Source organism: Sander lucioperca, chromosome 21, assembly GCF_008315115.2.
Source record: "Sander lucioperca isolate FBNREF2018 chromosome 21, SLUC_FBN_1.2, whole genome shotgun sequence".
Classification (NCBI taxonomy): domain Eukaryota; kingdom Metazoa; phylum Chordata; class Actinopteri; order Perciformes; family Percidae; genus Sander; species Sander lucioperca.
This window is the reverse complement of record NC_050193.1, coordinates 27766225-27904134: the sequence shown is the minus strand read 5'-3', so window position 1 is coordinate 27904134 and position 137910 is coordinate 27766225. Positions and strand designations below refer to the sequence as shown.

Below are 137910 nucleotides of genomic sequence, written 5' to 3'. Positions count from 1 at the left end.
TTTGTGATTGACTTTCTTGGGAGTGCATGTTAAGGGTTAACAGTAGCACATTTCAAATAAAAAATTATTCAAGTTATTGGTTGCATTTGAAACGGGATGTTTTACATCCAATCACAGCAATGATGTTAACACATAAATCAGATGATAAACAGGCAGTTTAGTGATATCCCTGCAGTTGTGGTCTTCACTAGACTGGGTAAACCCAGCCTGATCTGCCGCTGATTTGATTTCGCCCTGCAGCTCAGGCTGGAAACCTGTACATTTTTCTATCCTGCTTCCGTTACAAATCTGCGGGGACCAATCACAAACTGGCTTATCCACCTAGCACGCTATTGGTGGGTTAAACACGATGGCGATAGAGAAGCGACGGCAAGCAGCTTATTGTTTACATTCAACATGACGGCCACGCAATATTACGAATCCCACTATGGCCACGCCAAGACCCGCCCTTCAATAGCATTTATTGGCCAGGCGTCCATGCTTACGCAAGGTAACGTAACCCCATTTGTTCAGGTCCTATCCCCTGACCAATCGGCTATCCTAACCTTAACCACTCAAGGTCAAATGCCTAACCCCAACCAATCGAGTCGCTGCTACGTCACCCGGATCGTTGGTCTGATTGGTTGAAGGACTATGCAATTGCGTACAGAGTCATTTGAACTATGCCCGTTGATCACACCTCTTGTGCAGTAGAAAATACAGAGCAGACTCCCCAGACTAATGTTAAATCTTAAAAGATTGAGCTTGGTCTGCTGATAGCCAGACTTCGTCTTCACCGGTCTTGAAATAAAATCCAGAGTGCTCTTTATCTGAGACCAAGACAAGATGCAGTCGATTCCGAGACAAATCCTTCAAAAAGTGGTCTTAAGCAGTTGTGGAATGTAACTAAGTACATTTACTCAAGTACTGTACTTAAGTACAAATGTTGAGGTACTTGTACTTTACCTGAGTCTTTTCTTTTCATGCCACTTTCTACTTCTACTCCGCTACATTTCAGAGATAATTTTTTTACTTTTTACTCCACTACATTCATCTGACAGCTTCAAACTAGTTTTGCACACAAAACACATGTAATATGTTTTATTATAAATGAAATTACCCAACAATATATAGATCTACAAGTCCAACTAAAGTCCGACTTTTAGTTGACTTAGTTTAGTTGATTAACAGAACTGTTTGGATCGTTTCCAGTTTCTAAAATGGGAGGATTTTGGGAGTACATGTTCCTGATGATACTTACATACTTTTACTTAAGTAATATTTTCAATGCAGAACTTGTATTTTTAAAGTGTGGTATCAGTACTTTTACTTCAGTAAAGGATCTGAATACTTCTTCCACCGCTGGTCTCGATTACTGCGACACCGCCACCAAGTCTCATCCATCTTTATTATCATATTTGAGTGAAAATACAACTGCAAGAACCAAATTAGTTCAGTGTGTTTCTGTGGGAAGTTGTGGGAGGGTTTTAATAAAACTTGGAATTCTACGTCAAAGAATCAATATTTGTGTAGACGACATATAAATGGAATCACAACATTAGAACGCTGAACCTTTTCATCTTTTCTTCTTTTTTAAAGTCTGTATGAGGACAATAAGGAAGCTAAAAGACACAGTGTGGGGTCTCTCTAAGCAGTAATAATATTATCCACGCTTGAATTACCTAAGCTTTCCTCTCTAATACTTGAGTTTGAAACCAATTTGCAAAACGGGACGTTAATTGAATATTACATTTGACAAAAACAGAGGACAAGCCATTATTCTGGTGTTTAGGCCGCTCACTTTTTCTCTGTGGCTCCACTGATGTGTGGCGGCCCGGCAGCACTCCAGTGCAGCTGTGGCTTTTAGATGTGCCTGATTGGCTCAGTCGGTCTTAGCACACGGCTAATTGGATAAGCTTGTAATCTTCACAGCATCACTACGCTGCTGGACCCTAGGTGAAGGATTACATAGAAACCACCGGGTGAAACGATTTGTTGAATGCAGTTAAACATCCGTCCTTATGGAAAATTATGGGCTGGTCGGGATGGGGAGGGTGGAGGGGGCAGCTTCTAGGGCTCCAGCGTCACAATGTTTTCTCAAATGCCCCAAATCTTTTACAGGTTTTAAAAATGACTTCAACTTTGTGTCATTTCCCCTCAGTCTCTCTGACTGGACCGGCAAATCAATGGAGCAAACATTCTGTTGCTGGGGAAATATCTCCATTTATTCTGCGAACGCTACTAAAAATAGGTTTCAAGATTAGTAATGCTGTTTACAACAGCGTAACTTTGGGTTCAACATTGGAGGGGGGTTGAGAGCTCCAACTATCTAGGGAGGTCCCAGGACATGTATGCTTGTATTTAAAAAGAGCGACAAAAACATTGAAAAAAATTGACAATTTTTTTTAAATTAGGAAATATAGCCCAAAAAAAACTTGAAAAAGGTGATAACAACTCTGGAAAAAGCAACAAAAATGTTTAAAAAAGCGGCAAAAACATTGAAAAGGAACAAAAACTTCATAAAAAGTCTACCCCACCCTCCCCATAAATTACGCCTATGGCTGTTTATGCCAAAAACCTACCCTACCTTTGTTATGTAGCCTAACATCAGACAATCTTTTCCCCTTTTTAGTTGGCAGAAGTGAGAATTAGTCATGCCCAATATTAGTGTTGTTGGTTTCAGAATGATGAAGACAGTTGGAGAACAGTTAGATATAAAACACAATGATTCTTTTCCTCTGCAACTGTCATGTTTTTCCCAAATGATGTACAGATTTTTAGGTATGCTACTATCAAATATCTTGAAAAATAGTCCATATAGCTGCCGTAAATGGTAAAAAGAATCCCGCCCCCCCCAGGCCTGGGCTGAGCCCCGAATGTGTACAACATCTGGCTTCGCCCCTAGGAAATATATATTGATTGTTGTCTTTTTTTAACACACTTTTGGTTTTAACAAACATGATGTACAAAAAGCAGATAGCTATGGAGTTTTTTTTTGTAGTGTCGCCATTTTGTAAAATCATCAAAAGATGCGATCGGAGATTGCGGACATCTCAGACTTCTTAAATTCTGTGTTTTTTCAGTCTGTATTCTTTGGATTCTCCTCCTTTTGGACCAAGGTGTTTAGTATTACTGGGGCAGGACATAAAGCATGTACTGTATGTGTTGACAACTCTGGTATGCACTCCTATCGCCCCTGTTTACAAAGAATTTCACATGATGTAGTGGCAGCGCACAGCTATGTTTTTGCAAAACCCACAAAATACGATTTTCCTCATTTCACCTCATTGGCTGAGCTCGGCTCTCAGATTAAAGCATTCAGCAGCCATCACTGACAAAACACAGAAATGTTTATGCAGTGAAATCCATGCACGTAAAACACTGTGATCCATAACTGTGATTACGTCTACAGTGTGTTCTCAGAGAGGGGTTTTGTTATTACAACATGCTTCATACTTCTACTCTGTAAATATTCTATTTGTCAGAAACTACAGATGTGTTTTTACATGTACAGAAACTTACCTAAATGTATACAAATTAAATACAAAATATGGTAAGTATACTGGTGGCCAGGAATGCCGTGCTAACAGCTCACTGCAAAAAAGCAAAATCTTAGTATATTAATCTAATTTCTAGTCAAAATATCTAATAACACTTAATATAAGACACAATCACCTAACAAGTGATATTTCAGTGAGACATAGGGACTGCATGTTGAATATCTTGTTAAAGCTATAGTGCGAAGTTTCTGTCGCCCCCATGAGGAATTCTAAAACCTCCTACACATGATAAGCAATTTGCTCTCTGCGCACCGCTAGGTAGGGTGCAGAGCAAAGTGCAGCGCAGGTATTCGCATTGACATATATAAAATGGACCAACAGATCTCGTTGCTCTGGACGGAGACCAGTGAAGTATATTATAAGATCTTTCCCGGTGATGGCTGAGCGTTACTGAGCAGCCTCCAACTGAGAGAGACGACGTAAATGTGACGTGAGCAACCTGTCTGAAAGTTGGAAGTCTTCTGGTAGCTGTGCCAAGAGAAATCTCAATCATTCCCAATCTAGCAGAGACGGAGAGCGTAGGTATATGTAAGGAGATAACATAGACACAGGCTAATTATTGATCACTAAAATGATAGTTAACATTAGGAATTAAACTTAAACAGCTAATGGAAGTCCAAACTGCCTGAGAGCTTCTCCTGTACTATACGGTAATTCCTCTACTATGAGACAGTAAGTCTCGTGGTTATGACCCAATCGTTAGCCTATTTTTATAAAAACGTCTGCTACGGAGCCATAACTTGAGGTACAAGGTAATGGAGCCTTTTATACATTGTCGTGTTTCTTTAGAAATAAACAATGGACAAATAGAGTCTTTAAACGCTTCTGAAAATTGGCGTCAAAATGAATGGGAGTCAATGGAATGCTAACGGCAGGTGATGGCTTGTTAGCATCGAAATGGCGCCATAGGAGCTACGCGTTCCTGGGAGAAGCTTACCCCCTTGGGTATTCGTCATCAAGGGTGGCAATGAAGCTATTTCCCGTTGCTAGGTAAAGACATGCTGTTTGCTCATTGGTTGCGCTTTCGAAAAGTCAGCAGTAAGTAGGTCAAAGTTGAAATGATTTGAACTTTGAGCGCAGCACAAAGCCGCAAATCCGAGCAGTAGCGCACTCTCCTCATAGGAAATCAATGAAATGGCCGGCTTAAAGCGGTTTTGCTGCCCATCATGTGTAGGCGGCTTTAGTAATGACAACAAAACTGTCGGCGCGTCCACATGATACAAGCCTTCTGTGATTGTGCACCCCCCCACCACCACGCAGTTGCTAGTAGCCAAGGAGGACACGGAGGATTAAAAAAACATGATGGACTCTTCAGAAGAGGTCATTATCTTCACTCAAGTTTCTGCGTGGGAAAGTCGCCAGACGCCACAATCTTCTGAACATAGTCATACTGAGAAATACAGAGAGAGTTGTGCGGAGCTGATGGTCTTAATTAGCTTTGTAGCAACTCATTTGGCAATGGCTTGAATGTAACGGACGTTCATTAATATCAAAATGTTACACACTAAAGCTTTAAGTAAAAGAGTTTAGGAAACATCTTGTTTTGAGTTGTATCTCAGACGAAACTCATCTCATACGGTTTTTAAGCAAGAAATAAGATTATATCTTATTTCAAGTGAATTTTGACTTGTTCCATTGGCATATTTTTTTTTTACTTATGACAAGCAAAAAAACACCAGAACTCAGTTTTTACTTATTTTGAAGTGGCCTTTTTTTAGTGCTTGTACCAGGATATCCTTGGGTGGTGCCTCCTATTCTCCATGTCACGTGATGAGGTGTCCTTGTGAATGTGTGTTATTTACGCGTGAGGAAGTCTACCTGAAGCAAGTCCAAGTACATTTCAACAAGTCTAAAGCTGATTGAGACTGAGTTACAGCAAAGGCAGAGCGGCTTCTGTGACTGAGACCAAACCAGGCAATAAATAGTCTACACGTCGTTCCAGAAACAATAAGACTAGGTGGCCCTAGTGATAGCTGGGTTATTGTCTGGTATGTGCGCTTAAATGTAAGACTGGCAATATGTTAAACCTCTGTGGTGCAGCCTAGAAATATCTCAAGTGTTTCTCAGGGGTAAATAGAGATACATATCTGTCCTCTAGTGCTCTATGATGTACCCTGCAACCTCAACAACGGAGCAGGGCATCAGATTTTGACCAATAATGTATGGAGGTCTGGTATTATCTTTTAGGTCATGATCATTTTTTTAATGTTTTTTTTTTAAATACTTTTTTAGGCCTTTATTTTGACAGGACAGCATAGACATGAAAGGGGAGAGAGAGGGGGAATGACATGTAGCAAAGGGCCGCAGGTCAGAACTGAACCTGCGGTCGCTGCGTCCAGGACTGAGCCTCTGTACATGGGCGCATGCCCTACCAGGTGAGCTACTCAGGCACCCATTTCCATGACATTTCGAACAGATAACCACGATCCCTTTTTATCTAGCGCCATCATCAGGTCAAATTTTACATTTGTCGAAATTTGGAATTTGGTTTATGACCTAATACCTGCAAAACTAGTGACATGTTAGCTAGTGACAAGGTCTGGCTACACCACAGATCCATTCTGGTAGAGGAGAAAAAACGCTCTGGGCTGTTTGCATTTCTTTAAACCAATCACAATCACAACGTCGTTTTGGTGACTAAACTTAACTGTCATTGCTGCGTGATGCTAACTTTTTCTGGCTAAACTCACTACCATCCACGGCCCCTGAAAGGAGCGTCATCTAGCGGTGCCTGTAGCCGGCTCACAGTCACCTATTGGCGGCTAAACAACTGCCGCTGGTAGCTAGCATCCCAGAGCTCTGTAGATGCTAAACTACCGCTCGGATTTTATCGTTCAATCGCAACAGCAGTTACAGCGCTTTACTTAGTTTAAAGAGGCGCTATGCAGTTTTCTTGCTTTTTACTGGCAGGTTTCTCAATAGAGCTCCCCCTACAGGTTTCTCTATAGAGCCCCCACTACAGGTTTCTCTATAGAGCCCCCACTACAGGTTTCTCTATAGAGCCCCCCCTACAGGTTTCTCAATAGAGCTCCCCCTACAGGTTTCTCTATAGAGCCCCCCCTACAGGTTTCTCAATAGAGCCCCCCTACAGGTTTCTCTATAGAGCCCCCCCCTACAGGTTTCTCTATTGAGCTCCCCTACAGGTTTCTCTATAGAGCCCCCCCTACAGGTTTCTCTATAGAGCTCCCCCCTACAGGTTTCTCAATAGAGCTCCCCCTACAGGTTTCTCTATAGAGCCCCCCCTACAGGTTTCTCTATAGAGCCCCCCCCTACAGGTTTCTCTATTGAGCTCCCCTACAGGTTTCTCTATAGAGCCCCCCCTACAGGTTTCTCTATAGAGCTCCCCCCTACAGGTTTCTCAATAGAGCTCCCCCTACAGGTTTCTCTATAGAGCCCCCCCTACAGGTTTCTCTATAGAGCTCCCCCCTACAGCTTCAGAATAGATATTTGGCAGCTCCTATGTTTACTCGTGTCTGACTCCTCTCTCGGTCAGTCTGCCGTTTCCTCTTTCTCTGTTCCTCTGACAATGCTTTCCTAGCTTTCTGCTTCTTTTTAGCCAGCTCAGCCATGACGATAGTGTGAAAAACTCCATCTCAGCTACCTTGTTCTTATAGCTAGCAGGTTCCTGGATGTGTGCAGTGCCGTGAAGCAATTCGTTACATCTTGAGACCTGATATCACGCCATACTTCCTGACGCTGAGGCCGCCGGCCCAAAATTGCAAGGGTGGTTTTTCAGCTCACAGACGCTAGGGGGGAGCAAGATGACCACCATTCAACCCGAAAAAAAGTCATATAACCATTCCAATGACTCCGAAGCTGTTCAGTTAAGGTAAATTAAGCTAAAAAAAAAAAAAGCATAGTTCCCCTTTAAATACTTCTATTTTAGGTTTATAATATATGGTCTATTGGTGAAGTAGCATTGATCACTTTGAGGGGGGGATACATTTTGTCCCATGCCTGCTAAAAATCATCAGGTTAGCATTTTCAAGGTGAGCATGTCAGCATGCTCACATTAGCATTTAGTACAGCTTCACAGTCTCTTTCATGGCAGAATACTCTTTATTTTGTTATTTATTTATTTTTTTTAAGTAAAGTCAGCATCCAGCAATGGCTGAGAAAAATCTAATATTTTCAGCCCATTCTCAAGTGCTACAACATGTGTGTCTGTGATTTGTGTTTTAGGATATGTACGAGCAAACTGCCGACATAAAAATGCATGAGTGGCACCATGTTTCCATCAGTGTGTTTACGCTGTGTGTGTGCACGGAGGTCTTTGAGGTATTTGGGGAACACAAACTTGTCGTTAATGAACATCATTAGAGAGGATTGTTTAGGACGCAGCAGCAGCTAGGTGCAGCAAGGCATTGCAAAAGAATTCAAGATGTAAGTCCAAGTTAATCAGCTCCTCTGCTGCTTTTTCTTGGCGTTGGATGAGGCCCACCACACTGCCACAGCCCTGGAGGACAGCGTAATTACAAGCTGCTATCACGCTAAATAGGGCTCTTGCTCCTATGCAGAACAGTGATGACATGATTAGTGTTTTCCTGCTCATCTAGGCCGTGTGAAGGGGCACGATGACAGCTGTATGTGGCTGGGGAAACAGCGCTAGATTGTTCCTCAGTGCCTTTAAAACATAACAACACCTACCACAGAGAATGCTTCTTGTGTGAGCCAGAAGAACAGCAGTCTGTCTGCAGTCAGTCATTATTTAGTTGATTTTGCGGTTTTTGGTATCAAAGGGTGCCAAATTGTGTATCCTGCGGGAGTAATGAGGGGAGGTTGTCATCGCCAAATACTGGTTGATACAGATAGGATTGTGTTTTGTAAGTTTACTTGCTGCTGCAAGAATATGAGTAAAACACCGGGTAGGGGCGTTTTCACACTTTAACCCCAAAGTCCAGTTTGTTTGACTAGTGTGATCGCTCCGTGCCCAGGCACGGTTGCATGCTTGAAAGAGGTGGGCCAGGGCACTGTTTGGTTGGACTCGGACACGATACGCATCAGTGTGATCGCTAAACGTGCCCGGGTCTGGTTCTTACCTTACAGATGAACAGGAAGTGCAGTTGGCAGTTGCAGTGTGAGTGCAGGCCAGCAGGGAGGTGGGGGCAATCATGCTCTGACACTGTTCAAGGCAACTGGGCCAAATGTGAGTACGTCCTAAAGCTCTAACAGTGCGTTCCATTTACCTCGGAACTCAGAAGCCGAAGCTGGGAATGACGTCACACCTGAGTTGAATGCGTTCCATTTACAAGTCAGATTTTCATTGTTTTCATTAGCTCTAGCCAGGTTAGCCATTGTTAGCAATGCCAGTTTATTAGTAACACTTTACGGTGTTTTTGTGCATACAAACAGCACAGCAACATGTCCACAGCTAGAAGATGGACAGCACTGTGTGTATGATTGATTTAGTGAGACACAAATAAAACAGAAGTGTATGTTACTACAGCTTTCACTACTGTTGATGCACGGAGCAGCCATGTTGGGGTACTCGGTGACTGTCCTAGTTCCGAGCTCGGAAATCCGAGGTCAGGGGGCGTGTTTCCGACTTTGACCTCGGAAAATCCGAGTTCCGAGTACAAATGGAACGCACTATTAATTAAATGATAAAGTTCAAATTCTTTAAACAAACCCGCAGACATTCTTTACAAGTCCTCTAAACCATATGACGATATGGGTTGTTTGTTCCTATGACCCAGAGGAGCGTTTCTTAAAATAGCGCCCCCCTAGCGGTGGCGGAAATACAACCTCCTATCTAAACCTGACGTCGGTCACAGTTTTGAACGTAAAGGGCGCAATTTTGGACACGACTTTAACATTGTCAAATGGTCGCGGTTTGGTTATGTTTAGGCACCAAAACGACTTAGTTACGTTTAGAAAAGGATTGTGGTTTGGATTAAAATCAAGACAGTTATTTCACTTCCTGAAGGTTACGTACGTGGCGTTCGTTAAGTAAAAAAAAAACAACTTGCAGTTTACTTGAATTTCAAACGGGACTCAAACGTTTTTCGGTAGACGACAGTCTCTTTCTTTAAATTAAGCCAAATAGTTTGCTTGGTTTTACACCACCTTCAAAAAGTCGAGCTCTATATTTCATATCTGCTGTCCGCTTTAGAAGGAGCTTTTATGGAACATTTCACGAGGCTTACCGTTAAAAGAAGACCCCTGTGCTACCACCTCCTTGTCCCTGACACCTGTAGAAATATTAAAGGGAACTTTGCACTCCATTAAACGTGAGGCCCAAGTAAGGAAGTGTAGGTTTCTGTCATCAGAGTAAATCCTCCATGTGCGGGCGGGAAGGCCTTCAAGCAGAAAGGCCTGCGCGGGTTTCTGCCCCAGCATGACTTACTGGCACTCTACTCTGTCTTGCTGGTGGGGATCATTGGGGGGGGTTCTTGTACAGAGTGAGTGATGTTCATTCTAAACAGCATGTACAAAGAAGTCAGAAGGAAATGGTTTTGGCCTGAGCAGCGAGGAAAGAGGCTGTTAACAGTATGCTCCAATAATATTTCCATTAACGACTTCTCATTAAACTCCCTCTGTTTTCAGATCCTAAAAGAGGCTTAAAGCTCCCTGTATTACACCGGCTTCATTTCAACATTTTATTTTAATATAGAAGAGCTGGGGGTATTTTATAATATATAACCCCCTCTATCACATAACTCATACTCGTGCCTTTGTGTTGAGTGGATGAAATGTCACTGAATAAAAGAATGAATGAATAGTTTATTTCGAACAACATGCAAAAGAATAAACAAAAAAAACCAACATGAGACAAAAGTAGTTTACTACGAAAAAAGAAAACGCAAGAATAAGCAAAATAAATAAATACGTTTGTCCGAAAGGGATTAGGAGAAAGCTAAACACTTTTCGGGTTGAAATTTCCATACATTTACATCTTCAATTACAAAAATATCCCATATTCAAAGTGTTTTCAATCTATCGTTTCTCCATATGCAACCATACAACCAACAAAACATTGTTTAAAATCCCAAAACATTTGTAGTGGTTTTAAAGTTTCAGTGCGGTGCAGAGGTATTCCATCCCAGGCGAGATTGGCTCTTGTTATCTTTAAACTCCAGAGGTTACATCGATCGTAAATCACACAGTGGCCCACAGTGTCTAAAAAAACGTTCCGGCTCAACCTGCCTGTCCGATGGTGGATTTACGATTCGCTGGGTGTAGCAGCGAGCACCAGCGCAGCCTCCTCTGGGCTCGCTGGCGCTCTCCTGTGCACATGTGGATATGTTTAGAAAAAATGTGGGGTGGAAGAGTGCTGTTCTGTTGTGGATCAGACCGCCTGAGCTATCTGTTATGATGCCGGTGCACCTCTCTAGCTGCCTAATGAGATACAACGCTAAAAGCTGAGCGCACACCCCTGCCGGAATCCTTTATAGGTGGGAAGAATCAACACTAAAAAGACTTGTATTCAGGTCAGATAGAAGCACACAGATAATATGCAGAGCTGAAAACTAAAGGGAGAGTTTTGCTGTAGGGTCGTTTTTTCAGTTTCACATTCATCTTGTGAAACTATGTGCTTTCAACAAAGCTTGGCAAAGAGGTAAATAGCAATAAAAGGGGATTGGAGTGTACATGTTTCCCTTGCCAAGTGTTGGAAAAAAGATATTCCCCGCTTTGAGCGTCTGGCAACAGAGCTTTGGCTGGTGATGTCATCTCCAGGTCCACAGTTTCTGTTTGTTTCACCTCCATTATATGTGAAGGTTCAACAGACCTGAATCTCTTGTGGTTTCTACCCTGAGACACATTTTCCCTTGTTTGGTGTCCAGTCCAGCTTTACAAGGCTTTAAAAGAAGAAGAAAAAAAGGGCATTTACAAACTTCATGCTTCTTTGTGACATGTCTCTGTAATTCCATTAGCGGTAATGCCTCCTCTCTATTTCCTTTCATGCCTCAGGAAATGTGGATCTGACATGTTTATTAGCCTGGCAGATAAAATGACATGCGTTTCTCTCCACTGGCAAAGATGGCAGCAGAGTGTTGCAGGGATGACATATTTTTTGGAGGCCAAACCGGAAGTTATCATCGCCCTGGTTCCCTCGACAAAAAGCCAATGGGATTTATCCAAGGTGGTAAGCGAGCATCCGCAAAGTAGAGTTTAGATTCTCGGCCCGAGCCCGAGCCCGACCCGAGCCAGACCGGACCTCGGGTCGGGCTCGGGCCGTTATTTTCCACCACATCCTCGGGCCGGGCCCGGGCCGGACCCTTGATCTAGCAATTTTTTATTTTTTTTATCCATTACCTTATTATCCTATTTGGGTGGGGAGAAAGCTATGCCATAATCAGAAATATTATAAATATATATATAGACTATATAAAAGTAACAAATGTGTACAAAAGATAGGCTGCAGTTACAAAATGCAGCACTTCATGCTGCACTCATGCTTCACTCCTCCTCTCGCACGCATCACACCGGGAGCTTGAAGATGTAAAGAAAAAAAGAAAAACAGGAGAATTAACTTTGCGCAAGTGTGGAGGAAAGTCGGAGGTATGGAAGCAGTTTAAACAAGTCGTGGGCAGTGACAACAATATGTTGTTCATCATTGTTTCTTTTTTTTTTTACGTTTCTTCATTCGGATCCACTTGCGATCCGTTCCATTCTAAACAAACAGCAGTTTACAGGCTTCGTCCTTGTTGTATTATTCTAAACAGATTTCTGTAGTTCAAACAACTCTGAATTGTAGTTGAGAACGTCAGTTATAACGGCCCACGTATTAAAACATTTTCGGGTTTAAATCGGGCTCGGGCTCATAATTACAGTTAATGTGTCGGGCCGGGCCGGGCTCGGACGCAACGTGCTCGGGCTCGGGTAGGTTCGGGCTTGATTTTTTTGGGCCGATCTAAGCTCTACCGCAAAGCGTACCTCCTATGGAGACATTTTGATGCTAACAAGCTATCACCTCCTGTTAGCATCCCATTGACTGCCATTCATTTTGACGTCACTTTGACAGAGAATAACTTTACATCTGAAGCGTTTAAAGACTCTATTTGTCCATTGTTTATTTCTAAAGAAACACGACAATGTATTGTTGTATCTGACGATTTACAACTTTGACTTATGTTTAATTACGCCTACATATATTCAATTCAAATGTATTCCATACATATTGTGTTATTAAAGTCATGGTGGGCCCTGTACATGAGAGAGGATGTAGATGTTGGGTCTGGGAGATAACAGGAAAGGGGCCCTGATAAATATATGTCCTGGTAAAAAGGCGCCATTACCTTGTATCTCATGTTATGGCTCCGTAGTAGACATTTTTGTAAAAATAGGCTAAAGATTGTGTCATAACCACGCGACTTTTTGTTGCACAGTAGAGAAATTACCGTATAGTCAGTGTTTACATGTCGTTTGAGAAACTGGAGTATTGCCTTAACCCGAATATAATTGTTTTCTTAAACTGCATGTAAACACACTGATTGCCTGCTAACTGTTGTTGCAATTAAATGCTAACTATTTTCCAGGTTTTAGGTCTAATTCCTGCAGATTTAAAGCAGATTGAAATTGAGAGCAGAGACTTGGAGTAAAGCAGTGATTTACAAGCAATGGTGTGATAGGTGATGTTCATCAGTCCCACAATGGTGAGACGTTCCAAAGAAGGTGACGGTCAATCATTACCATCCCTATAGCACGTGATGAACAGTTTGACCAAAAAATAAATCTGACCAAATGTCCAATGCAATTTATTAAATATCAAGCAAGTTTCATGCATTCAGATGGGTTTTCATCAGGTTTTGGCATGAAATGAAACTGGCGGGCACCTAAAGGCGGCAACGATGCACAGTAGGACAATTAATTCCAGAATGAAAAGAAAACAGTTGTATCTGCTTCTTCAATCAGTGCACGGCAACATGTAAAGCCTTCAACAGTTAACTGTGATATTGTGACAGTTTAATTCCTATGGTGGAAGTACAGCACATTTACAGGTCCAAGCCACGGTGTCAGGAAGAATGTGTCCTTTGCTGCGCTGTGTGATGTGTGTGTAAGAGGATGTATGTTTCCTGTTAATGAAGAGTAGTCTTCTTATTTCCTGTGTGGATGTTTTAAACGTTTCTACACAAACATTTTCATTGGCCCCAGAGCTGACTTTCACCACAAAAAGCTCGGACATGCCAGCCGCCGTGTTTCCTCAGCTGGTGAGTAACCTCCACTCCTCACGCATCTCTCCCTCTGCCATCAATTTCCTCCTCTCTGCCTCCTACCGGCCCATCTTTCAACACCTGACTGGGCAGTCAACATGACTGACTGTGGCACACACAAACTCAAAACCAGCTTTGCTGTGAGCTTAAGTCAAACTAAATCAAATCTGATGGACAGGAAAGAAAAATATATTCAGAACTTGCTAAACCCCTTCTCTGGACAATTTTACCCTAAGCAACAATAATTACGCTGCGCTTTCATTCAACTCATGAAGCTAATGTCAGTTTAATTAGCTAGCTACAGCTGAAAAAAATCGGCCAGTGAATGTTGTCATTTCAGACAGCTATATATCTCGGAATGAAATCAAGGACTCGTTTAAAAAATGACTGAAGTTCTAGTGGTAAATCTAAGCTGAAGGTGAAGTTTAATGTCCCTGACAACTTCTGTATTCTCATTTAGCCACTTGTTAGCAACGGCATTTTTAAAGACACGTAAAAGCTTATAAAGAGTATAGAATAAAGAGTATTTACAGACGTATTTTATGTGTTAGAAACAACAACTTCTTCAAACCATAGGACGATATGGGTCGGTTGTTCCCCACACTCTAATATCTGCCAGAGCGTTTCATAGATTAACGCCCCTAGCGGTAGCAGAAATACGAGCTTATATCTAAACCAAACAAAGTCAGTCGCGGTTTTAAACATAAAAGTCGTGATTTTAAACACGTCTTTAACGTCGTGAAATGGTCGCAGTTTAGTTATGTTTAGGCACCAAAACGACTTAGTTAAGTTTAGAAAAAGATTGTGGCTTGGGTTAAAATCAGCAGTAATTTCCCTTCTTGAAGATTGCGCACGTGACGAAGTAAAAAAAAACTCTGCGTTAACTTTTAGTTTCAAACAGGACTCAAAACCCGGGTGATAGCCCTGTGTTTGTCTGACCCATCCACCACCTTGTCATTGTAAACTGTGAAAAATGATGTGCTGTGCGAGAATGGAAAGCCAGCAACCACAGGTGCAGCAACCACGAATGAATGATAAAAACTGGATACAGCGTTTGAAGCGGAGCCCTGTTCTTTCCTGTGAGAGTTGCTCAGTGGCGCATGAAGCCAAAAAAGTTCAACTTCCGCGTATAAAATTACCAGGAGGATCTGCGCTGCTTCCACACTGTGTGGCCCGTAGAGCAGGCACACTAGAGACTTCCGCTGGCTGAGCCGGCTACTTCCGGTTTAGCGCTCTGCTAACTTGAATGGGGATTAAATGATTAAATCATACAGCTCTCTAGGCTTTCCAAATGTTATCGGACCGAATGGATAAACTTCTGATAGTGTAATGAGTCATTTCGCGGGGTTGTGACTCCAAAGATTGTATCCACGGATTTATAGACATCTCTTTCGCCATGTACATGTAAGTCTATGGGAAAAAGTCTGTTTGGACCAGAGGGCAACATGTGACGGGCACGGAAGTTTAATTCCACTGTTTGGACGCTATGTTCAATTGCATTCATAGCCTGGCACTCTTCCTAGGGGTCTTGCAGCAACAGTAAGGGAGGGAAACCGGTAACTATTCTTAAAGGAATAATTCGACATATTAGGAAATACGCTTATCTACTTATCCGTTGTGGTTTTACGGGGAGTTGTGCTAGACAGTAGCTCCTATATTTCCTTCAGTATATATGAACACATTTTCATTACTCAATTCCTTTCTCTAACATCAAAGCACACCTAGACACCCACCTCAGTGACCTCACCCTGTGGTTGCCTCACTCTACCTATGGCCAAGAATCCAACGACGTGGCAGGTTAGAGATGAGGAAGCCAAGGGTGAGAACAACGGTCTGAGTGTGATACTTTGAAGTTCCTGCATGCTCTGGAAACAGGGCAAGGAATCACCTGCCATAAAGAAAGTGTGCGTAAGCGCTGAGCTATTTGTTCTGGTGCCTGGGTGGTTATGGGTCCCCAGGGAGGGCTGGCCCAGGCCCCTGTGAGATCACAACAGTGTGGATCGGGCGGGAGTCCACCCGGAGGTGGAACTAATGGCTCCATGTGTTCGCAGACACTTCTAAGAGCCAGATGCTGGGAAGAGAGAGACGTACATCGAAGGTTTTTCACAACACCTCCCCTGGAGAGAAGAGCGGGGAACCCGGTTCGAGCTTCACACGCATGCCGGACATAGAAATCTGCGCGTTACGGATACACATACCATGATCATTTGGTTTTGTACAGTCAGGAATGCTCTCTATTACACACACACACACACACACACACACACACACACACACATTCAGTTTGTTGAGTCTACACGGAGACTGTTTCCACTCTGCCTCTCGTCGATGCAGCACGCAAGGTGAAATAGTCTAATAAAAGGGATTTGGGGCTCACATCTATCTATTCCATATGATCTGCCTGTCCCAGTAAAAGTCACGTACAGACTCCGGTGCCTGTGGTTCGCCGTATTATTGATGCAGTCTTGACCTCTCCGATCTGACGTCTTATTTAAAGTGGTTAATGATTACCATCTTTCAATGTGTTTCAGCTGTCGCACTGGTAATAACCCCCCCCCCGCTCCATCAGCAGCATTGTTCCTGTGGATGTCAAGGTCTGGACAAGGTTTTGACCTTGTCTCTTCCTCTCAGTTGACACCGAAGCGTCATTAACTCATCTGTCGGATCTGATGTAACATCAACAACAAATCTGATTCAATGATATGGGTATGAAGCGTAGATTAGACCCAGGCTTACAAGAAATACCTGTTAACAAGATGCTTGTCAGATGGTTGCAGACAAAATAAAAGATAAATAGAGATGTTTTAAAAAATCAAGATGACAGGCCGGCCAGTGAAAGTTTTGTTTCATCCTGGGACATGTTGCAGTCGTAAAGAGTGCAGTCTTAAGTGGTGATGTGTGGGGCGCCGACTTTAAAGCAGCACACGCTGAAATTAACAGCAACATTGCGCCACATTTAGCTTTTAAAACGTGGTGTGATTTTCTCTCCTATCCTGTTTCTATGCTGTTTTGCTGCACCTTTTTAATATTTATCTCTAGTTGCTATTGCTATTTTTATACTGATCTTGTTATTGTATTTCTTTGTTCTTTCCTTGTAAAGTGCCTTTGAGTACCCTTTAAAGCAGTATATAAAATAAATGTATTATTATTATTATTATTATTATTATTATTATTATTAATAATTGTTTTTTTTCTAAATATAAGTCTAAATATAATTAAAAAAAATACAAATCTGGAGCTAAATGTTGCAAAATGTTACTGTTAATTTCAGCGTGCACCACTTTACTTCCCATTCGGCGCCCCATTGTGATGTAGTAAGAAAACTCCATGTGAAATTGAAGGGGAATGTGTCTGTAACGAGTCCCTACACCGCCCCATCCTGTCCCAACCGGAAGACCGGCGCAGTCCAGAGAACACAGATAACGTGACGCCACCCTCTTCCTTGCCTGTGTCTAACATCCTCGAGTTCTGTCTGGATCAAAGCGGAGACGGATCACACACATCCTCCTCCATAAACCCAACAGAGTGACCATCTTTAGTGTCGAACAGAGTTAGTGAGAGCCTCAGAGAAAAGGTTGGCTGCTGAAAGTGGTTAAGGGGGTTCCTGCAGGGGAGGAAAAACAAGCATTAGTGAAGGAAGAGGTCAGCGACGCCTCTGTGATGATTGCTTAGATAACAAAGACAGAGGTGAGAATGAGTCAGAGAATGAGAACGAGATAGGAAATAAAATGTGACTCAATCCTCATCCATTGTTTGCAAAACAAACTATGCAACTTCCAGTGGTGGGTTTCGAAACGTTTCAATGGGCTAAACTAAAGAAGAAGGGGTGCCAATTTACAACATTTGTAAAAGAAATATGTTAAGACTCTCATATAAAGCTCTGGCCTGACATAATAAACTGTACATCATTAATAGTTACATTATCAATAAGTTATTGTGATTTTGTGTCTCTTTCTAGATGTTCCGTGTCTCTTTGTGGACATTTCTGAGTCTCTGGTGGCTCTTCAAGCTCCATGACAAATATGTTTAATACGTGTTTGATGAATATCAGTGTGTAAACAAGATAAATAATTCCCTTTTAAACTCCAGAGTTGGAAAGATCAAAACAAGAGTTTAATTCAGTTATTTAAATACATTTGCATTACACTTTTTTTTTGTTACAGAGAAATAATTGTGGATAATTTGCAGGACACGTGTTTAGACTGCTTATTATGGTGATAAAAGATTCATGCACCCCCCCTGTGAGATGCACATGCATTGAGATGCGCTGACACACTCTGGTAATGAGTTCGTGTCATTAGAAGTACTCGGCTTATCAACGTTTGCCTCAATCGCATGAGGACAGCTTAGCTGTTAAATTGGTCTGAACGTGGAGGGCTTGTTTTCCCAGGCAAAACAAATTGGGGACCTGTTGATTTAGAAGCATGGCTAGTTATCTTGTGTGTGCATGTGCCAGTCTGTGTGACAAGTCTTGAATAAGGCAAATCTGCCCGTTGCTGTAGCATTTCACAGTCCGGGTATCTTTATCTTTATCGGTACAAAATAAAAAGCAGCTATCAGTTTCCCCATGCAGGTTTACCACATTCTGTCCTGTCTTTCATCATCGAAAAAGGAGCTGTTGTCCAGATGGGAGCAGAAAGCACACGTCACTCAGGAATCTAAAACATGATTGGATGAGCAGAGAGTGTGTGAGTCAGGAGCTTTGAGCTGTTTTCCTTTCCTGGCCGCAGAGGACGGCTGTAAAAGCCAAGGGCGGTTTCTGCCTCTGGTCAGTCACTCGCAGAGGGGATCACAGAGCTTTTTCTTTTTTATATTTATGTTGAAAGATCCCTTGTTGTTCATTTAATGCTGTGCAACAAGTGTACCAGCTCCTACATGAACTCTTTCAGTACTAATAGATAAGGACGGGCCTGACTGGACTGGAATGAAACAGTCCACCTGATGTTTACTGATGTCACTGAGAGAATAACTGAACAGATGTTCAGAAAGTACCATGCTACTTTCATTTAAAGTAGCATATTGTTGCTGTCAGTACAAATCTTGCATGTCAAAAAATAGTAAAATGAAAAATGAATGAAAAAACACTAATTTAAAAACATTTCATTGAGCTGTTTACCTTAGATGAAGTCAGACAAAATTGCCTCGTCACTGTTCAAAGCTATAGTGAGTAGTCTCTGTCTCCCCCAGGAGGAATTCTAAGTAATGACAACAACACTGTCGGCGTGTCTCTCACCCCCCCCCCCCTCCCACGCAGTTGCTAGTAACCAAGGAGGACACAGAGGATTAAAAAAAACATGATGGACTCTTCAGAAGAGGTCATCATCTTCACTTGAGCTTCTGCGTGGGAAAGTCGCCGGACGCCACAATCTTCTGAACATAGTCACACTGAGAAATCCAGAGAGAGTTGTGTGGAGCTGGTAGTCTTAATTAGCTTTGTAGCAACTCATTTGGCAATGGCTTGAATGTAACGGACGTTCATTAATATCAAAAAGTTACGCACTAGAGCTTTAATATTTGTAAAACCCACAGACAGACGTAAAGGGTGACCAATAGCATTGATTTAGGGAAAACAAATTCCATAGTTATTACTATACACACCACAGTGACTACTGCTGTACAAGACCGCTGTTGTCGCTTCGGTGCCTAAACTTAACTGTCATCGCCGTATGACGCTCACTTTTTATTGGCTAAACTTAACTGTAACAGCCGCTAAAAGGGCCGTCACCTTGTGATGTCCTGTACCCAGCTCAAAGTCAACTTTTATCGGCTAGACTCAACTGCAACGACGTCTGAAACGACCCGGTGACCCGGTACTCGGCCCCCAGTGACCTTTTCTCGGCTAAATTTAAAGGCCTTGTGAAGCGGAAATCAGAGCGCTATTTGATTTAGCATGTTTACGTTTTTATGTTTACACCAAGCTAGGGAGGGACCTCGGATATTGATTGTCATTTGAAGTAGCCAATAGCACTGTGTTATGCTCCACCCTCCCCCACCAGAGTAACAGCAGCTCAAACATGACAACACAACCCTACGAAGAAAGCCTGTTATCTGCTGTGAAGGACTTCTCGCTACCGCCTTCGCAGCAAACACCGCTAAACTGAACTGTCATTTCTTTTTTGGCATTTTAGGCCTTTATTTGTATAGGACAGCTTAGACTTGAAAGGGGAGAGAAAGGGGGGAATGACATGCAGCAAAGGGCCGCAATATATGGGCGCCTGCTCTACCAGGTGAGCTAACCAGGCGGCCAACTTAACTGTCATTTCACCGGTTGTCATGTGATCGGCCATAATTTTGTAGGATCATACAAATTAGTATGCAATGTGCACAATGTCTTGCGTTCATGAGAATGCGTTGATGTATTACATCTAGCCCCACTGCAGAAAAATAAAGAAGAAAAATAAGAACTTTTCCTGGTTGATTTAAACTCTGTTGATCATTCTTTGAAAATAAGGATCCAATAATTCTCATCATAATACACCAAGAAACCCAAGGGCACCATCCTGAAGGTCAGTGTGTGTGTGTGTGTGTGTGTGTGTGTGTGTGTGTGTGTGTGTGATCTGACCCCGGTCCTCCTCCTTTGACCCTGTGGATGATTGCTGTGACTGAGATGGGTTTGATCCCCGTGCTGATGCTGGGCTTTTGATGGCCAGCCTACTTTGATGCCGCGACAAGATTGAATCCACCCGCCCTCTGTAAGTCTCTCACACACACACACACACACACACACACACACACACACACACACACACACACACACACACACACACACACACACTTGACCAAATAGCACCATCAGACCTCGTATCTTAACAGGAGGTGCCATTTCCTCCTCCTCTCTTTGATCCTGAGCGTTGATATTTGTCATATTTCTGACATTCTGCGTCCACTATTTAATACCCTGCGAGGAGGGATTTGGGCTGTAACCCTCAAACCTCAGAAATATATTGTATTATTTAGCTTTGTTTTTTATTTGTGTAGACATTTTGATTTGTCTAGGGCTGCAACTAATGATTATTTTTGATTAATCTGTCGAGTATTTTCTTGGTTAATTGATCAGTTTGGTCTATAAAATGTCAGAAAATGGTGAAAAATATGATCAGTGTTTCCTAAAGCCCAAGATGACGTCCTCAAATGTCTTGTGTTGTCGACAACTCAAAGATATTCAGTCTACCGTCACAGAGGAGTGAAGAAACTAGATATATACCAAATCACTCAACCGATTAATCGATTATCAAAATAGTTGGCTAAGATTAAGTTAATAGTTGATAACTTATCGATACATCTTTGCAGCTCTTGATTCTTCCTCTGAGATCACTTGATGCAGTGCTTTTGTTACAGGAAATAGAGAAAAGTCATGGCCTTGTAGTAAAATAAGTCTTCTCCTGTAGCTCACTCTTGGTTTTTATACAACAGTTCTGTTTCCTGACCGTTTGATGTCTTCCTGTATTAATCCGAGCAAGCAAGAAGCCTGGTTTACTAGCAACTCAGGACCACTTTGCTTTTACTTGGCTTTTATGTCAAGTTCTGTAGGATGGAACAACATACTGTACTGACTAATGGCAAAAGCAGACCCACACCTTCAAAACCTACAGCTTGTTGAAATGAAATTCAGTTTCTGGTCATATAATCAGAGTATATGAAGACATTTTAATTGAATATGATTTATCATTAAAGCAAAATAAAGTTTTTTTGTTGCCTTTGGACAGAGCCAAGCTAGCGGTTTCCATTTGTGTCCAGGCTTGATGCTAAGCTGTTACGGTGAGCAGGGGAAAGAGGACCCAAACGCAGAGAGCAGGCAGGCAGGAGAAGGTTCGAACTGAGGTTTTATTATAACAAAAAACGGCAGTACAAAGACTGGAAAAACCACAGGAAAAACTCACTGGGAAAACTACAAAAAAATGGGGGTAATGAGGTAACGAGGGGCAGGTGACACAACAGGTGAAACACATTAGGAGAGACAGGGTAATCAACAAAGGTGGGAAAACACAGAAAGTAAAACTGGACAAGACAAGACAGAAAACAGACTATCAAAATAAAACAGGAAACAGGAACAACCAACAGAAAACATGAAATCAACTAAACACAGAAACTTGACACAACACAAGACAACACAAGGGAGAACAGAGAACACAGGAATTAACCAAAACATAATACACAGAACACAGTCAAGACAGGGTAAATACAATAAACCGGGCGATAACTAAACAGAAATGTACACAACAGAAATATACAAAACAGGATACATACAGAAATTATAATACAGGCAACAGAAATGTACAAACAGGTAACAGAAATGTCCCTAACCATAACATAAGCAATCTGGTATCAATGGTATCAATCTTCTCGTCTAAGAAAGATTTTGACCTTTTGGGATATTTTGATCCTTTCAAGGGACAGTTCACACCCAAATTAGAAATACACATTTTTCCTCTTACCTGTAGTGCTATATTTATCACTCTCGATTTATTGATCTACATTTAATTCATGGTTTTAATACATAGGAAATGAAAAGAGAGAGATGTGAAATGATGTGCAAAAAATAAATAGCAGAATCATGGAATAATGATTGTATTGAATGATAAATTGAATTGGATTTTGATCCAGATTTGAATTTGTCTCAAATGTTTAATTTAATATATCAAATGAAGATATGGATATATGTGTATATATCATCCCCAGACATTTGGCATCCTCTCCTGTGACACTGTTGTGTAAGATCATTAATATACAAACAAAATAATAGGGGGCCTAACACTGATCCTTGAGGTACACCCACGGTTCATTTCATGTTACTGCATCTTCAGCTTTAAAACACTTCATACTATTAGATAATTATGAAGACATCCATGGCAGGGATTTAGATGGAAAATTGAATTTAGAACTAAGAACAAATATGAAAATACCGCACCAACTACTCCTCCTTTATCAAGCAGAGATTGTATTTGCTAACGCTTCCTTCTGCACGGTGAGACGGTTGGCAGGTGTAGTTTGGTAGAAAGAAATTAGTTCCAACATTAAACTGCTCACAACCAGGTCTGAGGGAGACATTGCAGTTGAGTTTTTTCAAATCTATTATTTGGTGCTTTGAACACCACAAGCTGAGTGCAATCTTGTTCCATTAAATTGGACAGAAGGCAGACATCTCTATGGCCAATATCTCCAACACTGGGTGACTCACACCAAAACTATCTAGACTGATAAATAGCTCTACAGGTAAAAGGGAAAATAAGTATTTTTTGAATTTTAGGGTGAACTGTCCCTGTTGTTGATGGGATTTTTTATAAAATGGTTGCTCACGCTCTGCAAATTTTGTAGAAATATTAATACTGATCATAATTTCCTGATGTTGGGACCAATAAGTCAAATATAAATTGTTACACACCAGATTGTAAAGAAGGAATCTTTAGATATTTAACATTTATGAGAGAAAAAGCTTTACATTCACATTGCAGCCATTCTGGAAACTAAAGCGAGACATCCTGAGAGTTATAGGTCTACCTCGGCAACATGAAGCGTTTTTCTAACACTAAATCTCAACATAGGTCAGTGCTTTCCTACATTTCTGTCTCACACTCGACCCAGAACTGTCTGGTAGCTTCTCAGAACTCCGTGGATGGACAAGAGAGAGACAAGAGGGAAAAATGGCGATAGAAAAAGTGATTGTGAAATGTGGGAGCGAGGAGTGTTTGGCACGGCTCATCTTGTTTGCTCAGTAAACCCCTGAGGCCTGTGTTTTTTTTTTCCGCTGAGGGAAATGCCCGCATTGTTGGGCCCGGAGACCGTGGTTACGGGCCAGCCCGGGGCCCAGCCAGGCAGGTTGGGACAAACAACAAGATGAAGGTCAGCTAATATAGCAGTTAATTCCACTTCCTGGTCCCCATGACACCCAGGCAGGGTTTATTTGAAGATCCCAGACCCTGAAGTCACTCTGCACTTTGTTTAGTCCATGAGTATTTTTGGTCCGAGCCAACACTTTCAGATATTAATGTATTCGGATGAGAAGGAAGGAAGGGAGGGTGGAGGAGCAAAAGGAAAGGGGGATTCAGCTGAGCAGCGAGGAGAAAAAACTCCAAATTTCCTTTTCCATATTTCGTCTAGTTTCTTCTATCATGATAAAAACATTACATCAACCGGTAATTAGAATTATCATTTTCACATCCTTGAAAATTAATCATACGTTTTCACATACGTAAATAAAGACAAATGACAGCAAAAATAATCAACTTAAAGTGCCCCTATTATGCTTTTCTGGATTTTCCAGTCTTTTAATGTGTTATATAGTTTTGTGTATGCAATAGATGTACTGTATAAAGTACAAAAAACACATTTCACTCCAAATGGAGCTTCTTCTCCCACAGACGTCTCGCTCACATTCCTATTTGAAATTCCTCAATTAGTGATGTCACTGATTGAGCAAGCACAGCCCACCCAGTGGCTTGTCTGAATTCGGTTGACCAATCACAACAGAGTAGGCCAGTTGACCAATCACAGCAGACTGGGCTTTTCAGGAAGGGGGGCCAAGAGCTCAGACAGAATGTTTTAGGTGGAGGCACTGCAGCAATGGGCAGTATGAGAAACATAATGTTTTTTTTAACATCAAAGCATGTAAACCTATTCTAGTAGACCCCAAGAGTACAAATATGCCACTGAAAATGAGTATAATAGGGGCTCTTTAAGTTTTATTGACTGCATACCCAAACACTGGATTTTCTTTAATTGTTGCAAGTTTAAAGATCCTTATTTAAGTCCTGTCAATTGACAAAAAGACTGCGTTTCCTGTGACTGCTTCACAATAAAAGTCACCCGTGTTTTCCTGGTTGAATGATTTTAATGTGAACCAGTAGCAGTGGAAATGTTGGATCAGCTGTGATATGGCTGTACAGGAGAGTGAATAGTCAATGGTGAGGCTACATCTAAACTGCTACGTTTTGGTTTAAAAACAAATATCTTTTGCTAAGTTTATGTGTCCACATTACTCTGACGTTTCCGAGCCCCTAAAACGGTGATATTTGGAAACTGTGCTGCCCCCGTTTTGGTTTGAAAACTCCGGGATTACTTTGTAGTCTGGATGGGCACAAACAGAGACATTTGGAAACGACAACGCAGTCAGTCAGATCGGTTAGGTAGCTTGTTCTTTCTCCTTACACATCCATGATTTTCAAGTAACATCAGACAATCTCCTTCCTGTTTACACCGGGCCGCACATGCCCAGTGTATGAGAATGGTCATGTGATATGTGTTGTCAGTCGTGTTAATATGGACGAAGATTAGTTCTGCTACCGGAGCTAAAACTCTTGTGTGGACAGATATCGTTTTTGTCTCAAAACGCTGCTTTAAAATGAAAATGTAGAAGTGTAGATGTAGCCTGAGGCTGATATCAGTGAAGTAGAATTACAAACAGTAACACTGTACATGTACACGTTGCATTGATCCTGATAAGTGGGCAATTTGAATCCAGTACGGAAATGGCAGACTCCACCACAAACATTAAAGAATACTGTATAGAGCGAGTATCACTGAATATAAATACAATGAAGGGCTATTGCAGAAAAGATGAAGACCATATATAGTATCAAAAGCCGAGTTTGACTTTGAGAGACAACTGAAGGACTCTCCTCATCGTGTTGCAGACTCCAATGAGATCCATCCGCTCCGGCATCCTCTGGACCCGGCAGTGTGCGTGAATAGATTCATTTAACAGAGCTAGTTTATGAGCTGATGGTCTTACCGATCGTTTAACTTGGACATTGAGAATGCAGTTGGGGGAGTGGGACGGGTGAAAAATATAGTACACACCATCCAAAAGCCAAGTGGCTTAATCCTGTATGGAAATGGTAATGAGAAAAAAGAGAGGACTAACTCCGTCTGTGTGCGCTCTCCTATCCAGGATGGGATCGAGGCCTCTCTGTAGTGGGATGCATAAGAAAAGCCTTTGTGCTCCAATCTAGTAAGCCAGAATTACAGCTTTTGAACCATGTGCATTGCAAGAAAGAAGGGAAATGGAGAGGCAGTTTGGGAGAGTGTGAATGAGTAAGTGAAGAGGTTAGGGGGGTTGAGAGGGCTCTGAAGGTGTCAAAAGCACAGGGTGTAATACATTTGGAGTCTGAGTTGTGTGTCTGTGTGCAGGCTGTTCCCATGAACCATGTGTACATAAAACTACGAAAAGTAATGCACTGTAGTTCATACATATTCCACGTATTTATTGCTGAATGCACCGCATTGACTGCAGCTGTATAACAGCCCAAAGAACGGCGTAGGGAGAAAGTCAGGGTGGATGGGTGGGTCCTAAAGAATACACGAAACTTTCAAGCGAGGGAGCAGAGTTTGTGTCCTGGAAGAAGTTAAGGGGAAAACACAATACTTTAACCCAGGAAACGGGCGTTTGTGTCCCGGAGTACTACTTAAAGGCCCTGACACACCAACCCGACAGCCGACCGTCGGCAGAAAAGGCAGTCGGACTGATCAGTCGGCTCCCGTCGGTCCAAAAAGTGCCTCAGAACACACCGAAGCGACGCCGACTTGAGGGTACGTTCTACACGTGCGATGTAATACATCTCCATAACAGCAGGCGACGCTAATCTGTATTGTCGCCCAAAAAATGAAAACCGGAAATGACGAACGCGTCACGTGGGTCTGGTTTCTCCCGAATTTCAAAGCCGACCATAATTGCGGCTCGTTCGGAATACGATCTCGTATTTTACGAAAATAGGGGGGTTAGTGCGCGGAAGGGAGGGAGAGGGGACGGAATGAGGAGGAGGGAGGGGCGAACTAGCCTCGTTTTGTTTGAAAATACTTCGAACGTCAACAAGAAGTGACGTCACCCAACATCGCTTAGACCACCTTTAAGCCATGTTACGATATTACAATATCCAAAATCTAAGACGATATCTAGTCTATCATATCGATATGATAGTGATATATTGCCCAGGCCTAACCCAAACCACAATGTTTTTTCTAATCTTAACTAGTCATTTTGGTGTCTAAACTAACTGTCGTCACGGCAAAACTGTCACCTTTGGAACACGACCTCTGGGACAACCATAACCTCTCGGCTAAATGTAACTGTCACGTGACCGACCGGCGATTGCTGTAATTTGGTCGGATATCATACGAATTGTGCATAAGTTTTCGTATGCTATGATACGAATCCCGTTCATTGTGTGTGTGTGCACATATATGTTTTTTTCTGGGGGGGGGGGGTTTCGCCTGTATGTGCCCATGTATGTGTGTGTGGTGGCGGTCACACAGTGGGCTGATATCAAGTACCTCTTTAAGCCCTCCTTCCATCTCCAAAGGTGCTTCACTCTTTGTTTCAGGAGCCTCATTCCCCCATTCTGCTGAAGCCAGACTGTGAATGAAGGCTGGGAAGCAAAAGAGCGGATGGAAGACGGAGACAGCGTTAAAAAACAGGAGTGGAAAAGGCAGCATGTGTGTATAGATCACAGTCAAATAGGTAGCGTGTTGATGTGTCACATTCTGTCCAGAAGGCAAGCCAAATTCCCGTGGTTTATTTTGAAAGTTTATTTGATGTGTTCTGGCAATCTTCATGCACATTAGCGTGAATTAAAATTTGCTCCGCATTTGTAAATGATATGATTGTTTCCCCATTCTCGCGAGAAGCAAAGTAAACAGGGCTGGAAAAATGCATTTAGTCAGCTGAGAAAACACAGTGTTAAATTGTTCTGTGTTTAGTTGGGTGCTCAGGAGCAAAGAAAACAGCATCTGTGGTGCAGCTCTGGTTTTACGGAGGGTTAAGAAGAAGGAGCAGGGGGCCAAGTGGGTTTCAGAAAAAAACAAAAGACCGTGATTGCATATAGTGTTTCCGCTAAAGTGGCAGTAGTAGGGATCTCATGCATATATTCTGACTTGAAATCTGACGGGACTTAATTGAAATGATTGAATCTCCCGACTAAAATGAAATGTGGTGGCACTCGTAACGTTCTTCTCTGACAGTTGGTGCTGCGTTCATCGGTGAATAGAGATTAGAAATGGTGGCGCTAAAGGTTCGTGGCTGCTGGGCGATGGATGCAAATCAGTCTCTGTGATCCCCCTCTGGTGTTCCTCCTTCCTCCCAAACAACTAATCCACTTAAGTATCACACAGGCCTCTCAGGGGTGGATCTCAATGATTAGTTTTCTTCCTCCCCGTGTAATAACAACACCAATCATAGTCATTAACACATTGTTTATTTACACTGCAGTTAATGAATGTCTTGTCAATACACTGTAATTACCTGCTAAAAAGATTGTCATTGGACTATTTGAAAGCCTCCTTTTGCTCCTCTCCTATAGAAGGCTCTGTCGGGCCCGTTGATGAGGGGGTGTGAATGGGATTAGGCTGCCTGTGATGCATCCTGTCCCACCACGGGGGTCATTTTTCTCAATAGATTGTTAGGAGCTGTAGATTTGTCCATAGATTGGTGGTTTTAGACCAAACTTGTGCTGTAAGAAATACATTTTTGTAAAGTTTTAAAAGTCTGTAAAGTAGTGCTTGTGAAAGTTGATGATAAAAATATTTGCCGAAGTCGTTTGCGTAATCCCGTGCGAATGTGCCATGTCTGTAATTTGTCGAGTAAAAATGTCACCGCCAATTACCAACCATATTTCGCCAAACACAAGGGTGTGTGATAATATTAGTCCAGTGCGAAACGGCATCTCTGTGATTTGGGGTTGTGTTCGCTGCATTGACAATTATAAATGAAAGCTTTGACAGAGCCTTGGCACCGTATGTGGGGGATAATGTCCGTAAATTTGAGTGAAAAAAAAAAAAAAAAAGTGCTTATCCTGTCCGAATGCGCTGCAAAAAACACAGACATGAGGGGTCATTTCTAAATGACATGAGGTCCCCTGGTAATTCTTAGTCCCGTGCGAATAAGGCTTAAGTGTCCCCACAGAGTTATAAAACGCAGCTAAATGCATGGAAGTCACACAATCCCTGATGTGATGTTGTTTCAACGTTGCAGACCGCCGCAGCGGTCTCGTAACACTCCGCATAACACACCACTTACCTTTCAGGGAAAAACAAGGGGGTAAGGAACAATAAGGAAAAGGCCATAAATTCAGATCCTCCAAATATTTTTATGGACCCAATCTGACAAAGAAATCAAGGTCTTTTTTCCATCCTGTCCGCAACAGCAGACGTATTGAATACATGTCATGGGAGTTTAAGCCGTTTCACTCAACCACTTGCTGTTTCCATTTCCTGGCAGCTGTCAGCACAGCAGACAATCAGAGGGCAGAGGGCTGCCCTGCCACCACGGCTACAGGACAACCTCAGCGTGTCGCATCAGCAGCGTCGCCCTGCCTGACTTTGTTTTCCGAGGAGAACTCTCTCCGTTAACAGGGAGACAATGGCAGCGGTGAGACTGGAGGGGATTCATCCGTGTGGAAAGTTCCAAGTTTGATGCTGCTGCTGATGGAAACCTGACCCCTTGCATTCGGTCCACTCTGCGTAGTGTGAACTTCAACTTCAACTTTATTTGTTTCCCCGAAGGGTGATTAGGTGTGCAGCAAGTATAAACACATACAAGACACATAAATACATACAAGTTCTACACACAGTCCAACTGGAACACAACCGTAACAGTACGAGGACAAATAAATACCAGTACAAGGTGCATGGATAGCAGCGTCAAAGTAACCTGACACACTGACCCGACGGCCGACCGTCGGCAGAAAAGGCAGTCGGACTGATCAGTCGGCTCCCCGAGGTCCAAAAAGTGCCTCAGAACACACCGGAGTAACGCCGACTTGAGCGTGTGATACGTCTCCATAACAGCAGGCGGCGCTAATCTGTATTGTCGGCCGAAAAATGAAAACCGGCAGCTGATTGGACAAATGCGTCACGTGGGTCTGGTTTCTCCGGAAATTCAAAGCCAGACTGTCATGGCGGCTCGTTCAGAATACGATCTCATATTATACTAAAATAGTTCACCGAAACAATTTTCTGAAAACATTTTCAGCGAGAAATGGGCCGTGCAGTTGTTGAATCTGTCTTCATTTCAGATCAACAAAGGTCAGTTTAAAAGATTTTCGTCAGATTTTGAGAGGCTTAGTCACGCTCATCCCGCTCGTCATTTCCGGGTTAGCACTCCACCAATCAGATTGGTCATGGAGTCTGACTGCCCGCCCTCCGACGCAACATGTCAAGTCGTCCAAAATGAAGGCCGACAGCTTCTCCGACGAACAACGGCACAGAACACACCGAACAGACTCGAGTCGCTGACCTTGCCAGACTGTCCGACGGCCAATTATCTGGTTGGTGTTTCACTGCCTTTAGACGGGAGCCAGACGGCAAGGACTGAAATTCAGGGAATAAGGGGTGGGAACTGTCAGAGCAAATAGCATTAGCTTTCCTGACTATCTGTCCATGGAACAGGTCTGATAATGTACACTGTACACTGTACACCCAATATCTTGTTGCTCATCTTCACAACTCTGTTTAGTGCAGTTTTTGACTTGATGTTAAGATCCGGCACAACAGAGAAGGGAGAAGGTCAGGACAGATTCAACATAAGAGCTGTGGAACAGAATCATAAAGGCCGAAAGCTTTCGGTCCTATCATGTCTGTATGTTTGTTGTTCCAGATTCATCTTGGCACGTACTGAGAAGTAAGTTCACACACACCCAGATCTCTTTTCAACTCTCCCATCCCGCCCAAATCATGAGAGAAATCACAGAGAGCTTGTGGAACAGTCTGCCTTAATAAGCAGAGGTGAAATTGAATAGAATAGAATACCTTGGCAAACATGCTAATTATAGCAAACATAAACAGGCTGTGGAGTCACAGAGGGGAACTGCGAACATTGCTTCGGTCCCCGTGAGAGGCGTGTCGGAGGGCTGATGAAGTCACCAAGGCAGTAGTCTATATCCAGGCCGTTCGACTTCTGGGATTGCTCCGTTGCCACTGGAAATTCTGCTGGATGTCCTTCTTTTTGGCCGGATGTCCGTCCCCTTCCTCTTTCTTTGTGTTGGCGTTCTAACCTCCGGTGGATTTCTGAGGACTATGGTTAACTGCTCCTCAGATCTCTGCAGGGTAAATCCAGACAGCTAGACTATCTGTCCAATCTGAGTTTTCTGTTGCACGACTAAAACTACTTTTGAATGTACACGTTCCACCAAAACAAGTTCCTTCTTGAGACTATTTTGCAGAGGCACCGTGGCTCCGTCCAGCGCTTAGTGCTGTCCAAGACGATTGTGATTGGTTTAAAGAAATGCCAATAACCTAGAGCACGTTTTTCTCCCATCCCAGAATGCTGTGTGGACTAGCCAGACCTTCCTTCGCGGCGCTGTGGAGGAAGGTCTACGTGGCAGAGGTGAAAATGTGAGATTGCTTTGGATTTAAGAATCATTAAAAGTAATTCATTTTACATTGTTGCATTTATTGTATTAATTTGTGGTGTAAGGTTATATGGGGGCGGGGATGTTGGGAGTAGGCCAATCTAACCAATGCCCCCAAAAATCTCCCTCCTTTGCACAGCCCAATGTTGGCAGGTAGGCTATGTAACTGAATGACATTGTGGGTGTTGGATGGGTCAAACAAACAGGACTTTCACCCAGGACACTGAGGTTCATGTCCCGTTTAAAAATAAAATTAAACATCAAGTTTTTTAGTTTTTTCTTATTTACAGAACAAATGGAACAACCAGAGTCACGTTCAGCGTCGCATGCGTAACAGGAGGTGAAGTAACCACGATCTTTTTCTAAACTTAGCTAAGTAGTTTTGGTGCCTAAACCTAACCAAACTGCGTCCGTTTCACAATGTTAACAACGTGTTTAAGGGCGCTTTCACACCTGCCTCCTTTAGTTCGGTTGACTCTAACTAGAGTTTGTTTGCCACGGTTCATTTGGGCAAGTGAGAACGTGATCCGTACTCGAACCGCACCAACTATACATACTCCACCAGTCTGAACTAATGTCTCCTGTAGTCAGGTGTGTACAGCAATCTGCGATGCAGCAGAGCAGCAAACTGTGGCAGCTTGAAGTGTTTCTCTCACAGAAATAGACAGCAGTCAAGCTCGCCGTCCGTCACTCGCATCTCCCTGGTCAAACTAGCCGCAGCTAAAGTTGGAGACAGACGCCGGCAGAGCAGAGCGAAGTCTCGGTAACCAGAGCAGACGTAGTAACGTCGCTGGCGAAACAATGTCCGATTATTGAAATGAAACGAGCTGGTTTGACCACGGAGATGCAAGAAATTATTATTTCATTAGTCCAGAACACAGGACCTTCTTCCTGTATTTACTTTCTTGCTCCCGCCCCAGACACATCTGACCAATAAGAGGATTGTACGTTCTTGCGTGATTTGTAATGACGCATTTTGGTACGCTTTGATTTTTCCAGGTGTGAAACCAAACCAAACCGAACCAAGGGCAATTCATTCCAAGTTTACAAACTCACCAACTGATTTGGACCAAAGCAAGACCAACGATCCGGGTGACATAGCAGCGACAGCAGCATCAACGGGTTGCTGCGCTTCAGTGGCCGTTATGTTGAATGTAAACAAAAAGCTGCTTGCCGTCGCTGCGCTATTGTCATCGTGTGAAGCCCGCCTCAACGGTTGTGATTGGTGCCTCGATTTGGAAAAATTGGAAATGGGCTTGAATGGGCTCTTGGCCAGACTGACTTGCAGCGCAAATCTCAAATTTGATGGAAGTTCGTCAGGGTTTTCCCAGGCTAGAGATATTACCAAAGCAGAACACAATAGATAAACACAGCATTTATTTTTTAGGGGTGCCGGGATCAAGTTTAGGGCTAAAATCGCCCCTGGATATGAGCACGAAATCCACTCTTGTGGGTCGTATTAATAGGAACAAACGGCCAATCGTCATATGGTTTGGAGGACTTGGGTTAAACACACCTCCATCCACTGGCCTCTTCATCCCTCACTTTCTCTCCTCCATCTACCAATAGTTAGAGCGGTTTTATGGGTAATAATCCTGGTGGCCTTTAATGGAGAACACAGCTTAAGCTTTCAGCAGTGACTGTATAATTGGTCGGCCCCTTTGGAGTATTTTGCACCGGGCATTGTGGGAGCAGTATATCAATCCCTTGTCCTCACGCCAAGACAGATGGACGCTCATTTGGAGCTGGTTCAGAATTGTGTTTTTGTGTGAAAAGCTCCCACAGGAATAACTTAAGGGCTCTCCACTGATGCCAAAACCTCCCAGCTACAACAATAACATCTGCGGTTTGGATTAGACGCGTTGGTGATATCACCCTTTTAGTAATATGCCTGCATTATGGCAATCGTACAGCCAGTCCTTATTGTCTATGAAGTTTGTAGAGGCTCAGGATCCAACACAAATGATGAGCTGCAGGACAGGGTTGAAGTTCTTTGGCAGAAGCTTATGTTTTAATTCATTTACTTGCTTAACTATTGGTTTCACAATGTTTATGTCCCAATGACAACATCCCCTTTTGAGAATTCACATATTTTCGGAGGTTTATAACGTAAACATCATTACAATGGGAAAATGATCTTTTAAACGTAAAGGTAGTGTATTATTTTTTCTTTATTGTTAGTTTCAAAATGTGTTACAAAGATTCATTTTTTCAAAAGTGTTTCATTATTGTTGTATTGTGCGTAAAAGTGCTCCTTGAGTCCGCTGAGCTTATCACTTACACGCTTGCACCTTGTATTTCAGCAGATGAAACATTTTATAAATTAGACAACTGCTCACAAATTACAGTGTGAATATTTTGTCTTCATACATTGTATAGACAGTATACATACCTAATAAGTATGTATTACTACCCTGTATATGAAATATTTACACTGTGATTTGTGCAGTAATCTAAAGTGTTGCTGAAAATGTTCTGCAGTATGTTTATGGGCTTTCCGGTAGGCAATTGTTTTATTTGAGTCATTATATTTTTGTTGTAGGGTTAACTGTTTGACACACTGTGAGCTTCTACAATTATAACTGACAAAACCTGTGAATTAAAAAGTACCGGTGCCTCTAAATTGTATCCAAGCTAGGGGTGTCACCATTCTCCAAATCCATAATTTGATATGACTTTTAATTTTAGGGTCACGATTAGTTTTTATTTATTTAACTTACGAGGTGCAATAAATGCAATATGACTTTAACAAGGGGCACCTGAATGTACCATGATGTCCTATCAGAGCCCACATGCTTTACTGTTGGTTGTTTGTTTCCAAAACTCACTCACGGGGAAGGCTAAATGTTGCCACACCGGTGACTTCAGGAAAGCAGAAGGATTTTCCAGTTCTGTTGTTTCTTCATTATCTCCAACTCTGGCAATGACCAAGGTGTCTGGAAAAGTCAAACTGCAGGCTACAGGTAAGCTAACACTACCCTATGTCTTTAGCTGCATGCTACCAACCGGTAAGCTAATGTTACACTGTGTCTTTAGCTGCATGCTACCAGCCGGTAAGCTAACGTTACACTGTGTCTTTAGCTGCATGCTACCAACCGGTAAGCTAACATTACACTGTGTCTTTAGCTGCATGCTACCAGCCGGTAAGCTAACGTTACACTGTGTCTTTAGCTGCATGCTACCAGCCGGTAAGCTAATGTTACACTGTGTCTTTAGCTGCATGCTACCAGCCGGTAAGCTAACGTTACACTGTGTCTTTAGCTGCATGCTACCAACCGGTAAGCTAACGTTACACTGTGTCTTTAGCTGCATGCTACCAGCCGGTAAGCTAACGTTACACTGTGTCTTTAGGCAAGGCAAGGCAAGGCAGCTTTATTTGTATAGCACATTTCAGCAACAGGGCAATTCAAAGTGCTTTACATGAAAACAGAATAAAAAATTTAAAACAGATAAAATACAAGAATAAAAGTTACAGTGCAGTATAAGAAATGAAACATTGAAGAGCAATTAAAACAGTTAAATATATAAAAGCAGATAAAATAGGAATTTCTCTTTATATGCTTATATAGATTGTTATACAGTGTCAACAATGCAACTTCAGTATAACAAATGAACAGTTATTTAAAGAAAGGCAACATCAAATCGATAGGTCTTCAGCCTTGATTTAAAAGAACTGAGAGTTGCAGCAGACCTGCAGTTTTCTGGGAGTTTGTTCCAGATATGTGGAGCATAGAAACTAAATGCTGCTTCCCCCTGTTTAGTTCTGACTCTGGGGACAACAAGCAGACCTGTCCCAGACGACCTGAGAGGTCTGGGTGGTTCATAGTGTAGTAGCAGATCAGAAATGTATTTTGGCCCTAAACCGTTTAGTGATTTATAAACCAACAAAAGTATTTTGAAATCAATTCTTTGAGGCACTGGAAGCCAGTGTAGAGACTTCAGTACTGGAGTGATGTGATCCACTTTCTTGGTCTTAGTGAGGACTCGAGCAGCAGCGTTCTGAATCAGCTGCAGCTGTCTGATTGATTTTTTAGGGAGACCTGTAAAGACTCCGTTACAGTAGTCAAGTCTACTGAAGATAAAAGCATGGACAAGTTTTTCCAAGTCCTGCTGAGACATAAGTCCTTTAACCCTTGATATATTTTTAAGGTAATAATAGGCTGACTTTGTAATTGTCTTAATGTGGCTGTTAAAATGCAGGTCTGAGTCCATGACTACACCAAGATTTCTGGCTTTGTCTGTTGTTGTTAACATTATCGTTTGAAGCTGAGTGCTGACTTTTAATCGTTCCTCTTTTGCTCCAAAAACAACCACCTCAGTTTTTTCTTCATTTAATTTAAGAAAGTTCTGGCACATCCAGTCGTTAATTTGTTCAATGCACTTAGTCAGTTGTTGTATTGGACTATAGTCCCCTGGCGATAAGGTTATATAAAGTTGTGTGTCATCCGCATAACTATGGTAACTTATTTTGTTGTTTTCCATAATTTGAGCCAGTGGAAGCATGTAGATGTTAAACAGGACAGGCCCCAGAACTGAGCCTTGGGGAACTCCGCACGTCATATTTGTATGCTCAGATGTATAATTCCCTATAGACACAAAGTAGTCCCTATTCTTTAAATAAGACTCAAACCACTTTAGTACTGAGCCAGAAATGCCAACCCAGTTTTCCAATCGGTCTAGTAATATGTCATGGTCGACCGTATCAAACGCAGCACTGAGATCAAGTAATACCAAGACTGAAATTTTGCCACTATCTGTGTTTGAAGTGCCCATATTATGAAAAAATCACTTTTTCTGGGATTTGGGGTGTTCTTTGGTGTCTCTGGTGCTTCCACACACATACAAACTTTGAAAAAAATCCATCCATGCTGTTTAGAGTGAGATACGGTTTTTGAATGTGTCCTGCCTTCAGTCTCTGGGTGAGCTGTTCAAAATCGGCACGGCTTGTGACGTCACAAGCCGAAACGAGCAGGCTAACCGCAACCATTAGCTCGTAGCGTTAGTGTTAGCATGCTAACGCTAATGCTAACGCTAGCATGCTACCTCGTTGTCAATAGCAAAGCACTGCTACAATACACACAAGTTCACCATAATCTACAAAAGAACTACTTACATGTGCGCCCTCATTTAGAAGTCTCCCAGCTAATCCTGCCTTGTAACTGACCGAAGTTGTAGAAACAGCCTTTCTTTTACTGTCTATGGAGCTAGCTAGCTGACATGATCCACATCTGAGCTACTGGGCATGTGCAGTGCAATCAAAGATAGTACAGAAGAAGAAGAAGAAGAAAAGAGGTCTCACTCTGTAGCTAAAACAGAGACCAGGTGAAAAGAGGAGCTGCAGCAGTGAGAGAGAGCGGTGCAGTACAACAACAATATGATGTTTTTTGAAAATTAAACCATGTAAACCTATTCTGGTACAACCTTAAAATACAATTATGAACCTGAAAATGAGCATAATATGGCTGCTTTAAGTGGATGTCATTAACGACTTTAACAAGAGCTGTCTCAGTGCTGTGGTGTGGTCGAAAACCCGACTGGAAGGCATCAAAACTGTTGTTTACTGACAAGAAAAGGTTCAGTTGTTGAGAAACCGTTTTTTCAATGATTTTACTTAAAAATGGAAGGTTTGATATCGGCCTATAGTTGCTCATTAGTGACGTGTCTAGATTGTTCTTTTTTAAGAGTGGCTTAATGACTGCAGTTTTCAGGGCCTGTGGGAAGATACCTGAGAGAAGAGACGTGTTTACAATCTGTAGAAGATCTGTAGCCAAACAATTTGCAACATTTTTGAAAAGGCCCGTTGGTAGAATATCAAGGCAGCAGGAGGAGGTTTTCAGATGTTGTATAATGTCCTCCAGGTTTTTACGGTTAATCATATGAAATTGGGTCATATTGGAATCTGTCTTGCCTGGACACTGTGACAACACATACCCTGTACTCGATATGGAAGCACTGACTGTTTGTCTAATTTTCTGAATTTTGTCATTGAAGAAGGTGGCAAAATCATTGCAGGCCTTTGTGGATAAAAGTTCAGATGCTACTGGTACTGGAGGGTTTGTTAACCTATCAACAGTGGCAAACAAAGCACGTGAATTATTATTGTTTTTGGCAATAATGTCCGAGAAGAAGGACCGCCTTGCATTCCTCAGTTCCAAATTATAAGTGCGAAGTCTCTCTTTAAAGGTGTTGTAGTGGACCTGGAGATTAGTTTTTCGCCACCTGCGTTCTGCTTTTCGACACTCTCTTTTTTCTGTTCTTACCAGTATGGCATTTCTCCATGGAGATCTTTTCTTATCTATGCAGCATAATACTTTAGCTGCATGCTACCAGCTGGTAAGCTAACGTTACACTGTGTCTTTAGCTGCATGCTACCAGCCGGTAAGCTAACGTAACACTGTGTCTTCAGCTAAATGCTACCAGCTGGGAAGCTAACGTTACACTGTGTCTTTAGCTAAATGCTAGCGGTTGTTAAGCTACGCTGTGTGTTGTTTTTTTCTTCAGATATGTGCAAATAGGTGAGGTGGAGAGAGAAATAAAATACTGGATAAATCGCTAATCCTGATATTGATTTGGATAATCAAAATCTCATTTCAATCGATTTTCAATTTAAAATCGATATCGTGACACCCCTAATCGAAGCACATTGTTTTTTTGAAAATGCAATCGCAGTAGTTTAAATGTCAGCATGTGGTGTGTTGCAATGTTTAAAAGTAATGACAGTTTTTGATTATAGGAAGAGAAAAGAACTAAAAATGTCACTTCAGCTGGAATCATCATCAATTTGTTTTGTTTTTACAGCTTTATTTCAGATGAATTAATTTTCAGTTCTATCAGGCTGTTCAATAGCCAAACAATTATCAATAATTTTCATTACAGCCATCTACAATTCAAATGCAAAAAAAGGTAAAAAATAAAAAGATCAAACATAAAAACCACGAAAGCCACATAGTTTCATGTGTCATTAAATATATTCATTTGTGATAAACATAATATATTAGTATTACAAGACATTACGCAAACCATTTGCAATGGACACTGCTAAACAACATTTACAAGCCGATGTATAAACATGAGCAGATAATTATTCAGATATAATATTCATGGAGAGCAGAACTCTGGTTTCTGCAACACGCCTGAAAAACAGGTCGAAGTGTGTCCGTACAAATGCGTTGGCAGAGACTCTAGAAGTGCGTTGTAGTTTTCAAATACATACAGTATGATGCACAGAGTACTGAAGTGTGCTCTTGTATTTATGTGTGTGTGTGTTAATATTTAATTTTGTGACGTGTAAACTGATTTTTCGTGAGAGAGCGTGTGATCCTCAGGGAGACATTTCTCTCACATTTACTTATTTCTGTGTCTTTTATTAAACCTCTAGTATTTAAAACTCTGGTTAAGTTCACATGGAGATAGAGCTAGTTAATGTTTAACAAAAAAAAATAAAGTAATACTATACAGCTATATAACACGTAGACAATCGGTCATGCCTTTTTTCTCGAGTACCAAGTATCTTGATAATGGAATCCAGTCCTCAAAAAGTCGCTTTGAGGTGACGAACATTTGACACAGCGTGCTGAACAAACTGTACAATAAACATCTGTGATATTTCATCACTCCACAGGTTATTTTCCCACAACATTGAATACCGTATACAAATTAAATGTGTACATAATTCACAATCATTGTTAGCTATCAGGCAGCTACAGTAAAAGAGTGAGCATGCATTACGTCAGTGGTATGAGGATCGCTTGATAGGTCTATTTTTTTCTTTCTTTCTTTTTTTTTTAACGACGCAAGATGCTTTACTTCATCAGTTCTCTCACTTGTAAATGTTTGGGTCATCTAACTTACATGTAGACCTTTATGAGAGAATAAACACTACATTCTTGAACAGGGTTGGTTCCGAGTATGTTTACATGCACACTAATATTCCACTATTATTCCGAATTTATCCGACAATATTCCGAATTTGATACAGGTCATGTAAACAGCATATTCCATTTGGATATTCCGACTAATGCCTACCATACACTAGAAGACTCTGAAAGGACTAAAGTCTGACACCATCTCACATCTAAAGACAATCTGTCATAATGTCACTGAGTTTTTAGTCACAGACTAGAAGATTTTACTATCAAGACTTCAAACTTATAATATCACACAAAAGCATCAAACTCGTTTGATTTTGTCCGAATGTCAAGACAGAAAAAGACCACCTTGCACCAAACGAGGAAGTGCGCCCCAACTCTAGCAAAATTTGTCTGCGACAGTGGAATCGCATGAAAAGTATAATAGCATTTTCTGATTAACATGTGGGATATGCCGGTATTATTCGGGTTTTAGAAGCATTCTTTGGACATGTATACAGCACATTCAGAATCTGTCTCAATCAGGGTTTTTATTGCAGTTTGCGACAGTTTACGGCCTCTTGCCAGTTTATGGCTTACAGGCAGCTCTGTGCGTTGCTATGGTTGTTGTACACAAACTAGTCTTGCTTTGCCAGACCTTCCTCCACAGCGCTGTGAAGGAGGGTCTGGCTAGTCCACACAGCATTCTGGGATGGGAGAAAAATGTGCTCTGGTTTATTGGCATTTCTTTAAACCAATCACAGTCGACATGGGTGGAGCTAAGCACCGCACAGAGCCGCTGCAAAACAGCCTCGAGAAGGAACTTGTTTTGGTGGAACATGTGTACGTTCAAAAGTAGTTTTAGTCGTGCAACAGAAAACTCAGATTGGACAGATAGTCTAGCTAGCTGTCTGGATTTACCCTGCAGAGATCTGAGGAGCAGTTAACCATAGTCCTCAGAAATCCACCAGAGGTTAGAACGCCAACACAAAGAAAGAGGAAGGTAACGGACATCGGCGAAAAGGCATGCATCCGGCGGAATTTCCTGCGGCACGGGAGCAATCTCTGAAGTGGAACGTTGTGGATATAGACTATACACAAACCAACCAGCCAACAGTTTACAAGGCTGCGGTAGAGATGCATGGCCAAAAGAAAAGAAAGAGAAACACAGCTACTTTTAAACACTATGAAAGACTTGGATATCAACAGAAGGTGGTTGAAGGAATGAAAGAGGGAGGTTGCTTTTGCACCGTCGAACAAGTCCATCACCGGTGGAACACACTATTTTGCACGGCTGCATGTAAACGGGAATATTAGTGGAATAATCACTTGCATTAGCCACATAAACATATTAGTCTGAATATTGTCTTTTTCGGAATAATGGCAAAAACTGGAATATTATGCCATGTAGTCGACCATCAGTCCATACAGACCAGTCATCAGTGAGGCAAGCAGGGTTTGAACTATATAGCTTTTTTTGCATCATATGGTACAGTATTGTTTTTTTTTGGATGCCACTCTAAACCATATCTCACATGTTCTAAAACTTGTGACTACTAAAAATAAGTGCATGGTTTGACACGTCTACTCTACATCTAGTCGATGCTACGGCATCATCTACTAAAAATAACGTCTATGTATGTCTGCACGTGTGGTTACTTTACATTGCAGAGGTCACGCCCACAACACACTGTTGATACATCGATAAGCGCCGAGCAGAGACTTGCTTGGGATGTGACATACGATCTTTACACAGAGCGGGCAGAGGATCATCATGGCGTTTAGTTCCCACAACACTAGCTGTTTCACTCGCATACGAGAAGAGGAGCTCTCAGGCAAGGTGGCACCTATTAGGTTTTCCACAGAATAATTTCACAATTTTTCACTTTCAGCTGTTGAAAAAGTTTATCCAAAGTTTGGCAGCTTATAAGAGCAACTTATCATACATGAGTGGAGTCCGTCACTGCCGAGAAATGTCTCTTCTTTTAGCTAGATATTGCTTTACACAGGACAGTGGAAATAGATCCTCTTAAAATACAAATGAAGGGTGATATGGTAGATGCATTTTTCTTTAAATCAACTAAATAAGGGACATCATGGGTAAAACAGTCAAGTTGTGATATATCTGTAACATTAGGTGCAAACTCTGCAATTACACAACAAAACAAAACCTTGAAAGACAAACAGAAACAAAAACTGTAGAATGAGCTCCTTCACAAAAGTTCCTAAAAACACTAATCTCTTCGCTCCAACTCAGAGCAGCAGCACTCCGTCATTTCCCCATCTCTCCTACTTTTTACCTGTGTCTTTCTAGCTTTTATTCTTCCAGTTTATTTATTTTTTCATTCATCCTCTCCTCTTCCTTGCATTCATCCCAGTGGAGACGCTGTTTTGCCTCTCTTTCTCTCTCTCTCTCTCTCTCTCTCTCTCTCTCTCTCTCTCTCTCTCTCTCTCTCTCTCTCTCTTAGCACTTTCCCCTCTTGTCACGCTGTTGGAACTTCCTCAGCCGGCGGCCCCACAGGTCCTTCCACGGGATGAGCAGGCTTCCCTTGTCCGCCACCACGCCGCTCTGCCCGGGGGAATCGTCGTCTGTGCCCAGGAGCAGGTACTTCCTCCCGGGCTTGATCTTGGGGCACTTGCAGGCCACGTCCTTGGCGCGCACCCACAGCAGCTGGTCGCCACGCCGGATGCGGTGCTCGCCTTGTTTGTAGACGGAGATGATGTTGACGGTGAACTTCCACCACTCGCCGGCCTTGTCTCCTTTCAGAACGTGCACCTGGACAGCTGATGGAGGAGAAGAGAAAAGTGGGTTGAATCACCTACATGAACATAGAGGGCCCTATCTTGCACCCGGCGCAGCGCAAAGCCCAACGCAAGTGTCTTTGCTAGTTTAAGACCGACGCAGTTGTCAGTTTCCCGTCCAGCGCTCACGTCGTTTAAAAAGCAAATGCACCCGAGCCCATCTGTGGTCCATGGGCGTGCTGGTCTTACAGGGAGGTGTGTTCAGGTGCATTCTGGGCGTGCTGGTCTTACAGGGAGGTGTGTTCAGGTGCATTCTGGGTGTGCTGGTCTTACAGGGAGGTGTGTTCAGGTGAATTCTGGGCGTATTGCTATCTTGAGGCAGCGGAAAGTGATGGCGCCATTGACCAACAAAAATCTGGTCTAAAGTCAATAACGCAGCATTTCAGGACCCTTCCATCCACTCCGACCTCCTCCCTGTGCGGATCTTCGCGCTCTTATACGGCGGCAGTCAGTGTGGTGCATACAGCAATAAATACTTTGAATAAATACAAATGGCAAAGCATTACTTTTCTATGTAAGAATGGTTCATGAGAAAAGCCTGCAGGACGACAACAGCAACAATACGTAGAAAAAAAATCATAACAGGACAACTAAAAATGAAAAAAATGTTGTGACTCCAAGTGGAAGTACGAATGCAAACAGCTCAGCGGTATGAAAACAATTGTGTAATGATATCTACTTTCATGTAGTTAATAGTCTTAAATCACATCGGACAAAAGAAGTTTGAGAACCACTGACATAAACTGTAACACCTGCTTTTTTAAAGTGTTAGCATCTGTCTGAGGCAGCATGCAGGCAGATGCCACTTTTATACAACATTGTATAAAAAGGTCCAAAAGAACCTCCCAGATGACCCAGAAATTGCTGGCTTTTGCTGCGTGTCACAGGTCCCCATCTCTGACCTTTGACCTTTCCTCGCTGTGCTCCTGAGCATACTCCCTATTACAGCAACAGTTGCCATAGCAGTCCCTGTGCGAGCACAAAGGTTCCTGGCGGAGAACATCTGAAAGCACACTTCCATGTGAGGGGCAGAGAAACATTTCTCTAAAAGGCCGGAGACCCGAGGATATCAGCTCGGCTGAGTCACTGGTCTCCTTTAAAGCGTAACTCTCGCCAAAATGCAACCTAGGGTCTTTTTGTGAATGTACCCGAGTCAAACTTTCGTTTAAAAGCATATTTAGGACGGAAGCACCACTTTTAAGATTTACCGTATTCTTGTTTTTGGGTCAAATGGCCTTTTGAATGGGAGTGCTAGGAGCACTTTGATGCTAGCCTCAAAATAGCTATTTTTAAACCACTAAGAAGGCTCGACACAACATGAGACTTTGCTCCAAGTATCACCAGGAGCTCTACACATGAACTTGAGCATTGACAACATTGTTTGTGTTCACAGAGTTTACTAAAAAGAAAGGTTTTGAACAACTCACGTTAGCAGTTGGTGTTTACGCTATCCGCCATTTTCCCATTCCAAAATAGGCGATCTCCGAATGTGAATGAACAGACTCCATAGGAGGAAATGTCATTCTTATATGAGGCTCCTTTTTCAACTACAAGGTCAATATTGTGTTTCACTAACGACAAAACAACAAATTATCCGTGCATTTATATGGAACTAAGCTTTAGGAGCTTTCCATCTTAACTATTTTTGACGGCGACCGGAAGAACAAGAGCTACGGTGAGTTGCTCAAAACCTTTCTTTTTAGTAAACTCTGTGAACATAAACAATGTTGTCAAGTCTTTGGTTAAGGTGTAGAGCCCCTGGTGATACTTGGAGCAAAGTCTCATGTTGTGTCGAGCCTTCTTAGTGTTTAAAAATAGCTATTTTGAGGCTAGCATCAAAGTGTCCCTAGCACTCCCATTCAAAAGGCCATTTGACCAGAAAACGAGAATACAGTAAATCTTAAAAGTGGCGCTTCCGTCCTAAATATGCTTTTAAATAAAAGTTTGTCTCTGGTACGAGTTTGAGGAGGAAGAGGTGAATATCAGCTTCTTAATTGCTAAAAAATAAACGGCCAAAAGAGATTTTTTTTATAGAAAGATATCACATCTGCTAACAATATAACCTTTTGACTCTGAACATCGACGACCTCAGGCTAAATCCAGCTAAACCTGGGAACTATTGGAACACCACTTGTAGCAGATATTTTCATACCAGGAAATGACTAAAGCGCGCTCGCAGAAGCTCCCCTGCACGGATTCTCCAGTCAGGCGAAGCAGCTATTACCTCATCACCGTGATTGCAACAAGAGGCAAACAGCTCAACAGCAACGAAGCTAATCTGTGCTTGAAGTGAAGTGCTCTACCCCTTGGGTTTAGCCAGGAATGTGCTATTAACGTTTAAGTGTGTGTGTGTGTGTGTGTGTGTGTGTGTGTGTGTGTGTGTGTGTATGGGGGGGTCCTCTCGGATTAGATGATGGGAAAGACTCAACATGCACCTAGTCAGTTGGATGTGTAACAATCTTACAATCTTATATTTATCTATTCATCTTCAATCAATAACAAATATAATTTTTTAACAATTCATGATTAAGCAATTCCTGTGGTTTGTGTTCGACACACAAGGGTCACACATTGCAACGCATTCTCATAACCGGGTTCGTATGACGTAAATGACAGCGACCGCCGGCCGTTCAGGTGACGACTGGTCACATGACCGTTAAGTTTAGCGGTCTTTACAGCTAAATTTAGCAGAGAAAAGGTGACTGTGCACCGGCTACAGAGCACCGTGAGACGCCGGTCATTTCAGAGGCCGTTGCAGTTATATTTAGCCGACAGAAGGTGACCGTCCAACAGTTCAATTCAGGCACCAAAACCACTAGTTAAGATTAGAAAAAAGATTGCCGTTTGGGTTAAAACACCTGTCCCCTTAAGTAGTACTCCCGGGACACAAACACCTGTTTCCTGGGTGAAAGTCTTGTTGTGTTTTCCCCTTAACCTCTTCCAGGATATGACCTCAGCTCCCCCGCTTGAAAGCCCTGTGTTTTAGGAGCCAACGACCTCCTTCCTATGCGTTTTTTTGCAGCAGTCAATGTGGTGCATACAGTAATAACGTGAAATGCTTACGAATTGCAGTGCCATACCTTTCATAGCTATATGTATGAATGGTTCATGAGAACACCCTGCACATTGTGGGGGAATGGTAAACTAAATATGTTTGTAATAATAATAAAATGTATTTCCTTCTCCTTTCAATCAGAAAGCTAGGTAGGTTAGCCTTTTCTTTGCCTTTCTGGCTGAACATGATCACTTTCAGTGTTTGTCAGTCGAACCCAAATGACTGCCAAGACTGAAGAGAACCGGAGGAGAGGGGTGTTTGAGTATGTGTGTGTGTCAATGCATGGTGTGAGCAAATTGCACACAATTTCAGAAGAAAGAAGGTTTGTTGGGCTGAGTAGAGCGAGCTCTCACAGCCCTGCCATTCATTGCAGCCCTCTCCTTCATCCAGACACATAAAGGGTGTGTGAGGGGGAGGCAGGAGGGGCCACTATTTGTCTTCCCAGCCACAAAAAAAAAGTTCCAGGAGAATCGTGATGTGTTTCCGACCTCATGAGCTATCCGGGTTCTGCTCCCAGAGCTCCATCCAACTTCACAGCGTGAGAATCCAGAGAAGATAGCGCTCTCCGAGGAGACTCAGTTACAGGGTCCAGTATCTCTTGTCAGGGTCTGCCTCTTTTTCCTTTCTTTCTCAAGTATGTTCTCAGTCTGTGCAGTGTGTTTAAACACACACAAATCCACACACACCTTCTGCCACTTGGTTTGAGCTAAATAGACGGCAGAGAGAGCCTGAGAGCACAGGGTCAAACAATCTATTACAAAATGGTGCATGCTGACAGTGTTTTGGTGAGACAGTGAGAGAGAGGAGATAAGTGTGAGATGGTCCTGAACTCGGTGCACAATGGCTGCCAACCCAGCCTCCCTCAGAGCCAAACTTCCAGCAGGGTTTATCTTCTTTGGGTAGTGTGCTGCAGCTTGACACGGCATGCCACCAACAAGCAAGGGCTAATGAAATTAGAGCTCGCTTAATTACCGCACTGAGGCCCCTGTCCCCTCTGGTTATCAGCTGAGTGAATGATCAGGGACCTGTTACCCTTGGGTGAGCACAGAGGGGTGACCACGGAGTCTGGGGGCCCCTGCCTTTGAGCGCTATCCCGGAGCGTCGGTAAACACGCGGCCCTTTTGATTCATTGTCCTCCCGGTGGCAGGGAGAGGGAGGGTGCGTGTGTGCAGAGGAGGGTGTCAGGCGAGAATATAATCCCTTTGTGTCCTCCGTCTCCGTAGCTACGCCAGTGATGAAAAACAAAAATTGAATAAACAAAACATATTTCTTTCTCTCCGGGGTGGCAATCCGTCACCGTCTGCCTAATTTACCACCTGTTTGTGCCCCGAGGAATGCTCCGAGCGCACAACTGTGTTTAAACAGAGGGCCCCTTCCCGTGACCCCCTGAGAGGGGGGGGGTGGCCTGCATCACCGCGCACACATGGGGGTTGTGGCCCCCGAAGAACAGAGAGGAGACTCTGAAGCCCCACAAAAGCAAGGCGACAGGCCTGAGAAATGAATTAGGCCGAGGCAGAGGGAACGCACGCTAAGAAATGATGTCTGCCATACTGCCGAGGCCGAATCATCTGCTTCCAGACTTTTTTTTTTTTTTTTTGAGGAACTTCAGAGAAAAGCAACAGGAACCGCCCGCTTTGCTTGAATCCGCCTGACTGATATATAGATGCAGAGCCTGTCTCAGCGCTGATGATTAAGATTTAAATCAGTGGAAATATGAATCATTGCGGAGTTTGGCTTTCTAGCAAAGTGCACAAAAACAAAAAAAAAATGGACTGATTTACTGTCGACTCAACTGTAAGAGGGGAGTAAAATATGTTTGGCCAATTTTCAGTTGGATGCCGTTTAAAGCCTATAACGAAGTTTCAGTGATGATGATTTTGAGTCAGAGACAAGTTAGGAATGTCTGAAAGAAATCAACATGAGGGGAGCTACGAGGGTTCTAGCGGAGCCGTTTTAACAGAGAAAAATGTAGGTTTTATTTACAGAAGCACACTTATTGTGGTTTTAGGGATATAATACTTACAAAACCTTGGCTGAGAGGAGACTATATCCTGTGTACCATTGGATCTGCCTCAAAGGTTTTTTGTGTCTCTGCGCTTCACAGATGTGGATCCACTGGTAACAGATAAACTATTACATTACTATGATTAATGGTGCTGAAAATCCAAAGATCGCAGTGGATCCTTTGCCATGTGAGTGAAAGCAGAGCTTCACAGTGGGACAGTGCAATGAGAAATGTAGTTGTGTATTTATATGTGTTGGAATTACAGGTATGATACTCTCCTTTGTTGTGGTTTTTGTTTGAAATATAACATATAACATTAATCACCATGCATCAAACCTCCCTCTTCTTCCAAGTGGTTGATTGATTAGACACGGCTGTCTTTGCTTTATTCTGGTGGTACCGGCGTTTTAATAAATCACTTTAGACCCCGTTATATGTTTATTTACCTGGCACTACAATGTCAAATGTATTTCAGCTGCACCACTTGTTCTCTGGCTTCATTGACAACATAATGTGATTACTGTGCGTGTGTGTTTTGGCTTCTCTTATCACTTTGGGATTTGCTCTTAAACGTCTAAAGGTTTTGCCAAACGCCTCAGGCTGACTGAGTTGGACAAAGCGTATCCACCATACTTGTGCGGTCCGTTCCGTCTACCACAGTTAAGACATCTACACTTTGACTCTTCTATGACCGAGCAGGGAAGAGGTGCCGCAGAGCTTTTACTCAATACAATACAATTTAGTTGCAGTGGATACACATCTTAGCGCTCAAATAAAAAATTATTCACACATCCTAATCCTCAAACCCTACTCCGTTAAAGGAAGAGTTCAACATTTGAGGAAATACGGTTTGCTCTCCTGCCGAGAGTTAGATGAGAGAATTGATGCCACTCTCATCTCTGTACCCTAAATATGTAGCTGGAACCAGCAGTCCATTAGCTTAGCTTGGCACAAAGACTGGAAACAGTGGCAAACAGACAGCCTGGCTCTGTACAAAGGGAACGAGATCCACCTTCTCAGCACCTCTAAAGCTCTGTCCTGTTGCCTCCGTCCTTCTCTGTGATCTGTGTTTTACACCAGCTGATCACACGCTACAGGTGTTTTGACGGCCTGTGGTTACAGTATACGTCTACTGGCATATGACTGTAATTGAATTCAATTTTATTCATACTGTAGTGTTCATAACGGAAGTTAATTTTAACAAGGAGAAACCTCAGAGTGAACCTGGCTCTAGGTGGGCAGCGGTGGGTGGGTGGGGGAGAGAGAGAGAGAGAGATAGAGAGAGAGAGAGCGAGAGCGAGGGAGAGGGAGAGAGACAGAGAGAGAGAGAGAGAGATAAAGAGAAAGAGCGAGAGAGAGTGATAGAGAGAGAGCGAGAGAGATAGAGAGAGAGCGAGAGAGAGAGAGATAGAGATATATATATATATATATATATATATATATAGAGAGAGAGAGAGAGCGAGAGAGAGAGAGATAGAGATATATATATATATATATATAGAGAGAGAGAGATAGAGAGAGCGAGATAGAGCGATAGAGAGAGAGAGCGAGAGAGAGATAGAGAGAGCGAGAGAGAGAGACAGAGAGAGAGATAGAGATAGAGAGAGAGCGAGAGAGAGATAGAGAGAGATAGAGAGACAGAGACAGAGAGAGAAAGAGATAGATGAGAGATAGAGAGATAGCGATTTAGAGAGAGAGACAGAGAGAGAGAAAGAGATAGAGAGAGATAGAGAGAAAGATAAAGAGATAGAGATTGAGAGAGAGAGAGAGAGAGAAAGAGATAGAGAGATAGAGAGAAAGATAGAGATAGATCGAGAGAGAGGGTAAATGCTAGCTGCTGACCCATCCTAACAATGACTATGTTTACATACACACTAATATCCCACTATTATTCCAAATTTGACAATATTTTGAGTTTGTTACAGGTCATGTAAAATAAAGGATATTCCGAATTGGGCCTTATTCCAAATATAGCATTTTCCGATTAAGACAAGAAATGCTGGTAGGAAAAATAGTGAAATATTTCTTTATCGAAATAATATTTTTCATACTCTTGGTTATTTTACATCAGAAAAAGAGAGCTAGAGTATGTCGATGAACACACCAAAAACACACGAGTACTGGGTGATCAGATCAGCTGTGTCAACGTACAAAATTAGCAGGTAACATAATGTTGGCTGACAGCTCCCCGTGCAGACTTCAAGATTATCCACGTTTGTTTTTGTTTTTTTTTGAAAACCTCAGTTTCCAGGTGTGAGAACTGTCTGCTTCGTGTGTATGGAAGCCCACAGCGGAGAGAAAAGATATGTTTTCAGATGAATCTGTATTAGCGGACATTGCCTGAGGCTGTGTAAGTAAGACATCACAGAAACAGAACAGCACCACGGAGTGGATTGGCTTTGCTCGCGGTCTCAGATTAATTGAGACATCCGACCTCTTGACTGCTGGCTGACGTCTGGCAGCACACATTTCTGCATACAGTATTGGACTCACTCACCGTAGTCTTTTTTACAGTACTTCTTCATGGTGATCTTCATCTTTCCCTTGGATGCTTTGCAGTGAGATTCACAATCTAGGGAGAAGAGGTGACAGGGAAAGAAAGAGGCAAATTAGATAGCAAAGGTCATCCTGTGACTCATGAAATGCTTCCTATGACAGGGAAAACGCTTTTCAGCATCATCAGGCCAGACTCCAGCTGGATGGACTTTACATGCGGCCCCACGCGTCACACTCTAACTGCCCCCAGGGTGTCTATGATGCCTTCAAAGTGCCACTGTGAAACTGGTTATAGCTTACACAGATCCTCCTGTGTCTGCCAACACACTCTTACTATACTCCTCCCGGCTCGTCAGTGTCCTGGCATGCATTGTGAGAGCTCTGAAGGCTACAGGGGTCGCCCCTGCACAAAAGGAGGTCACGTGGGGGGGATTAGCTAGTGACCTACCGAAAATTAGCTTCACCCTGAGGAGCATCTCAGCCACAGGAGGCGAGAAAGTGAACACTCGACCACTGGCCAAGCCTAATTGTTCTGTGTAGGGCTGCAACTAACGATTATTTTCACTGTTGATTAATCCGTTGATTATTTTCTCCGTTAATCGATTAGTTGTTTGTTCCATAAAATGTCAGAAAATGGTGAAAAACGTGGATCAGTGTTTCCCAAAGCCCAAGATGACGTCATCAATTGTCCTGTTTTGTCCCCAACTCAAAGATATTCAGTTTACTGTCACAGAGGAGTGAAGAAACTAGAAAATATTCACATTTAACAAGCTGACATCAGAGAAGTTGATGACTCAAACCGATGGATTATCAAAAATAATATATAAAGTAAAGTATATAAAGTAGTTGACAACTAATCGATTCATCTTTGCAGCTCTTGTTATGTGTGTCACTTAGTTTAGTTTAGTTTCTTTTCTTTATTATTTTCACATGTAAAAAATTAAAAAGCAACTATATATATATATATATATATATATATATATATATAATTTGCAAGAGAAATATGAAGGACAATTGCCTAAAAACCTGTATGTATTTATCAATAATTTCACACAGACATCAGCAACACTGATTCATAATAAACACAAGTATACACAAGCACCAGCATTAACAGCCTAAGGGCATACACTCAACGTGACAATGGTTAGAGTCTTCACCAGACAATACAACGGACTTTATCGACGGCCGAGGGTGTCGCTCTGTCACTGCGCCAGGTAGCTTTTATAATGAGGGAGCTGGAGGTGAGACCAGAGGCCAAACTAAAAATTGAAATCATTTGTTCCCTCCCACTTTCCAGTGACTGACACAAATTGGAACCAGATCATCTGTGAGTGTTTGCCCCCCCCCCACTCCCCTTCCACTCCGCCTCTCCTGGAGCAATAAGCCTTGTGCTCTTTTCTGGGGGGGTGGGAAAGCTGGGCTGGGCAGTCTGCAGAGAAAGGAGGGAAGCAGTTGAGAGAGAGAGGGGACCTTTCAGCTTGCCTGAATATGGACAAACTTCATTATTTCTTCCAGCCCTCTGTCCAGTCTTCCCCTTTCTTCCCCATTATACTCTGTGTGAATGAGGTTGCCTGGGTAATGATTGAGGAAGAAAAAAACGCCCCTCTCCTCCCTCTCTCTCTCTCTCTCTCTCTCTCTCTCAAAAAAAAAAAAGCGGTTTAGGACGTGGGATGAGGATCGAATTCATGTATGTAGAGAAAGCATTTCTGGTGGAATGCCTGGCCGCTTTCTGGGGAGGCGGGAGAAATAAGAAAAGAGGAAATCCCAAAGTAAATGAATTTGACGAGTCCATATCGAACATGCCCGATTTCCATGTAAATGAAGTGCTGAGGGCGGGCGGGGGGGGGGCTCTTTATCTCCCGCTGGCCCCTGGGAGCCTTTATCATACCTCCCTTTGATAGCTGACGTTGCCCATTAGCCCCTAAGCGCAATCGCTGCACTGGGCCATTACACCCACCGCTCTCATTAAGGTCCAATCTCCCACTGTGGGGACAAACGCCCCCTTTGTGTGTCGCTGCAGCGGTGCCACGTTCATTCTGCGGGGTCCCCCGGGGACCACACTGCTCCTAATTTGGAGGGTGGTGTCTGTGTGGAGTTTTCTGACAGGAATCCAAACTCCAAACAGCCTCGCCAGGCACTACAGTAGGAAGTGGGACTCACAACAAAGCTGGATGAAGTCAGTGGCGCCACTCTCGTCTAACACTGATTGATGATCGGAAGTGACTCAGCCTATTCGACCTGTATCATTGTAATAAAGACTAATTGATACACTGTAATTTAAAAAATACCTAAACTGAGATATTAAGGTTACAGCCTGTAACTTACATTCATGAATAGCCATCATAATCAGCCGTTAAAGGACAGACACAGAAATTACACTGAAGCCAACCATACGCTAACAGACTCTGAAAAGACGTAGAAAAGTCCGACACCATCGTACATCTAAAGACAATCTGTCATAATGTCACTGAGTTTTTAGTCACAGACTAGAAGATTCTACTTCCAAAACTTCAAACTTACAATGATATCAAACTCGTTTGATTTTGTCGGAACGTCAAGACGAGAAAAAGAGAGTTTTTACGATTGAGACGACGGGAGCGCGCCCCAACTCTAGCAAGACTCATAATTTCATTCAGATATATTTTTTATACACTGTATGCTTCCAGTGCACTGTTGCAATCATAACTTTATCTTACACAGCTGTTTTCTCTTTATGTTGTTCTTCTACTTCGTATTTTATTTTTTTATATATATATATATATATATATATATATCATTTTTATTATTATCTTTTATATTTATATAGCTTTATATTTTCATTGTAATTTTTTTTATTGAACTTTTTATATTTTTTTGTAGAACTGACTCCAAGAGCAATGCACAAAAATTACAATGTAATTGTATGGCCTAGTACCTGTGCAAATGGCAATAATCGTTTTATCTATTCTATTGGAATTTTGCCCGTGACAGTGGAATGGCTTGAAAAGTTGTTTGGGTCGGCGTAAAGCTGCAGGTAAATATTTTTGTTGCATATCGTCTAATGTCAGCAGTCCAACACGGACACCCTTGTCAGAGCACATGAACACAAGGGTCGGGCAGGGCTTCACTGTCGGCGCAGCCAGCCTTGATTGAAATACAAACTGGTGCAAATGAAGCATGTAATCAGATTAGGGCTGAGAGCCGGGAGAGTGGGGCTGCTGAGCCGGCTGGGAATACAGGCAATGAGGCCGCAGGGAGTACTGTCAAAATATCTGGAGTTCACATCAGCGGCACTCAGACCTCACTGACGTGCGTTTAGTCGGGGACTGGCGCTATGGATGGAAAAACATGCATGTGTAGAAATGTGCACATAGTTACATGTGTGAAGGAGCAGTTATTTTAGTTTAGTTGCACAGTGATTAAAAAGGACACGGTAATAAAATAACAAAAAGTACATTGAAGGAGCAATAGGACTAAATTGTGCCAGTGCTTGAAAACAGAACATATCATAAAAATAGGGCTTGAATCCAAAAGATGTTTTGTTTTATTGTTGTTAAATGAGCAGAAAATGTGCTGTTACTCACCAGACGGCTCCTCGTAGCTGGTGTACGTTGCTGTCGGAGATGCAACTGGGATCTCTGCGACAAAGAGATGGATAGACTTTACATTGTGATCATATTGCAGTTTAAAAAGAATAAAACGTATCTGATAGGGAAACACATGTAGCTCAATTTCCTGTGATTACTCCCTGAAGAGCAGAATTTTACACCATGTGAAAAACCTCAGAGCGTATATGAATTACACTTAGGGATGGATTTAATTGGATGTCTCGTTAATGGCAGCTGATTTTGACACACAGATGTGCCGGAAAATGTGTAACAAGACTGCGAGTTTCCTGTTAATGTTCCGCTCCCTCTGATTGCGGTATGTTGAAGGTACAGAGAGCCAAGGCCGCGGGTCTTGTTAAAGTCGGAGCTGGCAGAGAGTTAGATATCACAAAATTTTTATATTGTGCTATTAAAACCAAAAGACATTATCTCAAACATATACGAGAAACCAAATATATTCTTCCAGAAACCCCTATTTCCTCCAACGTTTACACCGCATTTGTTACTTTTCCAACAAAATGAAAGAAATCCTATACCAGCAGGTTAAATTATCGTTGTGGATTCTGGCCAAACAAGTCCACAGAGGCCATGTCCAATTTTCCCCACACACAACTTTATCAGAAATGTCAACCCCAGCAACATAGTGGACAATTGTTAGTGTGTACATCTCCTCCCAGACATTACTGTTATCTTATCTGACCACGCCAGCCAGCTACCTGATGCTCCTAGCGAAAGCAGCTACCAGCGACCCATCTCTGTTTCTGTGAGGCGCTGGCGTTTATTGCCGAGGGCATGGAATCTGCAGCCAGCAGATACAGCCAATAAACATATCAGCCATCATTCCCTTGGACTCATTCTGGCGCTTTATTGTGAGACGGACCGTTAATGGTGTTGAAAGCATACAAGGCCATGTTAGGCAAGCTCTAATGGTCTGTTTATCCAGGCTCTGGTTTGAACAGCTAAATATCTACCCAAAATATCTTAAAAATAACACAAAGTGAGTGTGAGCCATGAATTTATGAATTACAAACGTCCTGTCCTTTTCAGGTCCTGTCCTGCGGTTCTCTGAGGGTTTGATAGCGCTGATGGGGTTTTGGTATCGAAGCTTTGACTGTAGGATTTGACTAAACTAGCTTTGCTGAAAGGTAGAGTCAGGTAGACACCAGCAATTTAAAAAGTTTTAAAAAACAGTGATCAATTAATTCTAAAGGACCCATGAAGTTCCACTGTTGACCAATAGCGAGCCATCTTGACAGAGTTGACCTTTGAGGGAATGGCGAGCCGGAGAGTCCAACATGGAAGAAGATATTGTAGCCGGTGTTGGGAGTAACGCGTCGTATTCCTTTTTACTGTTACGCAGTAATATAACGCATTTAAAAATAAAATGTCAGTAATATTATACCTGTTACCATGTCAGAAACGCGATTTACAACGCATTAAAAACAGTCTTGACCAGTCGAACGACGAACGCCGTGCTTAAGCTATGTTACTGGTTACTGGTTGCACGGCGTTCGTCGTTCGACTAGTCGTGACTGTTTTCCCAAGATGGCGCCCGCATGTATACGTGAACGCTACTGTCTTTCTAAACTATCTTTTTTTCTTCTTCTTTTTTTTTACAAGTATTTTTATTGTTTTAGAGAAGGTACAGTGTACAGTGCAACATTACATTGTCAGTTATAACAAGACATATTTCTATTAACCCCATCCCACCCACAACAAACCCTTGTGCCGAGGAAAGGACAGATAAAGAAACCAAAACAAAAAACACATTTCTTCTATTACTCATGATAGCAAATACTGTAATCATTGTGCTTTACAATTCTTAGCAGTTATTAAGAGGGTGTAGTAAGTGTAAGTCTTTCAAAGTAAGCCAGTAAAGGGTCCTAATTTTTGTAGAATTTTCTGGTTGATCCTCTAAGAAAGTACTTGATTTTTTCTATTTTTAGAAACATCATAATATCAGAAAGCCATGTGGAGGCTTTTGGTGGTGTAGAGGATTTCCATTCCATAAGTATTCTCCGTCGTGCTATTAAGGTTGCAAAGGCAACAACACTTTCCTTACTATTGGGCATTACAGAATCACCCCCTTGTACCCCAAACACGGCCAGCGTAGGGCTAGGATGTAGATCTAAATCAAAGGCTTCATTTAAGACCTCAAATATTGATGCCCAGAAGTCTCTCAACCTGGAAGATGACCAAAACATATGATGTAAATCTGCTCTGTCCTCTCTACATCTGTCACAGATGTCATCCATGTCAGAGTATATTTTGGCCAGCTTAACCTTACTATAGTGCATACGGTGAAGAACTTTAAACTGAATCAAATTCAAACGTGCACAAGAAGAGGTCCCATTCACCCAGCTTAGAGCCCTGTCCCATGCAGCATCTGATATATTCTTCTTCCCATTTTGCTTTGATAGGATCCATGGATATACTGTAGAGTGACATAATTAAATTGTAGGCCTATATGTTAGAGATTTGGCCTCTTAAGGTTAGAGGGGTCTGTAGTATATCCCCTAGGTCAGAGTGCTCAGGTAATTGAGGAAATGATGAGACGTGTTCGAATGAAATGACGAACCTGAAGATATCTGAAAAAACTGGACTTGGTGATGTGGAATTTACTGACCAAGTCAGTGCAACTGAGAAAGACGTTATTTATGAAAAAATCTTTACATGTAGTAAGGCCCATACTGTCCCACTGTTTGTAAGTGTCATCCATTTTAGCAGCCGGAAAAAGATGATTATTACAGACAGGACTGAGTATGGAAAGCTCAGAGAAATGGAACTAACTACTGGGCTGGAGGAGAAGTGTGATGGGGAGAGGGGAAGTTTTGATGTAATCAGTGCAGCAAGTGACGCCAGTTTACAAAACTTGGCCTCTATAAACTATCTTTTTAATAAACTGTCTGTACACTTACAAAGTTCTCTACCGTGGAAGTGTGGTGCTATTTTGAGCCTTGTTAGTGGTGTAGAAATAGCGATTTCTTTTTACTTTACCTGTGCCTCGACGACTAGCATTATAAGCTAATTAGCGGTTTGCGCTAACACTGGTCACATTCGATTAGCATGAAAACATATCCCAGAGAACGGTCGACTCGGTACACATGTGTTATTAACCCCTAGGTTCATTTTGTGCCGGATTTTTCATTTAACCTTTATTAAATCTGTCAGGTAATTATCTATAAACTATTAAGTATCCTTCATTAGAAAGTTGTACCAGAGGCCCTGCATTAAAAGAGGTTGTTGCTTGCACAGTCAACTTGGATTAATTCTCTGGATCCAATCATTGTGTGTAACGGTGGTACAAGTCGGCCTTACTGATGCAGGGGGCGATGGGAGAGCGGCTCTGCTGGTAGCCCTTGGCACAGCGGTTACAGGTGATTCCAGTCACTCCATCCTTGCAGGGGCATTGGCCTGTTGTCTGGTTACACGTCTTCCCTGCTGCTCCAACTGGATGGCAATCACACGCTACAAAAGGGACAACAAAAAAAAGAAGCACAAGGACGTCAAGCTTGATTGTACCCAAGTAAACAATTTGCAAAATGAAAACATGAGTGGTTTCAAAACCAGTGCCCTTACAAAACACATATCAGCTTTCAAATGGCTACAGTGTGTCTCCGCCCTGCCCTCTGCTGACTCTACATAACCCATACAATAAAAAGTCATCTGACACGAAAACCTAGTGAGAAATCATTCACATTAGAGCATGCTGTGTTTTTCCTTCCAGACCACCACAGATGGGGAACTGGGCCCTGCACCAGCATAAAACCTCAATCAAATTACACCACTTGCCTCCACCCATAATGACGATGGGATTTTCATTAGGTCTGCTCTGGAAGGCACGCAGGACAGTAAATAACTTGATTAATTATAGTATTTCACCCTCACCGCACTGTGTCGGCCTACTGTGCGTAACGCAAAATGCACGTGTTGTGCGTCTGCAAACGGGCGAATGTGTGTCTTTGAGCTTCTTGAGAGCCGGCTTTGTGTCCTCGGCAACGTTGTGATCAGACAGACTGTGTGCTCTTCAGATTGAGTTTCCAATGTAAAGCTTTTTGGCAAAGAGTTCCTTGCAAATACTGCCTGAATAATGTTTCCCATTAATGGACAAGTGGAACGCACTTCAAAGTCTGTTTAAGCTGTTAGTTGGGAGGATGGCACGTTTAAATGTGAGAAATTTGTCCTGTGTGTGTGTGTGTGTGTGTGTGTGTGTGTGTGTGTGTGTGTCTGTGTGTGTGTGTGTGTGTGTGTGTGTGTGTGTGTGTGTGTGTGTGTCTGTGTGTGTGTGTGTGTGTGTGTGTGTGTGGTGTGTGTGTGTGTGTGTGTGTGTGTGTGTGTGTGTGTGTCTGTGTGTGTGTGTGTGTGTGTGTGTGTGTGTGTGTGTGTGTGTGTGTGTGTGTGTGTGTGTGTGTGTGCGCTCTGCCAAGCGTTTACCATAAAGCCAGTGTTTGAAGTGGAAGCCCAGCCTCCCTATTAGCCCTGCATGTGTTATATGTACCAGCAGAGTTATTTGAAATGTGCTTGAAGTGGTCCAGTAGAGGTTGGAGTTGCTTTTAGTTGGAATTTATGGAGCTTCATGAACATAACGAGATGCTTATTAAGTCTGTTTTTTAAAAGGTCTAAACTTCTTTGTTTTTCTTCTACTCAACATGTATCGTGAAAGTGTCTTCCGAGTGTATTTGTTGAAAGTAAAATGGTCAACTCTTCATGGATCCAGTTCGTTTCCTCTGAGAATTCAACACGAGTATGTCCCTTACATAGAAAAAGAGGGAGGGCTGTTAAATGGAAACTACAAATGCAATAAAATAATCATCACATTACAATGTAGTTCCTAGGGGTGGGGGAAAAAAATCGATACAGCATAGTATCACGATATTTTCCGTGGCAATATACCGTGTCGCCGATGCCAAGCATCGAATCTATTATGATATATGTGTTGGTCGGTTTATCTGCTTGACATTCCCATTTTGCAGCAATAAAACTGAAGTGAGATGAACAAACAGAAATGTATCTTTTTAGATGAAACAGATGTTGACAAAGTTTCCTTTTGGGGGACATCATTTGAAGTTGGAAAAAAGGTAATAAATTGCAATATATCGCAGAATATTGCAATATGTTTAAAATCGCAATAATATCGTATTGTGACACAAGTATTGTGATGATATCGTATCGTAAGGCCTCTGGTGATTCCCACCCATAGTAGTTCCCAATCTTTTCGGTCTGGGGTACCCCAATGCCCTGTCAGATTAACTTATGTACCCCTTCATCGATTCACAACTATGTTCCAAATGAAAAACTAAACAATATCCACTTTTATATAAAGAAAAGTCCGTTATATGAAAGTGGATATGGTTAAGTTTTTCATACAATTTCATGCAAAACTGTCAGCATTTTATTTTTAGGGCATTTTAGGCCTTTATTTGACAGGACAGCTGAAGACATGAAAGGGGAGAGAGAGGGGGGAATGACATACAGCAAAGGGCCACAGGTTGGAGTCGAACCCGGGCCCACTGCGTCGAGGAGTAAACCTCTATATGTGGGTGCCCGTTCTACCAACTGAGCTATCTGGGCGCTCCAAAACTGTCAATATTAAGGGTTGGTTTGGTCAGCAATCGTACTACTACTAGCCTACCAGGCTGCTACTACTTGGAGCTTGAGTATTTGACCATTTGTCCACTAACGTTAGTTTTAGTTTACCATTTGAACTGTTCAGTCATTACTTTTACCTGCCTTGTTCAAACTTCTGTGCTTGCTTGCTAACTAGTTGTCACATACTCTCACATACTCTGACTTGTTAATATGTGGCTAGTCTTTTAATATTGCCCTCAACAGTTATGTCTTGTCTTATCGTTGCTCTCTATAATCTGTTGTTTTATCTTGTAACCCGTTCGGCTTTGTGCTTTGTTTTGTTGCTAATCTTTTTGCTGTTGTGCTGTCTTGTTTTGGGCTAAGTTCTGCTCTGCTTTTATTGTCTTTCTTGCTTGTTTATTTGTATTTTTAAAAGCCTTTTTTATATATATTTATATATATAGAGGCCAGAGGACTACAGATGAAAAAAAAGCCTTTAGGCTAATTCTGGCATTTTTAACCCATGTATAACCTTGCGTTTTATTAATTTGCACTGTCCCCTTCTTAAATAAGCAGAATTGAATTAAGCAAATCATAATTTCTTCTCTTTTTTTCAAATTAGTTGAGCTACTCTACAATCTTTGCACGTACCCCCTGGCAACAGTACAAGTACCCTCTGGGGTACCCCTTGTAGGGAATCACTGACATAACACAGCTTATAATAAAAATGAACAATTACATCATGGGGAGATTTTAGTCAGTCTAACTGTTTCTACCAACAAGGTTTTCTTTTGGCTGCTAAAACGTGTCAAACTAGTCCTTTAAGAGACAGTGTTTGATGTACTCTACATTAAATGTGAAAGGCTGAATAATGTTTATAATGCAATAAAATATCAGAATGCTACTTTGTCATTTGTTTTGTAATGACAGGTAGAATCTCAAAAGTCCCCTAATGTAAAACCACAGCCTCACTGCCTTCGCAGGAGGTGCTTCAAACTGGACAGATTAATTCATTTCAACCCGCAATGGGGGGGGGCCTGTGGAGCTGAATGGTTGCTGAGAGGGTTCGGAGGAGTGAACCATGGACCAGCTTCATCTCTGTGGACTCCTAGTTAAAGGCTTAGACTGCCTAATGTACAAGGGGATGGGGGGGAAAAAACTGTTAGGGGCGGGGGGTTCTCCAAGAGCTGTGTTTACACTGCGCTTGATGAGGGGTGAAGTTGTTAATCTGGGAAATAAAGCATGAGGCATTCCACGCTGCCACTGGAGATGTAGGCGCTGCATAGTGCACTAAACCTTCAACTATTAAGGAAATCGTTTTGAGACGTTTTGAGTATTGGCGAGAGAGAGAGAAAAGGGGGGGGGTTAAGGAATGGAGAATGAAAGCAGACTTCCTCCTGGCTGTGTTGGCGCAGTGCTGTATTTCCTGTCCAACAACAGCAGAATGGGATGGTTGGCTGATTTGAACAATAAATATAGTGGTTTCTAACTGATGTCACATTGCCCTGTTTTTGTCACCTGAGGAGAAAGGCAGCAATCAGGCTGTTTAGGTTTGATCCCAGAGCACCGAGCTGGGTATATGAAGAGATGGGGAGAGGGGCTTGGAGTGTTCAGGTTACTGATCCAGCTGTTTGGAAAGACTATACAAAGATCTATGGATGTTTCCACATCATTAGGCAAAGTGAGAAACTCTGTTACGCTGACCTGCTCCCAGCTCCATCCCCTTGACTAACTACTCCTCAAATATAGCTTGTGAAAATGTTTAGGCTGGCTGAGTGAAACAACGCTGCAAAGAACCATTTGTCATTTTTTTGCTCAGTACAAACGATCTATCAAACTTGTGTTCACATGCAGTAAATTGACCACAGCGCTCTGTTTGAGCGCGACCTCTGATATTAAATACCCAACTCTGAAAATGCTTTTTGTAGGGCCAGTTACTCGTGCCTTTTCCTTCATTTGATGCAAGCTGAATGAGTCAGATTAAATTAAAAGGGGAGGACTTATGCGGCATGCAGTAGGAAATATCATGTTGCTGTTCCTGTGTTTAAATAGCCAGTGGTACACCAAGGATATGGGCACCGGAGGATAGGCATCCTGAGGCCCTGTCACCAGCCAATCATAGCTCAGCGGTGCATGTTGCTCAAGAGAGCAATATATGTGCATCTGTTTAACACACACTAATTTGTCATTAGTGTGTGGTAAGAAATTAGGATGTAAATGTACAATGGGATTCAATATTGTTTAAAAGCGGCCACTGCCAAGAAGTTAGGAACTTTTAACAAGTTTTTTTCCTCACAGACTATAAACAGACTTTTCGTCCAAAAACAGCATCTCACATAAACGTCAATGTTTGTAGGCAAACATGCTGTCACATAGTCAGTAGTCTGGATCAACGGAAGTACATTTCCAGGATAAAGCCAGATGTCAGGCTTTGCCCCTCACCTTCCACTCTCTGTGTGTTGCCGTTCTCAAAATCCCATCGCTAAGGGAAACGACAACAAACTTTGAGCTAGCGAGCTACACGCTGAAAATGTCAAGTTAAAAAAAAAAGAATTTGGAACGTGCAACAAGGCAGGCCTGCTTGGTTCTTTCAGGGAATGATTGTAAAAATTTACAAAGAATATGTTTAGGGCAATTACTCTCTTACTGGGACGTTCTGGGACTGATTGGTGGGATTGCTGTGGACGAAGTACACACAGAGATACACTGGTAAGAGCAAACGTATCCAGCTAATTTAAATAGTTCACGTTACTGTATTGTGTCAACAGTATTGTATGTGGCATTTTCTTTTGCGGGGTGCAAATGTTCCACCGTCAAAAAGAGCCGCTTAGCGCCGCCCAAGACGATTGTGATTGGTTTAAAGTAGGGGTCGACCAGTTATCGACCTGGCTGATTATTGGGGCCAATATTTGGCAATTAGCAGATTATCTGTATCGGTGTTTTAATTTACAGATAACCGATAAAGTTAATTAATTAAAAAGTGTACAACTTTGGCTCCGCTGCAGCTCTGTAAGCAGTCTGCAACACCTGCAAACAAACTGTTAGCATGTTCAAACTTTAGGAAGCTATTTTATTCTTTATTTTTTTTATTTTGTTTGACTGTATTATGTTTAAAGTTTCAGTTGTATTAAATAATTGCTTAAAGCATTTAAACAATCTTCCAAAATGTTAATTTTGACTAAAAGATTTTCATTTTTACTGTAAGTGCATATCGGTATTGGCCCTGAAAAACCAGTATCGGTCGACCCCTAGTTTAAAGAAATGCAAACAACCCAGAGCGTTTTTTTCTCCTAACCCAGAATGTATCTGTGGTGTAGTCAGTCCTTTCTCCACAGCTATGGAGATAGTTCTGGGAATGCATGACTACATAGTCAGAGACAGGCATATGCACTTGTATTTTGTGCATTTATGGGATATTTTGCCGGTGAGTGTATAGGCAGAGTAACTGAGTGACAGCAGTTTGTTTGCTCAGGGCCTCGGAGCCTGCCTCTACTCCCTGAGGTGCTGCGAGACAGAAGGAGCCCAGCTTTTGTCTCCCCACACGTTAATCCCCGGCCGCTTGGTCTCAAGCTTGACGTATGTGCTCACACCTGCGTGTGTGTTGTTTTTTTGAGCCTATGCAATGGGTTGCAAGTATGAATAGGGGAGAGGGGCGATTAGTGAGTTGTTTCCACTGCTCTGTTCAGTGGATCTGCTCACACCTCTGTTCTGTTTGTTATGTTTGTCTCGTCAGGGATCCACAGAGGACCCTAAATAGCTTGGGAGCTGCATGGGTCAGTTTACTGACACCAAGACAGGTGAGCGCTTTTCTCCACAACTTTTTAAAGAATTCCATTAATACCTGAAGTGTGAAACAGACAGCGGTGGAAGAAGTACACAGATCCTAAAAGTTAAAGTCCTGCTTTCAAAATCCTACTTATGTGAAAGTACACGTATTATCAGCAAGATGTAGTTCATTTATCAAAAGTATTGTTTTACAGAAAAAGTAGTAGATTGTTAACACTGCAATGCACTGATGTTTAAGCAGCATTTAGCTGATCCTGCCCTGCCTGCAACGCATTCTCATAAACAGGTTTGTATGACATCGTACAAAAACATATGCACAACAATTCGTGTATGTAAACAAATATCAAATGTAAAAAGAAAGTACGGCAACCGCCAACCGGCCACGTGACAACCGTCAAGTTTAGCGGTCGTTACAGTTAAGTTTAGCTGAGAAAAGGTGACTGTGAGCCAGGTACAGAGCAACATGAGGTTACAGACGTTGTAGAGGCCGTTGCAGTTAAGTTTAGACGACAAAAGGTGACTGTCATGCGGCGACAACAGTTACGTTTAGGCAGCAAAGCGACTAAGATTAGAAAAAAGATTGTGGTTTGGGTTAAAACACCGTTTCCCTTAAGTAGTACTTCCAGAACACGAACACCCATTTCCCGGGTGAAAGTCTTGTGTCTTTGAGAGTGGTCTAGACCTACTCTATCTGTAAAGTCTCCTGAGATAAGTCAGTTATGATTTGACACTGTAAATAAAATTGAATTGAATTTCCTGTTACCTTTGCAAGCCCTGCGGTGAGAGATGGACTTGGTCATGTCCCTGTAGTAACCCTCCTTGCAGTAATGGCAATGGCGTCCCGCCGTGTTGTGACGACAGTTGAGACAGACACCGCCACTTCTCCGGCCTGACAGCTTGTACAGCTCCATGTTGAAACGACAGCGGCGGGCATGCAGGTTACAGTGGCATGCTGGGTAGACAGAGAGAAAGAGAGAGAGAGAGAGAGAGAGAGAGAGAGAGAGAGAGAGAGAGAGACGCTGAGAAACTCTACCATAACATTTTGCAGATCAGCATAATGCTTTTAAATGAAATAATATGTTCAGTACTCAATCCCATGTGGCAGTATTTTGAAACAACGTAGCTCCATTTTCATGTTTTCACTCCAGTTGCATGGTAACATAGTCCCCTGTCAGTTGAGAAACTCCAAACTCTTAGACTCATGAAACCAAATGCAGTGTCATCAAGCTGCAAAACACGTTTGTTTTTCTTAGCTCCTGAAAAGCTGACATTTTGGAAATATGTGTGTATATATATATATATATATATATATATATATATATGCTTGTTATCTGACAGCGATGAACTCAACACACAATGACCAATTCCAATTTGCAATTGTGGTGCAGAGCCAAACGCAGATCCTGAGAAAAAGCAATTGAAAGACATCACAAAGTCTCAATCTCCTGGTTTGAGTTTGTAATTTTTAGACAACAGGTTATTGAAACAGATGGAGTGGCTTGGCCTGCTTTGGTCTGGCTTGAGAATAATGGAGCCTCTAAAAGAAACGTCCTGGTTCAGGCTCTCGTTCGCTTGGCCACCTGCTTGTGAATTTAACCTCTGAACTCTGGTGATTTCAGGCAGGAAAACTTTCTTCCGCTCTCCTACACATCTGAAAGACTGCAGATTTATTGTCATTGCTATTTTCACTCGTTAATATTGACCCCAAAGTTCATATTCCTCACACACTGCAACGTGAGGAACGCACTGCAACGATTTAAGACCTCTCTTATGGAACCTAAATTAATAAATGAATTGTGCAAAATATATTACTGAACCAACAACTTTCGAAAAAAAAGAAAAAAATACTAACGCTAATGTCATTACTATATTATTTCAACATTTCTATTTTTAAAATTATAGTTTTATTGGAGTTCACTTTCATGTCATTTTGTACTGTTTTTATTTATTGTCACTTTTTGTGACAGTGATGTTGTCACCAGTCCTCTCACCTCTCAGTCCCCTCTTAAACTAGCAAGCTCAACGACTGCTATCAAGTTTAGCCAGTTAGCTCCCGTTAGCTAGAGCAACAATAATGTCAAAGTAATTATGAATAAACTACAAACTGCTGAAATTGAACACAATAGGCTACACAGACAGTAAATACACCTCTCTCTTTATTTAGCTTACCCACCTAGCCGACTAACTAACTATGCTAGGTTGTTCTTATGGGGTCATCCCTATGTTTCCCGGGTCCTATGTTCTCCGCTCGGGGAACATAGGACCATTTTTTTTAAAAAAGGTCCTATGTTCCCCGTTCTTCCCAAAAAGGGTCCTATGTTCCCCTGTAGCAATACATACTGGGGAGCATAGGACCCTTTTTAGAAAAAAGGTCCTATGTTCCCCGTTTTTCCCAAAAAGGGTCCTATGTTCCCCGAGCGGGTTAGGGTTAGGTTAGGGTTAACCCTACATAGGCCTAGTTGCCATGGAATTTGGCAGTAATGGTGGAAAAAGTAACAGACCGGGGAACATAGGACCCTTTTTTTTGAAAAAGGGTCCTATGTTCCCTGTTTTTCCCAAAAAGGGTCCTATGTTCCCCAAGCGGGTTAGGGTTAGGTTAGGGTTAACCCTACATAGGCCTAGTTGCCATGGAATTTGGCAGTAATGGTGGAAAAAGTAACAGACCGGGGAACATAAAAAGACACGTGGTCATTTTGTTCTTCACAGTTTCTTTTAGAAACATCTTTACAACCAAAAAGGCTGCCGAGGTAACTAACAAATTAACCAGCTAACGTTAGCTGCTGCCGTTATTACTGTCTCTTCACTTTGATGCAAAGTAATAAACAAAGCTCACATGAAACCTGCATGTGCCGCCTTGATAAGCTAAGTAATTAAAGATGTTAGTTTTTATGTCTGTGTACTGTGTATATTTACAGCAGCAGCCTTCAGTTGGTTAATTCAGAATGACTTGACTTACTTAATGACTTTGTTGTTGCTCTGGAGCAGCTAACTGGCTAAATCTGGTAGCAGTTCTTGACCTTGCTATTTTCAGCCAGCTCTGTGTCGCTCCACACTCACCCGCCGGCAAAAGTCCACCGGATGACACATCGGGGACCCGTTTACCGTCATCCGGCTGACTTTTGCCGGCGGGTGAGCTTGGAGCTGATACCCACACTGCAGTGACACAGAGCCTGTTGAAAATCGGCAACGTTTCACTTTAAGGGAAGAGAGGGAGAGGTTGGTGACAACACCAATGTCATGAAAAATGTCATTATGAAATTAAAAGTGTCGTGAAAAAACGTGATAAAAGTTGGGGTTTAATAAAATGCCATTTTGAAATAAATATTTATTAGAAAATAAAAATGAATTCCAATAAAAATTATAACGAAAGTGAGAATGATGAAATAACATTTCTGTCATCCTCGTGTTAGTGATATTTTACCTTTTAGGTCACTTTTTTTTTTTTTCTTTTTTAAGCTGAATCAGGCACAGACCAATCATATGAGCAGCCCTCACAGTCCCTCACACTTCGGTAATCTCTCCATCGATGCGGCCGTCTTAATGTTATTACATAGAGATGCTGGTGATAAGACTGTCACATATGCTCCACGTTCATCAGTGGTCTGAATCACGTACAAACCAACTCACACCTGCCAAAAGGGACCAGAGCTGGCAGGTGGTTGGGATTCAAACACTCCTTTTGAATGGGGGGCCCAGACATGCACACGCACGCACGCACGCACGCACGCACGCACACACACACACACACACACACACACACACACACACACACACACACACACACACACACACACACACACACACAAACACGCACACACACACACACACACACACACACACGTTTGGCAGCTGTCACAAGCTTATCTCCCACATTACCCTCCCCAGGGCCGATCCAACACACACTACACCAAGCTTTGAAGAACTCACACTCACACACACACACACACACACACACACACACACACACACACACACACACACACACACACACACACACACACACCCACATATACACACACCCTCCTCCCCTTCCCTTTCCCTCTTACTCTTTACCGCTTTCTTATCCCAGATGTTATCTCCACTTAAGGGAAGTGTTAGGGAAAATACAACGGGGCTTTTTTCATGAATAGGAAATGGAATGCTCTTAGGTTTCCGTGCTGAAGAAAGAGATGCTGGTACTGTACTTTCATCTTACTCTAATATTCAGAGACAGATGTGTTTATTGTGTTTATCAAAGACCACAATTACTTCTTTTTTTTTTACAGTCAGAGACAAAAAAAACTAAGCGGGCTACACATCATAATTTATCTTTTTCTTGTGTTTCAATCGAGCATAAGCAAATAGAAATAGAAGTCTGTGATTCTCCGGTAAATATTTCAATCTGAATCTGTTTCTTTGGAGACTTTCTCAAAGGTAAAAAAGTACTTTTACTTGTGTGTGAAAAGCGTCATGAGATTAACAAACACTATCTCCACAGCTGTCTCCAGGCCCTTTAATAAGCGCTGTGCTATCTCTCCCACACATCCCCGCTCTGCCCACACACTGTAGTAGTCGTCCAGCAACGACAACAGCTTGAGCGCTGATAAGCCGCGTTTAGAGCAACAGGCTTCAAATGCCCCTCGCAACATCTGTCACACGTTTGCCAGATAACTGAATTAGGAACTACTGAAAAGTCAGGACACAGGTAAACCTTTGTGGTTTTGTTCCTCAACAGTGTGGGCTGTAAGTAAAAATGTGAAATCACTAAGTGAAGAGCCTTTTTATTGTTTTTCAAGCGTACTCCCACGGTCCTGTCAGATGAACCCATGCACCCAGGAGGCGATTTGTTAATTTTTAACACAGGGGACGGACGAACCTAATGACTAGCTAGGTCTTGGTTCTGTATGTTTTCATACCCGCCCCCCCAATTCAAAGCAAATTCAAATCTGTCTGCTACTTCAGCACCACAGACAGCGCCATGGATTTATCAATACACAGCCTATATATGCTAGAGATATTTCAGAGCCATGGCCTGGGCCATAGATTCTAACTTGCACAAAATATTGCAACCTCTGCGTTCATCACGTGATGCATACTGATCCAAAAAGAATTTTCCTGTAGGCTACACAATCATTGACAAATGAGCGTCTGTAAAACAGGAAAGACATTTTTCTGAGTGCCACGAACCCCCTGAAATGACTTTTATTATCAGAATTGGATCCATTCAGTCCAATGACAGTTGGAAAGTATGCAAGACCCATATGATTAAATCAAGCAACTTTTTATTGGAATGGATGGGGCGCCATCTTTGAATACGGTATCCAGATCTCCTTAATACGTCCACCATTTCAACCATATATCCATCACTTAGCTAAGTATTCAGTTGTTTAGCTTACTTAAAGTGTATGTCTTTTTATGTGTGTCGTTTTGTGTGGCTTTCACTTAAAAAAAAAGTAGAATAGGTGGTGGCCGGGTTGGTTCAGTGGTAGAGCAGGCGCACATATACTGAGAGGTTTATGCCTCGACGCAGAGGTCCAGGGTTCGAGTCCAACGTGTGACAATTTCCCACATGTCTTCCCCCCCTTTCTCACCTAGCTGTCCTGTCAAACATTAAAGTCGGAAAATCCCCAAAAAATAATCTTTAAAAAACCCCACTAGAATAGTATTACCTTGTATGTGTGACATTTACATACAAATAAATCCTTTGTTTCTCTGTATTGCCGTCTAATGTAACACAACCCAGCTTGTGAAAGCGTTTGTCTTTTTTATGTGTGTTTGAATACTGGAACAGTATCAATGAGTGCTTATGATCCAAATTGCAGACTGATCTAATGAAGTGGTGTATGTATGACACGCCAATTGGTATGCCATTATTGGCATGTTATCAAGACGCATACTCGCTTTTTAGCGTGTTTATCAACCCATTTGGCCTCCATTGACTTACATTACCTTGCGATTGCGTGTCAATTGACGCCGTAGCGAGTAGTATGAAAGGGCGAAAATCCGCGTAGGGAGGTTGGTCGGGGTGGAGGATGGGTCAAACACAGGACTTTCACCCAGGAGACCGGGGATCTTGTCCTGCGTGTGACGTTTCCTTTCCATCACACGCAACCCACGTGTCACATTTCCTAAACCTAACCGTAGCTTTCTTCTTTTCCTAAACCCAAACGGTTCTTCTTTTCCTAAACCCAACCCGCGTGAGACGTTTCCTAAACCCAACCGTAGCCTCGCGATAACACGCCACGTGGCTTTAGAAAGTGGCGTGTATGTTTACGCTGTGACGTTGCAGACTGCCGTCCGCTGTATACAGCGTAGACATACACGCGGATAGCTCAAAATGCGTACAGATAACACGCCACTTGGCTTTAGGAAAGTGGCGTGTATGTTTACACAAAGTCATGATGTCATGTTGCAAATTGAGTTAGTAAACACACATTATTATAGAATCTTATTGCCCATAATTTCTCTATTCAAGTGAAAAACTAAATCAAAATTCTGAATATAAAGTGAGTTTATAAAGGCATTGTAACTGCAAATCAGCAGCTTACTGTGATTTTGCACTGGACATCCAGAGTACCAAGGTGTCTTTTCTGGGTCTGCTTCATTTGGTTTCAAGGGCCTACTTAGAGCTATGCTATTCCAATCTATTTATATTCAAGGGCCATCTATCAGGCTTAGTGAAGGAAGCGCTCGTGGTGGGTGTGCATATTGGATGGAAATTACGCATCCCACAGCTTGGTGGAGGCGTTTTTTCGCTCCGTCTACAGACAAGAGCTCACTTCAGAAACAATCAAACGTCTGTCCAAACGATGATTGCTGATGAAATTTGGTTATGGACGGTTTGAAGGACTGCAGATATTTACCAACTCTGTCAACAGGTGTCAGATGTTTAACCGTACCGACTGAAGAATGCACCGCTTCTTCAGACACGGAGAGAGATGGAATTCCAGCACAATTGTTGTTTATTCAGGACCAATTACTCTCTCACTGTGTATAATCCCGGGCAGTCACTCATACCGTGAGCTGGCGACGTGAGCCAGATCAAACAGCGTTCATCACAGCCTGCGATCGGAGGAAAAGACAACACTTGGCCCTTAACAGATTACAGAAACATATTTTTACGACGGAAGTTGGTTTAGTGGTTGGATATTTCAGAGAAACGCACACATACAGAAACATACAAATTGTAGTGTTCTGAATGTCTCCATTAGACAGTTTCACGTGTTTTGTTTAAGGTGGGTGCATGACTGTTAAGCTTTTTAGTGTGCTACTACATTCACTGAGCTCTCTCTCACACACATACACACACACACACACACACACACACACACACACTGTTGAGTTTACATCAAAAGTACTTGATTCTAAGGACTTACTGCAAAGCATATGAAGATTACGCAATGCTTGCATAACACCTGTATTGTATATGTGGGGGATGTTGCATTAATATCCATGAAGTGGGGATGCATTTTTTTATTTTTCTGTATTTAAGTTGAGTGAATCGTACATCACTTCCAGGCAATGATTAAGTCCGTGATTAGGTTTTATTCTCTGGAAGCAGTTCCTCTGTAGGATTATAAAGACATCACTGAGATGTTACAGGTCACATCATATTCCATAAAAACAGATGGCACAAATATATCATTATAATATTGGAAGGCTGGAAGTAAATCTGATGGAAGTAAATTGATTTCTGCTGTAAAGGTTCAATAAATCAGGTATAGAAAATGGAATCAGCTGCCATGGGTCTAACAGGATGTAGTGTTTCTGTTTCTAACAGCATTCGTGGACTTTCTCTGATGAATCACATTTGATTCGGTAATGCACAAACATAAAAAGCTACGATCCGTCACCCTCAGCTGCGACTTCCACCAGACGCACGTTTTCCCACAATCAACATTTCGATCACACATCACTGCAGCAGCTGGGATTGTGATGAGGGCGAGTACAACAACAAAGGACTTCTGCAACAGCCCCGCCAGATGATTAATCCTTTTACAAGTTTCCAGGACTGCTTTTGATGATTTCACCCGAGGTTCAAAAATGTAAACAGTAAAAGAATGACAATTGGGAGGCGTGACAGGGAGATTTCTATCTCGCACAGAACGGAGCAGGGTTTACGCAATGACCAGCAACCCCGTCACCTTGGTGTCACAGAAACAAATAAAGCATCAAAACGTGTGTGCCTATATGAGAATGATATAAAGACCACCTTCTATGATTCAGTTAGCATAGCTAAGGCAAACAACGGAGCTGGAGCATGGGGAGTTAGTATGTGTGACGTGGTTTTAATGAGACACATATTAGAGCCAGGAGGATGTTTGACAAATGAGAATACTTGGTTCACTTTGCTGCACGTGCCTCAGTGCTGAACGGAGCGGATGCCAGAGCTTTGTGGGCTTTCGTTAGCGTGGATGCCAGCCGAACTTCGCCCCGCCCAGAACATTTGAGGTCGGGAAGTTCGATCTGGACTTGATCCGTTGTGGAGCAACTATGCTCGAACCAGAGCTGTTCGGACCAATCAAATTGTCAGGGCGGGCTTTACACGATGATGGACAGATGATCAACAGTAACGTAATCAACCACGTCACCAAAGAGCACTTGGGTTGAATTCGTTTACAACACAGATGGCCGCCATCGCGTCTGTTATAGAAGATATCGACAGCGCATTCATTTTAAAAGAGGAACAGAGAACCGCACAATCACGTATGTATACACATTGCCACACCCGTCCGCACGACACGGAAACTACCGCCTCTGCCTTTGCTCTGTCGAATGCATGTCGCCATGCAAAGTCTCTGGGTAAAGTCTTTCTGGGCCAGAGAGGTGCAGTTCCACCGTTGGCCGCTAAGCCCATGGTTGCTTTAAGACATGCCGCTAATTAACTTTGTATTATTGCATGTCTCATATAGCTTTCTCCCATAAAGTTTGGTCGACATAAAATCCTAAAAAAGTCAGCAAAAAAGTTTCTTAGCCATCGTAGAATTTAGCAAGTCATGAAAAACAAACATTACATCTTTAAAAGCAGCTACCACCCAGCCGACTCACCATATTAAAAAAATTCTGTGGGGAATTCTGAGTCTCTAAGTCAGCAAATCCGTCAAATCCAGTGTCGCATAATACAATATGAAAAACAGTTTCCTGATTTTTGTTGGTGTGGTGCACAACTAGTCGGGCCAAAATTTGCTGTGAACCTAAATTGAAATGCGGGATAGATCAAAATTTGCAAGGGGCCGGATTTGGCCCCCGGGCCTTGAGTTTGACACATGGGCTCTAGGACATCAATCAGAATCAGAATCAGAATCAGAATCAGAATCAGAAAGGGCTTTATTGCCAAGTACGTTGCACATACGAGGAATTTGTCATGGTGTTGTTGGAGCATGTCACACATACAAATATAAGAAGGATAAAAAGATATAAACAATATAAGTATAAACATATACACACAGTACGTATTAATAACGATAAAATAAATTTAAATAAATAGTAAAATAAGTTAAACAGTAAATCATGGTTCCTTTTATTTCTAGCTGAAGGTAATCATTAAAATCCATTGCTACAGTCTGGACAGTAGTTCACAGTTAGAGCTCATAGTTATTACTGAGGACAAGCACAGAATCAAGGTCAGTAAAGAGTGTGGTGCTTCTTTGAAAACAACAACAAACAAAGCAGCTATTACTCTATGTACCGCCGCAAACAAGTGGCAAGTGATTAACAAGTAAAGGTTAAAGCCAAACTACAGCTGCTTGATGCAGTTCCTTTAATGACCACTAGATCTGAACCCTGCTGCGTCCTGCTACGTCCAGTTATGCTCTGCTGTGCCACGCTACATCCTGTAACGCCCTGCAGTGCCCTGCTATGACATGAACTACTACGACTACTATTTCTTAGTCACTGTTCCATTATCTTCACTGTGACTATTATTGCCACTGTTCATCACACCCCCAACCGGCACCGTTAGACACCACCTACCAAGAGCCTGGGTCTGTCCGAGGTTTCTCCCTAAAAGGGAGTTTTTCCTCGCCACTGTCGCACTAAATGCTTGCTGTTGGGGGAATTACTGGAATTGTTGGGTCATAGAGCAGGCGCAGTAAAGACCTTCGCCAGTTGAGCCATCTACAGCCGGTTTAACGCTCCGCTAGTCTATATCCACAATGTTCCACTTCCCGGATTGCTCCGGTGCTGCCTCTTTTCGGACAGATCAAATTCTGAGCCATTTCCGAAAAAAATGTATCCACTGATTTACAGACATCTCTTTCGCTATGTAAGTCTCCAGGATCCACCACGTTCAGATTGTGATCTGGCACTGAATAACCACACCTTAAAGGACAATTCCGACGCAAAATGAACCTAGGGGTTAATAACATATGTATACCGAGTCGACCGTTCTCTGGGATATGTTTTCATGCTAATCCAATGTGTCTCTAGCTTGAAACAAGATAGCGCAAACCGCTAATTATCTTCTAATCTAGAGGATAAAGTAATAAGAAATCACTATTTTATACCACTAACAAGGCTCAAAATATCACCACCTTCAACGGTAGCATAATGAGGGTCCCTACATGTAAACCCAAGCATTGAGAACTTTGTAAGTGTACAGACAGTTTATTAAAAAGATAGATTATAAAGACAGTCGCGTTCACTTATACAAGCAGGCACCATCTTGGGAAAACAGTCATGACCAGTCGAATGACAAACGCCGTGCAACCAGTAACCAGTAACATAGCTCAAGCACGGCGTAAAAACATATCCCAGAGAACAGTCGACTGGGTACACATATGTTATTAACCCCTGGGTTCATTTTGCGCCGGAATTGTCCTTTAAAACAACCAAAACTGTCTGCCAGTAGTAGGAGTGTAGATTTTGGGCTGAGAATATGCTCTTGTTAGCAGCCCTCTGGCTAGTTTATGGCCAGTGTTAACCCATGGGCATGTCTTCTGGCACATTGATAATCACAAGTCTGGCTTGAGTCTGGAAATTAGTCCGGCAATCTTTAACTAATGTTTTTAATTGTTTTTGACTGCTCTTTAATGTTTTATGCAAAGCACTTTGAATTGCCCTGTTCCTAAAATGTGCTATATAAATAAAGCTGCATTACCTTACCTAAGCAAGCATGATGGTGATGCAATTTTGCCAACCTGGACCATTTTGCGGGATTTTTTTTGTGGCTAGAAACAACTGACCAGATGCAACGAGCGGTAACCACAAACTTCAAAACATCGTTTCAGAAGCCTCTAGGTGACATGACATTGATTTGTTTCTGACAAGAACTATTACTGGTCCACTTCAGAACTGATACCAAGGGCAAAGGCCAACAGAGCAGTTTAGCTGCATCTGCCTGGTTGTATAAGGACAGATGGTATCAATCTAATGATGCCATCATGGCCAATTTGGCCACAACACCTCTGTTCCCTGTGGGGAGTTGTATCTGCTCTGCTACCATAACAGCTGCACAGAGAAACATAATGAACCATCACTCAGCTCACCTTTCACCTCTGAGGAGCTGCCAAACCACACAAGAGAGCACTTTGTGCCCCGGACCAGATAAGAGATGAAAAGGTAAATGCTGAGCTAATGAATTGAGTTATCCCCGAGATGAAAGGCTATCTAGAGCCATCTCGCTCTCCTACTTCACCCAGGTCTGAGCACGTTCCTATATCTGTCTAAACGTCTGCTGGGCGCTAGGTTTGTTTTAGCCTGAGTGCAGGTATTAACTGATCGTATAGCTGTTTTAGCTATACGTCAGACACTAGAAGCCAGAAATTATTATTTTACTATCATTTTGATAAAACCATCTTTCCCTAACCTTAACAAAAGTTCTTTACCACAGATTGAAGTGTGAATGTGAACCCCGGCAGATACATGTAGTGCTTCATTCACTCAAAAAACATTGCCTGAACATAATCCAGGTGGCAACGTAATAGTGAAAAAAAAGAACTACACGAAGATGAAATAATATATGATTCCACCACACATGATTTATTCTCCTGCATCCTGGGCATCAGGGTGCTACAGTGTTTCGCCAGACCTCTTTAACAAGACAATCTGAGTTTAATCTCTCTTGTTGGGTCCTTGAGAAAGACACTTAGCATTGCGTTTCTGTTGCGTGTCAGCTGCGTATCTGCATGCAAAATAGGCTACAGAATATTTCGTTCTGTATTGACAGGTGCAATATTTGAAAATCAATTTTCTTTTTTTAATTACATTTATATCTGCATTTATGTCAAAACCTAGAGACTTTCAAACATCAACATGTCATTTATTAAATGTATTCATGTCAAAATGACATATAAACATCTTTTCCTATTCTATTTTGCCTGGAAACGCTTCCAACATGCTTGTGTGTCACGTGAAAAATAGGCGTTGGTTCTATTTCTAGCAGGCACGTGTTTTCGGCGCGGCTCGAGCCACGGGTAAGACGTGCGTGTCACGCAGGCAGTGTGTAAGTTCTAACCTGTTAACATGGGAGCCGAAATATAAACGGACACGCCACGCAGCTGACACGACGACGCATCCAGTGTGTAACTGGCCTTAGGCTGCTACATCCACACTACTAGGTTTTCTTTTTCTTTTTTTTAAATGGCATTTTGAAACAAAAATTATCTTTATCAACACAGGCTCTCACAATCTTTGTCCATATTAACACACCTGACAATACGGCTGGGCGATATGCAGAAAATCTGATATCACGATATTTTTGACCAAATACCTCAATGTCGGTGTTGTGACAATATTCTAGGGTTGACAATTGGTGCTTTACCAAAACATCTTCATAATTAGATTTTAGATAAATAATCATTATCAATTATGTGGATATAATGACTAAGTGGGTAAAGGCAAATAATAGAACAGCTAAAACAGTCTGGGAAGTTCAGAAAATGACATCACTTTACTGTAATGCAGCCTTTAAAACCAGGAAAAGACACTTATGCCATTTACGATATTATGATATCTAAAATCTAAGACGATATCTAGTCTCATATCACGATATCGATATAACATCAATATATTTGCCCAGCTCTACCTGACAACGCATATCACATGTGCGTACCGGTGTAAACAGAAGGCAGATTGTCTGACGTTACTCTGCGGTTGAAAATCACGGCTGTAGAAAATACTTTGGAGAAAGAACAACAACGGTGAAAAGTAAGAGCAGGGATTTATTAGCTCAGATCGACGACGAGGTGGAACTGTTACTGAAAGATATGTAAGCTACCTAACAGATAAGACTGACGGACGTGTGTGTGCCCGTCCAGACAACAAAGCAACCCCGTTCAAGTTTTCAAACCGAAACGGGTAATCAGTGTTTCCAAATGTCTCTGTTTTAGGGGCTCGGAATGCTGGAGTAGTGTGGATGCAAGGCGTAAACATAGCAAAAGATGTTCGCTATTAAACAAAAAATGTATTAGTGTGGATGTAGCCTAAATACCTATCAGCTCCATGCAAACTTCTATAGATAAGCTTGACCTCCCAGGAATTTCCCTGTGCATATTACAGTAAGAACAGTCAACATTTTGGTTGGAAACTTCCTGTAAGATGGTAAAGCCGGCACTATACTGTAGATAATATGGCACTACAAAGGTTTCCAAGGCGTTGGCAGCTCATGTGTATGTTATTGTATTGCTTTGAGGCCTAAAAAGGGCGCCTTAATGCCACCAGCCGCTCTAGATTAGAAGCAGAATGTTCTGCCCATTTGTAGCTGTTGATTAATACGTGGACGTGTGTGTGTGTGTGTGTGTGTGTGTGTGTGTGTGTGTGTGTTTGTGTTTAAGTGTGAATGTGTGCTTTCCATGGGACCCTTTTTCTCTCCTCTCTCTGCAGTCTGCCTCCCTCAGTGTGGGAATAAGTCTCTCCCCTGACTTGCACGGCTCGTTGCGCCATGCAGCATGCGGTGATGTCATGGGAGGCGTTCCCCTTTCTTTTTACGAGCACAGCTCTGTGATCTCTGGTGGAGATCAATTAGCTGAGCAATCAGCCCGCCCCGTGCTTTTGTGTGAGTAACTGCTCGTAAACCGATCGGTTGCCTGGCGAACGGGGAATGCACTGCCTCAACATAAACAGCCACCCAAGTCAAGCTGGCCGGAGCAGCACCGCAGGCTCCGTCTCAGTGCAGTATACTGTGTGTCATTAGGTAATGCAATGTGACATCAGCTCAGGCAATGCACCATTAGCAATGTAATTTAAGATTAGCTGATATTAATGTGTGTGGGTCATATTAATAATGAGCTGTTAGTGGTGAATGGTTATTTCAACAGTAGTTCTTTCTAAGAGGCTTTAATGACGCCAGGTTGATCTGCTGTATAAAGAGGCAAAGTCCCTTTCTAGTGGACCACCGTGGGACCTTTTCTGGGAAAAAAAATATGTTTGATAGTGAACGGGGAGGGACAAATTCTTTTTTGATCCTACTTGAATTGAGCCATGAATTACACGTATGATGTTTGTGAATGTAAAAGATAATTCTTCAAGTCAAGAAAGTCACAGTTTGTCGTAGGTTTGTCGTAGTTCCACTTGGTTTTGTGTGAAACCGTTCAATGAACTACATCTCTGGTCTCGCACAATTTACGTCACCTTGCTCGCTAGCTAGCTAGCTAGCTTAGCTCTGTTCCACAGAACATGTAACGTTGTCTTAACTGATGACTTTTATCCAGCGTCTTTTTATCAGCCGAGAAGCGAAAGAACGAACAAGACCTGCTGCTCGTGTGACTTTACATCCCGGTATGAAAGACACAGACATCGTAGCTTCAGCGACATGTCATTTATGTGACTTTGGGGTGAGTAGTCTTTCTAATGATGTATTTTCACAGTCTTATACTTCAACAGTTTAAGACAGACTTTTTTTGACTGGCAAAATTATCTTTAAATTGACGAACAGCATATGTTTAATTCATGGCTCCATTAAAACAGGATCGAATAACTTTGTCTCTCTCCGTTCACTACCGTACATACTTTTTCCAAAATAAGGTCCCACTAAAAGGTGAGGCACTTCGCCTCTCTATACCACATACAGTGTTTCCCACACATAGACTTATTTGTGGCGGTGCGCCATACAATCAACACCAGCCGCCACATATTGCGTTTCGTTATTAATTTTTTTTTAACGCTATTTAAAACACGCAGCGTATTCGTTCAGCTGCATTTCCTTTCCCTGCTCTCCTCCGTCTCTGTCACTCATGCGTCTCTCTCACACAGGCCACACACACACACACACACACACACACACACACACACACACACCCTCCCCCAGTGCACACAGCGTCTGTCTCCATCAAAACCAGAGAAGACGGCTGGTGAAATTCACAAGTTCACGAAAGGTTGGTATCTTGTGAACACCTTTACACAATCACACATTAAAAAGTGCTATAAAAATATTTTATATTCTGAATACAATGTTGTCAGTGTGTTAATGTTGAGTCCCGACCCGACTCTTAGCAAACAAGCGATTGCGCCTGCTTTAGAAAGTTAACTAGTCGCAAGATTGCGGTAAAATGCAGTTGGGTTGTCGAGGTCAAAACACTATATGTAGCAGCTGTGAATCAAATAAACTTATTATAAATAATGTTATGTCATTTTTTTACTCTTACACTGAATGTTTGCTGCTTCAATCCAGATGAGTATTGAAGTATTTTCCGCGACTGAAAAAGGCCCGGTCTGAAACAGAGCTCAACAGTCCGACCAGTGGAATTAGTTACGTTATTAATTCGTTTACAATATTTTCAGGCTTAAATAAGTGCTGCTCAAGCAGAAAGACACACTGGGAGAGAAAGAGATAGATTCGTTAGGCATTGAAGAAAGAGTAGGAGAGGAGGACAGCATCCAACAGCGTGTCCTCCTCAGTTTTTGATACTTGATTGTTACGAACATAAGTATTCCCCCCCCCCCATCTGACACGGGGCATCCCCCCCCCGCGCCACAAATTGCTTTCTAATCTGTGGGAAACACTGACATACTTTAATCAATATCTGCTCTGAGAATTCTACTGTATTGTATGCCATCACAATGTACTGCATTTGCAGAAAGTATTGTGAAACATGTCACAACCCGTACGCAGTGTGTGAGCCCAGACTAATCTGAACCGTGACCTGTTTTACATACAAGAAAAAAGAGCTGACATGTTGTAATTGTGCAATCAGTAATGACCAGAGTTATTCACTCTCCTTTCTAAACAGCCGCTGCTAGCTGGTGCCAATGATAACACACCCTCTTATGAATAATAATACATAATGGCCAGCATATCTCAGCCCATTTATCCTCTTGTTGCAGGGTTGGGAGCGTTCCAGGGGAGGCGGGAGTGGGCGTACTGCTGGTTCAGTTCGCTGGAACGTATGCCATGTAATTGCAACAAACTCGCCTGGGATCTTTGTTGCATGTCACCCGTTTTCTATCACCCATTTGTCTTGTCTTTGTATACGCTAAACTTGCCAATTAAAGCAGCAATGTGTTTAGAAATGGGAAGAAATAGCAGCAAATTGGGACAAAGGGAAACGCAAAGAAGAGTGGGAAAGCGGAGCATGAATTTCAGCGTCGGCTATTAGCCTTTTTATTTAGCTTTTCCTCAGATGTCCAGGCCTGCTCTCAGGGCCTCTCTTACACCTGATCCTCCACACACCAGAGTTCAAGTGTTTAAATGTAACAATCAGCGAAATCTTGAATTGAGTCACATTATCAAATGTGAGGTTTGTTTCCTGAGTGACAACTAGAGGAAACAAGACTGGACTTAAAATGTCCAATTAAAGCATAAAGCTGATAGATTGGTGGAGGAACATCCTGCTGTCGCTGGAGCGTGGGGCGTTGTCGGGAGAATACTTCTTCTTTACTTTGTGTGTATGGTGTGTTTGTGCGTGCATAAACAGGCACGCAACTGCGTCAGCAATTACACGTGCCTTCTGTGACTGTTGTTAAGATATTCTCTTGAGTAATATTCTCATTAAAGCTTATTTATTTATGAAGTTATCTGTGTGTTTGTGTTTGATGCCTTGTATATTTTCATTAATGGACTGGAGTGCTCCCACAGCGTAGGTGTGGAAACAGGCCCACTGGAGTGCTGCCCCTTTTCCTTCCTCAAGTTTATGGGAGAGGTGATGAAAAGGTCCACAGTCATTAAGCTCGATAAGCAAATTCTGTTCCAACTTTTCTGTTTCTGAGGGAAGTTGTTACCATATAGTCTATGGTAGTGCACTGCATGGACACAAACAGGTTTTAAAGGTTTGATGTTTCTTTTTTTTACTGCCATAACTATTTCTTGCTTGGTAACTACAGCAGTTTCGACTGTCCTCCCCCGAAAAACACTCCCGTAGGTCATTTGTATGAGCAATTACGACTCATACTTACATATCTAGTGGTGGCGCCCTCTAGTGGCCTCAGTAGTTATGACGGGAGCAAAGCAGAAAGTAGGATGACCAAGTATATGAGCGCCAAGTTCCTCATAAGGAGGCAGGGTGGGGTGGTGGATGGGTCAAACAATCAAGACTTTCACCCAGGAGACCGGGATTCTAGCCTGATGTCGTCATACTCTGAGTCTGATACTGCTCCATTGGGCTGTGATTATGGGGCGTGTTTCAACCGAACCAGGAAAAAAAATGCCCCTGCACTCAACTGGATAGACCTACAACCAATCAGAGCAACGGAGAGTCAAAGGCAGGCTTCGACCAACCCCCGAGGAACAGCGCCATGTCTTAAAGCAACCATGGGCTTAGCGGCCAACGGTGGAACTGCACCTCTCTGGCCCAGAAAGACTTTACCCAGAGACTTTGCATGGCGAAAGAAACTTCTATATTTCAGGGGATAATTTTTTTGGGGTACGTTTTTAACATTCACTAGTACCCGAATGCTCCCTCCCTCTTAATACATCCATGGCTACAACCATAGCCTACGTGATCGCGGTTCTCTGTTCCACTTTTAAAATGAATGCACTGTCGATATCTTCTATAACAGACGCGATGGCGGCCATCTCAGTTGTAAACAAATTCAACCCAAGCGCTCGTGACGTGTTTGATTACGTTACTGTTGATCATCTGTCCATCATCGTATAAAGCCCGCCCTGACAATTTGATTGGTCCGAACAGCTCTGGTTCGAGCATAGTTGCTCCACAACGGATCAAGTCCAGACCGAACTTCCCGACCTCAAATGATGTGTTTTAAATTTTGTGGAACAAACATGAGAAGGAACGTCTGATTTTAACCCGAACCATGACCTTTTTCTTAACTTAACTAAGTAGTTTAGGAGCCTAAACATAACCAAACGTCGACCGTTTCACAACGTAGACGACATGTTTAAAACTACGACCGTTACATTCTCTGATTTAGATATGCGGACGGAAAATACTCCTGTGGGTCGTATTAGAGAGTAGGACCCTAAAAGACCCTTAACGTCGTATGATTTGGAGGACTTGTTTTCGCAAACACGTGGTATACTGTTGTTAAAAGCTCAATATGTGAATATATATTCTTCAATCAAAGTTTTATTTTGTTCAAGTGAAGCTACACTCCACAATCAACAATCCACGTACCAACTGGCAACTGCACAAGAAACCCCTGGGCTACAAGTGGAGCTGGTTGGGAATCACTGTTTTCTATCACCAATACAAGTTTACCTACAAGTTTAGATGGTGGGAACGATGGTATGACAGATGACAGATATAGCATCAATCATCATCATCATTTGTAAGTAGTGGCACCACTATTCTACCTTTTAAACCAAATTGTCTAAATGACTGTAAATTCCTTACTCCTCAGTAATTTGGATGATAGGGATTTTGGTTTGAGTGTTGATACAACACGGAGACATCTGAAAATCACTCACTTATCTTAACCAAAATCACCAACTTGAGGCTGACATGAGTAGTTTTCTCCAGTTGGAAGCTTGTATTTACAGTAAACTTGAATCAGCATAATTGAGCTTGTGGTCAGAGGGGACGCTCTCCAGACTAAACCCGTATGAAACATCTAAACAGGGCCAGGTTGCTGTGGGACTTTGCTGGCGAGTGTTAGGCTGAGGTCCAAGTCTTCCCCACAGAGCAGGGAGGTTATTTTAACACTCTGGCACGTGTGTTCTCCACCGTGTTCCTCCCTGCAGAGGGAATAAGGGAGAAGGGAGGCAGGAAGCCACTAGGTTGTAAATCATAAAGCTGAGGTGACAATCCATCGTTCTTCTGGCATGTTTATTGTGCTTTTCTCCCCTTTACTCCAAGGGTCTATTTATAATGAGCCACATCCCCACGTCAAAAAATATCTCTCCCCTGTGTTTTAGGATTGAATCAACACATTTAACCATATATCTCAACAATCAGAGAATTATTTGAAGTGCAGCTTTCCAATTTGTATTCAGTTCATAAGAGATGTTCACTGAGTCTTTGCACCAGGGTCGGAAATTAACTTTTTGGTCCACCTGCCACTGTGGCTGGTGGATTCTAAAATCTACCACCCAGTCAATAGACTACCATTGTTTTTTTTGGCTGGTGAGTGAACAAATCTAGCAGCCACTTCCATATCTTACCAGCATTTGGCTGGTGCCTGGTGCTAATTTCCAACCCTGCTTTGCACTTATATTTTTTGCGTTCTTTGCACAGGTTTAAGCAATTGTTAAGTTCATAATGTGACACCAGCTCACCTAAGAAAAAAAGGGCACAGCCTGAACACTGGGGTCTCAATATATTATGTATTCCTCTCAATATGAAGGAACAAGTTAGGGAATTAAAAGGTTAATGATTGTTTTTATGGAAACACTGAGAGGTCATTGTAGAGGCTTTATTACTACTGTGTCCAAACCAAAGCTATCTCAAAGTTTGTTCTGGTTGCTAGGTGGCTTCCAGGACATGGTACTGAGCTGAAGAGGAAAAGGCTTGGTTCTTCCTGAAGCACGCCAACCGCTGGCCATCTTAGCTGGAAACCAGTGAAACTTCAATTACGGTAGGAATGAGTAAAGCAAATGCTATAGGCCTACCATGAGCCTCAGAATAATGACGACATCCAGTGTGAGGGGCCTCTTCTGTCAATCAAACCTATGTGAATATAATTCATTTAACTCGGTCCCTCCACTTTTTTGCAGAGACACAGCGTTGACAGCCCCGGAGATGGACAGTCGGTTTAGCCATCTCCCGATGTCCGCTGCTGCCTCGGCGGGGAGTAAAACAGATGGACTGCAGGCTCTTTTGCTGCCAATGGCCCGCTGATTCGAGTAACGCTGTTGTCATATGTTGGTGTCATAGCAACGACTACGACTCACAGCACGCTGACGGAGTATGTCCGGTTGAAGGGCAGTTGAAGCATGCGCAGACGCTTAAACCGATCATAGCCCGGTTAAGGTGTATACATGGAGTAATAACCTGGTTACTGAAGGAGTTCTCTACCTCTGTTAACCGGATTATGAGAACTAACCGAGGTAAGGTGTTTACATGGCGTTTGAGAAATCGGGGTATTGTCTTAACCCGAACGTAATCGTTTTTTTAAACTAACGCACTGAGTGTAATCCAACATGGTCTTTGGGCTCACTGCTCTGAGGTCATTCTTTCCCCAGCTGCCTGCCCAAGTGGGAACCAGATACAGCATGTTATCTCTGACTCACTATCTTGACAAATTGAGCCTCACTATCTGTTTAAATAAAGCACATGGCACATATACACACACATACACATGTATGCATGCTATGAGCTGTTCTACGCTCCGACTGAGTTTACATCACACTGCAAGCAGTGAAGGGAGGAAAGCGTCTGATGTACATCTGGGCCGATCAGGAGAGGAAGGAAGGGACTTTCTACTGTTTGGTGTGAGCGTGTGAAGGAGTTGTGAGCCATCTGCTCCACAGTAGCTGTGGTGACAAGAGATGAAGAGAGGGTGGCAACAGGCAGTTTGCTCTGTCTACATGCAGACTTTGTGGTGGAATTTCCAGCTTACAAACTCCTGCTATGTAAGTTGAGACAGTGACACCCCAGGTCTGATTCAGGTCAGTGTCCAACATAACTTCATAACCTTTCCAGGCAGACATTCAACATTGTGCTTCCATAGATTCAGGGAATCTAGGCAGCTGTATGATAAGGGAATGTTTTGTTTCAGGACTGTCTCCTTTTGGAGGTCGGTGGGCCTGCCACACTTTTACACATTTCCCAGAGAGAGATAGGCTGAACTAGGCTTTGGCATCTGTGTTTTACGGGCCTGCAATATCTCTGTTTACATCAAAGGTTCAGCTAAACTTAACACCTTTTGGGATGACACAACACGATAACACGCCATGGTTAAACTGTACCGCCTACCTAAATTCTTTCCTCAATTGAGTGTTTATTAAATGCTTCTGTGTAATTCATCAAGGTATCCCGAACCTTCATGTATGTGAAATGAGTTGTGCTGCTCCTGAGTTTTTCCTAAACACACACGTACACGGGTATTTTTATAAACAGAGCAAGGTTTAAAAAAACCTCTGTCCACATGAAAACGTAAAAACACGCTATCAAGTGCTGTCAAGAGCATGCCAAACCAACAGGTGGCGATATAACCTTAACCGTTAAGCCACGTTGGCCAATCAGAAGCCTGAAGTTCCCGTAGAGGTCCGACCGGGTTCTCGTCCGTCTCGTCCAAAACTGGCGACAGTGGCGGCCAGTTCTGTGTCGTGGGAGTGTAGTCATAAGCAGTGACCTGCGGAGTATTGCATTCTGACACCAGCATTCCGCAATAAAATGGGAGAACTGTGTGCATGTATCTGTATGTAACAAGCCCTGTTAGCACAGTTATTAGCAGCAATATCTTAGCTACGTCGGCCGTTGCAGAGATTCGTCTCATGTAAACACAGGTGATGGCGACGCACAATCTGATGTCAGACAACAGTCAATGTCACAAGCCAAAATCTCCGGTATCACCGGCTACACGACATCAATGCAACCGGAGTTTCTACAATTCTTCACCAGGGCAGTTTTCAAAAAGGTTCGCTTTCAGTGACCTGATACTGCGTTTGCGTGTGGACTAACGAACGGCCTAACCGTAGAACAAGCTGCGGTTTTGAAAATACCTGTGTTCGTGTGGGCAGGGCTGTAGACTGGAAGAGTTATGGACAGGGCCTGCAATTAACATCCGACCACGCGCCAAATGCGGGTGAATTTTGCCATTGGCAGGTGAAACTGTTAATCTAACTGCCACGTTGGCGGGTAGCCAATGAGACTTGAGTGATTCATTAGTTGTTTTTTGTAACTGTCTTTCTTTCACATTTCAACCAAGCCCGCCATTTCTTTGGATTTGAGCTAAAAAATGTGGCAGCGCATTACTGGGGTGAAGATGGCCAGCCGAAACAAGCAACCAACAAAAAGAAGAGGATGATTCAAAGAAAAGTAAAAGAAGATGCTTTAATACCAAGTGGACAGTGTGTATGGTGTGTATGTGTGTATGACTCAGAGAAAGCAAAGTTAAATCCTTTTGTGATCGAGAATAAAAACCATAGACAGTTAAAGATCCCGTGTCTCTGGACGGAGACCAGTGAAGGATGTTAGAAGCTCTTTTCCGGTGATGGCTGAGCGTTACTGAGCAGCCTCCAACTGAGAGAGATGACGTAGATGTGACGTGAGCAACCTGTCTGAAAGTTGGAAGTCTTCTGGTAGCTGTGCCAAGAGAAATCTCAATCATTCCCAATCTAGCAGAGACGGAGAGCGTAGGTATATGTAAGGAGATAACATAGACACAGGCTAATTATTGATCACTAAAATGATAGTTAACATTAGTAATTACACTTAAACAGCTAATGGAAGTCCAAACTGCCTGCAAGCTTCTCCTGTACTATACGGTAATTCCTCTACTATGAGACAGTAAGTCTCGTGGTTATGACCCAATCGTTAGCCTATTTTTATAAAAACGTCTGCTACGGAGCCATAACGTGAGGTACAAGGTAATGGAGCCTTTTATACATTGTCGTGTTTCTTTAGAAATAAACAATGGACAAATAGAGTCTTTAAACTCTTCAGATGTAAAGTTATTCTATGTCAAAGTGACGCCAAAATGAATGGCAGTCAATGGGATGTTAACGGCAGGTGAGTGCTTGTTAGCATCAAAATGGCGCCATAGGAGCTACGCTCGCCAGACGCTCGCTTACCACCTTGCTAAAAACTTATTAGAAGCAATTAAGGACAACATGTCATCGAAAAGCTAACTACACACGTTAAGTTGTAAACTTGCAAAAGAAAGTCCACCTTTCAGTATTTCACCTTTTTGAGGCAAAAGAAAATGACCTGGTAAAAAGCCTGTGTGGCTACAGCCACAGTTTATTTGTTTGTTTATTTGGATCCATATTAGCTTCAGTATAATCATTTCACCTGGGGTCCTGCTGTCTATTTTGTGACAATACAATTTACACAATCACATTAAACACAAACATTAGACATTACTTCACATTACACAAACACAAAATACAAATACAAAATACATACGTTTACAAGATTACAGCTGATGCAAAAAAAAAAAAAGCAGACATTCCACAACTCCAAATTAATCTATATAACATAACAAAAAAAGGTAACTTCAGGCCCTGGTTATGGAAGACTGGAAGGCGGCCTAATCCTCTGCTCCCTGTCTGACCAAGAGATCTGCCTCAAGCTCAAGCACACACAGAGTGCAGAGGGAGGATTGCAATTGATGAATCCCTGGGTTTTCCCTCCTTTGAGCAGATGTGGAACCGTAGATATTTATAGTCACGTAGGGACCGGTGTCTGGTAGCCACTGTGTTCTCCTCTCCTCTATCTATCCTGCTGGATATCCCCTCAAATCCAGTAAGTGGTTCCTCATTCTCTCTCGGAGAAGAATTGGTCACTGGGGTATGTGAGAGATGGAGGCAGAGCACAGGAGGATGTAGACATCCATTATGGAGCAATAGAGACTCTGGGACAGGCTCACACAGAAGTTATACGGAAAAATAAATATGAAATGACTCCATTTCCTCTTCAAGGCGGGCCTATTATGGCTATCCTGTGTTTGTTTTAAAGGGTTCTGGAGATAAGTGGCTGTTAATGAAAAAAGGAGTGGGGTGATTAGCAGCGGACATTCCTGATGCTTGGTGGAGTATTAATCAGCAGGCACATTTCATTTACATGTTAACGTAGGGTTGCGACTCACTATTATTTTAATTGTCGATTAATCTGGCGATTATTTTCTCGATTAATCGATCAGTTGTTTGGTCTATAAAATGTCAGAAAATGGTGAAAAATGTCAATCAGTGTTTCCCCAAAGCCCAAGATGACGTCCCCAAATGTCTTGTTTTGCCCACAACTCAAAGATATTTAGTTTACTGTCCCAGAGGAGAGAAGAAACTCTGGAATCAGAGAATGCTTTACTTTTTTAAATTTTTTTTCAAATGACTCAAAATGATTTATCCATTATAAAAATAGTTGGCAATTAATAGTTGACAACTAATCAATTAAGCTTATCAGCTCTACATATAAGGCTCCAAACAATCAAAATAAAAAAAATCCCTAAAACTTTAGGAAAGCCTCTGCAGACTTACTGTACGTGTCATTCTAATAAGGATCAAGACTTTATTCAACTAGGAATAATCCAGTTGTCAGTTGGTGCTTTTGTCTTCTGGTAAAAAGACCCCTGTGTCGACAGCGCAGCAGGGAGGATGGTACCAGCCAAAGGAGCTTATGCCTCCACTGCAGAGTTCCTTAATGCTTTTTGGGGGTTGAAGGGGAAGTGGTACAGGGGGTGAGTCGGGTAAGTGACACTGAGGAAGTGTGTTGTGTGTGGGCGTACAAACACCGCTGTCACTGAGCTTGCTGTGTCGGGTGGCAGCGCAGCAGGGGAGCTGGCTGGGGGTCTGAAGCTGAGCTGCGGAGCGTGTCACTCCGCTGGCCCCATTAATCATTCCCAGCCTGCCCTGCTTCAGCGCCTCAAAAGGGGCGCGATGCTCACGCACTAGGTGGTCCTGATGCCACCGTGGAAGCCCCAGCAGTCAGCTTCATGTAGACAGACGGTGGACACAAAGAGCCGAGCATCCACACAGACGCTCGAACATGTGCATCTTTTTCATCTTGGCCCAGTGAACAACAAGGCGCCTCATGAACAAACTAAAATGAACAGCCAAGAGCAAACAATTTGAATTGTCCAAGCCATTGAGGATCCAGCGTCATACACTGTTGTCTGTAACAGAGATGAGACCCCAAAATATTGCATTGCATTTCAGGTCACAGTTTACACTTACTCACTGAATAAATGCTCCATTAATGACCAGGGCCACATAGAATCTGCGGCTGCAGAATTTCCAGAATTGTTCCGCAGATTGTAAGCACATTCAAAAAAAAAAAAAAAAAATAATAATAATAATAATAATAATAAACCTCAGGATGACACATCTCCTCCCCAGGGAAAAAACGGTCTGCTAAATTCTGCAGATTTTAATTCTGGATCACAGATGAAAACTGTAAAAACATCCGCAGATTAATCAAATACACGTAATAATCAAATCATAATTTGTATTTCAACCCTACACCCCAAAAAAACTTCAAAAGTGAGTTGGATGTCTTATTAGCCCACTCACACTAACTTTCAGAAATGCCAAAAAAAATCGACACATCGGATGGTACAGTGGGAACATCAAAGTCAGAAGCGCATTGAGCTATATTGCAAGATTTATCTCATTTTATTTTTTTAATGAAGAGATTGTGTATATAATAAAAAGGAGGACCACTTGAATGTGAAGTTGGTCTGAATTGTCTAGGATTAAAAAAAATGATAAAAGGTACTTACAACAGCTCAAAGAGTCAAAGTTCATAGTTTAAAAAAAGCTATGTGCATGCATCGGGAAGAGGTCAAAATAAAAATAAAAGTTAGTTTTTAAATAAGCTCTCTTGGCGATGTTGCGTGCACTTTTTGGACAGTGCCTAACTTCAGCTTGTCAGTTCACCGTCAAGTCATGTAAAAAGGGACAAACTTAAATATCTGACGAGGTAAAGACCTGTGCAACATCAGTCAAACTTTATCCTGCACTGCAAAACAAATCTGGTAAAAACTACTGAAAACATAGTGAGGGTGAACTTATTGTCTCAACTATCTAAACCTCATTAGCAATAGCTTTTTTGTGGGATGGGGGAGGGTGGGGATGTCTGTTCGGGGTCAGCCCTATGTTCCCACAGCCCAATGGTCCCACAGCCCTATGGTCCCACAGCCCAATGGTCCCACAGCCCTATGGTCCCACAGCCCAATGGTCCCACAGCCCTATGTTCCCACAGTCCTATGTTCCCACAGCCCTTTGTTCACACAGCCCTATGTTCCCACAGGCCTATGTTCCCACAGCCCTTTGTTCACACAGCCCTATGTTCCCACAGCCCAATGGTCCCACAGCCCAATGGTCCCACAGCCCTATGGTCCCACAGCCCTATGTTCCCACAGCCCAATGGTCCCACAGCCCAATGGTCCCACAGCCCTATGGTCCCACAGCCCTATGGTCCCACAGCCCTATGTTCCCACAGTCCTATGTTCCCACAGCCCTATGTTCCCACATTTCTAAGAATTTATTTTTCACTGAAAATTGGGCCCTATGTTCCCACAGCCCTATGTTCCCACATTTCTAAGATGTTTCTTAAAAGTAAGCCCCATGTTAGTGTTAGCGTAACATTCCATCTGTAGTCCATTGCTACTGGATAATAGGTTGGGTGTAATTGGCTACCAAATTGGGAGAAAGGGGGATAAAATCTGATACAAATTTATGAAAAGGGTAATATGGGAACAATGGGCCTAATTTTGGAAAAAAAAATCTTAGAAATGTGGGAACATAGGGCTGTGGGAACATAGGCACGCTCCCGTTTGTTCTGCATTTGTGAGGTATAAGGTGTTGTGATGTTTTAAAAAGTCTAAACCTGCACTATTATTGAAAGTTTACCTGTTTATTATCAATAATAAAAAATTGATCTAAAAAAGAAAAGTCACGCTGCTTTGGCATCCCCAGTTATGACACACGCATCAACGCTACTGTTCACTGCATGAAAAATGATTACACAATACAGGCATCAGTGTGTCTCAAGCCATCTGATAGAGTAATCGCCTTTCAGTCAAATGTTAAACTCAATAATCTAAGTGTAGAATAAACCCACTGTGTTCTGCATATGTTCCATACAGGTCAACATTCGTGCTTTTCTATCCAACATCCCATGCATGGAGGATACCGACATTAAATCAAATCTCACATACTCTTCTGAAAACACTGAGTCACCTCTCCAAACCGCCGTCCACAACATAGCAGAACAAGATTTTTCAGTATGCTCTTAAAAGCCTGAGTGAAACCTTTCTGGCTCAAACCATCGTGTCTGTCTTGAATTATGAGCTCAACAAAACAAAATCCTCAAAACATGCAGCCTTTACCCAAAGGACATTGGATTGTAGCAGAGCAGGGATTTTTTTTTTTTTTTTTTTTGGATCCCCCAAATACATCTCTTTGTTTTATGGTCTGGTTGTATACAGAGAAACCTCTTACCAGAGACACATAAGCTTATGTTGCAAGAAAAGACTGGAGGCGACAGAGTAAAAAGCCAACTTCAGAAGTATTGTTCTCATTGACAGAGGAAAGGGTTGGGGCAGGATATCAATACTTAACCGGACAATCTGAATCCCTGCGACATCTTCTATATCGAAGTATTAGGAAAGGTACTGAATCCCTGTCATGTTTGGTTGTTGTGTTTTTTAAAGCTGGCTGTGTACTCTGCCCTCGCTATGGAGGAGGGCCAGAGAACTCGGAGAAATGTAAGGTCCCTTTTTTTCCAACACGTCAATTCATCTCTGTGCAACAGAGAACTCCGCTGTGCTAACATGTCACACACAGAGTGTGACTGATTTGCTTAATCATTAGTAACAACACATTTTTCCCTGTGATTTGCAATGGTTCCTGTCACAGTTTCCAGAGTCCATCTCCAGTTTTCTGTTGCTGGTTTAGGTTAGTGTGTCTCCAGAGGAGGCCGTCACATTAGTCCTGACAGTTTAGGTTGCGCTGATATTGTTAGATACTCTCTTCATGTTCATAACAAAAGCTCATGTCAGTAGAGTTTAGATTCTCTGCCCGAGCCCGAACTTGACCAGACCACTATCCTCGGGCCGGGCCGGGTCCTTGATCAAGCATTTGTGTTTTTTTAATAATTACTTTATTAGCCTAATTGGGTGGGGAGAAAGCTATGCCATAATCAGAAATGTTATATATATATTTTAGGCCTAAGTAACAAATGTGTAGGCTACAAAGTTACAAAATGCAACACATGTCATGCGCAGGGTCTCCTCCACTCGCACGCATCACACCAGGCCTGCTGGGCTGTATGGTGTAGCATCACACCAGGCCTGCTGGGCTGTATGGTGGAGCATCACACCAGGCCTGCTGGGCTGTATGGTGTAGCATCACACCAGGCCTGCTGGGCTGTATGGTGGAGCATCACACCAGGCCTGCTGGGCTGTATGGTGGAGCATCACACCAGGCCTGCTGGGCTGTATGGTGGAGCATCACACCAGGCCTGCTGGGCTGTATGGTGGAGCATCACACCAGGCCTGCTGGGCTGTATGGTGGAGCATCACACCAGGCCTGCTGGGCTGTATGGTGGAGCATCACACCAGGCCTGCTGGGCTGTATGGTGGAGCATCACACCAGGCCTGCTGGGCTGTATGGTGGAGCATCACACCAGGCCTGCTGGGCTGTATGGTGTAGTATCACACCAGGCCTGCTGGGCTGTATGGTGTAGCTTAAGTGCAACATGGAGCTTGTATAAATAAAATCAGGAGAATTAACTTTGAGCAAGTTTGGAGGAAAGTTGGAGGTATGGAACCATTTTAAACAAGTCGTGGGCAGTGACAACATGTGTGTTGGCTTTCTCGAGTGCATTAAGTGCAGCACGCTGCTCGCCTATGACAGCAAAAAAACGGGGACTTTGACGATGAACAGACACATGAAGCAGGCTCGCCATGGCAGAAAAGATGATAGTCAGCCTTCAATGTCCGTTACTTCTCAAAGCATACCCCTCAAAACAGATTTCTGTAGTTCAAACAACTCGGAATTGTAGTTGAGAACATCTGTTATAACGGCCCACGTATTAAAAAATTGTCAGGCTCGGGCTCATAATTACAGTTAATGTGTCGGGCCGGGCTTGATTTTTTGGGCCCGTTCTAAGCTTTACATGTCAGTCTGCTTTATATTTGATTTTTGTTGATTGAAACTGATTGGTTTAATATATTTTTGCTTCAGGGTCACTACCGCCTGTAATTACTTTCTCTGCACTCCCATGGGCCAAACCATGTGAGTTTTCCTCCCCAGTGCCCCCGAGCTGTGCTCAAGCTTTGACGTGTTCTAGATGACTGAGACTCGTCAGTCCATCTAACTGGCACTCTGCTCCTGATGGGACTTTCACGCTGCTGCCATAAAAACTTCCTAAATGCCTCCTAACCTGCAACTCACCTGGTTCCTGTTAACCACTCCATATTTCGTGTTTGTTTTCACGTAATATCTCATTTCTTTCACATACTTGTGTTTATTCTGCAAAATGTAGTATGTATTAGGGATCGACCGATACTGGTTTTTCAAGACTGATTCCGATTATTAATAGTTTTTGAAACCGACATGTACTTACAGTGAAAATGAAAATCTTTAAGTCCAAATTAAGATTTTGGAATGTTACATACTCCAACACAAAACTTTGTTTAAATGCTTTAAAAGCAACACTATGTAACTTTTAGCTGCAGCTGTAGTTCCAATGAGACAACCTGTAGGAGGACCGAAGGTTGTAATGTTAAGGTTGTTATAGACGCTAGGGAAAATGCCTGTTGCCTCAATAATCACTAGTGAGGATCCAAACAAACAACCCACAACAAGAGCAAGACACATATTTTTCTTGTTTTCCTTTTTGTGTTTTCTGTCATTCAGTCAAATGTATCTTTCAGAAATGATTATTTTCCCTGCATGACCAAAGTCCTCTCTAATGTTTACCACTGAATGTCGGTGAATTTGTGCATGCTTAAATTCACTCCAAAAAGAAGCAATTCTTTGCTGACCAGACCGAGGTCAAAGGTCAGAGCCTGAAGAGCTGATGGGGATTCAGCGCCTTGCTCATGGGTAGGTCTATTTCAGTATGACAGGGCATCAGCCAGCTTCTTTATTATAACAATATCTTCACCTCTATTGCATTAACTTTGCAAACGCAGCCTGTTTTCATTACTGTAGTGTACAATATGTTAAGCTAATGCATTTAAACATGAAACCCATCAAAACAGAAGTCAACAAAACAACCACAGAAATAGTTGTGTCCTCTAGCTATTGTTGACTAACTTCATGTGAAAAATCAAAACCCCTCAAATATGTCTCAGCTTACAAATTAAATAGGAATGGCTGACTGCCCCCTGGCGTTGGCACACAATGACGGGCCAGAGAACGACAGGAGTAAGAGGAGGAGAGGAACCAATATACCAGAGGACGAGTGAGACAGAAGAATATCTATGACATCATGCTTTACAGAAATTCTTCTCTCCGGTCACATGGAGCTGACATATGACCCAGAGGGTGAACAGGCCTGGCCTGGCCCAACGTGGCAACCCGTGGCGCCGCATTCACCGTCGGCAGCGTCAATGGTCCCAGGCCGCCCGCCACATCGACGACAAAGACTGGTCCAGCACAGAGCCGCCGCCAGCGTGCATCCCTGAAACCATCGTGTGATTAAAATCACCATGGCTCAATTGTAAACTAAACAGGAAATGCGATGTTGGATGTGAAGTGGTTCTGTAAAACCACTGGTACTGTAAGACTGTGGCAAATGTGGCGTCTTTGTACTGTAAGGGTCTCTCTCTCTCTCTCTCTCTCTCATAAAAGACCCAAAAAAATTGTCTTTTACTGTGATGTGTGATTTCCAACCAGGGGTAGAATTGTTGAGTAGATCACCTCATTTGAAAAAAAATTAAATCACAATTTGATTCAAAAATAAATATCCACATATTGAGTCGGCTGTTAACACCACATGCTGCGATTGAGTGTGTGTAAAAACTAGCAAGCAAGCAGAGAAGTCTAAGCCGTTAGCTTAAAGTAATAGATAAATGTTGAATGAAATAGTTAGCTAAAAGTAACAATAAACGGATGACATGGTTAGCTAAAAGTAACAGATAAACAGTTGAAATAGTTAGCTAAAAGTAACGGATAAATGGTTGAAATAGTTAGCTAAAAGTAACGGATAAACAGTTGAAATAGTTAGCTAAAAGTAACGGATAAATGGTTGAAATAGTTAGCTAAAAGTAACGGATAAACAGTTGAAATAGTTAGCTAAAAGTAACGGATAAATGGTTGAAATAGTTAGCTAAAAGTAACGGATAAACGGTTGGCGTGGCTAGCTAAAAGTAACGGATGAATGATTACAGTAGATAGTTTAAACTAATAGATAAATGGGTAAAAATGCTTTTACAATACAAGAGGTATTTTTTAGGTGGTTTTTTTTGTTATTAAGTTATTGTTTTATCATAAAAACGCCCCTTGCCCCTAGATTTGTGCTTTCAAATCTATTCCACGATATTTATCATCAAACCTGCTGGTTCTTTAAAAGGATTGTGAGCCTGCATTTATATTCTGCACTCTATTTTTAGAGCTGTTGGAGAGAGCACCAGTACGTGCTGCACAGACTGGGAGCAGAGCCAGTAGGCAATTGATACAATCATATCCTAATTCAGCTACCTCGTGGGTGGCAAACATGTCGGCTCTTCCTCATAAAGATCTGTGTATGTAAGTTTAATAAAATAAATACGTTGAGCAGAGCACAAAATAAAATGCTCTCTACTAGGACAGATAGTAACTGACTTTGTGATCAAAGATTCCCAGATGTTTTAATTTTGTCTTATTTTCTTTCATATCAAATACATCTAAAGCCAGATAAGCGCCGGCCAAACGTAAGAATAGACACATGAAGGTGCACGTTTACTTTGAAAGCACATCAAAAGTGTAAAGAAACAAGCCTGATTGAACCTCCAGCTGACTCTCAGCCGCCATTAAACAGAACATCGCATGGCACGGTGACAGCAAAAACAAAGTTGAAATTGAACTAATGTGCAAAATGACATGTATGAGTGACTAAGGCTACCACTTTCAACTTGCCTCAAAACCCACTTGGCAAGTAGAAGTTTCCCACAGTTCCCTTCACAGCCCATCAGTCAGGCCGGAGAGGAGCGGGGGCCGGACCGTCAGGGGTCAGTGCTACGCTGAACATGGGGAGAATATGAAGCAGCTGCCTGGGACAGCAGAGCCTGGCGTGTCACCATATGTGTGTGTGTGTTTCTCAACCATTCCTTTACATAAATGATTATGGGTTGTGGTCAAATATTAGCCGCATTAATGTATTAAACAAGTGTACAGATTTTCGTTTGCAAGTTTTATGCTGGGGCGGGTTTACTTTTGAAGAGAGTGTGTATTATTATTATTGCCAGGAACCAGGGAATCCCCCTGGTTCCTGGCAATAATACACATCCCATTGTTAGTAATTACATTATGCCAAATGAATGAATGAATGCCAAACAAACAATGAATGTGAAATAATATCAACTCAAAAAACAGCCAGGCCCCTGGACACAGACACAAGGCCCTCCACCCATTTTGCTTCTCCTAATGTCATTTTGTGTTTGTTTTATTGTCATTTTGCATCTCTGTCACTTTGAGGTCATTTTGGGTCTCTTTTTTCTCATCTTGGGTCTCTTTTTTTGTCATCTTGCGTCTCTTTGTAGTCAGTTTGCGTCTCTTTGTAGTCAGTTTTGGTAACTTGTGGGCGTTTTGTGTCTCTGTGGTCATTTTGCATCTCTGTAAATTCTGTGTCTCATTGTAGACAGTTTTCATCACTTTGTTGTCATTTCCCATCTTTGTGTAGTCGTTTTGTGTCTCTTTTTGTCATTTTGCATCTCTTTGCAGTCAGTTTGCGTCACTTTGTGGTTATTGTGTGTCTCTTTGTAGTGCTTTGAATGACTTTCCAACAAGAAATAGTAACAGACACTTAATACAGAGGTTCTGGTCAAGGGGCTCCATCCATCCATGCCTATACCTATCACCTCCTGGCTCTGGTGAGAGAGGCCCCAGATTAAATCGGGAGGCCTGTGCCAACCCTCTCGCCTCTGCCCTGGTTTCATGAACAAATTTGTAGCGCAGCTGACAGGAATGTGAAAGCTGCTTCTGCCAACATAAATGCCTTTTTGACAAAAATGACAACATTGCTGCATGCAAAGTCACGGGAAATTGACTCTGTCTTACTTTCTTGATGCCGGCCACCAGTGAGTGAAACCAACCACTCTCCAACAACCACACCTCTCTTTCTCACCCTTCTCTTAATGTCTGAATGTTCAGAAATCCAGACAGATCATTAGCACCAAGCACTCTGCATCCCCACTGCCAGACCATATGGACCCACTGCTCAATGAAAACAACCCCTCCCCTGGGTCTTCTTCTTCTTTCATGCCTGGGTGTCAGGCCACCCTTATTTCCTCTTTGGAAGACATGCTCAGTCTGGCTTTTGGCTGCGTTTTTTATCTGATGACACCGCTCACACAAAAAGCGAGATGGTGAAAGGGGGGCCCTCCCACTGACAGCGAGATGGATGCCACAAGTGACAACCTTTTGTTTCAGTAAAATACACTGAGATGCTGGCTTTGTGGAGGCAAAAGGCGGAGGCCAAGGGGAACAACTTGTTCACTTGTTTCGTTTGGTTAAGCAAACCATGGCACTGTCGGAACTTGTTACATTTCCAGGTTTGGTTCACTGTAGCTCTGGGGGGGCTTGAGCTGTTGATATAAGCCGCCGCCCCACCCTGCTCTGCTGAAAATAAGCATCACAGCAAATACACTCACACAGAATAAAAACTCACATCAGGCTTCAAATTACCTCGGGCTTTGTCCTCCTCTCTGAATAGTTTACTGGCTCTAAAGTGGAAGTTTATACTCTACGTGCCAAAAATGTCAATAAAACCGCCCTAATCACCCATCCAATCTGTAATAGCACCTGCTTATGGAAACTCAACCCGCCCCTGCAGTCTATCTCCGCAACTGCATGTTTCCTTCCTATTAAAGTGCTACTACAGTCGGAAACGCAGGTCAAAGCGCAATTATGCATTCGGACAGGCAGACTTTGTTCCTTGAAATGACTTCCTGCCCTTTCTTTTCTTCTGAATGTTGATAAAAATCAGGGGTCAATAAAGTGCATTAATTTGTTGCAAAACAGAATATATATCTTCTGAAACTCAGAACACTAAGGCTACATTTTCTTATTTTAAAAGGAAAAATAGCTTAAACCTTTGTTTTATCAATGTCTATGTCAGTTAAATTGCATTTTAATTTTCTTTAAAAAAAAGGCTGACCTGATTTTCCTAAATGCCAATGTCTCTTACAAAATCGAATTACTGAATTCTTCAATTTATTTAGGCCACATAATTTACAGTGTATTTAGGCCTAAATTATATTTAATCTATTTACATTTAAAGAATGTATTTGATGCAACTAATATGTCATTTGTTTCTGTGCTTGTGTCAGCAGTAGTTTAGTTTGTTTTGGACATATTAAAGTTGTAATAATACCACAAAGGAGACACGTTTTGATTATGTAATTGAATTAATTTAATAGGCCTATATATATTTAATTTAGGCCTAATTAAACCGTATCTTGATTTAAATAATCAGAATGGTTCTTTTACCGTTTAGGACGTGGATTTCAGCTTGAGGCCTTCTTCTCTCTCTCAACTAGGATTTATTTAGCCACCACCAAATTCATTCTAGAGCCTGTTTTAAGGTCAGATCACCACCTATTAATCTGTGCCTTCAGCACAAACATTTCTGACAAAAATCAAGAACATTATGGTTTGAGGCGAGAGTTTATTCCCAGTAAAAAAATAAATAAATAACGAATTCACATGAACGAATAAAGATCAGGTCGGTGCGTATTTTTTGTGCGTAACGGCAGGACTCAGTGATGATGATTATTTGTAACAGCACCTTTTCACAGGAATCGAATAATACAATTAATCCAAAACATATTTTTTAGAGCTAAAACAATTCCACAGTGAAGGACAAAAGAGGACTTACCGACACACTCGTTAGCTTCCCGGGCCGTGGCGCGCTGCCATGGTCGGTCGTAGTGGAAAGGTTTGCACCTGTCGCACTCCGGTCCCGCCGTGTTGTGTTTGCACTCGCAGACCAGATTCCCGTCCCTGTCCTTGACGCATTTTGAAGCGTGCCCGTTGCACTTGCACCGTCCTCCGACCTGCAGGTCCGACACGGCGTAAAAGTACGAGTCGCGGGCCAGCTCCGAGTCGTCCTCGTTCTCGTCCCCGAAGGTGTGCAGCTGGCTGAAGATCACCTTGATGTCGGTGGCCGTCACCCAGTCCTGCAGCACCGGGGAGTTGTCGAAGTCGTGCGCCGACGGACGGCCGTCCAGCGTGCTGAAGGCGATGAGTCCGCCGGTCAGAGGGTGCATGTCCGTGTGGGAGTCCGTGCAGATGGCCTCTTGCTCGTTCTGCTTAGTAATCGCCGCCTTGTTCTGCCTGCTGTACATTTTCTTGCACTGAGTGGAATAATACTGGAACGGCACCCACGACTTGCCGTAGTCCATGGACTTGTAGATCGCCATGGATTCGGGTCTGGGTGAGCAGAACTGCAGGCTCACGTAGGTGACCTCGAACTTTTTCCCGAGCGACAAGGTGAGCGTGACGTTCTGCGGATACTGCGCGTAGTTTTCGGACTGCCAGCAGGTGAGGTTGTGCGGGTTGTTGAGGTCCGTTAAATACGCGGGCGGATGGGACTTCTTGGGATCCGTGGCGTCGCACGTGTGACAGTCCCGCGTCCGCTCCTCACCCTTCTCGGCCACCACGCAGTACCTGGCGGCGGGGCTGCCGCAGGTGCTGGACACGCGCACGTCCTTTCCGAAAGCGGAGTTGACGAAGTCGGGGATGCACCGCCGAGGGTTCCCGTTCTCATCATAGCACGGGTCCGGGGGGGAAGACTGCGCAGCAAACATGCTCAGCCCGTATCCTCCAAAGACCCCCTCGGTCAGCGCACAAACTGTCACCAAGGTGACCCAAACCTCCACAATCCTTTGCATTGTAATCCGTGCACCGCAGGGACTCTAGCGCTGAAATGTAATGGAGGCAAATATATAATTAATAACAATGGAATTTATATAGATAAAGGCAAAATCAAGACAAGAGTAAAACTATCACAGTAAATGATGCTCTGGTGGATATATGGAAAACTTGGACGCACTGAAGCATGTAAAAAAAGAAAAGAAATATTCTTACGAGGCAAAGAAACCCAGGACACTGCCTGCAAATAAACTGCTCAGTCTGAAAGTGAAGCACAACTCCTAAGAATTTGGAGAACAACCTATCCCCTTTACGCACGAAAAACTACTGCTATAGTACTCCAGCCTTTCTCCCCCTTTCTCTCTCTCTCTCTCTCTTTGAGATTCCTAAATAAAAATAAGATATGGCAAAAGCCCAGCTGGCTCTGAGTCTCCCTCTGCCTCTGCCTGTCCTCTCAGTCACACCTCTGCCCACCTCTCTCTCTCTTTCTGTCCCATTCCCTCTCTGTTATAAAAGGGAAAAGGGGGTCCACTCATTCAGAGGAGAGGAGTCGGAGCCTTCATTGTCTCTGCGGAGGGAGAGAGGGGGAGCGGCGACATCTTCCGGCAGATTATTTGCACTGCAGGTTAAAAAAAAAAAAAAAAAAATACACTACTTTAGTCCCAATAAAGAGAAATCTGATGCGCTGAAATCTTGCGCTTTGAAAAATGAGTAACACATTTTTTCATAGCCTAATTAATTGGCCTTAAACACATGACATTTTCCTCACAAATGAGTTATTTTGTTATTTCCATGTTGCAGCAATTCATTCATGTTCAAGTATTAGTTGTAGCCTATGTACTCTTTTGTGAAAGACAAACTGTCCACCTGAACAAGGGGAGAGGGCATTTTGTTAACCCTTAAATAGGGAAGAATGTGGTTGGGTCAATAAATCAAGTTATTTTCCAAATAATCTAGGCTCAAATAACAAAGTTATCTGCCAGGATAAATCACTCATGAGCCATTTTTAAACATTAAACTGTTTTTTTGTCATGTTGCAGAAATTAATAAGCATTTGCTGAATTTGTAAGTGGAGGTAAGTTTGTTGCTCAAACATTTGTTATGTACAGTATTTTCTGAGAGACAAACTGTCCATCTGAGCAGGGGGAGAGGACACTGAGTTAACTCTTAAATGGGGACAAATGTATTTTTTTTTTTAAACCTGTCCTGCCCCGCAGCCTGGTATACAGTATGAGGAGCTGCATACCTTGTTGTACCAAACTGATTTTACTTAAACAGGAGAGTTTTAATAATCTCCTTTGTCCGTTTTATTATTTATTTAGTTGTGTTATGATTTGTCACCAGGCCAGACAGGGGGACAGAAATTGGGATGGGGGGCACATACATCACACACACAGATACCACAGAGAAGGGACCATACCTGCAAAAGAACGGGGACCGGGACGGGGACGGGGGGACAACAGAAAACAGAGGAAAACAACAATTGCACAAAGCAACGAAAAGAATGTCATTAAGTCATTACGTCATTGTTATTTTCCAAATAATTTGGGCTCAAATAACACAATTTCATGACTTTTACTTTTCTTTTTTTCATTTTACAGTATGTGTCTCCCAGGATAAGTCACTCATTAGCCTTTTTTATTTTTATTTACTGTAACATGAAACTAGTTTCAAACCTTCATGTAGCCTAAACTTTTATTCTGGTTTCTATGTTAGGAGGGTCATCAGTGTAAGATTAGATTCATTGGCACATATACGTGTGAGTTTTACTCATTCTCTAGCCTAATATACGCTTACGTTCATCATTTATGTCGACTGTAATGTTTAATGTATGTTTTTAAATGTGGACCCGAGGAGGAGTAACTGCTAATGGGCATCCTATAATAAAGTAAACTAAAAGGTAGAACAGTTACAAACCATTTTAGCCAGACTCCTCCTATTACTTAAGTAGATGGTCTAATGTAAACCACCTTAGCCTACAGACTCATTCAGTTCCTGTTTTGCAGCACATGCTCTCTGACTGTGCAGTCAGAGGGTCTATTTTTGAAAAAGCACCAACACAGGAGGATGTGGTCTCTGTATTGTTTCCCTCCGTTGCAGCTGTGCCTCAGCTGTGGTTGATCTGGGATGATCTAGGACACTGATAACTGCAGCAGAGAGGTAAGACTTAAGTCATGTACTTCATTTTTAATCTCTTAGTTTTTATGCTTTAACACATCTATAGTATTTTCCATGCATCTGTATCATATGTCCAATGCTTGTGTCAGGTTGGCCAAAGTAGCCTTTGCATACATTTATTTTAACCATTTCATATAGGCCTTCTCCCTCTCAACTAGGAACGAGCCTCTGTTGCAAAACGTCCATCATATCTAACTGCAAAGTGTTATTTAACCTCTGCAGATTTCCTGTTCCCCTTTTAAAAGCTGCAGAAGGCTGTTATCAGTGCTTTCAGAATAACAGATTACATTTTTTTTGGCAAAGTATTTTATAATTGAGTCTCAGTAGTAGTATATATTTTCTTCCGTTATTGAAGGGTTGTGGGATACGCATAATGAAGTTGGCTTTTTAGGCCTACATCTGGCAGTGTCACCCCTTGTTCCTCTCTCTTTTAAAAAAAATGTTTTTATTCTTTATTGCAAAACAAGTACAATGACAAAATGCATATATACTGTACCAGGAGTTAAGTGGTAAATACATTATGAAAGAGAAAAAAGATTACAGAAAATTAATTCAGCAGTGCAGGCATGCAACTAACAAATATATATCTATACTGAATATATATAGATATATATCTCAAGAGTCTTTAAGGCTATGAGGTTTAAGGAGTGCTGATTAGTTTGTATGTATTTTTGCATTTCATCAACTTTAAACAGAGGTTTTCTGTTAGTGAATTTGCATTTGTGAATGAGAAATTTTGCTAAGATAATGAAAAGATTTATGATATAATGTTTTGTTCTAAAATGCAGACAAAAAAACCCAAACATCCTCCTCCCTCCATTTTGTGCAATTAAAGCCAACATCATGCAGCAGAGCTCAGTATTGTTGTAGCAGTAAAAGTAAGATTTGCATGGCAGGGCTGGACAATATAGCTTGACAACATACAATGGAGTAACACCTGCTTCCTCCCTGCTGCACATACTGTAAGATATGCTTGTCTTCATGGTTTAATAATCTGTATATGTGCTAGTCGTTTTATGGTTAGGTTGATGTGATTCCCAGCCACAGGTAACGTTAGGCCTACTTCTGCAATTTCAAATTCAACAAATTTGAAGAAAAAAAAGTCAGAATGGTGAAAAGTTAGCTGTAAAGCTGAACACCACATGTAACACACGACTAGTTAGCAAATGAGCAGAGAATAGCCTGCTGAAGTAAACAATTGATTGAAATAGCTAACGTTAGCTAAACAGAAATTGTTAACTAAAAGTAATGGATAAACAGTTAAAAAAAGTTAGCTAAAAATAATGGATAAACAGTTAAAAAAAAGTTAGCTAAAAGTAATGGATAAACAGTTGAAATTGTTAGTTAAATGTAATAGCTAACAGTTGAACTAGTTAGCTAAAATGAACGGATAAACAATTAAAACACTTAGCTTAAAGCTGCAGTGGGTAAAAAGCAAACATTTGAAGTAGAGTGAGACCTCTTCCTCAGTGTTACTACGCAACTACTTTTGATGGAAAGTAGCTAAAGCCTGCTCGAAAAGTTGCTAAATGTAGACCTTTTTCACGGCAGACATGTTGACATGTCATAGTAGGAAAAGCACAGGTGTATTCAAACCCATTAATGATGGCTGCATTCCTCTTAGGAGAGGTCCTGGTATTGTGCATGCTGACTCACTGAAATAGCTCACTGGGACACTTGATGGAATTGAGCTATCGTTAAGGTTATCAATTTCAGCTGTGCTTTTCCTACTATGATAAGTCAAAATGTCTGCTGTGAAAAAGGTCCATTAGGTTTTTCATGCGCCATTACGTCATATTTGCACCTTGCACCAATCACAGCCACAATTTGCACCATGTCTAGTGCCAGGCTAAGCTAGTGTCAGTTTTTCACGCTTGCTACTCTCTTACTCTTTGTCCACATATACAGTATTTTAATACAACCGAATTCCCAATAAAGCTGTTCTCATTCACATATTTTTCTGTTTCTGTTGTCAGACAATGGAACAAGTATGAAATAGTGAGCGAAATGTGGCCCCTTAAGACTAAATGTTAACCAGTAGAAACTTTCAAGTTGTTTTCAAGCTGCTGCCCTGGACTGCTAAAATCATGTTTTTATAACCGCAACATCATCTGACAAAATTGACCATTTGAATTACAATATGCTGTGAGATTATAATGACATTTTTGCTCAGTGTCGCCAAAAATAAATTGCCTACCACAGCTTTAAAGTAATGGATAAACAGTTGAAATATTTAGCTTCAAGTAATGGATGATACATGTGTGAAACGTAGCTTCTACAGCTTGTTGTACAAACCAAACCAACCAACCAAACAAACACTGACACACAACAATTGTAGCAATAGCCACTTTTATTTAGTTGAAAATGATTCTGTCTAAAATCAATTGAAATGAACACATTTGGAGCATCTATTCAATATATTTGAACAAGTTAAGATGCAGTTTCTCCCCCCAATCCCATCCTAATATTGCATAAATGCTTCCCGGAAGACCGTTTCCTGTTTTGACGGGCACAGGTGACCCCAGTTTTCCAGTCGTGTCACTACACACATTATTCAACACTGCAGTGACACATCTGCCACAGCTGGGCACAATTGCAGCTTCCGTATTCACATCGACATCCTGGAAGCCAAATATACTTAGGAGGAACATGTTTTGTCTTATGGCAGTCTTATTGGAAATGTTTCTTGTTAAATCAATCACAATAGGCATTAAAACAGGCCCTGCCTTGGAATAAAGTATTTAAATACCCCTGTTAAATGTTATTGTTTCCAAAATTGTCCATTTCATCGAGTGGTCAGTGTGGTTTTACTTGTGCGTCATTGCATGCGTTTGCACCCTAACCCCAGGTGGCATGTGATTTCTAGTAAGCAAATTCCAAAAATGGATGGTTTGATTGTAACTTGATCTGGGTTTTTTGTGCTTTAAAGTGATTATTTTACCTTGACTGACCTTTACAGTCTTTACTTTACTTAAAAAAAAAAAAAAAAAAAAAACTTTTAATAAAAAAATAAAACGTCCATACTTGTCTTTGCTTGCCAATAAGACCAATAAGGGAAGTTGTCCTTTGGTAAGATTCATTTCCATCCCACGTTGAGTCATGTTAAATGTGGTGTCAACAGCTGATTTTAAGAATGAAGTAGAGAAGTAGAGAAGTAGAAGTTGCTGTTGCTGTTGCTGTTGCTGTTTTTTCAACCAGCTCATCTCCGGTCTGCTCACACAGTGTGCGACTCACTGCTTTCAGTAGGAAGGGGCAGGCTGTATTTTCTGCCCTGACATCTTTGCTGCGGACATTTCTGGTTGATTGTCTCTTGAGGGTAACTATAAAGAATATTAAGTGTTGGCAACAGCAATAACAGGAAGTTTGGACTACTGAAGAGACATAATACATTAGATTACCGGAACACAATAATATTGTGTAATTCTTGTTTTTATTTTGGGACTTCCTGTCGGTTTATCTCCTGTACTTTTCTGTGGATGTTGTGATGTCTCTGCAGAAGATGATGACGAAGATGGAGCAGAGCTCGTGCACTGAGGATCGGATCCAGCATGTCCTGGAGCGTTGCCTCTGTGGCCTGGGCCTCGACACTCCTGACAAACAACTCTGGAACGGTAAGACCCAATCCCGTATCTGTCTTTAACACTAACGCAATACAAAAACAAAGCTGAAAATTGACAACTTGGGTGGTCAATTTACACCAGAAATAGACACAAGGCACGTGGAGATATTTCAAAATGTTGAAAACAGTTTGTACATGTCCTGGCTGCTGTTGTTCGTCACTGAAATATTAATCGAATCATGAAGGCACTGAGTAGATTTTTAACCTGTTAAATCATCAAAACACGCACCCAGCGAACACATTGTCCAACTTATAGAGACAAATGGGAACTGAAAGTGGTGACAGTGGTGAATGTGGAGTGACAGACAGTGTGGAGGAGTATCATGTTGTGTAATACAAGTTTAATTTTGAAAGACTTGGCTTAATCTTTTTGCCTTTAGCTCAGCGCCTTCCTGAATATCCGTTGTTAAAATGTATCTATGTCATCTGAATGAAACCTAAAAGGAGAAATAAGTTGTGTTTCTGTCTGTCTGACTAGCCGGGCTGTGCGTAAACCGCTGGTGTTTGGAGGAACTTGTGAAGAGAGATCCGCACAACTTCCTCATCCTTTTGCAGAAAATACTGAGGAAAACAAAGGAGGTCATGCAAACAATCAGCAAACAACATCATTTTCCAAAAGTGTTCAGTGTAATATGAGGAATGACAGCATGTTTCAATTCAAGGTTTTACTATTTTTTTGTACAGGTGCTAGAGCAGTGTCAGTATGAGCTGGTGGTGCCCCTCACTCTCCTTTTCTCTTCAACCCTCCTAAAGGTGAGTGGATGCAAATTATAATCAGGAGAGGAACACGCACAGACTCCCAATTTGTTCTGTATTCTCTATTTCACCTGGTTACTTTTTTCTCAGCAGTGGTGAAAGAAGTATTCAGATCGTTTACTTAAGTAAAAGTACTAATACCGCACTGTAAAAATACTCTGTTAGAAGTAAAAGTCCTGCATTGAAAATGTTACTTAAGTAAAAGTATGTAAGTATCATCAGGAAAATGTACTTAAAGGGCCCTATCCTGCACCCGGCGCAGCGCGGAGCAAAGCCCGACGCAAGTGTCTTTGCTAGTTTAAGGCCGACCCAGTTGTCAGTTTCCCGTCCCGCGCCTGCGTCGTTTAAACAGCAAATGCACCTGCGCCCATCTGTGCGCCCATCTTTGCGCCCATGGGCGTGCTGGTCTTACAGGGAGGTGTGTTCAGGTGCACTCTTGGCGTATTGCTATGTTGAGGCAGCGGGAAGTGATCGCGCCATTGACCAACAAAAACCTGGTCTAAAGTCAACAGCGCAACATTTCATTGTTATTTTAACAGCAAATTAGTAAAATGCTCCTAGGCTTATGCACAGCTACACACTATGCTTGTTACACACACATGCGCGCAGCAGCACACACACATGCAGAAGATTACAAATAAAAATATTACGGTGCAAATCCTCCATCATAATAGCAATGCTCCAAGGTCCAAACGCTCCTGGCTTTTAAAGGGAATGGGAGATGATCTCTGATTGGTTTATTGCATGTTACGCCCAAAACACACCTCTGATTAATGAAGACTCTAAGTACAACCCTTTTGAACCATGCGCCCGGCGCACGGACCCTTTTTTCCGCCGTCAAACTAGCAAAAGTGGATTTGGACACGCCCTAAACGCACATGCGCCATGCTCTTCACACCGTGCGCGTAGATCGTAAAATAGGGCCCAAAGTATTTAAAAGTAAAAGTACTCAATGCAGAAAATCTAAAAACTAAGTGTTTAATCGTCTAATCATTTCAGCTGTAGGCCTAAATATTGTTGGGTAGTTTAATTTATAATAAAATATTGTATTTTGTAAACGTGTGTTTTGTGTGCAAAAATCGTAATTTGTAAAGTAACTAAAGCTGTCAGATTAATGTAGTGGAGTAAAAAGTACAATATTTCTCTCTAAAAAACGAACCGAAGTAGAAGTAGAAAGTGGCATGAAAAGAAAAGCCTTACCTCAAATTTATACTTAAGTATAGTAGTTGAGTAACTGTACTTAGTTACATTCCACCTCTGTTTCTCAGGCTCCTCATGTGGCTCCAGAAGTGCTCCAGGAGGCCCACCAGTTGTTCCATAGTTTCCTGGCCTGGCCGGAGCCGTGCAGCTCTGCCAGCAAACGTCTGCTGAATATCATCCAGCAGGAGCTCCGAGCACCAGGTAGCACTGACGCTCGTACACCGCAATGAAAAAGGCCCAATGTCACCTCACTGTTAGTCTCTATCTTCAACGTTCCACTTCCGGGATTACTCCAGTGCCGCCGGAAATTCCACCGGATGTCCTTCTTTTCGGCCGGATGTCCGTTACCTTCCTCTTTCTTTGTGTTGGCATTTTAAACTCCGTTGGATTTCTGAGGACTATGGTTAACTGCTCCTCAGATCTCTGCAGGGTAAATCCAGACAGCTAGCTAGACTATCTGTCCAATCTGAGTTTTCTGTTGCACGACTAAAACTACTTCTGAACGTACACGTTCCACCAAAACAAGTTCCTTCCCGAGACTATTTTGCAGAGGCACCATTGCTCCGTCCGGCACTTAGCGCCGCCCAAGATGATTGTGATTGGTTTAAAGAAATGCCAATAAACCAGAGCATGTTTTTCTCCCATCCCAGAATGCTGTGTGGACTAGCTAGACCCTCCTCCACAGCGCTGTGGAGGAAGGTCTGGTAATGCGAGACTACCTCACTGTTTACTTTCAAGTGTGGAAAGTATTGTTCAAACCACTGATTCCCCACCAGGGGTGTTAAAGGTCCAGTGTGTAACGTGGTTAGTTGTTCATTATCAAAATCTGTGTTGCCCGTTCATAAACTTGTCCCTTTTCATGAATATTTACCACCATCATCAATTCCAAGTATTCCTATTGGCTTGAAATTTTACATTTGCAATCGCATGAACTGGGGTAGATGCTCCATATTCATGCTCCATCTTGAAATACGTTAGCCGGTAAGGGACATACAGGACATACTGCTCCGTGTTTTCGCTGTCACGTGATAAACTCACAGGTAATGGGTCTTGTCGCTTCCCGGCACCGGCAAGGAAACATGGAGGACCACACGTATTCAAAATCCAAATTTCAGGAACAGGAGTCTTCTTCTTCTTCGCCCAGAAAAAGAAAAAGGATATTGAAAAGATCAAGAGACCGGCTTTTTGAAGCGTGAAGGCTACCGTAGCTGTAATACGTACTTTGAACTGCGTGGTGTGAGAGAGTTGATTGATATATGATCTCAACGCTAGATGGGAGAAATTCCTACACACTGGACCTTTAAGGAAAAACTCAGGAGCAGCACAACTCTTTTTCAGATACGGTTCAGGAGACTTTAATGACTCACACAGGAGCATTTAATGGAATCTCAATCGAGGAGAATTTAGGATCACACATTACAGTGTGGTTGCTATCTCAACTCTCTGAAGTTCCTGTTTTCCTGAAGGTGTATTTTAACTCATGCTGCAGGCGTTAAGTTTAGCTGAACCTTTGCGGGCTCCTAAATATCTCCGCACGGGCTAAATGGGTTACGTGTTTCTTGCTCTATGGCATTGGCAGGGTGAGCAACACTGTCTTATACAGCTGTTACGTCTCCCGTCATCTATGGAGGCACAAAGTTGAAGTGCTCCTCTGCCTGGAAAGGTTATGAAGTTATGTTGGACACTGACCTGAATCAGACCTGGGGTGCCACTGTCTCAACTTACATAGCAGGAGTTTGTAAGATGGAAATTCCGAAAGAATCTCTAAGAGTCTTTAAGTCTTTTTGCGTCCCTTTGTAGTTGTTTTATATGTTTTTTGTGCTGGTTTTGCATCTAGTTTGTGCATCACATTGTAGTAATTTTTGGACCTCGTTTATGATCTACAGTATTTGTAGAGGTTTTACGTTTCTATGTGGTCATTTTGTGTCTCTTTGTAGGCTTTTTGGGTCGTTTGTAGTCTTTTTGTGTCTCTTTGTGGTTGTTTTCCGTCTTTATATGTTGGTTTTGCATCTATTTTTAATCACTTTGCGTCTCTTGGTAGTAAGTTTGGGTCTCTTTGTAGTCACTTTGTAGTTTTTGCACCTTCTTGTGGTCATTTTGTGGTTGTTTTCCGTCTTTGTGGTGGCTTCACATCTATTTTAATGCATTTTGCATTTGCAGTCATTCTGTTTTGTTTGTAGTCGGTATGTGTACATTTTTGATAGTTTTTTGTCATTTAGCGTCTCTTTGTGGTCGTTTTGCATCTCTGTAGTCTGTAGTTTTTGTGTATGTGATGATGAAGGGGTACTTGAATTCATCTGACAGGGCTGTGGGGTACATCTAAAATAAAAGGTTTAGGCATTCTTCATGTATCAGTGTGACCATATGGGGGCAGTGTTTACCCACTTAGATATATACTAAACTAACTGTCTGCCTACTTTTGTTTCAGGTATTTCATTTCAAAGACTGGTTCGGACAGAGCAGGGTATTTCAACTGAGATTCACTCCAAAACCATGTAAGTTCATTCAAACTTTAATGTTGGGTATTAAAACAAGCTAAACATGGCTACTTTTTCCACACATCTTAAACTCTTTATGGCACTTCAAAAACGTGTGTGTGTGTGTGTGTGTGTGTGTGTGTGTGTGTGTGAGATCAGGACGGTGCTGTTAGTGAGCCCAGATGAGGACGTCCCTCCAGAGGTCCAGTCTGTCTTGGAGCAGCTGAGCGGCACCGCGCCCTCCAGCAGAGACGTCGCCGTCCTCCTCATCGTGCGCGGCTTCCAGGCAGCTCTGGGCACCGATCACGACCCGCAGGCGCTCCACACTGCCCTGCAGGTGACCCACCAAATGGATGCACAATTCCTTTTTTTTATTCTTTCCTAGGAGAGAAAAAATTCTCTCAGCTCCAATTCAGTGGCGGGTTCAGATGAGAAGGAGTCTCTGACCAGGGTTTTAGACCATTTAGAGGAAAAAAACACAAAAGCTGAGAAGATGTTTAACTCACAAGTCTGTCTGAGTAGATTTGCATAGACTCAATACCATCTGCTCCAACTAATCAAAAGTGCTTTGATTAGCTGAGGTGTGATTGTGAATCTCTGTCGGAGTCAACCTGACAAAAAGTCTCACTCAGTGACCAAAGTGAAATGCTTCCTCCTAAAACTAAGCTGGAGAACAAGGCAGACAGACTCTAAAAGTATTTTGATTAGGTCAAATCGTTTCAGCACAGTCGAAATATACAGAACAGCAGGAATTGGATCAGTGAACAGGAAAGAGAAAAGAGCCTACACGATATAAGGAAAATATGCAATAACATTGTTGAATATCACGATAACGATATTACTTGAAGGAAAGAGCATATTAGGATGAGATGTGACTAAAACTTTTAGGTAATTCATTTTCTTCCACACTTCCTAACACAAACCCTCCTTATGTTCGCCCAGACAAAGCGTCCTGAGGAGCTGGAGCAGCTCATGGAGGCCGTGAGCGACCGAATGGAGACAGCCGCCTCTACAGCCGGTCTCAGCGCAGCCAGACAAGGTCTACTACACAGCATGGAGAGGCTCAGAGAAAGCGTTGTCGCTCCTACTCCCGCTGATGGCTGCCTAGATACCGGTGAGACAGAAACACATGAACATGACATTCTCACTCCCATCGTGGGTTCTCTTTCTTCTGTGAGTGTGGGGGAAGGTAGGGTGGGGGTCTTGTGTGAGGTTTATCGAAAGTTTACATTGAACGCATTTGGATGAGATAATGTATGCTTATGCTTTATGCATATTTACAGTATGTTTGTTGTGTTAATGTTCGATGCGTCGCCATTTTTTTGCCCAAAACGAATTTCTCCTATAGGAGACAATAAAGGCTTATCTTATCTTATCTTATCTTATCTTATCGCGTCAAAAAGTGAGGGTGCCTTTGGTGTTTGTTATTGACGCAGAAAGTCTCCTTTGGCGTCATATTTAGACGCACTTGGTCGGGAGTTTTGGCCGCACTTTTTGACGCTCTGGGTCGAGACGTATGTTTTTACTGACACGAGGCACAAGCTCAGGAAAGTTAGGTTTAGGAAAAGGTGCTGGGTGGGGTTACAAAATGTACGTTTCAGTGACACACGCAACAAAAACACAACACAAGCCCCCGTCTCCTGGGTGAAAGTCCTGTGTTGTTTGACCCAGGAAGAGTAGCTGATGTTCTGCATCAGCTAATGGGGATCCTAATAAAATCAAATCAAACCACCCCAACCAACCTCCTTAGGCAGATTTTCGGTCTTTTTTACTACTCTCTACTGTCTTACTACGTCATCTAACAGCTCCGCGGTCGTGCTGCTGCTCTGCCCGGTGCGTTCCATACAGACGCTGAAGGGTGATTTTTGCGTCTGTATCTGACGCCGAGAGCCACTGACCAAGAGTCAGTATTTTACGAGTAGGGAGTGATAACGGGTTGGAACATAAACTGCCATCGACAAAGTGGCAGAGAAGTATAGTAACGAAGTAGAACTACTTCACTACTGTACTTAAGTATTAAAAGGCTGTATCTATACTCTACTGGAGTATTGTTTTTTTCTCCTACTTCCATTTTTACTTCAGTACATATTTTCGATGAGTTTAATACTTTTATTCCAATACATTTTTTACGTGCTGCATCGTTACTCGTTACGAATCATTCCAAACCCACATTATCACTGCCAGAGCGGTAGATGGCTCTGTCTCCAGGTTTGATGACGCTGGCTCATCATTGAGCCAGCGTCATCAAGCTGTCTTATAAGACATCAAGCTGTCTTATAAGAAGACCGTGCGTGCTCCCGTTCTGCCTTTCACTCTGCTGCCTGCCTGCACTGAGAACACTTGAGCTTTGTTAGTTTGTTTCGAGATGGAAGAACCAGAAACACAACCTTCAACACCTTCAACGTGGAGTGATCGTGGCGGTGAGGGTGAGGAAGGAGACCACCCCTGGCCCTACTTAGAGTCCATGTTTTCATTTGTCGGAGTGAAAGACAATTCATATATAATGAAGTGCCTACTCTGCTTCCCGAAAGATTGCAAAATAATGGCCTTCAAAAATTCACTCTGAATTCACTGAATTTGAAGAAACATATCAATATCAATAGTTACAAATATAATACACAAATGGCACACCAGCTTGAGCTCTCAGGAAGCGCTAGCTAACTAGCTGCCCGCGGTTCATGACATGCTGCAGTGTTGTACAGTACATTCCTGTCCTTGTACTGCTGCTACAGCCAAAGGAATTGTCAGTGTCCTTTAGGCTAAACATTTGAAATAATAAATATAATATAAACAATATGATATTCAAACTTTTGACTGCTTTCTTTAATAACTACATAACACAATACTTGTACTTTTACAAGTATTAGTGTGGTGCTTAAAGAGCACTTCAACTTCTACTCAAGTCACTTTTTTGATAGAGCACTTGCACGTTCACTCAAGTCTGGTCTCTAGTACTTTATACATGTCTGCAAAGCGGAAATAGATAAATGTGTCCTGTGTGAAATAGAATAGATGTGAAATAGATAAATGTGTCCCATGTGAAATAGAATAGATGTGAAATAGATAAATGTGTGGTGTTGGATTTAAACTTCTGCTTTTCAAGATTGTTCTGAGACAGTGTAAGGGCTGTGCAGTTATGAGTCTCTTATTTTGTCTTGTATTCTTAATGAAAAATAATCATAGTTTATAAAAATGCATTCCAGGATAGACATTTTATACGCATTTTAAGCTAGGGCTGTGCCATTAATCCAATTTTGAACGCGACTTTCAGCTCCTAACGATCATAAAAGCAATGTAATCGAGGAAAACAATTATTTCGCAATTAAACTCTTATTTTGTTTTGTGTTCTGAATGACACGCGCACTTTGGCCCCTCCCGACGGCTAGACTGACATTTGAATAGATTTTTTTACATAGTTTATTAGGGGAGTTCCAAAAGAATTTCAAACGGGAAAAGTATTAAGTGAAATTTCACTGTTCAAGGTGTTTTTTGACTGTTGATTTGCTTATCTGTTTCACTGCTTTTTAAAGTTCAATAAATGCAACATCTTTCTAAAAGTCAATGAGTAATTGTGTTAAAGGTACACTGTGTAGTGTTGTAAGTATTTTATACGCTAAAATCAATGTCTTCATTCATACATATGTCCTCATTGGTGTAAAATGACCTCTGTCAATAATCTGACTTATCCTCGTAAGCAAAGAATTTCTTATCTGTATTTAAATTGGAAGGGCAGTGCCAAGATAGCTCAGTTGGTAGAGCAGACGTACACTATATATATATATATATATATATATATATATATATATATATATATATAGGTTTAGTCCTCAACGCAGCGGTGCGGGGTTCGACTCCGACCTGCGGCCCTTTGCTGTATGTCATTCACCCTCTCTCTCCACCTTTCATGTCTTCATCTGTCCTGTCAAATAAAGGCCTAAAATGCCCAAAAAATAACCTTTAAAAAAATAATAATAATTGGACGGGCAAGTCCAAGGAGGCTTCCATGTCGTTCCGCTGAAACGGAGAAGGAGATCAGTGAGAGGCACTTGTCACCGCCCCGGCAAATTTGAAAAAACTACACTTTAGTTCATAATGGAGGATCATACTTATGCCGAGCCACAGGAGAAGGAATCCTCATCACCAAAAAAACGAAAATTGGAAGACATGTTGTCATAGCTTCTTGGTACATAATGGATACCGTAGTTGAAAAAGCGAGGCGCTAGAGAGTACTATTCGTTTGAATGCAAAATACAATTTCACCGCTAGATGGGAGAAATTCCTACACAGTGTACCTTTTAAATAATTGTGATTTCAATGTTGACCAAAATAATTGTGATTATGATTTTTTTTTTCTTCGTAATCGAGGAGCATGTGTTCATGGACAATGTGGTGTCGGCATCCAGAATTGCTTCAAAAGTGACACTGAAACTAGAAAAGAAGGAGATTGTTCTGAGACTGTATTGCTTCTTTAACTTGTGTGTGATCTCCTCTCATTAGGGGCTGTGGAGACTCTCATGCTGCCCTTCCCCAAATGTCAAACATGCTCTTGGGAAAACGACAACTTTGGTAATTAGTTCAGTTTAAACAACTCTCCAAATGCCTGCATTATTTACCAGAGCTGTGTCTTTAACTGGAAAAAAAAATCTTCTTCACATTCATGCAGATGTTCTGAATGGCATTCTCCAGTCCAACCTGGACTCCCCTCCAGACTGTTTCCTCAAAACAGAAGTGGATGAGGATGATAACAATGACACCAGTGTGGATGAGGAAGACGAGTTGGAGGGGAACAAAGTGGACGACGGGCTTCAGAACCACCGCGTCTCCTGCGCATCCTCTTCCTCGAGGGACTCCGGCTGCTCGCTCGTCTCCAGCTGGTCCGCCGTCTCCAGCTGGTCCGCCGTCTCCACGCTGTCTGGCTCGTCGGGGGTGGAGAGCGACTTCAGCGAAGACGCAACACACGAGGACACAGAGGACGGACAAGACTGCCAACCAAAGCTTAGGAAGAAACCCAAAAAGAAATCCAGATCCATCTTAGGCAGCGAGCGCCTCTCGTCGCTTTTCAAGAGCCCCCGCAGCCCGAGCGTTTGCCGCCGGGCCCAGAGCATGGGCTACTGTGGGGATTCTACCAAAGGCGTTCACAGAACTGGCTCGCAGCTCAAACACTCAAAGACCATGTCTAGACACGTTCATTCTCTGCATGCATCCACTGCCACCCTGGATCCCCTCGCCCCCCGGAAGCACGTGTGCGTCCGCAGGAGGCCCATCCTGAGCTGCGACGAAGGCGACGTGGCGGAGGCGCCCACCCTGCTCAAAGTGGTGGTGTTCGGAGGCGATAGAGAAGCCGGCAGGCTGGCCAGGGCGTACAATGACCTGCAGCAGAGAGAGAGCAAATTTCCCCTACTCACCAAGATGTGCAAACTGCAGTTTTACCTTGTTCCTACCAAGAGGAGAATGATAGGAAGCCCGGGAGGAGGACACACACCAACTGAGGGGCCGATGGGAAGTTCAACCAAAGCTGCTGCCGCTGTGGTGAGAACATCTGTCTGTGTTGCATGTTTTCACCTCTATAGGTCATACTGTAGATAAGTGTTTCTCAAATGCGCGTACCCCTAGGGTAGGGCTGGGCAATATATCAATATTATATAGTCACCGATATATAAGGCTAGATATTGTAGTGGAATGGCTTCGAATGACGACCAAAAACGCTTGTCTTGTACTGTGACCATTTACTGTTCAATATGTTGCAGTTTTACAAACAAGAAAGTGAACAACTTAAGCTTGATGGACATGTTTTGCATCTAGCGTCTCACTTTCATCTCAGTAAGCTAGCAACAAGTACACAATAGACAACTTCCGTGTAGGCTACTTCAAAATAAAAGCACTTCCTGTGACGGCTCGCAGTAAAACTAAATTACTGTTAAACAAATAAGGCTGTGTACCTTTTCACTTATCAGCTGTAAATCAAGTACTGTACATAATGTAAATAGTGAGTTTTAATCACACTATAATTGACCATTTCCTTCAGACTGTTTTAAACTAAACAACATGAATTTTGTATTCAAGTGCTTTAAACAAACATTTCACAACAGATATCATCTTACATTTTGGATATCGTGATATGACACGTGTTGTCTTTTCCTGGTTTTAAAGCCTGCATTACAGTAAAGTGATGTCATTTTCTGAACTTACCAGACTTAGCCTACTAGCTGTTCTATCATTTGCCTTTACCGATTTAGCCATCTTGTAATTTTGGAGCCAGAGTCTGCACAGTAGTGATCGGGCGGTGGAGCCCATAGTCAATCATGACGTTGATGAAATGTTATTTATGTATATTATGTATATTAGTTTGGATTATTGAGGAATGATCACCTTTTATTCTTTCATTGTGATAGGATTCTAATGGCGGCGTACTGGAGGACAGCTCCACTGATATCGCCCAGATGTTGGGCATGATCGACCCCTGGTACGAGCGGAACGTCCTCAGCCTGCTCAGCCTGTCCTCAGATGTCCTTTGTCAGGTACCTTCCATACTGCCCCCTTCCTCAGGTCCATGTCTTCCGGCAACTAATTGACTCTCAGCAACAAAAAGAGTTTCTACATTTAGCAATGATGTAATCTATATATCGACGTTTCATTTCCAGGATTGTTCAGCTGCCGCCAGTAATTCGGCCGGATGTCCCTCAATTTCGGCCGAATGTCCGACACCTTGCTCTTTCTTTGTGTTGGCGTTCTAACCTCTGGTGGATTTCTGAGGACTATGGTTAACTGCTCCTCAGATCTCTGCAGGGTAAATCCAGACAGCTAGCTAGACTATCTGTCCAATCTGAGTTTTCTGTTGCACGATTAAAACTACTTTTGAACGTACACACGTTCCAACAAAACAAGTTCCTTCCTGAGACTATTTAGCAGAGGCACCGTTGCTCCCTCAGGCGCTTGACACCGCCCAAAAGATTGTGATTGGTTTAAAGAAATGCCAATAAACCAGAGCACGTTTTTCTCCCATCTCAGAATGCTGTGTGGACTAGCCAGACCCTCCTCCGCAGCGCTGTGGAGGAAGGTCTGGCAATACGAGACTAGCAATAATGTAACAGAAAACTGTTCACGTCACTTAAATGTCTTCTTCTTAGAGACTTTATGAAAATTATTAATAGGGGCAGAGGAGTTAGAGAAGAGGAGGGTTCTGTGTGTCATGGAGAATAGAGACACTAAAGTTATTCTATGAAAAAGCCTTTTCTTCATCTAACTAAAATCAGAAAGGCAGAAAGGTGATATTTTGCCTTTTCAGAGATGAAAATGCTGGTTCTGTACACCTCACACCAGGTGTTGGTTTGGTAAAAGCTGTGTTATGATGCAACTGTATGCACATTATTCACTCTCATTACAATTTGTCTGAAATCCATGTATGTGTGTTGTTCTATGAACCAGACGGCATGTAAGGAAGGTGATGAGTCAGTGAGCAGTGGCAGCGTGGAGCGACTCCCCCTGCTGGCCGACATGGTGCTTTATTACTGCCGACATGCAGACCAGCCGGTTCTGGTGCAGCTTTACCAGGCCAAGGTGAGAGGAGCAACACGCACACGCACACACACACACACACACACACACACACACACACACACACACACACACATACTGCAGTAAATACCTGATTCATTTTTTGATTTTTTGGTTTCTTCCTCCACACAGCTGACCCTAGCTGGAGGAGAGAGGAGAAGGGAAGTGTTTATTCACTCTCTGGAGCTCGGGCACACTGCTGGAACCAGAGCTGTTAAAGCCATGGGTGAGTAGTCTGGATCAACAGAAGTACATGTCCAGGATAAAGCCTCACATGCAGGATGTCTGCTCTCTGTGTGTTGCCGTTCTCTAAGTCCCTTTGCTTCAGGAAACAACAACAACCTTTGAGCCAGCGAGCTACACACTGAAAATGGCAAGTTTTGAAGAAAATTTGAATTGTGCAAAAAGGCGGGTCTGCTTGGTTCTTTCAGGGAATGATTGTAAAGATTTTACAAAGAATATGTTTACGGCGTTTCCTCTCTAACTGGGACGTTTTGGGACTGATTGGTGGGATTGCTGTGGATGAAGTACACACAGAGATACACTGGTAAGAGCTAATGAGGTTTAACCATGTATCAGCTAATATAAATAGCTCACGTTACTGTATTGCGTGAACAGTTAACTTAATATATATTATATTTCTTTTGCGGGGTGCAAATGTTCCACCAAAACAAGTTCCTTCCTGAGGCTATTTTGCAGAGTTACCGTCGCTGCGTCCGGAGCTTAGCGCCGCCCAAGACGATTGTGATTGGTTTAAAGAAATGCAAACAAACCAGAGCGTATCTGTGGTTTAGCCAGACCTTACAGCACAGCACTGTGGAGATAGAGCTGGCAATCTGAGACTACACATTGAGAGACACACCCAGACAGCCAAAACAGCATACACAACAAACACACACACTTACAGTCTAAAGTGTCTTTTTGTAGGTGCTGCCAGCAAAAGGTTTGGAATTGATGAAGAACGGGAGGCTGTCCCTTTAACACTAAAGGTTGCCTACAACAAGGTATTCTTCCTGCTTTGACGCTCACAGATTTCCTGCAAAAACAAACCACAACACATATTACAGTTCACAGACAGAGCTGTTTTTACATCGGCCTCGTCTTTCCGATTACAGGTGGCTGTTAGCGGGAGGAGCCAGTGGACGCACACAGAGATGGTTTGCACATCGATAAATCTTTACAAAGCCTGCCGGAAACCTGAGCAGCTAGGTATGTGACAGTGATATAGCCCAGTCTTTTGATCACGCGGCAGCAATTGTTTTTGTTGGGTTTCTTTTGTCTGCATTTTGATGTCTAACCAAAATCAAATCTTGTCCGTCCAGATTCAAGAATAGAAAGTCTGCAGCTGACAATGACAGAAGTCCTGAAGAGGCAGTGCTCCAAGTCTAAAAAGGGCTACAATCAGGTAAAAGAGTGGAAATGAAGCACTCCAGGCACCCCTTCCTCTTAAAAACACCCCCTCCTCACACTTCCTCTCCCTCCACATGTTCTCTGGCAGCACATCTCCGTCTCAGAGGCGAAGGTGGACAAGGTGCAGGTGAACGGCGGAGACGATGGGACAACCTTTGCTGTGTGTCTGGATCAGGATGAGAAGAAGTTCATCCAAAGTGTCACCAGGTACAAGAGCATCATTAGACATGAGAGTGGTATCAATCTTCTCATCCTAGGCTACATGCTACTGCTACGTTTTCATTTGGAAGTAGCGTTTTGAGACACAAACGATCACCGTCCACGTGAATTAATCTCAGAACTAATCTCCGTCCATATTAACACGTCTGACAACCAGTGGTGGAATGTAACTAAGTACATTTACTCAAGTGCTATACTTTACTACAAATGCTGAGGTACTTTCTACTTCTACTCTGCTACATTTCAGAGAGAAATATTGTACTTTTTACTCCACTACATTCATCTGACAGTTTTAGTTACTAGTTACTTTACACATTGAGATTTTTGAACACAAAACTGATGTTTTATTAGAAATAACTAGCCAACAATATAACGGCCTACAAGGACCAGACTCCTACAAGGATTTTTCAGGATTCGGTGTAAACAGGAAGCAGATTGTCTGACGTTACTCTGCGGTAGAAAATCATGGATGTAGAAGTTGAAAATCCAGAAAATACTTTGGAGAAAGAACAACAACTGTGAAAAGTAAGAGCAGGGATTTATCAGCTTGGAGCGATGACGAGGTGGAACTGTTACTGAAGGTCTGTAAGATGCCTAACAGATAAGACTGACTGACGTGCGTCATGTTTCCAAATGCCTCCGTTTGTGCCCGTCCAGACTACAAAGCAACCCCGGAGTTTTCAAACCAAAACTGGGGCAGCAGTGTTTCCGAACGTCTCCGTTTTAGAGGCTTGGAAACGCCGGAGTAGTGTGGACACGAGGCGTAAACCCCGGGCGCTGTAAATGGCTGCCCACTGCTCCCTTGAGGGATGGGTTAAATGCAGAGAATGAATTTTGCTACATGTATGTGCATGTGACAATAAAAGTACCTTTAAACCTAGCAAAAGATATTTGTTTGCCTGAACCTGAGATGAAAATGTAGCATTTGTTTGGATTGTGGATTTTGCATCGTGTTGTACTTCTGTCCTCTCTCCCTCATTGTCCTGAATATATAATGTTAGTCATAACCTGTGCATGCGTTTGTCAGACCCAGGTGCAGTGATGCTGTATCTTGTGTGTCCGCAGGTGTGATGTGTCTCTGTGCTGTAAACCAGGAAGCGGTTCAGACTGGAGGTCCTACAAGCCGTCGCCTGGCCAAGTCCAGCCTCTGCACCCGTCCTACTGCTCTCTGCTCTGCCTGCCCATCACCTCCTTTACCGCCTCATTTCCCTGACACACTTTTTCACTACTCTGAACGAATCCGCTGGATGTTTGAACCAAAGCAACACAGGATGCAGAGTACAGATACTGAAAAGCTTGTGAAAAAGGAAGGAGAGAACAGTAAACAGTGCGCCTTTTCCACGCTTTCCATTCATTGTCTATGAAAGCAGCCGGGCAATGCATTCTGGTAGCGTTGCGGCGACTTTCGAATTGCCCGCTCCTCATTTGCATAAAGTTAAATCCAGCAGTGATGGAAGAAGGATTCAGATCCTGTACTTAAAGTACTAATACCACACTGTAAAAATTATCTGTTACAAGTAAAAGTCATGCATTGAAAATGTTACTTAATACATTTAACATGTTCTCCTGCAGAGAAATCTCACCTCCACAACATCTCCTCTATTGGTCCTTTTCAGGATGTCTAAAATCCTGCAGACAGACTTGAACATGCTCACTGAAAATGGCGGGGTGGGGTGTGTGTGTGTGTGTGTGTGTGTGTGTGTGTGTGTGTGTGGTGTATCACTTTTTGTTTTTGTAAGGCAACTACAAATGTAGAGATGCACCGATAGACCGGCCGGTGACCGGAATTGGCCGGTTTTCACGTGCTGGGCCATGACCGGTGACTGACAACATAAGTTATACCAGTTACAGTTCTCAAGGACGCACACACACACGGACGCGACAGCACGGTCTCTTTTTCCTTTCTCTCAACTTCTCCGCCGTGTGTGGCGCGTACCCGCTCGCGGTGTGAAGCGCGTGTCCCTGCTATTCTCCACATGTAGGAACCTGGTGAATTAACCTGCAACATGTCAGCTGTTTGGAAATTCTTCAGCGTGTGTGCAGAACATAACAAGTTTGCAATATGCAACACCTGCAAGGAAAAAGTAGGGCGTGGAGGGACGACACCAAAAACCTAAATCACATTTCTTTAGTTGGATATTGGATGTGAAAAGAAGGAAATGGTTCTAACATTGCACTTTAGATGTGTGTGAATTTCCCACACCAGGAGTAATTTATATAGTTCTATTACATAGTGATCCATGTGCAAAATGTTCTATTAAAGAAAAGATAGAAAATAAATATTTGTGTGTGCTGTAAAGTGGTTAGAAAAAATGAAATCGGAATCGGCTAAAATCGGTATCAGCTGGTCTAACTCAAAGAAAATCGGAATCGGCCTGGAAAATTGTAATCGGTGCATCTCTAAATATTAGGTCCGTTGAATGAAAGTGAATTTTGTGATGTTTAATGTTTACAGACCTAATTGTGTTTTTGAGAACTTCCTGTGTCTCAATCAGTGACAGCTCAAGAAGATGCGTCAGCAATGAGTTTTACTTTGTTTATGCTGTAGCCTAGCTACACGCTTGTCTCATTAGCCCGTTTGCTTAAAAAACACACGTCTGAAAGACTAAAGAACGGTCTAAAAGTTTTGGGATTATAGTGACACAATCGAGACAGCTGATAAGGTAGGCCAATCTGTTGAACTTTTTCGTTCTACACGGTGTTTACTGCGCCTGCGTCAAGCTATACAGCCGATACCCAGCCGATACCAGAGACTTAGCATCATTCTCTATCTTGAACTAAATCCTATGTCTTTGGGTTGCCAGACCACCTGCAGCACTGTGTGATAATAGATATGTGACTTTAGCATAATCTCAAACTAAACTATTCCAGCCATCTGCTGATTGGGCAGAGATTCTCCTGATCGGAGAGCGGAAATTAGACAGTTTGTGTCCTCCCGTTGTTTCATCACTTCCTCATCAAAAAGATTTAGTATTTTAGTTATTCAATAACTATGAATAAATATTACGGTACAAGACGTGTTACCTGGCATGACTTCAGACAAATGAGGTCCAGTTCCAGTCTGGACCAGAGATAGGGATGCGAGTTTGAGATTTGGAGTGAAGTCGCACTTAAGTCGCACACACAGTGACTTCAGGCTTAGTCTCGCATTGCCGGACCTTCCTTACAGCACTCCGGGATGGGAGAAAAATGTGCTCTGGTTTATTGCCATTTCTTTAAACCAATCACAATCACCTTGGGTGGTGCTAAGCGCCGGACAGAGCCACCGTGCCTCTGCAAAATAGTCTCGGGAAGGAACTTGTTTTGGTGGAACGTGTACGTTCAAAAGTAGTTTTAGCCGTGCAACAGAAAGCTCAGATTGGACAGATAGTCTAGCTAGCTGTCTGGATTTACCCTGCAGAGATCTGAGGAGCAGTTAACCATAGTCCTCACAAATCCACCGGAATTTATAACGGCAACACAAAGAAAGAGGAAGGGGACGGACATCCGGGCGAAAAGAGGGACATCGGCGGAACCTCTGGCGGCACCTGAACAATCCCGGAAGTGAAACATCGTGGACATAGACTACTTTAGACTTGAATCAAAACTCGTCCTCAAAAGACTTCAGACTCGAGCTGCGGAACTCATGAACAATCTGACCTGCTGTCAGTCAGAGGAATGTTTACTCCTCTTGGTTTGTTGGTAATAAGTCAGTGTGAACATAAATTGGACCAGAACTAAAAAGAAACAATTCAATTCACATTTTTCCGGAGCTTCAGCCCTGAATGTAATTTTAAATGCAGGTAGTACAAAGTTTAGGTGCATATTAATATTGCTACATCATGTTTAAAGTTCCCGTGACGTGACGTTTACAGTCTTTGGTTCAGGCTCAAGCACACAGAGCTCTGAAGAAGACCCCTGCTTCACGGAAGCTAAGCAATGTACTGCTTTGGATGGGGGCAGCAGCTAGCATTTTAGACACGTAAAAACATCCATATCATTTCAAGTGGACCCTTTTATTTAGAATATTTTCACAGCTTTAACTTGCTGTCAGACAGCCCTGTAGTGCAGGGAACTGAAGCCGTTATCTCTGCTCTCTTCACAGCCACCAGACTCCTTTCAAACGGGTTCGTATGATATCGTACGAAACATTATGCACACCAATTCGTATGATGGTCACGTGACCCCGGCTACAGAGCTTTGTGAGCTGTGGGCCCTTTTTAGCGGCCATGGCAGTTTAGTTTATAGCCTGGTCCTACCAGACTCTGGTCCATTAGCCTGGTCCTACCAGACTCTGGTACATTAGCCTGGTCCTACCAGACTCTGGTACATTAGCCTGGTCCTACCAGACTCTGGTCCATTAGCCTGGTCCTACCAGACTCTGGTACATTAGCCTGGTCCTACCAGACTCTGGTACATTAGCCTGGTCCTACCAGACTCTGGTCCACTAGCCTGGTCCTACCAGACTCTGGTCCACTAGCCTGGTCCTACCAGACTCTGGTCCATTTCATTAGTCCAGAGAGTCTGGCCACTCTCCATTAACAAGTGTTAACTTCCTTGAAGGCGGGGACTCTGTTGAAGTTTAAAACTATTGGATCTTCCCAGAGCCACTCTGGATCTGCCGTAACCAATCGCTAACGTTTGGTTGTGACGTATGTCATGCGCATGTGCAACAAGAGGGGAGACCGTCAAGGCTTATATTTAGCATTAGCATCGCTAGCGTTAGCCAGGCTATTTAGTTTAGCCAACTAAAGACAAACAGGGAGAGTCATCCAGTGATGTTAAGTTAAGTTTAGGCACCAAAACGACATAATACGATAAGTTTAGGGAAAAGATCGTGGTTTGGATTAAAACACTACAGGGGAACGAACGCGTTTTCTTGGGTGAAAGCTTTGTGTTTCCCTGGGAGTCCCTGCTCTACCGCTGCACCCATTGGTTACCTAGTTTGTGTTATTGTGTGACTTTGGTGAATCCGAACTAACCCTTTAAACTACCAAAGTCACCAACCAGATGCCTCCTTTATATGTGACAGATGTCAACAGTTATATAACTCCTCAAGTGGTGCATAAACAGTAAATGAATAACATTTTAAAACACAGCTGTAATCTTATTAATAAATGATAAATGATCCTCACAGCGTCTGATAACACATTTATTAACTGTTTATACACATACGTACAAATCGTTCACATGCAGCTTTAAAGCTGGAGGTTCGTTCTCTCAAGTTGACTTATCAGATTTTCTCTGGAGCCATCCATCCATCCATCTTCTTCCGCTTATCCGGGGTCGGGTAGCGGGGGCAGCAGCTCCAGCAGGGGACCCCAAACTTCCCTTTCTCGAGCCACATTAACCATCTCCGACTGGGGGATCCCGAGGCGTTCCCAGGCCAGGTTGGAGATATAATCCCTCCACCTAGTCCTGGGTCTTCCCCAATGCCTCCTCACAGCTGTTAAAAAGATAGATTAGGAAGACAGTAGCTCCCAAGACGGCGGCCGCCTGTATACAAGATCGCGACTGTCTTTCTAAACTATCTTTTTAATAAACTTTCTGTACACTTACAAAGTTCTCAATGCTTTGGTTAACATTTAGGGACCCTCGTTATGCTACCGTTGAAGTTTGGTGATATTTTGAGCCTTTTTAGTGGTATAATAAGCGATTTGTTTTTACTTTCCCTGTGCCCCAAATACTAGCGTTGTAAGCTAATCAGCGGTCCACGCTAGCTTGTTTCAAGCTCCAAACACATTGGATTAGCATGAAAACATGTCCCAGAGAACGACAGAGTGGGTACACATCTGTTATTAACCCCTAGGTTCGTTTTGCACCGTAATTGTCCTTTAAGTGAACAGCTGGTTCAAGGCAGAAAACTGAGAAACGTTAAGTTCCCACATTGTGTTACAGGTAAACGAGTGCACACACATTAAAGTTCCAAGATTTAAGTTAATAAGAAGCCCTATTTGTGGAAAAAAAGGGCAATTTCACTGCTGTTTTTCCACCTAATTAAAGGAACACTATGGTTAGACTTGTTTGTAAAAAGATGCTTTTTGCTACTAAAAGAAAAAAAATACTTTCTGTGCTAATTGTTTTTTTTTTGTATTTATGTAAATATTTTTAGATAGTTATTCATACGCTGTGTGGGAGTGACATTGATTTACAAAAACAGATTCATGTTTTATTTTAAAGTTGTAGGGACGTCGTCGATGACAAGCAGGGGGAGTCCGATGAGTCCTTTACTAGTTTTCGGAAGCGTTTCAATAACATTGTATTGCGCAAGCGCTATGAAAATGCTGTCCTCAAGTTAGAAAATGTGGCTCTTAAAATACAGATAGAAGACTTGAAGGACATTCTTTAGAATAAACGTGAGGCGAAGTCTGTCCTCCAGGCAGAATGCAACGGGCTGAAAGAGCAACGTCGGTTCAAAAACATCGACACAAAGGAACCCAGAAAAAAAATAAAAGTAAAAAGAAGACAGAAATCTCACAGTAAAGTCATCCAGCAGGGGAAGTCAGATGGTAATTCTTCGACCAGCCGTGACAACAAACCGCAGCCAGGTTGTACCCGCATGAATCATGATGAATGGGTAGCCCGCAGGAACAAAAAAAGAAAAAGCAAAAGCAAATCTCAAAGTAAAGTCATCAAGGCGACTACTGGTACCAAGGTTAAGGGCAAACACCCTCTCAGGGGCTTCACAACCCACAGGCTATTCGGTATTGAATTCTATCTTCCAGAGTATTACTAAATAAAAGGTCAACCCCACAACTACCCCGGTCTCTCTCCTAAAGACATTACAAAATAAATAATTAAAATATATATAGAGAGAGTTATGTAAATGTTCATTATATGGTATGTGATATACCATATACTGAAACATAAAACAAGTCTCTGAATTACACCAATAGAATAGCTACATTTCTGTGTGGAGATGTTTTGGCCTCTGAGACTACATTTACATTGGTACGTTTTGGTTTTAAAAGAATATCTTTTGCTATGGTTACGCGTCGCATTGCATTCTTAAAGCAGCCATATTATGCTCATTTTCAGGTTCATAATTGTATTTTAAGGTTGTACCAGAATAGGTTTACATGGTTTAATTTTCAAAAAACACCATATTTTAGTTGTACTGCACCGCTCTCTCTCACTGCTGCAGATCCTCTTTTCAGCTGGTCTCTGTTTTAGCTACAGAGTGAGACCTCTTTTCTTCTTCTTCTTCTGTACTATCTTTGATTGCACTGCACATGCACAGTAGCTCAGATGTAGATCATGTCAGCTAGCTAGCTCCATAGACAGTAAAAGAAAGGCTGTTTCTACAACTTTGGTCAGTTACAAGGCAGGATTAGCTGGGAGACTTCTAAATGAGAGCGCACATGGAAGTAGTTCTTTTGTAGATTATGGTGAACTTGTGTGTGTTGTAGCAGTGCTTTGCTATTGAGGACGAGGTAGCATGCCAGCGTTAGCATTAGCGTTAGCATGCTAATGCTAACGCTACGAGCTAATGGTTGCGGTTAGCCTGCTTGTTTCGGCTTGTGACGTCACAAGCCGTGCAGATTTTGACCAGCTCACCCAGAGACTGAAGGCAGGACACATTCAGAAACTGTATCTCACTCTAAACAGCATGGATGGATTTTTTTCAGAGTTTGTATGTGTGTGGAAGCACCAGAGACACAACATAACACCCCAAATCCCAGAAAAAGTGATTTTTTAATATGGGCACTTTAAGGCCTTTTTATGCGTCTGCGTCGAGTATAAACATCAGGCCACTTACGTAGGAAAGCTCTGCGTGGAGCCTCCGTAGAACCATAAAACGGCCTTTAAAGGCCGCAAACGGAGACGTTTGACAACACCAACACTGACGGCTTAAAAACCAAAACTTAGCAATGTAAATGTAGCCCGAATCTCTTAATGAAAAATGTGTTTTTCAAATAAAGGATAAACAAATAAAATCCATATGCCTCTGTCCTCTGTCCTCTTCATGAAAGGGAAACCTTTTTTGATTGGTTAATGTATTTGGTAATAGCATACATTTAAAACAATTGCCAAATAAGTAGAGTTAGATGTATTAAGGCCAGCTACACACTGGCTGCGTGGCGTGAGCGTGTCAGCTGTGGGGCGTGTCCGTTTTTATTTCAGCTCCCATGTTAACATGTTAGAGCTTGCACACTGCCTGCATGACACACACGTCTCAGTCCCGAAAACGCGTGCATGCTAGAAATAGGACAGACGCCTATTTTTCAGTTTCCAGTTGTCCTAATGACCCCAGCATCACAAGAATTAGAGGAGAGTGACTAGGCAAGGTGTGATTTCTGTTTTTGTGTTCCTGTTCAATTTGTGTTTCTTTGTTCTCTATGTTTAAAGTATAAAAAAAAAATGTATCTTAAAAAAATAAAAATAATTATCGATTTTCAAATATTGCACCTGTCAATACAGAACGAAATATTCTGTAGCCTATGTTGCCGTCAACACTGCCGACGTTGTCTTTGCTGTAATCAGATCAGTATATATTTATGTTTATGTTTATGGGAACCATCCATGTGTCCAGACAAGGCTAGCAGCCGCAGCGCCGCGTCAGACACCTTTCTGGTGTGCAAAGACACAGAAATCGCCACGCAGCCGCCACGCAACTGACACGCCACGCAGTCAGTGTGTAGCCGGCCTAAGTGGGTGTTTTAAAAAAAATTAATCCAAGACAAACTCATGGGGGAGACAGAAACTTACTATAGCTTTAAAACACCACAATATTCAGTTTTGTTTTTTTTAAAGCTTCAAAAATGTATTTGTTGATCCCTTAAATTAGGGTTAAATTCACATACTGACTTATATGGAAAAACATCAACTGATTCTAATTAAAAAACAGATATTTTGATATTAAATAACAAATCAGCTGCTGTGTACTGTGAATTGTACTGGTGGTGGGGCTGTTTACATTCACACTGCAGATTGTGTGTCTGGTTCAGTTTTCAAATTTCACTTGCGTCAAATCTGTCATATCCTTACTTTGTCCATTTTTGTGTCACCACTATTTATGTCCTGGGGTCTTTTTTTTTACAACATGATTTTGGATATTGATCTGGACTGGATCCAAACTGATGAGGGCACCACCAGGGATGGGACAGAAATGGATAAATAGACAGTATCTTAACTTAGCAGCGCCTGATGCCAGGGGAAACTCTCTCGGTCCGTTAGTTGCCTTGTATCAGATCCATGTACATGTACTTGTATTCTGCAATATCATTCACTAAACTTGTTATTAACTTTAACTGGACGAATCTTGGTCTTGATTTGATTCCTGAGTTTTATTTCTCTGATCTACCAGTAAACGAACACAAAATAGTGACCAAAGAATTGGAGTCAGATTAAGTCTGGCGTTTTTAGGGCCAGACCGGTCAAATCGGTCACATTTTAGATCAAAATCCTTCACAGTGGAACCAGACAGCCTGGTCTCAAAGAATTCCGTGAAATGATCACGAACTGTTAATACCGCATTACGTGGTGGTGGCACGGAATGTGTGAAAATTCTGTGTGGCCACCACGGAAAACAATGGCAATGTAAAGTGAATGAGAAGATGACGTAGCATTAAGAGCGACTACGATAGCGAGTAGTATGAAAGCCTGAAAATCTGCATAGGGAGGTTGGTTGGGGTGGTGGATGGGTCAAACAACATGTTCTTCTTTTCCTAAACCCAACTGTCCCATTGTTGTCCAACCGTTTATTGTTTTCCTAAACCCAACCGTAACCGTCCCGTTCTTCTTTTCCTGAACCCAACCGTCCCGTTGTTGTCCCGCGTGTCATGGAAAGTTAAGCCCACCCACGACCTTTTCCTTAACTTAAGGGGCCGTGTTCATTTCACAGAATTCTTCCGTGGGCCCATCACGTAATTTTCTGCGATTCCGTGAAACTGCCACAGATTTTGAGTTAAGGGGCCGTGTTCATTTCACGGAATTCTGTGAGATCGGGTTGACCAAACTCACCTCCAAAAGGGAAATCAGACCATGTGTTGCCAGGAGCTCGTTGTGATTGACTTTCGCTTCACTCTCACCGCTCTCAACAAAATACCACGGCTCTAAAAACCTACTGTACACTACCTGTGCAGCAGACAGATACAGTTAGACTAGCTGGCAAACCAAGTGAAGTATTTGGCAGCAAAAGAGACAGATATTTCCCTCAGGAGTTGGTAGAGACAAAAAGAGAAAGATGGACAGATGCACAACTCCAAAATGAGCTAATGCTGCCCCGTAACAAAAAGCAACGGTTTGCTAACAAGTTTGCCATATCGACATAAAAGGTGATATGTTAATGTTGTGTTTACGTGTTTCCAACGCCTCCATGTGGCTAAAAAAAAAAAATCAGATCTTGTAGGATTAAATTGATAAAATAACATGAAAAAGATGTTCTGCTGATCACATTTCAAGAATCACATTTCATATAATGAAAGATCCCTGCTGCCAAATAAAAGCATAGTAAAATGCTTTTAATGCAAATGTATGCAAATTTGAAGAAGAAGAAACCAATGAGAACACATGGCTTAAAATAAGATGTCTGTTCCAACATTAATGCGCCTGCTCAGGGGGCGCCCCATGCTCCATGGGTTGTAGGGCCGACTCATCTCGGTTGAAGCTGGCGGCGACGGGGCGGGACTGCTGACCAGATCAGTCAGCGTTGTCGAGTTGGTCGTTGGAGGAAAAGGGCGTAAGGCTGAGTCTGCACTTGTTGACCAAATGGGGCTGCCGGAGGGTGTGGTGGCAGACCAGGGGCTGCGGGCGTTTCCCAGGAGGGACTGAAAAAAAGAGAAGAGAAGCTACACAATAGTATCGTGAGCAGGAAGGGAAAAAAATGTATCTGCAACCTACATTAAAAACAACTAATGCCGATCTTACACCAAATTACTTTTTAAGCGATTCCACTGTCACAGACTAATATCCAACATCGCAATGAAATTCTGAGAGTCTTGCTAGAGTTGGGCATGTTCCCGTAGTCTCAATCGTTTGGTGTAAGGTCTTAAAACTCAGTCCCAGTCAGTTTTTTCCTGTCTTGACGTTCCGACTAACTCAAACATTTAAAGTGTTCATATTATGCTCATTTTCAGGTTCATAACTGTATTTAGAGGTTATATCAGAATAGGTTTACATGGTTTAATTTTCAAAAAACAAAATATTTTGTTGTACTGCACATTGCTGCAGCTCCTCTTTTCACCCTGTGTGTTGAGCTCTCTGTTTTAGCTACAGAGTGAGACATCTCACTTCTGTTCCATCTTTGTTTGGAGTTGCACATGTGCAGTACCTAGGTAAGGACTACTAGCCAGTCAGCAAAAGCAAAAGTGCAAAAGCATATTATGAGCATTTGGTAGTAAAGTCAAATCACGTGACCATTGTTAACAACCAATGGGTGCACTCCCTCCAGCACCAAACAGGAAGTAGCAAACGCCTAAAAGTAGCTATGTCCCAGTTCAGAGGCTGCAGCCTTCGGAGGCTGCATTCGTAGACAGATTGCGTCACACCAGCGCGACGAAGGCTGTTCCATTTCTTTTAATTTTGAAGGCTCCTTCAAACGCGGTCCACAAACGCGGCCTCCTTTTACAGAATTCGGAGGACCCAACTGTTGTGTCCTTCGCAGCCCCAGGATTCCCAGCATTCATTTCAGCATTCAATCAGAAGCACAGGCAAACACAAACGCTAACAACCAATATTTCCTTTTTTTTTTTTTTTTTTACATTTTTAGGCCGCTATTTCATTATTAAATTCACTTCTGACATTGTTTTAGGCAAGAAATTAACTGTGTAGATGTCGAATATAGGCAGTCCTGCTCTAAGGCCCCCGCTGTGAGCTGCCTGGAGCTCTGAGATGTTCACATGTACGCTCCATGAGGGTTTATTTTTATTTTTCCTCTCTCTTTGAGACACTTGACCAAATGGTAAAATGCAAGGAACAACTTCTGGCTCTATTTCGGTGCTGTAGTTAATGTTTTGATCACTTATCAGCTGTAACTGTCAAGGTTGCTAGGCGACAGGAGCGGTGCTTCAACGCAAACAGGAAATATTATCGGTCTATCCCTACCTCCGGGTACCGCCACCATTCATTTGCTTGTACAGCAGAACAGAAAATCAGCAAACTTTCCCTTACTGTAGTTACCAGCTACCGATAGCAATAGCTAGCTAGCTTGGTTAACTTTTTCAAAACCAATCTAGTTGTAGTCTTGCAATGTGTGAGCCAGCCAGATCCCCAGTCTATACATATTATGACAGTCTTAAGCGTTAGATGTGAGATGATTATCTTTAGATGTGAGACAGTGTCAGACTTTCTTCTAGTGTACGGTAGGCATAAGGGATCTTACTGCAGTTGGAGTGGTCGGGGAGCTGCGGGGCCAGTCACTGCTCGGGATGTCCCAGATGGACGAGGCAGGGGTGAAGTCAGGCCAGCTTTGCTGAGGCTCTGATGACTTTGGGAGATTCATTCCACTTAAAACTAAATACACACACACACACACACACACACACACACACACACTTCAGTTTGAATGCAGCCAGTCAACCATAAACTGTTACACCAGTTACTCTACTTTCTTATCTGTTCGTTGACATAGCCACACAGGTTACCTCGTGTCAGGTTGAAGGAATTGTTGGGTTGAAAAAGAGAGAATGAGTTGGCAGAATGGAAGTTGGTACTACTGACTGTGTCAATGGGACTCCATAATCCAGAGCTATGGGAGGAAAACAAATATATGCAGAATATTAAACTGGGATTACATGTTGCGGTCATGTCTGGATGTAAATGTTGTCATTTTCTCACACTACCTGTCAGAGCTGTCCCTTTCCACTGATGTCATGTGCGGCAGAGTCTTTCCTTGGCTGTCAGTTTTACCTGGGCCAGAGCCGCCTGAAGAGAACAGGAAACATCGGTGGTCTCTCTCGTAAACAAACCAGCATAGCACAGGGACACACACTTTGATCAAGCGTCATGGTTACATCCATACCTGGGCTTTTATCATAAACAGCAACTACGGCAGCATAGGTGGGGTTCCCATTTTTGCCCGCGAGTAGAGTGGCTGCAGACAATTTATTTCCTGGGGCCTTCTTTTGGTTTCCCTCACTGCAAAAGTGTCAAAAATTCACCAAGAATCTGGATTAGATTTAGGTAAAAACTAAAAATACAGTACCAAAATAGCATGCTTTATTATGATAATAAATACATAGTTAACTCTATTTATAAATAGAGTTTTTTAAAGGAGTTACACGGTGCTCTATTTATTTTCACTTAGCTGGAGACATCCAGCACTTGATTTCTGATAAGACAAGACATTAGGCAGGGGCAGGTTGCCTTCCTCACTGCTTTTTAACAGGACGTAGATCTAAGTATAATCCACTATAACAACTAACCCAGTATTTTCTAAAATCTTCGATAAAAATGATAATTTTTTTTTTTTAAATCAAGAGGGTCAAAGCTGGGCTTCCTGGGAAGCGTGGCTGCACTACTGTATGTTTAAGGCAGGCAGCCAGTGGAAAGAGAGCTGTTCAAAGGTTAAAATAGCAGGACCGAAAACCTCCTTCGGAAATCTAACAGGCAAAAATTGTTTCCTTTTAAAGTGCACAGAGTAAGGCAGGGGGTCATGGTGTGCAGAATGGTCATCAATGACAAAACTGATCTGGAGCTGGTTATCATTCATTGAGATTTTGACAAATGAAAAGGAGAGGCTTGCATTTGTTGGCTGGGAGGCGGGTTGGTACATAATTGACAGTTTTTTAAAGGTTAACAGTTGCTGGTAATGATGCTGGAGAAACAGGAGGACCTGGCATCAGCGACAGCTTTTTGGTAAGTGGACATAAGTTCTTCCAGAATTTTTAAACGGCATGAGCTAAAATTGTGTTGTTTTATTCGCTTCACATTTGACCATGTGGATACCTGTTACTGTTGAGCACACTGCTGTTGGAGCCTCGGGACAGTAAGCTGGGGGAGGTGGGTGGAAGGGAGCTGGTCCCTGCTGTGATGGATCCCTTCAGGAAAGGGTCCGCGTTTATTGTCTGGAGGGAGATCTGCTGGGGACTACCTGCTTCTGCATGTGGGGAAAAGAAGACAATGGGATCTTTAGAAGGCTGATGGGTGAGTGTTTGTAGCAGGACCGACGCTGGACATGACAGGACGGTTTCAGATCTTGACTTACGGACGCTGTTTTTGGAAAGTGGTACATCCCACTCTGGGGAAGCAAACTCTTTTTTCCCCTCAGAGCTGCTGTTGTGGCCCAGCTCTGGCACTGGGACGCTGGACAACAATTTGGCCAACAGAGAGGGGCGCCCTTCTTCCAGCTTCCCATCAACTGCCAAAACAAACATGTCACAAACACATCTGGTATAAAAGCAAATGGCAAAGAGACAACAGTTAAATAGGGCTGCACAATTAATAGAATTGTAATAAAAAACAAAAACAATGCAATCTAGAAAAACAAGTATTTTGCACATTACTTATGTATGTTATGTACTTATTATTATATTTCACAGTTCAAGGTGTTTTCACTATTGATTTGTTTTAACTTTTATTTAACTGTTTTTTAAGTTTAATAAATGCAACATCTTTCCAACGAGTCATTGAGTAATTGTGTTAAAATAATCGCGATTTCAATATTGACCAAAATAATTGTGATTATGATTTTTTCCATAATCAAGCAGCCCCATATTTAAAGAAATACTATGTAACTTGTAACTAATGACCTAGTGTTGCTTTAAGTGAAGAAACTCACATCTCTGTTTCTGCAGCGGGCGTGTCTTTGGGATGTTGGCGAGAGGGTGCAGAGCTTTGGAGGTGAAGCTCTGGCGTCGTTTGTTCTCCAGCGGTGTTACATATGGCAGCTCCAGAGAACTGGGAACAATCAAAAGATTTGTCATGAAAAGGATTTTTTTTAAAGCAATACACAAAAAAGATGATGTCATCGCCTGTTATTACAGTGTTTCCTTTAGGATTTTTTTTAGCAGTGGGGGCAGGTCTGTCCGAACAGAGGAACTATAGGGCACTTAACATCTACAACAGGTCTACACTTAGAACGTACCCACTGCGGTGACGTTTTTGGTGGAGCTGTTCGTTTAATAGTCGACTCGGAAGAAAGAGAGCGTTTTGACAATAAACTACATCAACACAACAGTATGTGGAGTTAAACTGGATGGGTCCAATAACCTCTGAATAGTTCTACTTGTTAAACTGGACGGGTCCAATAACCTCTGAATAGTTCTACTTGTTGTTAAATTGGACGGGTCCAATAACCTCTGAATAGTTCTATTTGTTGTTAAATTGGACGGGTCCAATAACCTCTGAATAGTTCTACTTGTTGTTAAATTGGACGGGTCCAATAACCTCTGAATAGTTCTACTTGTTGTTAAACTGGATGGGTCCAATAACCTCTGAATAGTTCTACTTGTTGTTAAATTGGACGGGTCCAATAACCTCTGAATAGTTCTACTTGTTGTTAAACTGGATGGGTCCAATAACCTCTGAATAGTTCTACTTGTTGTTAAATTGGATGGGTCCAATAACCTCTGAATAGTTCTATTTGTTGTTAAATTGGACGGGTCCAATAACCTCTGAATAGTTCTACTTGTTAAACTGGACGGGTCCAATAACCTCTGAATAGTTCTACTTGTTGTTAAATTGGACGGGTCCAATAACCTCTGAATAGTTCTATTTGTTGTTAAATTGGACGGGTCCAATAACCTCTGAATAGTTCTACTTGTTGTTAAATTGGACGGGTCCAATAACCTCTGAATAGTTCTACTTGTTGTTAAACTGGATGGGTCCAATAACCTCTGAATAGTTCTACTTGTTGTTAAATTGGACGGGTCCAATAACCTCTGAATAGTTCTACTTGTTGTTAAACTGGATGGGTCCAATAACCTCTGAATAGTTCTACTTGTTGTTAAATTGGATGGGTCCAATAACCTCTGAATAGTTCTATTTGTTGTTAAATTGGACGGGTCCAATAACCTCTGAATAGTTCTACTTGTTGTTAAACTGGATGGGTCCAATAACCTCTGAATAGTTCTACTTGTTGTTAAATTGGACGGGTCCAATAACCTCTGAATAGTTCTACTTGTTGTTAAACTGGACGGGTCCAATAACCTCTGAATAGTTCTACTTGTTAAACTGGACGGGTCCAATAACCTTTGAATAGTTCTACTTGTTGTTAAACTGGACGGGTCCAATAACCTCTGAATAGTTCTACTTGTTGTTAAACTAGACGGGTCCAATAACCTCTGAATAGTTCTACTTGTTGTTAAATTGGACGGGTCCAATAACCTCTGAATAGTTCTACTTGTTGTTAAACTGGACGGGTCCAATAACCTCTGAATAGTTCTACTTGTTGTTAAATTGGACGGGTCCAATAACCTCTGAATAGTTCTACTTGTTGTTAAATTGGACGGGTCCAATAACCTCTGAATAGTTCAACTTGTTGTTAAATTGCTATGTGAGCGGCAGGATAATTTAAAAGGCAACTGCAACTACATTTATTGTACAGCCCTATTTCTGATACCGTGGTGGCAGAAATTTTGCCATGGTGCCACTACAAAAATCAACATAGAGGAAACACTGGATTACATGAACATACCTGGATTTTTTTGCTGGGCTCTCTTTCTTTGTCTTTCCTTGTTTCTTAGGTTTGATTAGGAAATGTGAAGCCTCATCTTTCACTTTTTCCGTTGTTACTGTCCTTCCTTTCTTTTTCACTGGTTCCTGGAAGAAATGATGGGAAAATATATGATGAAGAGTATGCATATTAGTATGTCATTTCCATAGTAGTAGATGCCAGAGCCGTTTTTAAAGGTAGAATATGTAGTATCGCTTTGCACAGTGTTCAAAGTTGGCCCCTCCTCCCCGGCTCAACAGCCAGAGAGTTGAGCGAGCTAGAGAGTAAATGAAGAGAGGGAATCAGAGAAATAAAACAATCTTTTCGAATTGTTGCACGGAGGTAATGTTCTAAAGCACAAATAAACACATCCACACCTCCGCGAAAAGGTGTGGGATTACGAGTGAAAGCAGAGCTTCATCCTTTCGTTTCGTTTGTTTCTCTGTGTCGGTCGAGAAAGCGGCAGTTTACACGGAACGGGCTGCACAACATGCACGCGGTTATTGGCTGGGGGTTACACACCCATGTGGGGCCCAAAACAGGCTAGCTAAAAACAGAAACTAGCACATAAATGAGTTGAGCATAGAAATCATTTGCATGGCTACAGGGAGGAAAATAGGCAGTATGCTATGGAGACATGCGCATCCTGGTTATGTTATACATACATTTCTCAATGTTTATTGGTCACCATGTAAAGTCTCATAGCAGACCCAAGTCGAGTCACAAAATGAGAACTTTGACTCATCTGCTATGGGACAGGACTTACTTGAGTCCATATCTCAAGTCTACAGCTGTGTTAGATGCAATGCATGGAGAGAGTTGACAGAAATTAAATGTACAACCCAGAATGCGAGCTCGGACTACGAGACAAGTGTACCTCTTTGATGTTTGCCTCCACATCTGGATTGGAGGTCTCTGTGGTAGTGGAGGAGCTGTCGTCGGCCAGGTTATCTTTTAGCTCTTCTCCCTGAGTCTTTACTGTTGATTTTTTCTTTTTTTTCTTCCTCTGGGCTTTTGTATTGCCGCGCAGCTTCCCTTTGGATTCCAATACTGCAAACAATAGTAAACACACACCTCAAAGACCTGTACCTGATTACAGAGGCCTTCTGCCCGGCTATCTTGACTGAGTGCTCTGTTCCTGTAGAGTCTCACCACTGAGTGAATCTGGACGGTCCAGGTCATTGTCTATGGCTCTTATCAGGTTGGCATATTCTGCATCGTCAGGACAGAGGCCTCTGTGAGGCAGCGATGGCCCAGCTAAACTTTGACCCTGGAGGTCCAGTTGTTTGGTACGCCGAGCTTTTCGGTTGGCTAGCTGACAGGCAGCTGGAGGGCCTTCTTGGCCTGAGGTTGTACTCCCTTGGGTCAGCTGCGAGGAAGTAGCTTGCATTGAAGGGCGGCTGAAGCCGATCCGGGACCTCTTCTTTTGGCTGCCCTGTCGGCCTCTGACCCGAGCTGCTCCATTGCTGGAATCGTTCAACCTGAAAAGGTTGACAATTTTCTGTTAAAGTACACTTTACATGCTGCACCTCCCCTTGTAGCTTCTAAAGAAGAGAAGAGCTGCAACGATTAGCTTTATTAATCAGATTCAGTCAATCAATAGAAAATCAATCTGCTAACTATCTTTCTCCAAACTTGTCATGGTTTTCTAAAGTGTTTATAGACCAAATGATTCATCAATTAATCGAGAAAATAATGAAAATAATTAGTTGCAGCAACTAAAGACAAGAAAACAAATATGATTTTTTATACCACTGTAAAATCGTTAAAATAGTCTCATTTTAGGCTGGAATACAAAGTGAGAATATGTCTGATACACTAGCACTATAAAGTGGTCTTTTGCTCCTGCAATAATAATTGAAAGAAACAATGAGAAACTACACTAAAGGAGTGAAATCACTTATTCCCCCGGCTGAACAGCCAATCAGACAGCTCTCACTCACCAACTGCCTCAGGTTAAACACGCAAATGTACCCAAATGACCAACGATAAGGTAAGTAAGTGGTGGCAGTACCAGACACTGCAAAAACTGTTGACAGAGGTTAGCCACAGCCTGACAGCTATCACCGTCCTCTCTGTGTGTCAGAGCCTCTTAAACACACCTAATCAATCAGAACGATGGAACCGTATTTAAAGATTGTCTTAGAACCTTTTTAACAATCAGTAGATGGATCTTCCTCTTCATTAGATTAACATTATATCTTTTTGTGCATTGATGATATCATGAGGTTTGATCAACCTTTGTCCCGTTTTACACTTACTTTGAATCACTGTGAATTAGCACAGTTCCCCTGGGATTAAAAGGTCTCAACGTCTCCATGGAGGTGTTGGATTCCACAGACAGACTCTGGAAATGGTCCCATATGCTCTGAGCCTCCAGGTAGGCTGCGGCAATCACCAACACAAACATGGAACTAAAGAGACGTGAATTTGGACTGTTAGATGGGTTGAAATACAAAATGAAATACAACAGCGAGTGGAACTCACGTCATGGTGAACGACACTATGAAGCAGAGCTTCCGCTCCCATCTCGGTCTGGGCAGGGTCAAATCCACCTGTGGCCTATAGATGTTTGTTACAATTAGGGCTGGGCAATATATTGATATTATATTGATTTTGATATTAGGCTAGATATAGTCTTACATTTTGGCTATATCGTATCATATCGTAACATGGTGAAATTGTCTTTTCCTGGTTTGTAAGGTTGCATTACAGTCAAGTGATAAAGTGAAAAAAATCAAAAATCTCATTGTGTAAATGTTTTGGGAAAACACCAATAGTCAATCCTACAATAGCGTCGCAATATCGACATCAATGTGGTAGGTAAAAAAATATAGTGATATTTGAGTTTCTCCATATCGCCCGGCTCTAGTTACAGTGTAGGACTGTGGCTGGTTAGAAGACCTGGGAGGTATCTTTGTGATTCAGCCATGGTGTGACATATGCTTACTACACACACGTGTAATTGAGCATATGTGTAGCTCTGAGGAAACATAGATTCTTTTGTCATGATCATGCCGGTTATAGCTACTGTCTGTAACGTTAGTCAGATACTGGTGTGCTGCAAACCAGCAATGTGTTTTACAATTACAACAATTGCTTATTTACACAGACACAATGGTGGTGTTTTATTCATTCTGACCCAAATTGCTTTGTCACCCTTCTGGCTGTTGTTGTACTGTATATGGTGATATTTTTGCAAATGTTTCTTAAAAAATGAATGATCTCTGTCCACTGGAACGCTATGGCTTTTAATTTAAAACTGTTTATTTAAAACTATTATACTTATCAAAGAGATGGATTTAGAAATAAAGGCCTGCCTCTAAAAGCCTGCTTCAAATAAAAGCCTGCTACCTTCTGCAGTTCAGGTAAATAAAGGCCCCGGTTTTTATTTGAGGAATTACGGTACCCTTAAAGATGAACTGAACTGAAAGAATAAACGTTGATAACGTGTTGGTTATGACAAATAAAAATAAATTACACAAAAAATTGTAATTAAAAAAAATCAATATAGCTTTTTTTAAGCAACACAAAAATTACGTTTGTTAGTATTAGAACGCTGACAATTTCGATGACGTCGCTGGCATGGTAGGACCTGCGAAGGTATAGAGGCTACAGTGCAGCATATTAAATACACATGAAAATGAGTAATTTTAATGGTATGGGTTACACATTTGAGCCTGTGAGGGACAGGCCTGTAGTGTCTGACTACCACCACATGGAGGACGATCTGTTTCAGGCTCCACCTTCGGAT

At 42.3% G+C, this 137910-nt stretch overlaps 2 protein-coding genes, 1 long non-coding RNA gene and 1 pseudogene across 7 annotated transcripts; 2 read left to right on the top strand and 2 right to left on the bottom strand.

Moving 5' to 3' along the window:
* Positions 1 to 21066: 21066 nt before the first annotated feature.
* Positions 21067 to 33976, top strand: LOC116065480. Its single transcript, XR_004108734.2, has 3 exons — positions 21067 to 21077; positions 28569 to 28574; positions 33872 to 33976. It is a non-coding gene; the product is annotated as an uncharacterized LOC116065480 (long non-coding RNA).
* Positions 33977 to 40379: 6403 nt separating this feature from the next.
* Positions 40380 to 99333, bottom strand: ntn1b (netrin 1b). 2 transcript variants are annotated; one of them, XM_035996687.1, is made up of 7 exons: positions 98386 to 99333; positions 97176 to 98231; positions 62942 to 63130; positions 56143 to 56292; positions 52801 to 52854; positions 49239 to 49313; positions 40380 to 41663 (listed from the first exon to the last, which is right to left on the bottom strand). In XM_035996687.1, the coding sequence occupies exons 2-7, from the start codon at positions 98188 to 98190 to the stop codon at positions 41344 to 41346; spliced, it is 1803 nt and encodes a 600-aa protein (XP_035852580.1). In that variant the 5' UTR covers positions 98191 to 98231; positions 98386 to 99333; the 3' UTR covers positions 40380 to 41343. The 2 variants fall into 2 exon arrangements, with proteins under 2 accessions (XP_035852580.1, XP_031176847.1); XM_031320987.2 differs by having other exon boundaries at positions 97176 to 98220; positions 98387 to 99333.
* Positions 99334 to 100192: 859 nt separating this feature from the next.
* Positions 100193 to 119211, top strand: LOC116065442 (phosphoinositide 3-kinase regulatory subunit 5-like). Of its 4 annotated transcripts, XM_031320964.2 has the most exons (19): positions 101123 to 101310; positions 103547 to 103664; positions 103845 to 103959; positions 104446 to 104546; positions 104652 to 104720; positions 105992 to 106124; positions 108352 to 108418; positions 108560 to 108737; positions 109343 to 109514; positions 112898 to 112966; positions 113064 to 113929; positions 114793 to 114918; positions 115826 to 115957; positions 116087 to 116180; positions 116882 to 116958; positions 117070 to 117163; positions 117277 to 117359; positions 117453 to 117571; positions 118649 to 119211. In XM_031320964.2, exons 3-19 carry the CDS (start codon positions 103848 to 103850, stop codon positions 118794 to 118796), a joined length of 2640 nt encoding a protein of 879 aa, XP_031176824.1. In that variant the 5' UTR covers positions 101123 to 101310; positions 103547 to 103664; positions 103845 to 103847; the 3' UTR covers positions 118797 to 119211. The 4 variants fall into 4 exon arrangements, with proteins under 4 accessions (XP_031176826.1, XP_031176824.1, XP_031176825.1 ...); XM_031320966.2 differs by lacking the exons at positions 101123 to 101310; positions 103547 to 103664 and adding an exon at positions 100193 to 100330; XM_031320965.2 differs by lacking the exon at positions 103547 to 103664.
* Positions 119212 to 128079: 8868 nt separating this feature from the next.
* Positions 128080 to 137088, bottom strand: LOC116065203 (annotated as a pseudogene).
* Between the last annotated feature and the right edge of the window lie 822 nt (positions 137089 to 137910).

Excerpts from the sequence above, each read along its gene's own strand:
- ntn1b (XM_035996687.1), bottom strand. The coding sequence starts at position 98,190 with ATGCAAAGGATTGTGGAGGTTTGGGTCACCTTGGTGACAGTTTGTGCG. Across the intron at positions 52,855-56,142 it reads TCCCATCGCCCCCTGCATCA|AGATCCCAGTTGCATCTCCG; the intron begins GTAAGGCCGACT and ends TCTTTGTCGCAG. Across the intron at positions 41,664-49,238 it reads GTACTGTAAAAAAGACTACG|CTGTCCAGGTGCACGTTCTG; the intron begins GTGAGTGAGTCC and ends CTCCTCCATCAG.
- LOC116065442 (XM_031320963.2), top strand. The coding sequence starts at position 103,833 with ATGTCTCTGCAGAAGATGATGACGAAGATGGAGCAGAGCTCGTGCACT. Across the intron at positions 104,547-104,651 it reads TACTGAGGAAAACAAAGGAG|GTGCTAGAGCAGTGTCAGTA; the intron begins GTCATGCAAACA and ends TTTTTTGTACAG. Across the intron at positions 116,181-116,881 it reads CAGAGCTGTTAAAGCCATGG|GTGCTGCCAGCAAAAGGTTT; the intron begins GTGAGTAGTCTG and ends GTCTTTTTGTAG.